Below are 144,179 nucleotides of genomic sequence, written 5' to 3'. Positions count from 1 at the left end.
TAGTTTCATAGGGATTGCATCAAATCTGTATATTGCTTTGGGCAGGATGGCCATTTTGACGATATTAATTCTTCCTAGCCACGAGCATGGGATGCGTTTCCATCTGTTAGTGTCCCCTTTAATTTCTTTTAAGAGTGACTTGTAGTTTTCAGAATATAAGTCTTTCACTTCTTTGATTAGGTTTAATCCTAGGTATTTTATTTTTTTTGATGCAATTGTGAATGGAGTTGTTTTCCTGATTTCTCTTTCTGTTGGTTCATTGTTGGTATATAGGAAAGCCACAGATTTCTGTATGTTGATTTTGTATCCTGCAACTTTGCTGTATTCCGATATCAGTTCTAGTAGTTCTGGGATGGAGTCTTTAGGGTTTTTTATGTACAGTATCATGTCATCTGCAAATAGTGACAGTTTGACTTCTTCTTTGCCAATCTGGATTCCTTGTATTTTTTTGTTTTGTCTGATTGCCGTGGCTAGGACCTCCAGTACTATGTTAAATAACAGTGGGGAGAGTGGGCATCCCTGTCTAGTTCCCGATCTCAGCGGAAATGCTTTCAGCTTCTCGCTATTCAATATAATGTTGGCTGTGGGTTTTTCATAGATGGCCTTTATTATGTTGAGGTACTTGCCCTCTATTCCCATTTTGCTGAGAGTTTTTATCATGAATGGATGTTGAACTTTGTCAAATGCTTTTTCAGCATCTATGGAGATGATCATGTGGTTTTTGTCTTTCTTTTTGTTGATGTGGTGGATGATATTGATGGACTTTCGAATGTTGTGCCATCCTTGCATCCCTGGGATGAATCCCACTTGGTCATGGTGTACAATGGTTTTGATGTATTTTTGAATTCGGTTTGCTAAAATTTTGTTGAGTATTTTTGCGACTACGTTCATCAGGGATATTGGTCTGTAGTTTTCTTTTTTGGTGGTGTCTTTGCCTGGTTTTGGTATTAGGGTGATGTTAGCTTCATAGAATGAGTTTGGGAGTATCCCATCCTCTTCTATTTCTTGGAAAACTTTAAGGAGAATGGGTATTATGTCTTCCCTGTATGTCTGATAAAATTCCGAGGTAAATCCATCTGGCCCGGGGGTTTTGTTCTTTGGTAGTTTTTTGATTACTGCTTCAATTTTGATGCTGGTAATTGGTCTGTTTAGATTTTCTGTTTCTTTTTGGGTCAGTCTTGGAAGGTTGTATTTTTCTAGGAAGTTGTCCATTTCTCCTAGGTTTCCCAGCTTGTTAGCATATAGGTTTTCATAGTAGTCTCTAATAATTCTTTGTATTTCTGCGGGGTCCGTCGTGATTTTTCCTTTCTCGTTTCTGATACTGTTGATTTGTGTTGACTCTCTTTTCCTCTTAATAAGTCTGGCTAGAGGCTTATCTATTTTGTTTATTTTCTCAAAGAACCAGCTCTTGGTTTCATTGATTTTTGCTATTGTTTTATTCTTCTCAATTTTATTTATTTCTTCTCTGATCTTTATTATGTCCCTCCTTCTGCTGACCTTAGGCCTCATTTGTTCTTCTTTTTCCAATTTCGATAGTTGTGACATTAGACTGTTCATTTGGGATTGCTCTTCCTTTTTTAAATATGCTTGGATTGCTATATACTTTCCTCTTAAGACTGCTTTTGCTGTGTCCCACAGAAGTTGGGGCTTAGTGTTGTTGTCGTCATTTGTTTCCATAAATTGCTGGATCTCCATTTTGATTTGGTCATTGATCCATTGATTATTTAGGAGCGTGTTGTTTAGCCTCCATGTGTTTGTGAGCCTTTTTGCTTTCTTTGAACAGTTTATTTCTAGTTTAATGCCTTTGTGGTCTGAAAAGTTGGTTGGTAGGATTTCAATCTTTTGGAATTTACTGAGGCTCTTTTTGTGTCCTAGTATGTGGTCTATTCTGGAGAATGTTCCATGTGCACTTGAGAAGAATGTGTATCCTGTTGCTTTTGGATGTAGAGTTCTGTAGATGTCTATTAGGTCCATCTGTTCTAGTGTGTTGTTCAGTGCCTCTGTGTCCTTACTTATTTTCTGTCTGGTGGATCTGTCCTTTGGAGTGAGTGGTGTGTTGAAGTCTCCTAGAATGAATGCATTGCATTCTATTTCCTCCTTTAGTTCTATTAATATTTGTCTCAGGTATGTTGGTGCTCCTGTATTGGGTGCATATATATTTATAATGGTTATATCCTCTTGATGGACTGAGCCCTTTATCATTATGTAATGTCCTTCTTTGTCTTTTGTCACTTTCTTTATTTTGAAGTCTGTTTTGTCTGATACCAGAATTGCAACACCTGCTTTCTTCTCTCTGTTGTTTGCTTGAAATATCTTTTTCCATCCCTTGACTTTAAGTCTGTGCGCATCTTTGGGTTTGAGGTGAGTCTCTTGTAAGCAGCATATGGATGGATCTTGCTTTTTTATCCATTCTATTACTCTGTGTCTTTTGATTGGTGCATTCAGTCCATTTACATTTAGGGTGATTATTGAAAGGTATGAATTTATTGCCATTGCAGGCTTTAAGTTTGTGGTTACCAAAGGTTTAGGGTTAGCTTCTTTACTATCTTACTGTCTAACTTAACTCGCTTGTTGAGCTATTATAAACACAGTCTGATGATTCTTTATTTCTCTCCCTTCTTATTCCTCCTCCTCCCTTCTTCATATGTTGGGTGTTTTGTTGTGTGCTCTTTTTAGGAGTGCTCCCATCTAGAGCAGTCCCTGTAGGATGCCCTGTAGAGGTGGGTTGTGGGAGGCAAATTCCCTCAACTTTTGCTTGTCTGGGAATTGTTTAATCCCTCCTTCATATTTAAATGATATTCGTGCTGGATACAGTAGTCTTGGTTCGAGGCCCTTCTGTTTCATTGCATTAAGTATATCGTGCCATTCTCTTCTGGCCTGTAGGGTTTCTGTTGAGAAGTCTGATGATAGCCTGATGGGTTTTCCTTTGTAGGTAACCATTTTTTTCTCTCTGGCTGCCTGTAATACTTTGTCCTTGTCTTTGATCTTTGCCATTTTAATTATTATGTGTCTTGGTGTTGCCTTCCTTGGATCCCTTGTCATGGGAGTTCTGTGTACCTCTGTGGTCTGAGAGGCCATTTATTCCCCTAGTTTGGGGAAATTTTCAGCAATTATTTCTTCAAAGACATTTTCTATCCCCTTTTCTCTCTCTACTTCTTCTGGAATACCTATGATTCTTATATTGTTCCTTTTCGATTGGTCACTCAGCTCTCTTAAAATTCTTTCATTCCTGGAGATCCTTTTATCTCTCTCTGCATCAGCTTCTCTGCGTTCCTGTTCTCTGTTTTCTAGTCCATTAATGGTCTCTTGCATCTCGTCCATTCTGTTTTGAAGTCCTTCCAGAGCTTGTTTTATTTCTGAATTCTCCTTCCTTAGTTCTTGCATATTTCTCTGCAAGTCCATCAGCATGGTTATGCCTTTTGTTTTGAATTCTTTTTCAGGAAGACTGGCTAAATCTATCTCCCCAGATTCCTTCTCAGGGGAAGATGTAGCAGATGCCGAAGCTGTCTGGGTTAGTCTTGTCTGGATCATATTTTTTTGCCTTTTCATGTTGACAGGTGCTATTGACTGTCAGCTGGGAGGGCCAAAATTTTCACTTGCTACTGGCCTTTCTTTACTGGGACAACTGCGACCCCTAGTGGCTTGTGTTGGGTAATTGCGTGTAGAGTGGGTCTTTGTGTCTTGCCTGGCCGGAAGGGAGAAATTTCCCTTTCTGTGGGCGGAATTTGTCTCAGGCTGCTTCTCTGCTTTCGCAGCGCCTGGTGGGGTAATGGATGGGGGGGCTGCTTGACTGTTTGCCTCCGTGAGGGGTCTCAGAGCTGTTACCCAGGGGGTTAGTGCACCCGGTTTTCCCTGTAATTTCCAGCTGCTGTACCTTGACCTGGGTTGTTTCCGTCAAGCTGTTAAGTCCCTGTCCCTTTAAGACTTTCAAAAAGCCCCCGCTTTTCTTTGTCACAGGGGCATCAGCTTCGGCACCCGCTCAGAGGTCTTACTCCCTGTTCCCCCAGTATCCAGGGCCCCCTGAGCACGTACTGTGTCTGCGCTCTGGCCCGGATGGCTGGGGCTGGGTGTTCGGCAGTCCTGGGCTCCGTCTCCCTCCCACTCTGCCTATTGTTCTCCCGCCGGGAGCTGGGGGGAGGGGCGCTCGGGTCCCGCCGGGCCGGGGCTTGTATCTTACCCCTTTCACCAGTCGCTGGGTTCTCGCTGGTGTAGCTGCAGTCTGGCCACTGTCCTGCGTCTTCTGGTCTCTCTTTTAGGGCTAGTTGTGTTTGTTGTATTTTCAAAAGTATATATGTTTTTGGGAGGAGATTCCCACTGTCCTACTCACGCCGCCATGTTGGCTCCGCCTCTTGATGCATTTCAACTGCATTATTGCCTATGTCCCCCTTTGCTTCCTGTTGAGCCATATGGTATATGTGGGACTTCAGTGCAACTGGCCTGGCCATGGCCTATCATGGTTGTGAAGAACAAAAATGCTACAAATAATTGACTCCAAACTATTTGCCATTTCCATCAAAGAAATTCTAAGGTGAAGAGTTATCATCTGTCACAGTATCTCAGTGCAGTGACACAGAATGCTGTGACAACATTTAGAGGCAAGGTTTGTTTGATGGCTAAGTCAGAGGTGTGATTCAGAGATCTGGCTTGGATAATATAGACTCTCTGGTTGTTCTGAGGACTATTTCCCCTAAGAGCTCCCCATCTACATCATAAAGTAGACTTTTTGAGTGACTAGAAGGATCACATGTGCCAGATGAAGGCTTGGCTAATACTGGATAATACCTACAACTCTTATTATTCATCTTACTTTCTTTTCTAGATTCCAGGGAGACCCTGGTTCATTTATGTAACTTTTCACATTCTCCAGAATCAAGACTTCACCCTGTGGTTTTGAAATTTTTTATTTAATTCCCAGATCATATTCATTCATACATTTATCAATTCACTTCTTCATGAAATGTGTGAAGTGTCTATATCAAGTGGTGTTCTAATACTGAAGAAAACAACAAAGATAAAAAGCACCATTTTTACCTTCAAGGTTTTTGTGTTCTAGTTAGAAAGGCAGACCCTGATAGAGGTCTGCAAATGTTTCCCAAACCCACTATGTTATATATTATTTTCAAATCATTCTCAATTTGGATGGTGTTATATCCAATCTCCAAAATGACCTCCAGTCAACCAGCCAATCCAGTCCCACATTCCTCATGCAGAGACACCATGGAAGATAACAAATGATTATGTATTTTTAAGCAAGTAAGTTTTTCTGAAATTTTTACACAGCATTAGATAACTAATACAGGTAGGCTATTGATTTGGTGTATTCTTTTTTTCGTACACACACACACACACATATATATATATATATATTAATTGTACTATAATATAGCAGTAATGGTAGTATAACTCCATTCTGGTTGCCAGACCCAATTCCAATGTGTGTAAGTGGGAGGCTGTCTTCCCACACATACTAACACCAAGCAATTCTCAAAGACCAGCAGGGTGTCTGAGAACTCAACTTAATTCTGATGCTATCCACCCAGAGACAGCACCAGATTCCCCAGGTCGAGGGCTCCATCCTACAGGACTGCCCTCCACCCCCAGCTCCAGATGCAGTCACAAGCCCCAGAGAGTTAGCCTGTGCTTCTGACCTACCAGTTACAGACTGCAGGTTCCCATGCCTTCCCTTTAGGTTTGATTAATTTACTGGAGTGGTTCACAGAACTCAGAAAACATTTATGCTTACCAGTTTCGTAAAGGATACAAGTAGATAGACGTGGGGCAAGTTCCCAAATAAAGGAGCTTCAGTCCTCATGGAGCTCGGGGCCTGGCTCAGTGGCTCATGCAGGAGTTCTGGTTCTCCAAGCTTAGAAACTCTCCCTGACCGAAAAGCAGGATCCAACTGAGAAGAGCAGAGGGCAATAAGCTGTTCTCAGGGGTTTCTGTGAGGGCTTCATTGCAGAGTCATGATCAACTAAATTATCGGCAATCTCCAGCCCCCCGCCCTTGTATGGGGGTCCAAAAGTCTCATTAATATAATAAAACACCCATTTCACCTTAAGACCCTTCAGTGTTTTCAGGAACTGTGGATGAAGATCAAATATACCTGGGAAATATACATTTGATCATCTGAATGATCAAATATGTATTTCTTATGACTCATTATATTGCAGCTCTGTTTTTGTCTTCTGTGTGGAACCCCTCTGTGTATGTCTTCCCATGCAGCTTCTTCACCTTTGAAGGTACAACACAAATATCACCTACTCTAAAAATACTTCTGTAGTTACAACGATCTCAGATCCGTAGCAGTTACTTGGCACATTGCAAGTATTATAATGACTTTTTTATTTGTTACACTACTTCTAGATTATGAGCAATCTAAGGGCAGGCTGTGCTATATTCAAAGTTTACAACATCATAGCACTAGCCTATGGTCTTATACATCATATGTACACAATAAATATTTGTTATATGAATGATATGAGAAATCAGTGACAGACTGAGGTACATAGAATGTACTATACTGATTTAAAAATTTTTATATTTCATTTCAATGTCTCCTTTGTCTTTTATATTTATTTTTCCTATATCAAAATTAAGCTGGGGCACGAACCTCATCTATTGTATCATTTCTGTCTTCCTACAGCAACTACTTGGTTGTAGATACTCAATGTGTGCTCCATAAAGTTTCACAGGCTAAGCATTTAATATCTTAAAGCAGAAATTCAATAAATGTAGCCCCAGTGACCTGAAAGTGTACTGTTTCTCCTTGTGTGTATAATGGATTACCAAGGAGTATCTTAGAGCCAGGATTTTAGAAACAATTGTCCATGCTAAACTCAAGGACACAACTATCATCAGAAACAGACTGCCTCAGAGAAAGACAATTCCCAAAGGATAATAAAGAGCTGAAGAACTCAGCCTACACTTAGTGTACAGAAATCCAGACTCCTTAGATGTAAAGGACTCCCTCTGACCCCTACACCCACCCCAAAATCAAATATTTCCTTTTAGGGGAATGAATAGCCCATCCTAGTTGAGGGAACAGTCAGAGCCTAAAAGTCAGTAGTACTGATGAGGCTACCTAGGAAATATCTGAGCTGTGAGAGCGAAAGAGGAGAACCCCACTGCAGACGCCTGTCCCAGAATGCCTACAAGCTCCAGCTACTATCTGCTCAGTGGCCAGCGCTGACTGTGTTCACCAGGAAGGTTCCATGCATCTTGCTCAAGCTGCTGCTGCACTCTGCACATTGTCCTGAGAGCCACCTTTACCTCTAGGACAGCTTTAGCCTTTAGCTCCAGCCTGCCTATGACTGGCTTATTTCTCTTCATTTTCCTTCATTCATGCTGTGCCTTAATCTTGACCCATCGGTTTATGTCTCCTAAATGAATTTCCTTTCATCTACTCAAGTGCCACTTATGAACTTATGATTAATTAGTTCATTCTTAGTTTCAAGAGTAGGAGTTTTATTAATTGGAGATTAAGTGCTGATACTACCTAAACTTTTAAAAAAGGAGTCAGCTGATTTTTTTTAAAAATGCAGCCTGATAATGACATTATTACTAAAAAATATATATTTCTGATATTTGGTATAGTCATTGTTATGCAAATGATGACAATATTTTTATCAAGTGAGAGAAAAATACAACAGTGGAAGGAATATAATGAATATTCAAGCTTTATAATATACTAACATTTACCATTCAGATTCAATAATTTAATAGAGCAACAAAGCAGGTTTTTATTATTCAACAGATTTGCCTCTGGATTATCCATCACAGATGTAAATGCCTCTAATTCAATCATGTTTATCTTGTAGGTATGTTAATAACTTCACTGTTGATAGCTCTTGTATTTTGTATTCAACTTCAAATGTTATTTGAGAATAATAAATACAATTTTATAAAAGGAAGATACTAAATTATATAAAGTCGAATTATATCTAAAGGAAATGGAGTAAAGTAAAAATTGTTAGTAGAAACAGAGCTTTAAGAAATAAATAGATTTTAAAATTAACATTATGGTACAGAAGGTTTTAAAACTTGTTATACCCTACAAAAAATTAAAATGATTCATGGCTGTCTTGTGGCTCTGAAACTTACTATAATTTAATAATTTAGCCTGAAAAATCCTTGGAATTTTATTAAGTTCAATAAAGAATAGCAAATAAAGCATGATAGTCACAACCTTCAAGAATTTATTAAGCTCCTATCTGCTTCCTTAAAAATCATATCAAATACATAAATAACAAAATAGAGACACATTAAAATTTGATCTTTGTATAATTTCCATGTTCATTCTCATCCCCATATTCAATTCATAGCATTTCCTACCACCACCGCTACATTTATAAAGCACCAGCATGGGCCAAGAACCGCAGTAATCACTCTAATGCACAATCTTACTTAACAGTACAGACAACCCCTTGGCTAAGTACTCAACACACTGCAGATAAGGAAGCTGAGGCATAAGAAAGTTAAATAATTTGTTCTAGATCACACAGTTAGAGGAAGCAGAGCTAGAATTCAAATCCTATCTATTGGACTCTAGCTCTCACGCATTCTCCTATGACCCAGATTGTTAAATTGACCTGCCCATGTCTCCAGCCTGCACAAATCTCACTACTTTTTCTAAATCAAGCTTCTTCCATATATATCATGTTTTCATTATACACTGCCTTATATTTTTATGTATTATATATGTGTTTAAAGTGTGCATATTTGTTCCTCAACTACACTGTAAACTTCATGAAGGCAGCCTTATGTCAGATATGTGCGATACCACTATTAAAACAAATAAAAGATAACAAATGTTGGCAAGTATGTGGAGAAAAAAGAACCCTTGTACACTGTTTATGGGATATAAATGTGTATAGAAGGAAAACAGTATGATGGTTCCTTAAAAAACTAAACATTGAATTGCCATATGATCCAGTAATCCTTCTTCTGGGTATATAACCCCCAAAAATGAAATCAATATCTCAAAGAGATATCTATACTACCATGTTCATTACAGCATAGTCACGATATAAAAATAGCCCAAGTGTTCATTGATTGATGAATGGGTAAATAAGTTGTGAGATATATATATATATATATATATATATATATGTGTGTGTGTGTGTGTGTGTGTGTGTGTGTAGACCATATATGTATTATATATATATATATATATGTATCATATATATATATGATACAGTATTATTAAGCCCTAAAAGAAAAAAAAAAGAGATCCTGCCATTTGCAATTAACCTGGAAGACATTATACTAAATGAAATAAGCCAGACATTTACTAATATGCAGCATCTACAAAAGTCAAATATATAGAAGCCGAGAGTAGAATGATGGTTACCAGGATCAAGGAGGTGGGGGAAATGGGTTGATATTGGTCAATGGGTACAAAGTTGCAGTTATGTCAGATGAGTAAATCTAGAGATGTTCTGCATGATAATTATAGTTAATAATGGAAATTTGCTAAAAGAGTAGATTTCAGGTGTTCTTATCATACACAGAAAAGGGTAATTATGTGAGGAGATGATACATTAATTAGCTTGACCGTGGTAATCATTTCACTGTATCAAATCATGTTATACACTTTAAATACAAACAATTTTTATTAAAAATAAATACATGCAAGACAAAACATGCAATATACTCTTTCAATTTACCAAACCACTATTTCATACATAAGTACTCAATAAATGCTAGATTAATTGAACTGAATGTGACCATTTAAAAAATGTTATGGTTAACAAGGTATTTAGCAAATTTATCCTAATATTGTGCTAAGTATTTCACACATATTATCTCATTTAATCCTGGACTTAACCTGTGAAGTAAGCTTCACCATGCCCATTTTACAAATGAAAAATGGAAGAAATATTAAATAATTTGACCAAGATTGCAAAGATAAGTAGTGGTAATATTGAATTCAAATCCAAATTGTCTAAAAAAATATCCATGTTCTTACCATCAACTAAACTGATACAGTTGGCTAGGCAAGTGATATTAACAAAACTGTTTTTGCTTCTGAGTAAAGGATGAATGAGAACTGATCAAACAGAAAATATATATCATTGTTATATACTATGTGTCTGAGTACAGGGACTGAATATCAGGGATATGACTGACTGATTATTTAATACTTACTATCAAGTAGGAGAGAAGGACCTAAGTAGAAGAGAGTCTTTCTAGATTTATCACTCACCTGGGAGACAGAAAATTGAATTCAGTCAAAAATATTATCTGTAATACTTCTAGAACTAAAGCCTGACATTTAAATAGCCTCTAATTTCATACAAGATTGCCAACCATTTCTTTTGGAGAAGCAAAGTTTTATTTCTGCAACTTGACTCTGAGATGAATTAGCTTTAATATAAGAGATATTCCATAGTCCATTGTTATTGTGTTATTAAAATAATAATCTCAAATGTTTTCTTTTTGACCACAAATCTCTTGAGAAACACTGTGTACTCTTCCTACATCAAGTTTGTATTATATTGAATACTTAATTTTTTCTCAGGGGTCAACCTGGAGTCATTCCTTCACTTCTTCTTGATTTGTCCTTTCCTGATGAGTTGTTCACCCAAACAGAGTGTCAGTCAAAACAGGCCACAGGGCAGCAGGAGAGATGAGGAGTGCTCAGCAAGGACCGACCTCCGTTTGAATTTCTCATAAACTGATGACTCACTTCTGCTATGAACAGAGACCTTGCTGAGCACTTCTGCTCTGCTGTCTCTGTATCTTTGCCAGAGATGGCCACAATGGACTGGCAATGTCTTTACTTGGTGGGACACAATGCTTTTGATAGTTTACAAGGTGGCCATATCAATAGTTAATAGAGTCATCAATATACTAGAGCAAAATTGATTTTAGTGAATATAGTACTAGAAAAAAGGCTTAGCAGATTTTTCCTTTGTCCTTTAAAAAAAACTGCATTTATATATCCCTTCATGATACCATTTCTTAAATGGTTAATATGTTTGGCTGACAAAGCAAAAACAAGGATTATTAGTGATGAAGAATTGGAAATACAGTAGGAAAAGTTGAATTTCTGCAGAATGAGATATAGTTGAGCAAGGCAGAAATAATAAAAGAGAAAAATGGTCTAACACCATAGAGGAAGATTGTCTCAATTCCAAGATGGGAGAAAAAAAATGTCATTTTCCTAGTAACTGACCAGAAGCAAAACTTTTACATTTGTTTCAGCATTGTTTATAATGGTAAAGGCTTAGAAACAATGTAAATGACTAGCCATTATGGTTCATTCATGTGAGACAACGCTATGCAGCCATAAAAGTGGGTTGTAGAGATATTTAATGATATGAGAAAAATTCATTAAATATTACAAAGAAATAAAAACCATATTAAAAATAGTAGGTAGAGCATGACAAAAAACAAATAAAAACACACAGAGATACTCACATGCATACATATAATACAATATGGGAAAAATAAGCACCAAAATGCTACCATACTTAGCTGTGGGTTATGAGCTTATGGATGATTCTAATATTCCTCTCTGTACTTTTGCGTGTTTCTCAAATTTTCTATAATTAACATGTAATATCTTTACAATCACAAAATGAAAGCAATACATTGCATCCTTAAGAGAGAAAAAGAAAATGAGAACTTTCATTTTTGGCAATAAGGCTGACTAGGTACCCTGAACAGACATTTTGCTGTAAACAAGAAATGAAATTCTGAGCTAAAATAAAAATAAATCAAACAAATAAAACACCTCCTTTTGAAACATATTGCCAAACTGGTAGAGATAGAGCCTAAAACAAAGTCAAAGAGGAAATGCAAGGAGATAAGCAACTACTCAACTATCTTTCATTCTGAGGTAATATGCAAAACTATCCTGAATTGAGCTTCAGTTTTCAGAGCCTTGTAGATTAAAAGCCATGGAATGGAGCTGCCTACCTCCAGCCCCCAGAGCTGACTGTGCACATCTCTTTCCAACCTTCAATTCAGTGGCATTCCATTAGTAGCATGACATTGGCACTGTGAGTGAGTATGTACAACACAGTAACTAACAAATGGTACAAATCAGGAAACTTTTTTTTTCCAGGGAGCCAGTCCTTAAGCATTTACTAACTCATACTAAGCACAAAGTTTAGGAAAGAAATCTGAGGGTCTATAGAAGATAGAGAATCTATTGTAGACCCCACATAAAGTTGGGACCCAAAGAGCTGCATACATAGTGTAAGAGAGAAGTAGAAATAAGCCTACAACACAGAAGGAATTATCAAGGTAACAAATTTGATTCTAGGTGGGGGCCAAAATATCTTCCCTGAAAAGTTCAATCTCATAAAAGTTTTAGGACCTGAAACTTGTGTTACCTATATTGCAAACAAAACTTCAAAGCCAAAATTTAAATATGGCCCATTGATAGCATCCCCAGGCTTCTACCTGATTCAAATATAAATCCTTTCTGTGGAAAAACACTTATAACTCAGCCTCAAAAATCAGCACAAGTAAAAGATATTAGCTCACATTTAAAAAATGAAAATAAAACCTAAGAAAATAAGACAGCAAAAGCAGACCTGCAAATGTTTTAAATGTTTAAGCTAGAAAAAAGTTTAATCTACTTAAAGAAATAAAAGGACAATTGTAAGTATGAAAATAAAGTGAGAGTTATTAAAATAGAAGAAAGAAACAGACTTAGGGGAACAAATAGAACTTGTAGAATAAAAAATTGAGTAATGGAAATTAAAAACTCAGTGGACTAATTAAAAAGAATATTAGACACAGCTGAAGAGAACATTAGAAAAATCAGAAGGCAGATTGAAAGAAAGTATCTCGAATGCAGCAAAAAGTGTCAAAGAAGCAAATATGTAAGAGAAGTTAAGAGATGTAATAGAATGATTTGGAGGGACACATGGTAAATCTATAAACAAAAGCAGGGGAATAATAAATATTAAATTTAGGATAATAGCTCTCTGTGGGATGCAGCAAAACATTGCACCATATTGTGCATATAGGGATTTAAAGACATTGGTAACAGCTATTAAGACTGGAGGAAAGGATGGTGGTAGCAGCGGTGTCACGGTGGTTGTGGTGGACTGTGGAGGTGGCGAGCTGGCTTGGCCTGGCCTGTTCAGGGCATGGGCAACAGCAGTGGAAAAAAAAAAAGGTTGGCAGGGGGGAAACAGGTGTTCCTTTTGATTGTTATGCTTTATGGCTTAAAATATATTCTAAATCCTCTTTTCATGTCATCAATATTTTATAAAAAGCACTTTCAAGTCACCTGAAAGGAAATACTCCATAGTGTTAACTGTAGGTGCATTTGTGTCATGAGACTACAGATGTTTTTATTTTCCCACCTTTTCTGATACTTTGAAATTTTCGTTCATGAAACTGTATTAAATTTACAGTAAAATATAATGATAAACACACTTTAAAAAAAGAAAGCATATGGTTTCCCAACAGGATAAATGTCTTTGCATAAAATAGAAAACTCAGATAATTATCTAGGATTTGGTCTTTTATTTACAGATAAACACACAAGTTTTTAAATGCTACGTATGGAAGTGGGAAGGTTCCTTTGGGTTCTGTTTTTCCTCTTGTGAGTAAAAATGTAATATCAAGTTTCCAATGAATAAAGGAAGCTGTTTAATTACTCTTTGAAACTCATGCAGATTCTTAAAATGAATTGCTTCCATTTCTTAATTATATTTAATGACAAATTAATTAGAGATCTGGGACTGGTAAAATTATAGTAAGACTGCTGAGATTTAAACTTGTTTTAAACAGAGTATATGGCAAAGATAACACTCATTTAATTTTTGACTTAATGTGTTTATAGAAAGAAAGGGTTAAAATTAAGATCCATGGTAAGAGAAGCACTGACACTGGTAGGTTTTTAGGTAGAGAATCTGCTTAGGCTTCAAATCATTTTTAATAACTAATTGAATAATCAAATCCTAAAGAGGAAAGAAAAGACTTTTTAAAGTGCTGAATTCAACTTACTATAAAATTACAGTTTACAAAATAATGTAAGGGAAACAATGAGTCAAAATTTAAAAAATCTCCTTGGAAGTTGCTTCAGTTTTTGTAACATTAAAAACCTATTTTATAATATTCTTAAGGATGAATACTGTTTCCTTTTTGAAAGTATAGCTTAGCTTGAAATTTTTATTTTAAGTGGTCTAAATTGTCGTAAGTATTCCTTTGGTTTCCAGCCATATTTATTGAAGTATAATCATATACAGTAAAGTGTACAGATATTAAATGTACAGTTCAATCCAATTTAACAAATGCATACACCTGTGTAACCTGAACACCTATAAAGATAAAACTACTTCCATCACCCTAGAACTTTCCCTTATATACCTACTCTGTCAACTCATAGTCCCATGTCCTAATTTTATTATAATTGATTGGATTTTTATTTTTCAAGAATCATATAGTATTAACTGTTTTGTGTCTGGATTCTCTCATTCAGCATAATGTTTTAAAAACTGCTTCATGCTTTTTATTCTATTATATACTGTCATCTGTTTATCAATGTTCCTATTGATGACCACCTAGGCTGATTCCAGGTTTTAGCAATACAAATAAAGCTGCTATGAATATTTTTGTGAAAGGCATTGGTGAACACTATGTTTTAATTTCTTTTGGATTAAATATTTATCTGTGGAGTTGCTGGATTATAGAAAAAATATGTTTTCTTTTTTCTTTTAACTGCCAGAGTTCTCCAAAGTGGTTTGTACCATTCCATACTCCCACCATGAAAGTATGAGAGTTTTGGTTCATCCAGTCTGACAACATAGGTATTGTCAGTTGTTTCATTTTAGCCATTTTAGTGTGGGTGTATAGTAGGCTGTAATGATCTCTTATTGAATATTCTTGTCTGGTCTTGGTATCAGGGAAATCTGGCCTCATAAAACTAGCTGGGAAGTGTTTCTTCTTCCTGATTTTTGAAACTGGCTAGTTTTATATTCATGTCTTATGAGTTTTTAACAGATGTAAGTCTATAAGGTTTTCTATATATTGTCATGTTAGTTTTTATAATTTGTATATACTTTGAATTTGTTTATTTCATCTAAGTTGTTTGACTTATTGGCATAAAACTGTTTATAATATCCCTGTTCATCTTTTATTATCTGTAGAATTTGTAAATAATGATGTCACCTCTATCATTCCTAATACTTGTGCTTTATCTCTTGTTCAGTCTTGTTAGATGCCAATTTTATTAACCTTTTCAAAGAACCAATTTTTTATTTTGTACATTTTCTGTATCATTGATTTCAACTTATACGTTATTACATCACTCCTTTTTCTTACACTTGGTTTAATTTACCCTGCTTTCCTAAGTTTCTGAAGTTGGAAACAGGTCATTAATCTACATCTTTCCTTCTTTTCTAATATAAGCTATACTATAAAAATAAGTATTTAAAAATATAAAAAATAAATTAAAATGTAAGCTTATAATATAACCTTCCTGTATTTTCAAATTATATTTGGTAATATTATAAGCTTATGTAAGATATGTATATGTTTACTAATTTTCTTTCTACTTGTTCTGTCATTTACTGAGATGTTAAAATCTCCCACTAGATTTGTGTATTTCAAACTACTTATCTCAAGCATTTAGGAACTTTGTCATTAGGTACATACATAATGTTTTCTTTTTTATTATGATATGTCCCTCTTTCATCTAGGAACACTCTTTGTTTTAAAGGGTCTGATATTAATATTGTCATACCAGCTTCCTTATGTTTAGTATTTGTATGACATTTCTATTCCTATCCTTTTACTTGCATCCTGCCTTTATGTGTCTTTGTATTTAAAACGTGTTATTGGTAAAGAGCATATAGTTGAGTCTGACTTTTTATCCAGACTGGCTTTCTTTAACTTTAGTTGGAAGGCTTACTTACATTTAATGCAATTACATTTAATTCTATCATGTTTGTGTTTTTTCATTTGTTCCGTCTGTTCTTTACATCTGTTTCTCCCTTCTCACCATCTTCGAATGAACCAAATATTTCTTTTTTAATACTATATTTTGGCTTCTCTGTTGGTTTTTTAGTTGTGTCTCTGAGTTTTTAGTGGTTGTGCTGGAGATTACAGTGTGCACCTTGAACTTTCACAGTATGTCTTCCAAAAGTATCCTATTACTTTATCAACAGTGTAAGCACCTTACAACAGTTCTCTCCCTCCCCTTCCTTTGTGCTACGGTTCTTATATATATTTTTATATACACTATAAACCCCACAACATATTATGTTTTCTTTAAGCACAGTACTTTTTAAAATGAAATTTGAATATATTTATGACTACCTATTGATTGATCAACAGATAATTTTTATCTGGTAACTTTTCTATCTGGCATATATTTCTTTCAGTTTTAAATTCTTTTAGCATGCCTTTTATTGCAGATCCGTTAAAGATGATTAATTTTCCAGCTTTTCCCCATGGATAATTGTCTTTACTATGCTTTCATTTTTGAAGACAGTTTTTGCTAGTTATAGAATATTAGATTGCAGTTTTGTCTTTCAGAACTTAAAAGACATGTTCTATAGTCTTCTATCCTCCATTTTGTTCTAATAAGGACTTAGTCAACATTCTCATTGTTGTTCACTGGTATGGTGTGTTTTCTACTCTCTGGCTGCTTTTAGTCTTTTAGTAGTTGGATTATGATGCACCTATGTATAGTTTACTTTACATTTATCCTGCTAAGGGTTTGTGGAGTGAATTGATGTGAATTGATGATTTTCATTAATTTAGGATTTTTTGGCCCATTTTCTCTCTGCCTATTTTCTATAACTCCAACTACCTGTGTTATTGACCATTTTGTGTTGTCTCATTTATCTTGGACATAAAAATTCCTTTTAGTTTTTCAGTTTAGATCATTTCTATTGACCTATCTTCAAGTTCATTACTTCATTCCTATGGTATGTCTTCTGAACTTACAAGCCTGTTTATAATAGCATAATAAGTGAGTTAAGTTAGACTGTTAGATAGTAAAGAAGCTGCCCTTGAACCTTTGGTAACCACAAATCTAAAGCCTGCAATGGCAATAAGTAGATATCTACTGATAATCTTCCTAAATGTAAATGGTCTGAATGCATCAATCAAAAGACATAGAGTAACAGAATGGATAAAAAAGCAAGTCCCATCTATTTTCTGCCTAAAAGACGCTCACTTCAAACTCAAAGACATACACAGACTAAAAATGAAGGGATGGAAAAAGATATTTCATGCAAACAATAGGGAGAAAAAGGCAGGAGTTGCAATACTTGTATCAGATGAAATAGACTTCAAAGAAGTAACAGGAAAGAACATTACATAATGAGAAAGGGGTCAGTCCAACAAGAGGATATAACCATTCTAAATATCTATGCACCCAACATAGGAGCACCCAAATATGTGCAACAAATATTAACATAATTAAAGGGGGAAATAGAATGCAATGCATTTATTGTAGAGGACATCAACACACCACTAACTCCAAAGGACACATCAAACAGACAGAAAAGAAGTAAGGAGATAGAGGCACTGAACAACACATTAGAACAGATGGACCTAACAGACATATACAGAACACTCTACCAAAAAGCAACAGGACACACATATTTCTCAAGGGCAAATGGAATATTTTCCAGAATAGATCACACACCAGGCCACAAAAAGAGCCTTAGTAAATTCAGAATGATTGAAATTGTACCAACCAACTTCTCAGATAACAAAGGTATGAAACTGGAAAAAAATTGTGCAAAGAACACAAAAAGCCCACACATACATGGAGGCTTAACAACATGCTCCTAAATAATAAATGGATCAATGATCAAATTAAAATAGAGATCAGGCAATATATGGAGACAAATGACAACACCTCAGCATCCAAACTTGGGTGAGATGCAGCAACAGTGGTTCTAAAAGGAAAGTATATAACAATCAAGGCCTATTTAAAGAAGGAAGGGGAGAGGATTAAAGATGGTGGCATAAGAGGTGAGACAGAGGCTTTCTGCTAAAATCGCATATAATACAAAAAAACAATTAATACAACTAATCCTGAGAGAGCAACAGGAAAGAGGACTATGCCAGACTGTATATAACTGGAGAAAAGAGCAGACCACACAGAACAGGGTAACATACCAAATCTGTGGCCCGGCGGGACCCAAGCCCTTCCCCCACCCCAGCTCACTGGCTGGAGGAAGAGAAACAGAGCGGGGAGGGAGTGAAGGCCTGGGACTGCTGAATATGTAACTCCAGAGATCTGCTCTGGGAGCACAAACCTACATTTCATGGTGCTTTCATGATACTCTTGTGATTAGGGGATTGGAAAGCTAAGACAGGCAGAATTCCTGGACAGACTGAGATTCCAGCTGCTTGTGGAAAGCAGGGATTCATATCCAGCTGCTATGGGACAAAAGAAAGGCAGGCAGTCTGAGAGACTTCCTAACAAGGAAGCCCTTAGCACGAGGGCTGCTAAAGGAGCAAGGATTGCACAGAGCTTACTGCTCAGGAGAAAGGACAGGTAGACAAAATTGTCCAGGTGCACTCTGCCCAGCAGGTTGGGAGCTCTGACAATTTCCAGGTGCTCCAGCTCCCTGGCTGGCTGTACAGCTCCAGGGACCCCTTTGTGATAGGCTGCCTACTGCGCCTTTCTCCCAGCCAGCCCCACCTGGCTTGCAAACCGGCAAACCCTACTCTGGTGTTAGGCCAGCCACACGGAAGATCTGTCTACAGCAGTGACAAACACAAAGCACAGAGGCTTATACCTGTGTGCTTGGCCCACTGGTTTTGGCAGCAGAGACAGGCACAGCAGCCGGGAAGCAGGAAAAAGCTCTTTCCTTCCCCCAGGCACCAATACCACTCCCCTGAGACCCCCCACATTGCTTCAGGGGCTGAGCAGCTCCAGAGGGTAGAGCTTTTGGACACTAGAGGGCGCCATATACAAATACGAAATGCCAAAGGAACCTGGTTCAGAGTAAAATTAATATAACTCCTGAGAAAGATGACATGGACCTCATAACTCTTGCTGAAAGGGAGTTGAAAATAAAAATCATTAAGATGCTAATGGAGGTATGGAAAGATATTCAAGAACTCAGGAAAAAATTCTGGTCAGAGATCCAATCATTGAAGAGCAAAATGGAGGGTATTAAAAGCAGATTGTATATGGTGGAGGAGATGATAAATGGAATAGAAACTAGAGAAGAGGAATACAAAGAAGCTGAGGTACAGAAAGAAAAAAGAATCTCTAATAATGAAAGAATATTGAGAGAACTATGTGACCAATCCTAACGGAACAATATTCACATTATAGGGGTACCAGAAGAAGAAGAAGAGAGAAAAAGGGATAGAAAGTATCCTTGAGGAGGTAATTGCTGAAAACTTCCCCAATCTGGGGAAGGAGATAGTTTCTCAGGCCATGGAGATCCACAGATCTCCCAACACAAGGGATCCAAGGAAGACAACACCAAGACATATAGTAATTGAAATGGCAAAGATCAAGGATGAGGACAGACTATTAAAAGCAGCCAGAGAGAGAAATAAGATCACATACAAAGGAAAGCCCATAAGGCTATTATCAGACTTCTAAGCAGAAAATTTACAGGCCAGAAGGGAGTGGGATGATGTATTTAATGCAATGAAGCAGAAGGGTGTGGAAACAAGATCACTTTATCCGGCAAGATTATCATTTAAATTTGAAGGAGGGATTAAACAATTTCCAGATAAGGAAAAGCTGAGATAATTTACCTCCCACAAACTATCTCTACAGTCTATTTTGGAGGGACTGCTATAGATGGAAGTGTTCCTAAGGTTTAATAGCTGTCATCAGAGGTAATAAAACCACAGTAAAGAAAATAGAACAGCTAATTACTAAGGAAATGCAAAATTAAATGAACTATCCCACAGTCAACCAAGGGATAGACAAACAGTACATAATATGATACCTAATACATAAAGAATGGAGGAGGAACAAAAAGGAGGAGAAAGAGAAAATAATCTTCTGATAGTGTTTTTAATAGCATATTAAGTGAGTTAAGTTAGACTCTTAGATAGTAAGCAAGTTAACCTTGAACCTTTGGTAACCACTAATCTAAAGTCTTCTATGGCAGTAAGTACATCGATAATCATACTAAATATAAATGGACTGAATGCACCAATCAAAAGAAATAGAGTCACTGAATGGATAAAAAATCAAGACCCATCTATATGCTGCCTACAAGAGACTCATTTTAAACACAAAGACATACACGACTAAAAGTGAATGGATGGAAAAATATATTTCATGCAACAAATAGAGAGAAAAAAGCAGGAGTTGCAGTACTTGTATCAGACAAAATATACTTCAAAACAAAGTCACAAGAAGCAAAGAAGGACATTACATAATGAGAAAGGGGTCAATCCAACACGAAGACATAACCATTATAAATATCTATGCTCTCAACACAGGAGCACCCACATATGTGAAACAATACTAACAGAATTAAAAGGGGAAATAGAATGAAATGCATTCATTCTAGGAGACTTCAACACTCCACTCACTCTGAAGGACAGATCAACCAGACAGAAGATAAGTAAGGAGACAGAGACATTGAACAACACAATAGAACAGATGGACCTAAGAGACATCTACAGAACTCTACACCCAAAAGCAACAGAATACACTTTCTTCTCAAGTGCACATGGAACATTGTCAAGAATAGATCATATACTAGGCCACAAAAAGAGCTTTGGTAAATTCAAAAAGATTAAAATTGTACTAACCAGTTTCTCAGACCACAAAGATATGAAACTAGAAATCAATTATGCAAAGAAAATGAAAAATCCCACAAATACATATGCAGGCTTCAAAACATGCTCCTAAATAACCAATGGATCAATGACCAAATAAAAATAGAGATCAAGCAATATATGGAGACAAATGACAACAATAACTCAACACCACAAAATCTGTGGGACACAGCCAAAGCCGTGCTGAGAGGAAAGTATATTGCAATACAGGCCTACATCAGGGAAGAAGAACAATCCCTTATGAGCAGTCTAAACTCACAATTAATAAAACTAGGAAAAGAACAAATGAGGCCCAAAGTCAGTAGAAGGAGGGACATAATAAAGATTAGAGCAGAAATAAATAAAATTGAGAAGAATAAAAGAATAGAAAGAATCAATGAAAGCAAGAGCTGGTTCTTTGAGAAAATAAACAAAATAGATAAACCCCTAGTCAGACTTAGTAAGAAAAAAAGAGTCTACACACAGGAAAAGAATCAGAAATGAGAATGGAAAAATCATGACAGACACCACAGAAATACAAAGAATTATTAGAGAATACTATGAGAAATTATATGCTAACAAACTGGATAACTTAGAAGAAATGAACAGTTTTCTAGAAAAATACAACCTTCTAAGCTGACCAAGGAAGAAACAGAAAATCTGAACAGACAAATTACCAGCAACAAAATTGAACTGGTAATCAAAAGACTATCTAAGAACAAATCACCTGTACCACATGGCTTCACCGCTGAATTTTATTAAACATTTAGTGAAGACCTAATACCCTTCCTCCTTAAAGTTTTCCGAAGAGTAAAAGAAGAGGGAATACTTCCAAACTCATTCTATGAGGCCAGCTTCACTCTAATACCAAAACCAGGCAAAGACACCACAAAAAAAGAAAATTACAGACCAATATCCCTGATGAACATAGATGCAAAAATACTCAACAAAATATTAGAAAACTGAATTCAAAAATACATCAAAAAGATCATCCATCATGATCAAGTAGGATTTATTCCAGGGATGCAAGGATGGTATAACATTTGAAAATCCATCAACATCATCCACCACATCAACAAAAAGAAAGACAAAAACCAAATGATCATCTCCATAGATGCTGAAAAAGCATTCAACAAAATTCAACAACCATTCATGATAAAAACTCTCAACAAAATGGGTACAGAAGGCAAGTACCTCAACATAATAAAGGCCATATATGACAAACCCACAGGCAACACTATACTTAACAGAGAGAAGCTGAAAGCTTTTCCTTTAAGATCGGGAACAAGACAAGGATGCCCACTTTCTCCACTTCTATTCAACATAGTACTGGAGGTCCTGGCCATGGCAATCAGACAACACAAAGAAATAAAAGGCATCCAAATTGGCAAGGAAGAAGTTAAACTGTCCCTGTTTGCAGATAACATGATATTGTACATAAAATACCCTAAAGAATCCACTCCAAAACTACTAGATCTAATATCTGAATTCAGCAAAGTTGCAGGATACAAAATTAATACACAGATATCTGTGGCATTCCTATATACTAACAATGAACTAGTAGAGAGAGAAATCAAAAAAACAGTTCCATTCACAATTGCATCAAAAAGAATAAAATACGTAGGAATAAACCTAATCAAGAAAGTGAAAGACCTATACTCTGAAAACCACAAGACACTCATGAGAGAAATTAACAAAATACCAATAAATGGAAACACATCCCATGCTCATGGATAGGAAGAATTAATATTGTCAAAATGGCCATTCTGCTTAAAGCAATCTATAGATTCAATGCAATCCCTAACAAAATATCAACAGCATTCTTCAAAGAACTAGAGAAAATAGTCCTAAAATTCAAATGGTACCACAAAAGACCTCGAATAGCCAGAGCAATTCTGAGAAGGAAGAATAAAGGTGGGGGCATTATGCTCCCCAATTTCAAGCTCTACTACAAAGCCTCAGTAATCAAGACAATTTGGAACTGGCACAAGAACAGACCCATAGACCAATGGAACAGACTAGAGAGCTCTGATATAAACCCAACCATATATGGTTAATTAATACATGATAAAGGAGCCAAGGAGATACAATGGGGAAATGACAGCCTCTTCAACAGCTGGTGTTGGCAAAACTGGATAGCTACATGCAAGAGAATGAAACTGGATTATTGTTTAACCTCATACACAAAAGTAAACTCGAAATGGATTGAAGTCTTGAATGTAAGTCATGAAACCATAAAACTCTTAGAAGACAACATAGGCAAACATCTCCTGAATATAAGCATGAGCAACTTCTTCCTGAATGCATCTCCTCAAGAAAGGGAAACAAAAGCAAAAATGAACTCATGGGACTACATCAAACTAAAAAGTTTCTGTATGGAAAAGGATACCATCAGCAGAACAATAAGGCATCCTACAGTATGGGAGAATATATTTGTTAATGACATATCCAACGAGGGGTTAACATCCAAAATATATAAAGAACTTACACGCCTCAATACCCAAAAAGCAAATAACCTGATTAACAAATGGGCAGAGGATATGAAGAGACAGTTCTCCAAAGAAGAAATTCAGATGGCCAACAGACACATGAAAAGATACTCCACATCACTAATCATCAAAGAAATGCAAATTAAAACCACAATGAGATATCACCTCACACCTGTAAGGATGGCTGGCATTGAAAAGACTAAGAACAACAAATGCTGGCGATGATGCAGAGAAAGGGGAACCCTCCTACACTGCCGGTGGGAATGTAAGTTAGTTCAACCATTGTGGAAAGCAATATGGAGGTTCCTCAAAAAACTAAAAATAGAAATACGATTTGACCCTGGAATCCCACTCCTTGGAATTTACCCAAAGAATACAACTTCTCAGATTCAAAAAGGCATGTGCACCCCTATGTTTATCGCAGCACTTTTTACAATAGCCATGATATAGAAGCAACCCAAGTGTCCATCTGTAGATGAATGAATAAAGAAGAAGTGATACATATACACAATGGAATACTATTCAGCCATAAGAAAGAAACAAATCCTGCCATTTGCAACAACATGGATGGAGCTGGAGGACATTATGCTCAGTGAAATAAGCCAGGTGGAGAAAGACAAATGCCAAATGATTTCCCTCATTTGTGGAGTATAACAATGAAGGAAAACTAAAGGTACAAAATAGCAGCAGACTCAAAGACTCCAAGAATGAAGTAGTGGTTACCAAAGGGGAGGCATGTGGGAGGGTGGGTCAGGAGGGAGGGAGAAGGGGATTGAGGGGCATTATGTTTAGTACACATGGTGTGGGGGATCACGGGGAGAACAGTGTAGCACAGAGAAGGCACATAGTGAATCTGTGGCATCTTACTACACTGATGGACAGTGACTGCATTGGGGTATGGGTGGGGACGTGATAATACGGGTGAATGTAGTAACCACATTGTTTTTTCATATGAAACCTTCATAACAGTGTATATCAATCATACATTAATAAAAAATTATAAAAATTAAAACATAAATAAATAAATAAAGTAGGAAGAACAATCCCAAATGAACAGTCTAAATTCATGATTAATGAAACTGGTAAAAGAAGAGCAAATCAGGCCCAAAGTCAGTAGAAGAAAGGACATAATAAATTTCAGGGAAGAAATAAATAAAATTGAGAAGAATAAAACAAGAAAAAGAATTAATGAAACCAACAGCTGGTTCTTTGGGAAAATAAACAAAATAGATAATCCCCTACGCAGACTTATCAAGAAAAAAAGAGAGTCAACACACATAAACAATATCAGAAATGAGAGGAAAAATCACTATGGACTCCAGGGAAATACAAAGAATTGTTAGAGAATACTATGAAAAATTACATTCTTACAAATTTGATAATCTAAAAGAAATGGACAACTTTCTAGAAAAATACAACCTTCCAACCTTGACCCAGGGAGAAACAGAAAATCTGAACAGACCAATTGCCAGCAATGAAATTGAATCAGTAATCAAAAACTACCCAAGAACAGAACCCCCAGACCAGATGGCTTCACCCCTGAATTGTACAAGATATCCTTTACGTTTTCCAAAAAGTAGAAGAGGAGGAAATACTTCCAAACTCATTCTATGAGGCCAGCTTCACTCTAATACCAAAACTAGGCAAAGACACCACAAAAAAAGAAAATTACAGACCAATATCCCTGATGAACATAGATGCAAAAATACTCAACAAAATATTAGAAAACCAAATTCAAAAATTCATACAAAATATCACCCATCATGATCAAGTGGGATCTATTCCAGGGATGCAAGGATGGTAAAATATTTGAAAATCCATCAACATTATCCATTACATCAATGAAAAGAAGTACAAAAAATTACATGATCATCTCCATAGATGCTGAGAAAGCATTCAACAAAATTCAACATCCATTCGTGATAAAAACTCTCAACAAAATGAGTATAGAGGGCAAGTATCTCCACATAATAAAGGCCATATACGAGAAAGCCACAGCCAACATCATACTTAATAGTGAAAAGCTGAACACATCTCCTTGGGCAAGGGAAACTGAAGCAAAAATGAACAAATGAGACTACATCAAACTATAAAGCTATACAGCAAAGGACACCATCAGTAGAACAAAAAGGTATCCTACAGTATGGGAGAATATATCTGTAAATGTCATATCTGACAAGGCTTTAACATCTAAAGTATATAAAGGACTCACACATCTCAACACCCAAAAAGCAAATAACCTGATTCAAAAATGGGTGGAGGATATGAACAGACAATTCTCCAAAGAAGAAATTCAGACAGCTAATAGGTGCATGAAAAGATGCTCCACATCGCTAATTATCAGGGAAATGCAAATTAAAACCACAATGAGATATCACTTTACATCAGTTAGGATGGCCAACATCCAAAAGACAAGCAACAATAAATGCTGGCGAGGATGCAGAGAAAAGGGAGCCCTCTTACACTGTTGGTGGGAATGTAAATTAGTTCAACCATTGTGGAAAGCATGGAAGTTCCTCAAAAAACTAAAAGTAGAAATATCATTTGACCCAGGAATTCCACTCTTAGGAATTTACCCGAAGAAAACAAGATCACAGACTCAACAAGACATATGCACCCTTATGTTTATTGCAGCACTATTTGCAGTAGCCAAGATACGGAAGCAACCTAAGTATCTATCAGTAGATGAATGGATAAAGAAGAGGTGGCACATATACACAATGGAATACTATTCAGCCATAAGAAGAAAACAGATCCTACCATTTGCAACAACACGGATGGAGCCAGAGGGTATTACGCTCAGTGAAATGAGGCAGGTGAAGAAAGACAAATACCAAATGATTTCATTCATCGGGGTAGTATAATGAAGCAAAAACTGAAGGAAAAAAACAGCAGCAGACTCACAGAACCCAAGAATGGATGAGCGGTTACCAAAGGGAAAGGGGTTAGAGCATGTGAGTGGGGAGGGAGGGATAAGGGGATTAATGGGTATTATGATTAGCACACATGATGAAGGGGGGCACAGGGAAGGCAGTATAGCACAGAGGAGACAAGTAGTGACTCTATAGTGACTTCTATGTGGTATGTGGTGGGGACTTGATAATAGGGGGGAATGTAGTAACCACGGTGTTGCTCATGTGAAGCCTGAGCATAAGATCATATATCAATGATACCATCATAAAAAGAAAAACTAAACATAGAGACTTAAGCAAATAAAATGTTTGGCCAATGAAGGGGTAGCCTTTCTTTCGGTTGCTGGTGACAGGGGGTGAGTCAAGCTATCTGTGAGATGAATATAGGTTTTTTGTGCTTTAGATTGATTCATTTCACCACAGACTCAAAGGACTTGAGGATGGGATTAGAATTTTCTGCTTAGCATAGCTTGAAATTTGAGTACTTGGAGGGTTTAAGGTTTCCTACCTGCCTTTAGCCTTCAGTACACTTGTGTTCACCTGTTTTTTGAGGTTAGCTGTTAGCCCTCCAAGTCCTCCCTCAACTTCAGGTGGATGCTGCCTTAGACCTGTGAGGCCTGAAATGCTTGGAAGCATTCTTGCAGTTCTGCTGCTCTGCCCTCAAGATTTAGCAGGCACAGCACCCTTGAGCTTTAGGGTAGCACAGTGTCTGTTTCCACTTTGCTGCCTCTCCTCCAGCCATAGAAGGCAGCAGTTCCTGGTGCAAGGGCCACAGTGTTTGAGTTTCTCTTAGTTGTCCTGTCCTGCCTTCATGCGTCAGCACCTGTGTTCCTGGTGGTGAAGGTGGAGTGAAATTTACCCCCTATCTTACCCTTTCCTCAGTCTATCTAGTGATGACTCAGTAAAGGCCTGTGGAAATGTGATGAGTGAGTGTAATTTGTCTTTGAGAATGGGGATCTTAGGGTTTCTGAATCATCATCAGTGTTTAAAAATGTGTTAAAAGCTCAGCTATTTCCTTCTTACTGCTTTGTGGCAGCTTCCTCCTCTTCCTACTGATCCACCCAAAATGGAGCATCTAGGATTTCTTCTCTCACTTTCTGAATTGTAGTTTATTAGGTTTCTTTGCATCTTCAATTCTCATCTGTGCCCCAAAGAAACCAGACAAAGCTATTAATTTGTATGTTCCCAGATTTTTCTTTTTGTTAGGGTAGGAACAATGTTTTCTTGTGACTTTCTATATCCCACACTCTAAGTGGATGCAAAAGGGCCAGGTAAGTGTTTATATTACATAACTCTCTCTCTTAAATCCTATACGCTGTTCAGATAGGTTTGTTACTTCTCCTTTCTCTAGTAGGACTATATTAACTTGGATTTGATCCTGAGGGTCCTCATTCTTGATGATGTTACTTTCAATACAATAGAAGCTTCATATACTATCATAGAGATTATGTCTAATGTAAGTGAACCTTACACTAAGCAAGTCTCTCAACTATGATTCCTCCTCTCCCTTCCAGTGCATCTCCATCCTCTTACTCTGTCACGGAGGTCCCGTCTTTTAACATTGTTCTCCTACAGACTCTGAATACTGCTGAGAAATAATTCCTAAAACATAAAGCTGATCCTATAACTAGCTTTGAAACCCTTCAGGGACTTCCCACAGCATAGTTGAAAATGCTTTTTATGAGCTGGCCTTCTGTTATATCTATAACCTCTCCATTCTAGATCACAAGATGTGCAACTATATTTTCATCCAATGACTGTTTTGTAGTCTATTCTGTTTAGCGGATGTTGGGTAAATGGAAGTTTTCAACCAGAATCCCTGCCTTGTCTTGATATTGATATGCATATAAAGGTCTGTTTACACATCAATATGATGTTTACCAGAGCAGAGCTGCTAATCTCCCAAGGAATGCTGTTCAGGGGTAAGGGGTGAAGAGTAGCAGCCATTCTCTCCTCCCCTCCATTCCAGGTACATGATCAATCAAGGTGCCTGCTAGTCACCAGGGACTGGCCCACGGAGTTCCTCCTGGAAGGGGCCAGGAGAAGGGGTGTGCACTTGACTGGAAAGGGAGGACTTGGCGGGGGTGGGAGAGAGAACAAAGTGCCATGGGGGAGAGAAACTTGAGCTATGAGAAATAAAACCTTTAATGCTCAACCTACCATTTCCCTTGTCTTCCTTTGGTCTCACCAGATTCCTAAGGCAATTGCCTTGAGTGGGAGGAAGCCCCTTCCTCACAGAGCCACAGTGGTAGAAAATTAATCTAGTCATTTTGGAGTAAATCTAGTGAAGTCATGGTTTTCTTGCTCTTTTTGTCCCCTAGATTGAGTTTCTTGTTCTTTTGTGTCATGGGTCCACCTTGGAACATTTCAGTTATCACCCCATTCTTCTGCACTGGCGAATCCTGTGAGGTCTGAGTTCTTGTCTAACATCTACTTGGAGGTTTCTTTCCAACCCAGTCTTGTAAGGAATCTATAAAGCTTCCTAAGATCTATTCATTGTATTCAGTCATTTCTAATGTACTCTTCAGTGCTATGGTGATATAAAGAGTATCTTAGGGCTTGCCACTATCCAAGGAAATCCCAAAAGCCAGCAGGGTACAGGAGTTCTTAACTCTGAGGATTTCAAATTTATATGGAGTCCCCAATTCTCCCTTCAAGTTCAGAGAATCTTTATCTCAGATGGGAGCAGTAAGTCCTCCTCATTACATATTTTTCCAAGTATATCTGCCTTACTCTTTGAAACTCAAAATCCAAGATTTGACATCTCTGTTCTCTGGTTCTCTGGTTTTATGGTAGCAACTCCCACTGAGGGCGATAGATCATGTGTCTAATGACTTAAATGCTGAAAAGTGTGCCCTGAGTAATAGAAAATGATGGCAGGGAGGTCAAAGATAGAAACATATCCATTCATATTTGAAAACACCCATCACATAGACTTGCTTTTATTCTTTCCAAATTTTAATTACTTGGGACAAGTAGAAACAAGAATAGAGATAACATTCTATGTGAAACTCCTAAGAGGTTGTTTAAAGATGATGCTATTGAGCCTCCATCAGTACATCTTACACTTGTGTAGGTTTTCCTATAGCAGCCACATAGTTGTGTTAATCATTCACCAGAGTCTCCCTCATCCTGCACCTCCGATTAGTAATACATATTGGACGGATAGTGGCCAAGAGACAGGGGGATTGCCTATACCTGTACAGTCAACAGAAGTAATTGATTATACAGGATTCTCCTAAAAACTCAGATTATAAACCACAAGTCTCTTAGAGCTAAGAACATTAGAAGAATTGTTGTCAGTCCTACTATACTGCATGCTGACTATTCCAGGGCTTGCTTCTTTATGTTGCATTCGTCATAAGCTGAAATCATAGTACTGAAAGGGATCAAAAGATTACCTTTAGGTGTGTCCAAAAAGGAGAGAAGTCTTTCCTTCAAAGGCTTACAGAAAAGTAGATCTCAGAGCCCTCCATGGTAAATCTGTTTGACATTTCTTTGATAGGCAATCTTTAAAAAGTAGTGCAGCTGCTGTTAAAGAACAGTTCTATTATATTTTAAACACATAGGAAACAGTGATGAGCATGGTTTGTGGGGAGAACACTAGCATATCTGAAGGTCACTCTGTAGCTTTCTAAAAGGCTGGCATAGTGAAACAAAGCAAAGAAACAACAGTAAAAACAATGCAACAGGTATTTAAAATATTTTAACATTTGTGAAGCTAAATATTGGGGGTTTATATAGGGGAAAAGATTAGAAAAATAAGAAATTTCCATCATTAAGAACATTTGTTAATTACTTAATACAATATGAAAGGTATTACACTAGTTGCTGTGATTAAGAGGTATACTTCTATTACTCTACCATTGGGACCAAAAGAGATGCCCAACACTGAATCTGAGTTTTTTATGTGAACCCTAGTTAGAATTTCAGCCCCTTTACGAATACAATATATTTTTACACCTTTGCAAGAGATTTGAATCTCTGCAGATGACTTGCTTTGGCCAGTGCACCCTTAGCAAAGTTCAGGGATCTTTATTGTATCAGTATTTGCTATGTAGCAAACTGTAGACAAACCAGTGACTTTAAAAAGGATTTATTAGTTCTTCAAGTTCTAAGGGTTGGCTGGATGGTTCTTCTGATCTGTGCCAGCCAGGTTAGGGCTCACTCATGTTTGGTGCTTGGCAAGCTGGTTGGTCTAAGGGGGCTTCACTTATATGCATGGCAGTTGACTCAGTGTCAGCTAGGGGGATAGACACAGCCTCTCTTCATCTAACAAGCTAGCCTGGGCTCATGTGCTTAGAGTAATACTGATTTCTAATAGCAGGAGAGGCCAAAGCCCCATTATACAAGACTATTCAAGCCTTCCTGAGCATCACGTTTGCTAAGAGTGCACTGGCCAAAGCAAGTCATCTGCAGAGATTCAAATCTCTTGCAAAGGTGTAAAAATATATTGTATTTGTAAAGGGGCTGAAATTCTAACTAGGGTTCACATAAAAACTCAGATTCGGTGTTGGGTATCTCTTTTGGTCCCAATGGTAGAGTAATAGAACTATACCTCTTAATGAAAGGTACATAGAGAGATCAGAGAATTGAGGGCATGACGCAATCTTCCACATCATGCATGTTTGTTTATAGTTAACATGAGGCAATAATTACAGTTGTATGGATTTGGAAAGAAGGTAAAAAACACAGTTTAATGTAGGAGATTTTATGCATTATTTTTAACTTGCTTTTGGTAGTGAAATGAAACTACACTAATCCTAAGCATTTAGAAGTAATGAATTAGCATAAAATGGAAACACCTGTGTAATCAACACATTATATCTGGAAATAGAACAATTCTAGTACACCATCTGTCCCATGTGTCCCCTTTCCCAACACCATCTCACTCTCCTCCCCAAAGGGAACTATTCTGACTAGGTCAGTTTTGCCTTTTCCCACCTCATACAGTTAGAATCATATATTGTATGTTCCTTTAGTTTGCCTTTTTTTGTTCAACTTTTATGCTCTTTAGATTCATCTATGGTGTTGAACATAGCTGTGGTTTTATCATTTTCATTCCTGTGTATTATTTCCACTGTGTGAATAAACTACAAATATTCTTTTGTTTTTGGTGTATTGAAGTATAATTGACAAATAAAATTGTGAGATATTTAAAGTGTACAAAGTGATGATTTGATATATGTGTACATTATGAAAGGATTCCCCCCCATCGAGTTAATTGACATATCTATTACCTCACAGTCACCTTTTTTTTTGTTTGGTGAGAACATTTCAGTTTTACTCTTTGCAAATTTCAATTATACAACAGTGTTATCAACTATAGTCACCATTTTATACATTAGATCCTCAGACCTTATTCATCTTATAACTTAAAGTTTGAGCCCTATATTCAACAGGCAGTGTTCAAGCTCTGTTGAACACCTAGGAGTGGAATTACTGGCTTACAGGGAACATGTATGTTCAGCTTCAGCCAATACTCTCAATTTTCTGAATTGATTTTACTCATTTAAACTCCCACCACTTCTATGCATTTTCTTCCCCTTAACAAACTGTTATACATACATTTATCTTCATTTTGGTGTCCATTAGGTTTTAAGCTAATGCATTTTTGCCTTCTACTTTCTCTTGCTCAACTATAAAATGCTTACATTTGGACTCCAATTGGATTAACAGTAGTTGATCCTGCATTTAAAATTTCACAAAACCCCAAGTATATGAATCCCAAAGTGTATCAAATTATTCTGTCTACAATAAGCCAAAATAATTTTTGTTTTCCCTGTTCATTCATCAAATACTTACTGAGGACCTATAAGAGATTTTAGATTTGAACCTGGAGATGCAGAGAATGTAAAACTGAACTTTTGATCTCCAAGAAGTGTCTACAGTAGTAGATGACTCTCATCAGTAACTGCCTGCTCTGCCACAGTGCCCCCTGCCTCTCTAGTCACTTCTCCCAAACTTGCCTCCAGCCTAGGCAAGCAGTCCAGGTTCTTTCATCAATCACAAACACAATTTCCCTTCTCTTTTCCCTCTTAGGATAATTATCCCAAGAATTGTTTTCTCCTTTGGACAAAAAAAAATAGTATTAAGGACATGAGCAAAATTGTTCTCAAAACTTGAGGAATGGTGGCAATATTTACTTTTCATAATTTTTTATGTATTTTGAAGAAGAGTGTGCATGTATTTGTGTCTAATGGGATTTCCAGACTGCATTTATATGGTGTAAGAAGATTGCAAATGTTTGCAGTGTTCTTACTGTTCAGTATTTCATATTGTAAAATGATCGGTAGGATACATTAGTTGTTAAGGCAATGTGCTTAAGTATCTTTGTGGCTTAAAGGAGGTATTAAAGCTCCCAAAATAGCTGTAGTTAGTCCTTTTCACTGGTAATATGAAACCAGTTTTTGTTTGCGAATTGAATCGTTGCATCTGCGCAATATATTTCAAAGCCCAACAAGAGTGCTGTAGGAAAAGGCTCTGTTGTTTACAAAAATAGATCATGAGTAGTAAATCTAACCTCATTTAAATCATTCATTTAGATGTTTCTGTAAAGCATTAAGAGCCACCCAAAGGTCCTTTGTTGTGTATTTTTCACAGGCCATATTTATTCAGTATATATTTATTTCCACCTGTACTCAAAAGGAAAGGCTTCAAGCAAAAGTACTTAAGTGAAAGTGAGGTAAGAACCGCTGTCCTTATCATCCAAATGATTCCAACCTGTCCATCAACAGGAATAACTCTGAATTAATATGGATGCTTTTAGTGCAAGTGGTACAAATCCAAATCAAAGTAGCTTCAGTAGGAAAGGGAATTCACTGGCTCATGTAACTGGGAAGTCTAACTTCAGCCATGAATCAATTTATTTAGGGACTCAAACAAAATTGTTAGGACTCTCCCCCTCGATCTGGATGTTGCTGACATCTGAGCTATACTGATCTGTCTACTGCAGACTAGCTTTTTCCATGGGCTGTGGGTGCTCCAGTTTCAGCAAACACCCGCCTTGATCTATGTGCCCTTAGACATGGCCCTGTGTTTCATGCTCCAAACTGAAACACTGTTGGGGAAGGACTCTTAGTGACCTAGCAGTCACACACTCACTCCTGATCCAATGACTTTGTCTAGGGGATCAGGAATTGCATATGGCCAGGGAGTTCTTTTGTTGGCAAGTTCATCAGAATTACCAGGATTATTCCACAGACAAAAACAGCGAATATTCAGTATGGCCCTCCCAGGGGCTTTAGATGTATTAATCATAAAAACAGTGTTAGGGAAGGGAAGATCTCTGGCTAAGCAAAACAGGGAGCTATTTAAAGTATATATATATATATATATATATATATATATATATATATATATATATATATGCTTATGGGACTCATACAGATTCCTGAGTTCTGAGTTCCTACCAGATACTTGTTCCAGGACTTTTTTTCTCCAGGAGGGAAGCTAACTTGCAGGAGATTCAATCTCTGTTTAAGTGACTAGGTAACTCACTTTAACAAACATTTGACTGTCACTGAATTGTTTGATCAAAAGGTATTTTGGGTCTTGAATAATCTAATTCTCTAATATAGAATTAAAAATAATACAATAGTTACAGATGATTGTTTTCCATTCCTAAAATGTGCTGGTTATATAACAGCTACAGTGAGAAACCAGAACCTGTGAGACAATTATATCAACAGGTTAATCACGCTTCCATTTGCAGAAAACTTACCTCTCAAAATATCACCCAGAATAAGGTAATATTTTGCCAAACAAGTTGGGATATTGCTGTCCACCACGCTATTAAATAATGAGTTCCTCATTTAAAACAAACCTCACAAAAATAAGAGGGCAGTATAAATAGACAGTTTAATATGCGTGGACACAGTGATGCTCCCGGAACAAGCACTGTCACTGTGGTCCACTAGAGTATTTCCTAAGTGGCAGGTCTACAGCAGTACACAAGGTAGTCTACTATGGTAGTTAGCTGGTATGACTTTGCCTCCTAGGGTGTATTTAGCAGAATTTGGAGACATCTAGATTCTCATGACTGAGACTGATGCTACTGGTATCTGGTAGGTAAGGGCAGGGATGCTGCTAAACATTCTACATTAGTAGGAACGCCCCCCACAACAAAGTTTTAACTGACCCAAAATGTCAATAGTGCGGAGGTGCAGATAGAAAGGCAGTGCTAATTACAAGGTCTTTACTATGTGTGCCTTGAATGGCATCAACTGGTATAGAAGAAAAAGCCACTGCTGAGTTCTACATCAGAGCAACCTTCATGTTAGTAGCAAGGTGTGTGTGTGTTGAATCTTGAAAGATTTGGATAGGCAAATGGAAAAGAATGATTTGGGTGGAGGGTAGGCAGGAAGCACAAATGTAGAGATGAGAAAAATGTCTTTTCAGGACAGTAAATAAGCAGCCCAGCCACAGTAGTGTTTGTGTGGCTGGGCAACCTAAAGAAAAAAATGCTTTCACCTGTCATGTGGGATAGCATGGTAGGTGGATGGAGCCCTGGCTTTGCCAAATCTTAGCTGGGTAGACACCAGCATGCCAGCTGGAAAATGGGCTTATGTTTTACCTTTCAGTTGTCACTGTAAAAATTAGGTACTCTAACATGCCTGCTCAAAGGATGGCAGCTTCTAGAACAAACATTAAGAAACACAGGTTGAACTTGAACTTTAAAGAAACTAAAGTAACAGCCTGGGGATTTACATTTATCCTGTAGGCTAGAGGGCTTCGATGTGTAAGAGAGTGACAAGATGAAAATAGTGCCTTAGATTAATCTGAATCCAGGTAGATGGTATACAGGTTGTCACTGCACTATTCTTTGGGCTTTCCTGAACAGCTGACACTTTTCAGGGGCTAAGTTTTCATTTTTTAAACTGTTTTCCCCCGCAGGAAATTAGGCTCAGTTGAAAACAGATTCCTGTCTGTTTTCTCTGTTATATCCTCAAACAGCACCTGACACAGAGATGATCAATCAACCATTGTTGAAGTCCAGCCACAAAATAAAAAGGGCCAGAACGATGGTGGTGGCAATTTGAGTGGGAAGATAGGAACATATATCAAAGATTTCCTAAAGTACTATTGACAGAATTTGGTGGTTTAGGGATAGGGGAACAGTTTTGAAAACTCTAAAGTGATGGGAGATTGGTGGCATCAATTGCAGTTAAGTTAGAACTAAGACGCAGATGTAAAGGAAATTTTGTATTTTGGATACATGAAATTATGAGGAGTAGATGAATGAAGTGCAGAATTAAAACTTGACAAGGTTGTGGAGCAGGGTAGCTAGAGGGGATTGCTGAGGTTAGCAAAGTAAATGAAATTTCTCAGGAGAGATTAAGAGCCTTATCCTTTCACTCTATGAGGAGTAGAAATTAAAACAATGATCTTTGTCTAACATACAGTGTCACTTCAAAGTTAAGTGATAGTTTTTGAGGCTCTAGAATGCACTCACAAACTAGCTTTCAAAAGCTAATTTACTTGTAGAGATCAATTTGTTTGGATTTTTTAATAACTTGGGGCGATTTCAAACTTTAGAAAGTCATTAACATTTAAAAATCAGAAGCTACATAAAATCTGTGATTCTTCAATTCTTTTGAAAACCAGATAGACTTGTCAACCCTTCAGCCTTCTTTTCTACAGGCACAGGCACAGTTGGATGGAGCTGAGCAACTGTTGCTGCCTTTAAAGGACTCCGATTACTACCCACATTTGGTTTGTCTCCTCTGGCCCCTGTAGGTATTTGAGTTTGCAATTCTTGGTCTAGCAGTACTATGTGAGCTTCAGTGACAATAATAAAAGAAGTAACACTGAGCACTCCATTGCAGGCTCTGTTCTAAGCATGCTACAGCAATCATTCACTATTTGAGGGAGGTACTATTATTACACAATTTTACAAATAAGACAACAGACACAGTGGTTAAAGGACTTCCTGGAAAGTCAAGTCAGCAAGTGTTACAGGTGAGATAAAAACCCAGTCAGATTTAAATGTGCAGTTAGCCAAACAGTAGTATTCAAATGAAATGGTAATAAATTGCTCTTTACAAACCCGAGTCTTTTCTTAAAGCAAGCACCTGCCCTTCAGTCAGAAAGACCCGTGCTCTTTTCTGCAGTGTACGCTAGACATACACACTCCTGTGTGACTTTGGGTAGCTGAATATATTCTTTTTCTACTTGTGCAAAAATGGCCTAAGGCAAACTCAGCAGTTTGCCTTTGGATAAAAAGCATGGCCTTTGGATAATCGGGGGATGGTGGTATTAGTAAGATCGGTCCTCACTTTTATCTCCAGAAAACAAAATACACAGATTGGACTAACTTCAAGAAATGTGCATACTAATGGTAGATATACAACATATTCAAAGGCTTTTAATAACATTTAAAAAGAAAATGTGGTGGGTATAAACTGGAGTTGTAGAAACATATCCAAGGTGAAGGGGCACAAGAGATCAGAGTAAGGAGCCAGGAAAACCATGTGGAAGTGCTGCAGTAAGGGTCTGAAAGTGTGGACATGAAGACGTCCACATTAAGAGAAGAGAAGTTCCCTAGGGCTCACACTGGGCACTCTGATCTCTCTAAGTACCAGCGGGCATTAAAGTTTGCTTGACTGGAGAAACAGTCAGTACAATAAACATGGAACAGAATGAAAGCATTTTAAAGTTCAGAAAGAACATTTAACTACATTGAAAAATGTTTGAACTGGATTGGGAAAAAACGATTAGCATGTTAAAACATGAAATCATAAGGCTGACGAATTAGGAAAGAAACAACAGGCAAGGTTAACAAAAATCACCAGGTAATACTTACTGTAAGCGTCTGTGCCTCCCTGGCAGCTCCCTGTTCCTGGGTCCCTGCCTCAGCAACCAGCTCGGCCCAAGCCCTCACTTCCTTCAGCGACCTGGCCGAACATCACCTTATCAGAGATCTTCTCTGGCCTTCCTGCGTAAAATCACCCCCACCCTCAAAATCGTGCACTCTTCACTCACTGCTTGACTTTGCTTCACAGCACTTACCACTATAAGGTATGTTACAGTTACTGTCTTTCATGACTCTCCCTTCCAAGTATAACATAAGCTCCATCAGTTGAGACTATTTTGCCCACCGTTTTCTTTCTAGTGCTCGGAACAGGACTGGGTGCTTTTAAAAGCTCAATGAACACTAGTTACATTTAAAAAGGTAATCAACTTTAATAACTTTTTAAGGTCTTAAGTACTTAATAGAAAGAATGGTTTCCCATTTTACATTTAGGAAAGAAATTATGAGCTAAGCTTAAAGTGAAGAAAATAAACTAAAATTTCTAGTCCACTGTTTTTTCCTTTTTAGCATCCCTGATGATCAGCATTCAGTTATAAAAATAGCCTCTTTTATTTCCTTTAGGGCTCACAGCCTATGTGCTCCTTAAATCCAATTTGCTGAGCTTCACAGTTCTGTGAAAGGCACTACGTCCATCTCTTCTAATGACAACTCAGCACCTTCTAACCATCACCGTAGGAGAAAATGCTAAAAATAATTTTTCCAAGCTGCTATATTCAATAAATACATTTATGGGGACAGAACAGGGGGCTAGGAGGAGGAGAAGATAATATTTCTTTATATACATGGACTTTATTGTTACTTATACTCAAGTTTTTAAACAATAAAAATAGAAAACATTTTGAATCAGAATATGCCTGAAAGCCAAACATTAAGACGGTGGCTCTATTATTCTTGAACCCGGACACCAGCTAAAATGGATTTTATGTACTTTTAAAGTGAACAAACTATAAGTAGCCTATTATGTAACATGTAAGCAGGGTTAAATGTCTGTCAGCAAATCTAGTATTTCTGAGACAATATTTTATTTTAGAAGTAGTAAATAATATGGCATGTATTAATTGTTAAGAATTACAAAGATGGAAACCTTAAAAATTCTTATAAAAATTGATTTCAGTTAGGCTGTCCACATTTCCCATGACCATGTTTTCCAATGACCTATTAATACAAATTAAAAATTAAACACATTAACTCACCAACAATGATACAATTTCAAGGCTGAGGAAAAAGCACTAATAATAAAGAATTTCAATTAAACATTAATTTAGCAGTCCAGAAAGAAGAAATGTTACCAATGAGAGAAGTCCTAATTATAATATAGCTATGTACCTGGTTTAAGAATAACATATACCTAGCTTTACCAAAGTGAAAAAAATTACACATACCTATTTTGTTCAAGACATATTATGAAACTTGGTAATTTCTCTACTTTAAAAAAAAGGGTGACCTTCTAGAAGAAATTCAAAGCACCTCATTAACAAAGCAAAAACATTAAACTCAAGTGGTTCATCTGTTTTGGTCCTCAGTTACAAATAAAAAGCCACTAATAACTCATAATAGTTCTATAAGCAACTGGAAACATCAGAAAAAAAAAAATCACTGATTCCATGAGCATTTGATCATTTTATTAACAAAATACAAGCAAGAATTACATCCCTCTCTGGTGAAACTTCCCTCTTCAAATAATTTTATGGGGAAGGCCTTGAGATGTATCAATTATAAAACACGTTAAAATGAAAACATTTTTGAAATGTACAAACACAAATCAGTACTTTATACAAGAATTCTTTATATAAAGTTTGTAGATGTAAAAAATAATTTGTTTCAACTGAATATAAAGCATGTTCAGTTTCTGTCATTCTGTAGAATTATTTTTTTTGCTTTACTGGAGACTTTTCTCTTCGCCAGTCCTGAGTTTTCTTTGATTCTTTGGACTGTTTAGAGTACCTGCTAGATTTTTCCCATTGCCTTCCGGCGTCGCCTTTCCCACTGCCATTTTGATACCTATCTTCATCACTTCTAGAATCTGAATGTTTTCGATCCTTTTCTCTTGACTTTGATCTTTCTCTTCGTCTGAAAATTTCACTGTCTTTATTTCGGTGTCTGTGCTCATTTTCAGAAAAAGAATTTCTTCTCTCTCCTCTCTTCTTTTTGGGATCACTGTGCTTATTTTCCAAATCTATTTGCACTGCTTGGTCTCTTTCACTCATACCTCTACTGTAACTATTCCATTCCAAAGGAATACCCCAGTCGGATGGGTATTTTGTTATGGGATCTTTCCAATTTGGATTCCTTGAGTTTTTATCTCTGTGTTTTTCTGACATTCTTTCTCTCTCAGTCCTTGTCTCCTGATGCCTTTGCTCTCGTCTTCTTTCTTCTTGTTTCCTATCATTTGCTCGTTGTTTCCGGATCAGTTTATCTACTTCTTTACTTCTGGTGCTCCCGTGTCCCTTCTTTCTTAGATTGGCTACACATGTAAAATGAAATATAGTTAGCTTTTATTTTAATCTTAATTTCATAATTTAACAATACATTTATTGATACACTGTAGGTGTACTAATTCGGATAAACTGCATGCGAAGCTAAATTGATTGAATGGAAAGACTGATAATAGAACATTTTACAAAATGTATAATTTTTAAGAATGTACAACATATCAACATTAGTTACCGAAGTACTGTTTTGATCATTAGTCTAAAAACAGCGCTTTGCCGGCACTGAAACCTGAGTCGAATAACATGCAATCTCCTCTCTCTTTAACTAAACTATAGCAAATTCCATAAAAATTTTGATGAAGTAATTAAAGTGGTACATTTACACTTACAAATTTATTCAAAAACAAATATTCCAGTCTACGTGCATCATAGCATATGGGATATTATGTCAGATCTGGTGTCATCAAAATACAATGATCACATGTGCCAGCTGCATCACTTCCCAAAGGTCGGGGAGCGGAGTGACCGAGTCTGCTTAACAGAATGAGTATCTATTTTTTCAAATAAAAACCTCTTCCTACCAAAACAATAGTTCCGCAATACAGTGCCGTCAGAGAAGGTCTAACTACACCAGAAAGAGAAGCTGTGTTAAGATACACAGCCACAGGCTTTATGAGAGCCATGAGGCTTGATTTCTGAGGACATTCTTCTAAAAAGGTCCTGAACAATTTATTTTACTGATATAATCATAAATATAAATATTAATTACCATGAAATAACTTACCATTTTAAGCTATAAAACAAATTTAATCACTTTGTTATTTATTGTTGGTACATAAATCAAAGGTGCTAAGATGACCAAAATTTCTGTTAAATTCACTTGTATACAGAAAGAAGAAAGAATGGTAGAAAACTGCCTATCCCTGTCCTACCTTCACCCACATCTCACTGTGCTAACCTGTATTTCCTCGGCCAAATGCCTACCCTTGGCATGGTCAGGTGGTTTGCACTTAGGATTTATTTCTCTGATTCCTACCAAGCAGTTCAGCTGAGCTGAAGCTACCCAAGCAGAAACCATCTGGTTTCTGTGCTAAATCAACACCTCTCTGACCCTGCTCTCTGCAACTCTCAGGACTTTGTCGGCACTGAAACCTGAGCCAAATAATAACATGCAATCAATCTCCTCTCTCTTTGGTGTTTGCTTTACAATTTTCTAATTTGGGGGCAGTTAATATTGTTTTTATGCTACTTAATATTTCACTAATAAAACTGAAAGCTCTCTACTGAAATTGTATAAGGCAAATTAATTTTGAATCAGCAAGATCCTTACTGCAGCAATTCATGCTGTGTTATCATCTGTTCTCAAAACGATATCATGAAATACCAAATCCTTTGGAATTAAAAGAGGTGAATGTTAAATGAACAGTGTCAGTATATTTCAATTCAAAAATAAACTTCCTGTTGAGCAAATGGAATCTTGCTCTAATAATAAAATACACTGAGAGTACAATTCTGGCTGCTACATAGTATGTAAAAGACTTTTTAGTATAATAAGCGAGAGAACAAGGATGTAAAGATCGACCTTCTAATCTACTAAGGTTACAGAGAAAACTGCTGCTTGTCTGAAATAGGCACTGAAAAACATGCGTTTTAGACAAGTAGACTATCTCTTTTTCAAACTAAGACACTCTGATGGAAGAAAGCAGAACTGACCCTGAAGAAAACCATATATACCTTTTCAGAGAATGGCACATTTGAAACAAATCCTTTACTATAGCACCTCCCCTTCTAAGTAGGATGGAGAAGGCTGTGGAAGACAAGTGCTGCTGCTGAGAACAACCAGAAATGTCAGAAAAATTTTAAATCACTTGATTAAAGGCACTCAAGATCTTGAACAACTTGAGATGCTATGAAGGAAGAAAGTGCTCAAAAAATGGACAAGGATATGTCAAAAGAACACAGAGGTCAATCTGAAGAACTCCTAATTGCCAAAGCTGAAATGCCTTGAACAAAATAAATGACAGCACTGGGCTTCAACCTGCAGAATAAGATAAATAGCCAAGAGTCTGCATCGATAAAATAGATAGTTGAATTTTAATAAACAAATGGGGGGAAGGACAACTCTATTTAACAGAAGAAATTCAATTACCAAATAAAGAAGAAAAGACAAACAGAAAAATCACCATTTGGCAAACTCCATAGTAATAAATAATACAGAAAAGATCCAAAGATGGACGCTGTAAGTAGAAGGTGACAGTGAGGGGGGGAGAGATTTGCATATTATCGAATTATCTTCCTATAAGATATTAATTTACAGAGAAAAATAGTTTATAATCAAGTAATCCAGCAGATTCAATTTAATCAAATGGTTAAAGTTAACATCACCAGTAAGACATATCAACATTATTAGATGCATTCGATAAAACACACTAAGAGAAACACACCATTTCTGAGGTGTTCTGGCCAAGAATGCATAATCCCACTCTAATCATGAGAAAACATCAGATGGACTGCCATATTGAGGGACATTTTACAAAATAAGAGACCAGAGGACTTAAAAAGTATCAGAGTCATTAAAAAACAAGGAAAGCCTGAAAGGAACTATCAGAAGTTGTAGAAGACTAAGGAGAAATACAATTAAATGCAAGTAGAATCCTGAAACAAGAAAAAGAGCATTAATGGGAAAATGGTGAAATGCAAGTAACATCTGTTGTTTGATTAATTTCCTGGCTTTGATAATTCAGCTATGTTTTATAAGATGCTAACATTAGGGGAAGTTGAGTGAGAGCTGTATGGGAATTCTCTGTACTATTTTTGCAGTTTTCTTGTAAGTCAAAAATTAGTTCAAAATAAAAAGTAAAAAATAAATGCATCAGAGAGCTGGCCAAAAAAAAAGAGGACTGGAAGGGCCTTGGTTCAAGAAAAGGCAGAGGTCAGCTGAGACAACACAGCACTTTCTCCCTGTGCTCATCTGCTGGTTCCAAGTTGCTGCTGTAGGACAGAGAAACCAAGCAGAGCTCTGGAGCTTACGCAGGACTAGAGAGACAAGAATGGAACTAGTTATTTGCAATATATACATGTGCAACAAAGGATATATACTGAGGATACCTAAAGAACTCCTACAAATCAACAGAAAAAACAACTTAATAAAACAATGGACAAAGGGCTTGAATAGCTACATAACTGAAAAGAAAATATCCAGATGGCTAATAATATATAAAATGGCACTCAATGTCATTAGTGATCAAGGAAATACAAACTAAAAACACAGTGTAATACCATTACACATCTATTAGAATGGCTAAAATGACACAGATGGCCAATTAAAGTGTTACTAAGGATGGGAGCTACTGGAACTCTCATACATGGCTGACAGGATGTAAACTGGGACAATCACTTGGAAAACTTTGGCAGTATCTACTAAAGCTAAGTATACATGCAACCTACAACCCTGTGACTCTCCCTCTCGTGCATACCCAACAGTGTGTGTGTGTGTGTGTACACACACATATAGAGTCACCAAAAGATATGTACAAGAATATTCATAGGAACACTATTTGTAAATCTAAGTTGCCACTGAGTAAAAAGGATATTAAATATACTGTGGAATATTCCAATAGTGGAAAACTATACAGCAACATGAATGAAGTATATAACTAAATGTAATAATATGGATTACTCTCACAAAAGTAATTCTGAAAGACAGTCCAGACATAAGGGAGATCATACATAAAGTTAAAAACAAGCAAAACTAATTTATGTAATTACAAATCAGAATGGTAGCTGCCATGAGGCAGTGGACAGGAAGAGTCCACTAAAAGTGGTACTAACAGAGATAGGAAACCAGGAGGGCTTACAGGGTACTGGTAATTCTAGTTCTGGTTGCTAGCTACACGGATGTGTGCTCTTTATGAAAATGTATATATCTATATACCTATAAGGTATGCAATGAATATCTGGTAATGTAAAAAACTAACAAAGCTTTAACATAAAAGTAAAAAACTAAAATTAAAAAAAATATATAATCATCAGGAAAGCTATAAACTAGATTATAGATGTTATGAATGGTATTTTAGTCATCACTCAAATATTTGCCAATGAAACATATCCATTTCTTTGAAGAGGATTCCAAAAAGGTAATATTAGCATTATAAATGTTTTAGTTCACTACAGCCTGCAATAGTGCAGATGATTATTTATATTATTAATTGAGGCTTTTACACAACTGAACTCTAAAATAAACAAGCAATCAAATTATTTTCTTCCCTCATTGTAAACATCACCAGCAATAGACTTGTTAGAAAAGAGCATGATCAATTATAAATGAGTTTCAATACCTGAGGCAGAACTCTGACTACTGGCGGATGAAGAATCACTGTCTTCACTGGAGGACTCTGAACTGCTGTCACTGCTGTCCGAGTCGGAGGCAGAGGAGTCAGACTCTGAGGAGGAGGATGCGGAAGAAGAGGAGGGGGAGGACTTATCTGGTTCCACATCTGGTTTCTGTGCCACAATGACCTTTGGTGTATTTTTGAGATGCTCACGCAATTCATCCCTAATTAAAAATATAATCTGTTAGAGTCTGCTTTAAAGACAATTGTGAGATAATTTTTTAAGTTGAAAATACAATTCAGAAAATTATCCTTACGTTAAACCTCCAAGACCTATAGAAGTAAAGAAGTTGATGGCAAACCGAGTATTTCTTGGATTATCTCGGGGTAATAACCCTTCAAAGAATGGCTGTAGGGTTCTAAAAAAGGAGGAAAAAATGAACAAAAGCAGACAGATTATTCAAAGATAAAAAAGCAAAATTCTTATACAACCATTTGTCAGATTTTCTACATATTAAATTAGTAAATAAAATACAACCAAGTAAGTTTTTATTATCATTTATTAGGTTAGGCTACATGTTATATATGAAATGTGTAGAATCAAGTCTTAATTTACTAAACTAGATTTCTATAATTATACAAGAGAGGAAGTGTTGAAAAACTTTTTTATATCCCCCCAAGAACAGATATATATGCAACATATATATATATAAAATGTAAATGTATATACAGAAAGGTTAAAAAAAACTCTTTCTCTGTTGTGTGTATGTATATATATATATATATAATATATATACATGCATGCATACACAGCACAGCATAGTAGTCACTGAAAGGCAGAAATCATAGATGAAGACCACATAATCACTATTTCTAAGGAGGGGAACAAACAAAAACATTAACATACAATGCGGTTTTAACTGCTTCACTGGGTCAGGAAAAACTGTTTCACTGGAAAAGGTACATATAAGAAGAATGGTCAAGAGTTTGTGGGATAGAACAAGAGAGGGAGTTCCCAGCTCTGGTAACAGAGGCAAGGAAGCAGGAATGAGACTGTCCTGCTGAACAGGCTGGGCAGTATTGGTGTGGCTAGAGGGCAGCTTGCTGGCACGAGGAGATGAGCCTGGTAAAGAACACTGGGACAAGCAAATAAGTAAATGAAGCCAATGGTGGGGTAGGTGGGATAGCCCAGACTGGGCAGGCAGAACATAGGATGGACCCTTGGAGAATTCTGGAAAGGCAGGCTGAGAAGACACAGACTGAGAGGAGTGAGGCAGGAGGAGAAGAAAGGAGCCACAGTGAGCAGAGGCCAGCTGTGAGTGAGGCTGAGAAGTCAAGGGTACGGTGAGGCCTGAGAAAGGCTAGATTTGGCAGGTAGTCACTAAGAATTTGAAAGGGTAATTTCAGTAGTGTAAATGACGTAGAAGCTCATGGGAGTGGCGATGGGCAAACTAAATAAACAGGCAAGAAAACTGGGATAAGGATTATTACATAAGAGTCCTGGGACAAGCACCAGGCTCAGTATAATACTCTGAACAAGCACATCACTGATATTCATCTGTATATACTCACAAGTGTCCATTGATTATAAAAAACTATCATTCTAAGGTTCAAAATTAGGGTAAAAATGAAAATAAAATTTTAAATATTCATCACTGAAGAACTCCAGTGAACATGCAAAAACAATTTTGTGTGCTCCAACTAGATGAAAATTTGAGTCATAATTTCTGTGTTTCTCTACTTGAACTAAAAACCACTCTTAAAAATTGCTTGTTGTCCTGTGCTACAGAACATGAGATTCAGAGTAGTAAAGAATAGATGAAGGAAGTACTAAGGGCTTAACTCTTGTGTTTATAACCAAGAATGAACTTGTCACTAAAGTGGAGGAAAACCCCTGATGACAGTAAGAATAAAAAGTGCTTAATGATTAACTTACTCATCCTTTAATCTGGCATTAAGTTTAGGAAGACCCATGTATTCACACAGTTCTTGGAAAAATATTTTGACAAAAATTCTGCTGGATGATGTAGTGGTTTCTTCACTCAGCTTTATACATTCAAGAACCTGAAAATTAAAATTAAAAAAACCCCACAATTTTATTTTGTTCAAAAGACAGAGTGAGCAATAGTTATAACTAAGTGTCCTGTAAAATTATGATTTTTCTTCATCTTCAATCAGAATTATCTCTGGATATTATCCCTGTGCTAACACATATTATTTCTTGGCAAAGTTTAAGACTACTTCTATATGCTAATTTTCAAAGTGTTAAGATGCTATAGAAATAGAGTTCATTCTCTTTCTTGAGTAATGTGCTTTTTATAGCAGGGTATATTCTGTCTTGAGTATATAAAGATGAAGAAAAGATTACTAGCTCCTAAACTTCACTAACCAAAATGTGGGAGTATGAGGGTTTGGGGCAAAATGGCATTTAGAGCATTAGGCTATTATATAGTACATATAACACACAATAAGGTAAAGACAGAGTGATGACTTGTTCTGAATACTAAGACAGGCTTAAAAACTGAAGCTCACATAGAAATGGTTTGGGGCAAATAAAAATAAAAGAAACCTCCATATTTTACGAGTTATGTGTTCCATCTGCATTGACTGTTTAAACTTTGATTTGTTTTCCCAAAGAGAGGGAAAAAAATAAGTAAAAATTGTTAGGAATACACTCCTAGGTTAGCTAACAAAATACCTATTAATGCAGCTGGACATACTTTATGTTAAAATATTACAAAAATCTATCCAATGTTATAAGCTCAGTGATGCTGCTTCATTCTACCATTAGGTTGTAGGATTCTACAATGTGATCCTCTTCTTTCTTTGTCCTTGAATGTAATTTCTTTCTTCTTAAATTCCCTCAGCAACTTTACTTTTCTTGTAATCTATCACTTTTTGTCTCGTATTATTGTTATGGGCATATCTTACCTCTTCTCTTACATGGTAAGCTCCTCGAAATTAGGGACCACATACAATTCACTATGAATACCCAGTATCTCTCTTAGTGAAAGGGCACATAGTTGGTGACTAAATAAATGGTTGCTGAATGAAACTAGTTTTACAGTAAATGCCAGATTCATGAATACATTTCAAATTCCATCCAGTGAACATTTCCCCATTAAGAATATCTTTCCTTATTCTAACATATGACTACAGGCACTCCTCTCTACAGCTTACTCAAACTCAGTGTTTGCTAAAAAGAACACATTCTGCTAGGATAATCATTTCACTCATGTCCTAACCAGAGGAGCCACTGACAGTTATTCCCTCAGGAAATGGGCGGCTAACTCAGGGATGTATGACCCTCAAACTACTGGTGTAAGTGAATGAGTTTGCATGCACATATGTGCACACAGAGAAGATGATGAAAACCTGTAACATTTTCCCTGAAAACACTCCTACCCATCACTATTAAAAAGCATTGTGATATTTAGATTGTTAATATCATCCACGATATTTTCTACATTCATATATATTATTTACTTACCTTTTGATCCCAAGTAACATGACTTCCCATGTTACAATATAACTTAAATGATAGCTATTATAGTAAAAGCTTGCTACAGATTTCATTTTAAAGTACATTTCCTACATAGCAAAAGTGTGGCTACGTTAAACTTCATACCCATTTGAGAAAAAAAGGGGATTAGGAAGGAAGAATAATTATTGACCCATCTACTTACACTCCATGGAAGTGAATCAGTGTATAAGAGGTGAGCAAACATCTTAGCAACATTTCTCAACTTGTTTGTTTCCAAGCGGTGGATGGTATCATATTGTTCTTTGAATATACTTTCAAATGACTCCATGTATTCTTTTTTTAGCATGCAAAATCGCTAATAAATAAAAAAAATTGAATGTCAACACCATTATGAGCATATTAAATCCCAAATTTGTTGAACCAAAAATTGATAAATATTTTGTGTATCATACCACTCAATCTTTCTGTGTTGTATGATATGACACTCAAAAAATAAGTTAGACATGTAAACTCTACTCAGAGCAGAGGGGGCGGAAGATGGCGGCGTGAGTAGAGCAGCGGAAATCTCCTCCCAAAACAACATATATCTATGAAAATATAACAAAGACAACCCTTCCCAGAATAAAGACCAGAGGACACAGGACAATATCCAGACCACATCCGCACCTGAGAGAACCCAGCACCTCGCGAAGGGGGTAAGATACAAGCCCCGGCCCCGCGGGAGCCGAGCGCCCCTCCCCCCAGCTCCCGGCGGGAGAAGAGCAGACAGAGCGGGAGGGAGACGGAGCCCAGGGCTGCCGAACACCCAGCCCCAGCCATCCGGGCCAGAGTGCAGGGCCCTCGATACTGGGAAAACAGGGCAGCAAGAACAGTGAGCAGGCACTGGAGGCTGGGCGACAGAGGAATAAGAAAAGCGCGCGACCATTTTTTTTTTTTGCTTTTTTGCTGCTTTGTTTTGGCGAGCGCTTTTTGGAAGTCTTAAAGGGACAGGGACCCCAACATTAGGGAAACAGGGCAGAAAGACCGGTGAGCAGAGGCCTGAGGCTGGCACCGGAGAATAAAGAAAAACGAACGACCACCTTTTTTTTTTTTTTTTAATTAAAAAAAAATTTTTTTTTTTTTTAATTAAAAAAAATTTTTTTTTCTTGTGGTCGTTGTTTTGTTTTGGCGGGTGCTTTTTGGAAGTCTTAAAGGGGCAGGGCGGGTCACTTAATCCAGAGGTAGGGAATCCGGGATCTCTGGGCACCCTAACCCCTGGGCTGCAGGGAGCAGGGAGGCCCCTTACGGAGATAAATAGCCTCCCAGCAGCCCCTGCTCCAACGCGACTCCACCATTTTGGAGTAGCTGCCCGAGCCAGGCCACGCCCACAGCAACAGCGGAGATTAACTCCATAGCAGCCGGGCAGGAAGCAGAAACCCTGTCTGCGCGCAGCTGCGCAGCACAAGCCACTAGAGGCCGCTGTTCTCCCAGGAGAGGAGGGCCACAAACCAACAAGAAAGGAAGTCCTTCCAGCCGTCACTCGTCCCAGTTCTGCAGACTATTCCTATCACCATGAAAAGGCAAAGCTACAGGCAGACAAAGATCACAGAGACAACACCAGAGAAGGAGACAGACCTAACCAGTCTTCCCGACAAAGAATTCAAAATAAGAATCATAAACATGCTGACAGAGATGCAGAGAAATACGCAAGAAAAATGGGATGAAGTCCGGAAAGAGATCACAGATGCCAGAAAGGAGATCGCAGAAATGAAACAAACTCTGGAAGGGTTTATAAGCAGAATGGATAGAATGCAAGAGGCCATTGATGGAATTGAAATCAGAGAACAGGAATGCATAGAAGCTGACATAGAGAGAGACAAAAGGATCTCCAGGAATGAAACAATATTAAGAGAACTGTGTGACCAATCTAAAAGGAGCAATATCCGTATTATAGGGGTCCCAGAAGAAGAAGAGAGAGGCAAAGAGATGGAAAGTATCTTAGAAGAAATAATTGCTGAAAACTTCCCCACACTGGGGGAGGAAGTAATCAAACAGACCACGGAAATACACAGAACCCCCAACAGAAAGGATCCAAGAAGGGCAACACCAAGACACATAATAATTAAAATGGCAAAGATCAAGGACAAGGAAAGAGTGTTAAAGGCAGCTAGAGAGAAAAAGGTCACCTATAAAGGGAAACCCATCAGGCTAACGTCAGATTTCTCAACAGAAACCCTACAGGCCAGAAGAGAATGGCATGATATATTTAATACAATGAAACAGAAGGGCCTTGAACCAAGGATACTGTATCCAGCACGACTATCATTCAAATATGACGGTGGGATTAAACAATTCCCAGACAAACAAAAGCTGAGGGAATTTGCTTTCCACAAACCACCTCTACAGAACATCTTACAGGGACTGCTCTAGATGGGAGCACTCCTAGAAAGAGCACAGCACAAAACACCCAACATATGAAGAATCGAGGAGGAGGAACAAGAAGGGAGAGAAGAAAAGAATCTCCAGACAGTGTATATAACAGCTCAATAAGCGAGCTAAGTTAGGCAGTAAGATACTAAAGAGGCTAACCTTGAACCTTTGGTAACCACGAATTTAAAGCCTGCAATGGCAATCAGTACATATCTTTCAATAGTCACCCTAAATGTTAATGGGTTGAATGCACCAATCAAAAGACACAGAGTAACAGAATGGATAAAAAAGCAAGACCCATCTATATGCTGCTTACAAGAAACTCACCTCAAACCCAAAGACATGTACAGACTAAAAGTCAAGGGATGGAAAAACATATTTCAAGCAAACAACAGTGAGAAGAAAGCAGGGGTTGCAGTACTAATATCAGACAAAATAGACTTCAAAACAAAGAAAGTAACAAGAGATAAAGAAGGACACTACATAATGATAAAGGGCTCAGTCAAACAAGAGGATATAACCATTCTAAATATATATGCACCCAACACAGGAGCACCAGCATATGTGAAACAAATACTAACAGAACTAAAGGGGGATATAGACTGCAATGCATTCATTCTAGGAGACTTCAACACACCACTCACCCCAAAGGATAGATCCACTGGGCAGAAAATAAGTAAGGACACGGAAGCACTGAACAACACAGTAGAGCAGATGGACCTAATAGACATCTATAGAACTCTACATCCAAAAGCAGCGGGATATACATTCTTCTCAAGTGCACATGGAACATTCTCCAGAATAGACCACATACTAGGCCACAAAAAGAGCCTCAGAAAATTCCAAAAGATTGAAATCCTACCAACCAACTTTTCAGACCACAAAGGCATAAAACTAGAAATAAACTGTACAAAGAAAGCAAAGAGGCTCACAAACACATGGAGGCTTAACAACACGCTCCTAAATAATCAATGGATCAATGACCAAATCAAAATGGAGATCCAGCAATATATGGAAACAAATGACAACAACAACACTAAGCCCCAACTTCTGTGGGACACAGCAAAAGCAGTCTTAAGAGGAAAGTATATAGCAATCCAAGCATATTTAAAAAAGGAAGAGCAATCCCAAATGAAGGGTCTAATGTCACAATTATCGAAATTGGAAAAAGAAGAACAGATGAGGCCTAAGGTCAGTAGAAGGAGGGACATAATAAAGATCAGAGAAGAAATAAATAAAATTGAGAAGAATAAAACAATAGCAAAAATCAATGAAACCAAGAGCTGGTTCTTCGAGAAAATAAACAAAATAGATAAGCCTCTAGCCAGACTTATTAAGAAGAAAAGAGAATCAACACAAATCAACAGTATCAGAAACGAGAAAGGAAAAATCACGACGGACCCCACGGAAATGCAAAGAATTATTGGAGAATACTATGAAAACCTATATGCCAACAAGCTGGGAAACCTAGGAGAAATGGACAACTTCCTAGAAAAATATAACCTTCCAAGATTGACCCAGGAAGAAACAGAAAATCTAAACAGACCAATTACCAGCAACGAAATTGAAGAGGTAATCAAAAAACTACCAAAGAACAAAACCCCCGGGCCAGATGGATTTAACTCGGAATTTTATCAGACATACAGGGAAGACATAATACCCATTCTCCTTAAAGTTTTCCAAAAAATAGAGGAGGAGGGGATACTCCCAAACTCATTCTATGAAGCTAACATCACCCTAATACCAAAACCAGGCAAAGACACCACCAAAAAAGAAAACTACAGACCAATATCCCTGATGAACGTAGATGCAAAAATACTCAACAAAATATTAGCAAACCGAATTCAAAAATACATCAAAAGGATCATACACCATGACCAAGTGGGATTCATTCCAGGGATGCAAGGATGGTACAACATTCGAAAGTCCATCAACATCATCCACCACATCAACAAAAAGAAAGACAAAAACCACATGATCATCTCCATAGATGCTGAAAAAGCATTTGACAAAGTTCAACATCCATTCATGTTAAAAACTCTCAGCAAAAATGGGAATAGAGGGCAAGTACCTCAACATAATAAAGGCCATCTATGATAAACCCACAGCCAACATTATATTGAACAGCGAGAAGCTGAAAGCATTTCCTCTGAGATCGGGAACTAGACAGGGATGCCCACTCTCTCCACTGTTATTTAACATAGTACTGGAGGTCCTAGCCACGGCAATCAGACAAAATAAAGAAATACAAGGAATCCAGATTGGTAAAGAAGAAGTTAAACTGTCACTATTTGCAGATGACATGATACTGTACATAAAAAACCCTAAAGACTCCACCCCAAAACTACTAGAACTGATATCGGAATACAGCAAAGTTGCAGGATACAAAATCAACACACAGAAATCTGTGGCTTTCCTATATACTAACAATGAACCAACAGAGAGAGAAATCAGGAAAACAACTCCATTCACAATTGCATCAAAAAAAATAAAATACTTAGGAATAAACCTAACCAAAGAAGTGAAAGACTTATACTCTGAAAACTACAAGTCACTCTTAAGAGAAATTAAAGGGGACACTAACAGATGGAAACTCATCCCATGCTCGTGGCTAGGAAGAATTAATATCGTTAAAATGGCCATCCTGCCCAAAGCAATATACAGATTTGATGCAATCCCTATGAAACTACCAGCAACATTCTTCAATGAACTGGAACAAATAATTCAAAAATTCATATGGAAACACCAAAGACCCCGAATAGCCAAAGCAATCCTGAGAAAGAAGAATAAAGTAGGGGGGATCTCACTCCCCAACTTCAAGCTCTACTATAAAGCCATAGTAATCAAGACAATTTGGTACTGGCACAAGAGCAGAGCCACAGACCAATGGAACAGACTAGAGAATCCAGACATTAACCCAGACATATATGGTCAATTAATATTTGATAAAGGAGCCATGGACATACAATGGCGAAATGACAGTCTCTTCAACAGGTGGTGCTGGCAAAACTGGACAGCTACATGTAGGAGAATGAAACTGGACCATTGTCTAACCCCATATACAAAGGTAAACTCAAAATGGATCAAAGACCTGAATGTAAGCCATGAAACCATTAAACTCTTGGAAGAAAACATAGGCGAAAACCTCTTAGACATAAACATGAGTGACCTCTTCTTGAACATATCTCCCCGGGCAAGGAAAACAACAGCAAAAATGAGTAAGTGGGACTATATTAAGCTGAAAAGCTTCTGTACAGCAAAAGACACCATCAATAGAACAAGAAGGATCCCTACAGTATGGGAGAATATATTTGAAAATGACACATCCGATAAAGGCTTGACGTCCAGAATATATAAGGAGCTCTCACGCCTCAACAAACAAAAAACAAATAACCCAATTAAAAAATGGGCAGAGGAACTGAACAGACAGTTCTCCAAAAAAGAAATACAGATGGCCAACAGACACATGAAAAGATGCTCCACATCGCTAATTATCAGAGAAATGCAAATTAAAACTACAATGAGGTATCACCTCACACCAGTAAGGATGGCTGCCATCCAAAAGACAAACAACAACAAATGTTGGCGAGGCTGTGGAGAAAGGGGAACCCTCCTACACTGCTGGTGGGAATGTAAGTTAGTTCAACCATTGTGGAAAGCAGTATGGAGGTACATCAAAATGCTCAAAACAGACTTACCATTTGACCCAGGAATTGCACTCCTAGGAATTTACCCTAAGAATGCAGCAATCAAGTTTGAGAAAGACAGATGCACCCCTATGTTTATTGCAGCACTATTTACAATAGCCAAGAATTGGAAGCAACCTAAATGTCCATCAATAGATGAATGGATAAAGAAGATGTGGTACATATACACAATGGAATACTACTCAGCTATAAGAAAAGGGCAAATCCAATCATTTGCAGCAACATGGATGGAGCTGGAGGGTATTATGCTCAGTGAAACAAGCCAAGCGGAGAAAGAGAAATACCAAATGATTTCACTTATCTGTGGAATATAAGAACAAAGGAAAAACTGAAGGAACAAAACAGCAGCAGAATCACAGAACTCAAGAATGGACTAACAGGTACCAAAGGGAAAGGGACTGGGGAGGATGGATGGGTAGGGAGGGAAAAGGGGGGGGTATTAAGATTAACATGCATGGGGGGGTAGGAGAAAAGGGAGGGCTGTACAACACAGAGAAGGCAAGTAGTGATTCTACAACATTTTGCTATGCTGATGGACAGTGACTGTAAAGGGGTTTATAGGGGAGACCTGGTATAGGGGAGAGCCTAGTAAACATAATATTCGTCATGTAAGTGTAGATTAGTGATAGCAAAAAAAAAAAAAAAAAAAAGGGCAGTTCCTGTGTGGTAACCTCCAACGAGTTCTACACAAGGGTATAAAGGGCATATAAAAGTGTAGGCAAAGGGTCTGTTTGTGTTTATACAGAGGATCAAAGCCTAATTGGGCTACCCCGAAAATGAACTAAGATACGATATGAAAAAGAACTTCCAACATCTGCACTCTCTGGAAGACTCATGCCAGAAGATGATCATCAAAAAACCCCAACAAAGATCCACGCACTGCTACAGCTGTAGATGCACTCATCCCACCAGTTCCTGGACTTGCCATGGGAATGAGGAAGGAGATATCTAAGCTGGCCTGTACATACAGTAAAACAACAAAATTGGACTGGATCTATACTGTTGGAACTCAACCAAGAATTTGGAGAAGTGCAAATTGTAGCGCTCCAAAGTCTTACAACTACAAACTATTTATTGTTAAAAGAACATATGGCATGTGAACAGTCCCCAGGAATGGGTTGTTTTAATTTGTCTGATTTCTCTCAGACTGTTCAAGTTCATTTGGACAATATCCACCATATCATAGATAAGTTTTCACAAATGCCTAAGGTGCCTAACTGGTTTTCTTGGTTTCACTGCAGATGGCTAGTAATTACAGATATGCTTTGGTTATGTAACTATACTCCTATTATGTTAATGTGTGTGTGCAATTTAAGTAGAAGCTTAAAACCTATACATGCTGAAGTTACTCTACAAGAAGATATATCAAAGAAATAATCAATCTTCCCATGTTTTCTTCCGCCTGCTACTTCTATAGCTTTTCTTCTTCCTTCCTAATTACAACCCTTAAATAGAATTCGTGCCTCATATCAAATTTACCGAGTATCATAATTCTTCCAAGTGGTAAAGATACCTCAAGACAAATGATGGGCATAGAAGCCACAGGGCATAAATATGCAAAGAAGTAAAAAGCTAACTTTTTCAAACAAAAAGGCTTCTCTCTCACTTACCAACTTCACATTTCCCTGTATGGCCCCGGAAGATGACTGGTTAGCCAGAGACGGGTAAGATTCCTCAAGGGAGGAACAACCTAAGACAGGCACAGTCGCAGGGGGGCCATCAGGTGAGAAATTGGGGATCAACAGAGGTGAGGCTTAGAACCTCACCCCCCCGTTCTGAGAGAAATCTTCTGCATACGTGGATGTTTTATTGCCCTTGTCTAGCTTGGATTAACACATAGTCTACAGGCACACACCTGATCATCTACATGTGCTCTCTTACAACACTAAACTATATTTTCTACCTTTATCTTGTATCTACCTACCACTTCAGCATTTTATTAAAAATAATAATAATAAAGAGAGAAATGTGGTATCCACATATAAATCAAGTATAAAAACCAAATGAGTATTCATATTTGAACTGACTGTTTATAGTTCATAATGCATGAGCAAAACCGAAAGTTTCTGTGATGACTGCCCTTGTACTGTTCACTATGTAACTTATTCATTATGTAAGAATTTGTTCTACATGTAAAAACTTGTTTGTTATGCCTCAGAAGATTGGAGACTGACAAAAATTAGGCTTGGGGTGGAATAATGATTGTGCATTGAGCATTGACTCCCCTATACAGAATTTTATTGTCGTTAACAACCATTTGATCAATAAATATGAGAGATGCCCTCACAAAAAAAAAAAAAAAAAAAAAAAAAAAGGACAGACTTCCAATGGTAAAATAAATTAGTAACCGGGATGTAAGGTATAGCATAAGGAATATAGTCAAGATATTGTAACAGCCTGGTAGGGTGATAGCTGGAACCTAGAATTATGTATATAAATGTTCTACCACTCTGTTGTACACTTGAAACTCATGTAATGTAATACTGTGTGTCAACTACCCTTCAATAAAAAATAATTATTAAAAAAAAAAAAAAAAAAAAAACTCTACTCAGAGCAGAAAAAAAAAAAAAAAAAAAAGTTAATATGTATCGTCTCTATCTACCTGGGACTCATATGCTAAAAGAAAATTATACAGACAGCTAACTGATCACAGACACATACACGTGTCTACTATACAAATATACTTCTCTGTGGGTAGAGTTTAGACTTAAAAATTATTTTAGCTCATACTCTATTTGTGTTGCCTGAATATGTACCTGACTTCAGAAATTGCTTTTTAATTTTGGAAAAAAACAGCATTTAATTGTCTTCTTTCGGAAATTGTTACAAAGCATGTATAATTTCAAAAAGTTCTGGAAGAGTGCAATGCAATGTTAAGACACTATAAAAATAAAGTGGGAAGGGTGGAAGCTGCAGAGAGTGGGAAACCCAAGGGAGGGGGAACAATTTGCTTTTAGCAAAGATACGTCATTATATATTAGACAAGGCCACAAGTAGACCTATTAATTCACAATATTCATATTAATAATTCCCATATTGATTTCATTAAATTTTAACAAGGAAAAAAAAAGGCTAGATCATTAAATTTCAACAAGAAAAATGAGGCTGGAACTCACCCCAGCTAATAAGCCAAAAAATTTCTCATATGTCCTTTGTTGGGCACAGCAATCAAGTATCATGTTGCAGAGTTCTTTCTATTCAGAAAACAAATTATATTCATGATTCAAAACAATGAATCCACGCTGCATAATAATTTATATGATATCGACAACCAGAATTTTTAAATAAGGTTTTAAAAACAGAACACTTCCAAAGCTTTGTGAACTTTAGTTACTAAGACAAAATAAAAAATTCAATCTATGTCAAGCCTACAGTTCTTTAAACCATGGCTGACAGGTTCCATAGTTGTTTATGCTAATTAGATTGATTAGAGAATTCTAAATTCATGTAAGTATGTATGTACCACTTCCAGAAAACCTTGTATATGAAACAAATATATCAAGAGACTGAATATACTGTATTCTAAAAAGACTGACACAGAATTCTTTTAAATACAGATCACCAATACAACATGTAACAACTCGGTTATATACCTTCCAAAGATTTAAGCTCAGTTATTAAGGAATATATTTAATTAGAATAATTAAGGCTGAATTTTTCTAGCAGCAAGATACATGGTATGCACATAGGTCTGTCTATACAAACAGATGCAGTTATTCCATAACTGCTGGAATAACATTGTTCAATCAGTTATTTACATGCCTTGAAACCCTATGAAAATTCTGTTGAACTAATAAACACAAGAATAAATCCAGGATCAGGAAATACTTCATCATCACAAATGATTTACAATTAACAAATATTAATTCCTAATATAATCCTAATAATACATGTGTTAGTTATAGCAATTTCAAAGGTGACAAAACATAGGAAACATGGACAAATCAATGGAGACAAAATGAAAAGAGGCATAAATTTATTCTCTGACCACTGCTGCAGAATTGACTAAATATAAATATAAATCTTCTATAGGAGATTTTCTTATCAGAAAGCTTATAATTATTTTATTCCAAATACAGCAACTGTAATATATTTGCTTTCTACAAACAGCAAGCCTATAAAATATAATGTATACCCTTTTAGTCCATTTTTACTTTTATTTAATTTTACCTTTATATTTTCAATTAGGAATTTTGACATTTTGCTATATTTAATAACATGAGATGCAATCTAAGCAAATATTGTAAATATTGTAAGAAATTAAGTCGGTATGTATTTACTACATATATCTACATGCAAGGGGGAGGAAAGGAACCCTGGATAAACACAAAACAGACACTCTAGAATACTGTTGTCCAGCATGGTAGCCCCTAGCTACATGTAGCTATTTAAACTTAAAATTACATAAAATTTTAATTCCTCAGTCATACAAGCCACATTTTAAGTATTCAAAAGCTACATGCGACTAGTGGTTACTGTACTGAACAGTGCAGAACATGAATATTTCTATCACTGGAAAGTTTTATTGGACAACACTGTTCTAAAGCTGATAATCTACTTTTAAGGCAATCTCCTCAAAGGCTTTACTTCACAATACAGAGTTATTTTTAGACATCATTGTATTACTAAATTATTATTTTTAAAGATTAGTCACAAGGTACCTCAATTAAATGAATGTTTACAAATGTCCAAATTCTGAAAAGGTATTTTATCAAAATTTAAGATAGTACTAAAGATAATTAAAATGAGGCTTTTGAGTTTTACCATATTATGTTAACTTGATGTATTAAAAGGCATTTTCCAACTTTTTCTACAAACAGTATTTTAAAGTAACATGTTAATCAGGGTTTTAAACAGTATAACATGGTAATATGCTTATGATACTGCTAATAAAGTCAGTAAACTTGAAAACAAATTACTTCCTTCCCTAGACTAAATGCAATTACAAGAATTATTCCCTGTGGCTTATAATAATTAAGTATTTTAACATTTTAATTAAATATTACAGTGATTTTAGGGAAAGTGTTTTGAGTACATGAAAATAGATACACTAAGAAATACTCTTCCAAACGTTATCAAAATATTTTGAGGTTAGTTCTAGGACAACTATTCTCTGGATTAATATTAATAAAATTTATAATGATTTAATTATACTCATCAAATAATGTGACAAGATAATACAGTAATTTCAGTTTCAATTATAATTTTAAAGGTTAATTCACTAACTTATTTCCTTCCAGTGATGACATGTCAAGTGCACCCAAAGTACAAACAAATATACTAATAAATAAACTTTAAGTGGGAAAAAATGATGTTTAAAACTTGAAATGAATCATTTCTTTTTAAAATTCAATGCCATGTCATTTCAAGAATCAATGTTCTAGAACACACGTTGGTAAATTTTTCTGTGTAAGGTAGGTAGTAAATATTTTAGGCTTTAGAGGCCATCTGGCTTCTGTTGCAATTAGTCAATTCCACTGCTATTGGGTGAAAGCAGCCATATATATCAACGAATGGGCATGGCTGCATTTCAATAAAATTTTATTTACAAAAATGAATGGTGCCAATTCCTGTAACAGAGCATACTTAAAGTCTTAAGACAAAGGACTTGTATCTCTTGAACTTAACTCAGATAGTGAAGGAGATCTTTTAGAAGAACTAGAGACCAAACAGCCTAATAGAGCATATACATTAACTCTGGCATTTGTGCTGAGTCTACTACATGTAAAGCAAGATGTGAAATACAAAAACCCTGAAAGTCTTGGCCCAGATTCCAAGGATCTAAAATGTAGATGGGCAGAAGGCAATACACATAATACAACTAGAAAAAAATGCGCAAAGGAATCCATTTCATCTAGTCTTTATTATCCTTTCTATTAGGGTTCTATGATACTTTGAATGGCTAAGTATACTGAGTTTTTACACTGTGAGTCCAATGGTGAAGAGGGGGATAATATGTACTTTATGGATTGCTGAATCTCTCACAGGCAGAGTACTTGACATACAGTATATGTTGAACACAATTACTGAATGAATCAATGAATGAAAAAAAAGATACAGATTCTTTCATATTATTCTATTAAAGAATTTAACAACATGCACAGTGATCTTTATAATTTCTACCACAAAAGAATGCTTTAGTGAATAAAGTAGATGGACCATGTAATTCATTGAGGAACAAATTTCCTACTGTATTTAAGCCACTATTTGATTTACAAGCAACCATTCAGACATTTATGTAAATTGCAGTGGTTCCAGGGAGATTCCCTCCTTTTCCCATATCCCATTCAAACAGCTGATATAGTTCACTGGAGTGAATAGCATATATGAACTCTCAACTACTCCTGAGTTTTGAATTATTTTAAAATTTTAGAAAATCTACATTTAAAATATGAATATTTAGTACTGAGTTGTTGCAAGTGATGAAACCTTTTAACTGTCTTAAACATTTTTATAGCCAATACATATTTTCTAATAGAAAAAAAAGTAAACATACTGTTTGGCTTTCAGGAAACTCCATTTTCAACAATTTGTGAGCACATTCTTCAAAATCTAAACTGTAGAGATGAAAATGGTCACAATAGTTAGGTTAAAAACTTTCAACATAGTTAAAATGTAGTACTTTTTTATATGTAAGAACCTTACTGTAATAATTGTCTTAAATATTTTACTATAATTTCATATTGTATTGTGTATATAAAAAAGGCATAGCTCTAAACTCTATAAAGAATGAATAATTGATATATGCTACAATGTGGATGCAACTTTGAATTATGCTAGTAAAAGAAAGTCAGACAAAAAAGGCTATATATACAGTATGATTTCATTTATATATAAAATGTCCAGAATAGGCAAATATATAGACACAGAAAGTAGACAATTTTTATTACACTGCTAAGTATTTCCAGTTCTCTCTGATCTAAGTCAGGAAGAGGTTAAAGATACTCCAGAAACCCAGCATGACATCTACTGCTCAATCACATTTACAAATCACTTTAATTCATAACCAAGCACAGGGCTTCTACAGTTTGTAAAAACTAAGCACAAAAATAGTAAATGACCGAGTCGCTTAAAAGGAAAAAAGTTTGCTTTTATATAACATTCATATAAATTGCACTAAAAATATTTTCAAATGCTTTATTTGTGAGAATTATCAAAACAATGTGAATGTGATTCAGGGATAATGCCAATATATTTGTACTTTTTGTAGAATGTTCAAGCCCTCATTCTTTGATAACAGCGGTAAAAAATAATAACCCACTGAAATATAATAATTATGAATTTAGTTTTATGGTTAATTTGTACCCCTTACAGATTATACATATAGGTAAGATTAAACAATACGTCACAGTAACATGAAAATATTAAACAGTAGTTGATAAACTTTAATATACAGCAATAGCAAAAAGTATTTAAAAAGATGTGACATTTTCTTTTATTCTTTTTTTTTTAACAGGATTAGCACTCAGGAAAACACCCTGCAATTTCTGAAAGCAAGTCAAGTAGTCGATGGAAAAATTTTACAACTTTTCTTTTCCCTATTAAGTGAAGGATCAGACAGAAGGTAAACTGTAAGAGTCTGTTTTCCTTTTTTATTTTAAAAAGATTTTAAATATCTTGTTTTATTTTAAAAAGATTTGATGACTCCCTAAAGTTATTCGAAGTTGCACTAAATATAAATATTAAGTGAATTAGATATGCTTGATATTTTAGTTCTTAGCTTGTTGCTAAACCAAATGGAATTCCAGCTTTAACACAAATCAACAGTGACTGAGAGAAGGGTAAAGAAAAAAGATTTACATGACACTGGTTTTCATGTTTTGTTTACAAACGGTTTTGTTGATGTTTCCAAATGAAGAAACTTTAAATTGGTAAGAACATGATAGTCCAACCTCCCTCTGATACTATAGTTTCAATAATAAAAACCAGACTGGATCAAAGAGGAATATCTTAATATTCAAAAGCAAAGTCATTTGTAAGTTTTATGTTTGGTATAATTAAAAGAGGTCATTGAAGGGGCCAGAACAGTAAGAAGGTAAGAGTACTGGTGAGATCACTCAACAAGTCTGAAATGAAAATAAATTAAAAAATTACATCACACCTCAACAAACAGAAAGCAAATAAGCCAATTAAAAAATGGGCAGAGGAGCTGAACAGACACTTCTCCAAAGAAGAAATTCAGATAGTCAACAGGCACATGAAAAGATGCTCCACATCGCTAATCATTAGAGAAATGCAAATTAAAACCACAATGAGATATCACCTCACACCAGTAAGGATGGCCAACATCCAAAAGACCAACACCAACAATTGTTGGCGAGGATGCAGAAAAAGGGGAACACTCTTACACTGCTGGTGGGAATGCAAATTAGTTCAACCACTGTGGGAAGCAGTATGGAGGTTACTCTGAAAACTAAAAATAGAAATACCATTTGACCCAGGAATTCCACTCCTAGGAATTCACCCTAAGAATGCAGCAGCCCAGTTTGAAAAAGACAGATGCACCCCTATGTTTATCACAGCACTATTTACAATAGCCAAGAAATGGAAGCAACCTAAATGTCCATCAGTACATGAATGGATAAAGAAGATGTGGTACATATACACAATGGAATATTATTCAGCCATAAGAAGAAAACAAATCCTACTATTTGCAACAACGTGGATAGAGCTAGAGGGTATTATGCTCAGTGAAAAAGCCAGGTGGAGAAAGGCAAGTATCAAATGATTCCACTCATCTGTGGAATATAAAAACAAAGAAAAAACTGAAGACAAAACAGCAGCAGACTCACAGAACTAAAGAATGGACTAACAGTTACCAAAGGGAAAGGGACTGGGGAGGATGGGTGGGAAGGAGGGATAAGGGGAAAAAAGGGCATTACGATTAGCACACATAATGTGGAGGTGGGGGCATGGGGTAGGCAAGGCAGTATAGCATAGAGAAGACAAGTAGTGACTCTATAGTATCTTACTACGCTGATGGACAGTGACTGTAATGGGGTATGTGGTGGGGACTTGATAATGGGAGGAGTCTAGTAACCATAATGTTGCTCATGCAATTGTACATTAATGATATCAAAATAAAAAAAGAAAATTAAAAAATAAAAGTAAATAAATAAAATAAAATCACAGAGTTCAGCTGTCAGAACTTAGTTTTGTTCTTAAGGTTTCCAAAAGGGAACTATTTGTATAAAATGTCAGATTGTCATCTGACTTGGTGATTATATTTCATTCTTGGTTTCTAGGTCGGTATACTACTAACATAAGACTTCAGGAAAATACAAAAAACTGGAAAAAACTACTACTCAAAAATCTGTAATCCAACCTCCTCTCAAGATAATCACTGTTAATAGATTATGTATTACTTCTAGAATCTGCCTACCTATTTAAATAGTTAAGATAATATTACTGGCATAATAGTTTATATTTTATATACTTTTTCCCCAGCTAACATCAAATCAAACCACTTGTTCACATCAATAACAATTCTCCATTAACCTAATTTTTAACGGTAGCATAAACTGGACATTTTGATTATTTGTAATAGTAAGACTCTTTTTTTTGCACTGAACAATTCTGTATATAATTCTGTCAATATGTATTTATTTAATACAATGAAAACGAAGGATCGAATGGCACAGACACTAAACCATTGACTCTTATTACCAAAAGGCTTTCCATGAGTGTAATTTAAATTTAAATTCCAACCAGTAATGTTGATGCACATATCACTAAAATCATTAGTACTGAGTATTGTTAGTTAAGAAAAAAAATTTCAACTGTCTTAATGACCAGTAAGAGCACTTACTCCTCTAGTGATATTTGATAACATTTTTTGTTTTATAATCCCTTTACATGAATCTCCCAACCTTGTCTAAACATCTTTTTATCAGTCTTATGTTTCTATCCTAAAATTTGCATAAGCTTTTAAATATAGTAACCATTGTCATATATACATTTTTTTTTACTAGACATTTAGGGGCTCAGAACTCCTAACAAATAGTGACACATAAGATATTAGTTACTGCTACTAGGATTGGTCTCACTACGAAATAGGGCTATTACTTGTCTAATGCTTTAATTTTCCAAATCTTTTGTGTGATTCAGAGATTATCAAGGTTAAGTCAACTAAAAGAAAATTTTCTTTTAGATAATTATTCAAAGAGCTCTACTGTAACTCTTCAAAGTTAATGTTAATAGCAATATTAAAACAATGAATCTGTTTACAATTGACTACTGCTCAATTTCTAAAAAAAGGACATACAAACAAAAGGAAACTCTAAGAGGAGTAACCTATAATAAGACTTTCTCATTTTCCACTTTAAGTTTGTATGAAAACAATATTTAATAGTTCTTTCATGTGAAATGCAAATAAATATGTAAGGATAAACCAAAAACATTTCTAACCAATAGTTTGCTGTTTAACATTTCTCTTTTTGAAGATGAATCAAAGCCAAAAAGTTTTCAGACAGACTGAAAACAAGATGACTCCTACTTATGAATCACTTTTGCTATTACAACATACTAAATGGAAATATACAAAACTTAGTAACAAAACAAACTGTTCCTCCTCCAATGTAAAATGTAAACACTATGCCCACTAAATCAATAGGTTGATTTGCATACAAAACAGATTACTAAACATTAAATATTTTCATTTATTTCTCCTCAAAACTAAATTCACAGCTTTCAAAGGCAATAGGTTGTTTTTATGACATCATAGTTCTTACTTAACATTACTTCAAAGGGTACTCAAAATCTTCCTTATTCCTATTTCCATTTATATTCATTTCCATCTGCAGAATAAATCAGTGTTCACAAGTTATCCAAATAGTGCTTCTCTGCTTAGGACCAGAATTAGAAACCAATTTTGAAAAAATATTAATTTCTACTACACATTAAATACTGTATATATGGCTAACTATAATACAGAATTGTTTTCAGGGTTTTTTTTTAGTGATATTTAACTATAAGGAATGACATACTTAAAAAAAAAACATTTAATTCTGAAATACAATTAGACCTTACAAATAAGTAAAGACAACTTGTTCTTGAAGCGAAGAACCAACAGTAGGGACCTATGAATTTGGACTCGGGACAGGGGTAGAGAGACATGTAGTCTGAAATCCCTGAAATGACATTTTGCTTTTTGTCATCAGATTTTTAAAAATCCCATCTCTTTGCCCATCCTCTCCCAAAAATAAGGGTCAACTGAGCTACAGTATCTTACCTTGACTGAATGGCAAGATAAATTGTACGACGAAATGATACTAGATTAATTTCTGTTTTGTCATGAATAGTCACTTTTTGTCCTGAAAGGAAACATAATTATGAAAATACAAAAATAAATGTGAGGCACTGAAAATGTATCTTTGTATAACAAATTTTTTCATAAATCTATTTAGAATTTGAATTTAATATAATACTCTTTCTACAGTATAAATTAGTATTTGTAGAATTCAAAGTAACTATATCTAGTCTTTTGCCATATTTTATAGTACTTTAATTAGTTTTGTCAGCTGAAAGAAGTTCAGAACCACACCAGGAAAACTAATTTTGTTTGTGTATCACCTGCTTATTTAGATACTATCAAAGGTTGCACTCATGCTATGGTTTGGTAAAGCATTATTTCTAGAATTATAAACAGAATCTTGATGATTTGGAAGAGCTGTAACTTATGGTTAGAAATTCAGTCCACAGAGCATGCCATCATATTGACCAGGTTGGAGCATCATGACAGGTTGGATGGGTCCAACATGACTGTGTACTTGTCAAAATGTTCTCTCTACTGAATGGAAAACTTTTCTTATAAATTATTGAATAGTTTTTATTGAACAGCATTTTCACAACAACAAAGAAATTTTAAAGTTAAATGTAGTACATGGATAGGAGATGTAGTAAATAATATCCTACGTATGTATGTTCTGATATTTTAACTGAGACTTAACCAAAGTAAAGTTCTAAGCTTATTTTTCTGTGTAATAATGTAATCAAAGCTGAAGAGGAAGAACATCATGCCTGCTCTGTACAAATATAGCTTTTGGCTGCCCCACTCTATTTTCGCCAAAATTAATGTAGCAAATATCTAGTTGCTCTCATCTGTCACATTCATGCCAGGGTTACATAAATCACATGCATTCAACATGAATGCACCTTTTTCATAGTTTAGAATTAAAGGCATAAAGTGTCAAATTAAATTTATGATATTAAAAAATAAATTTCCTCAATACTCTTAGAGCAGGGTTTTTCAACTTGGGCAATACTTTTTGGGCAGGATAATGCCTGGTTGTGCAGAGCAGTCTTGTGGCTTACAGGATGCTGGACAACATCCCTAGTCTTCACCCACTAGGTATCAGTTGCATCCTTCCCAACCCTTCACAATTAAGAACTACCGTTTTAGAGGATTATATTAAAATTAATTTAATTTCCAAGTATTTAGAATATTATTTGAGTAAGTTATACTTTTACCTTCTCCATCTTCTTCTCCTTCTTCCTCTTCTTCTTCCTCCTCCTCTTCACTACTTCCAGCATCTTGATCTGTGTTTGAGTCGCTGTCTCCTTCATCAAGAATTTCTGTAGTAACAAAGTAAGTTGAACAAAATATTAATAAACAAATGATGCAAACGAATCTTATTCTGAGATTACTCTCAGTTCACTGAATGAAATCTCTCATAGTTTAATAGTTTATCAACCAACAAAGATGATCACACAGGCCTTATGACACTGCCTCGGTGGTCAGAGATCATTGTAACTGATTCAAGTAGAGAGAGGTATCATTCTTCTGCCAGACAGGAAGTGGCCATGAAACAGGGAAGAGATGAGAGGAACAAAGCAACAGTATATGAAGCTTTTCTAAAAGAGCAAGATCACTGGAAAAATAAATTAGGAATGAAAACTAGCATATTGTAGTCAAAATATTATTGGTTCATCATCAAGAAGAAGACGACGTATACAAAAAGTTAAAGTTAGATCCAGAAATCAAGAACACAGACTAAAAATATTTTTTGAAAGATTAGAGGGAACAATTGCATAATTTAGTGTTCACTTTAAATAAATAGCAATGAGATTTTTATCAAAATGTCTACCTACCAAATTGAGTATTATAATCTATCCCAAAATTTTCCATATATAAATGGAAGCAGAAGCTTAAAAACCTTTAAGAAAATTGGTAAGTTGAGCACTTCACTGGATTATCACTTCTTAAAATAAAAGTCTCACCCCCCGTTTTGAGAAAAATCTTCTGCATCCGTGGATGTTTTATTGCCCTTGTCTAGCTTGGATTAACACATAGTCTACAGGCACACACCTGATCATCTACATTTGCTCTCTTACAACACTAAACTAAGTTTCCTACCTTTATCTTACATCTACCTACCACTTCAGCATTTTATTAAAAATAATAATAATAATAATAATAATAATAATAAAGGGAGAAATGTGGGATCCACATATAAATCAAGTATAAAAATCAAACAAATATTCATATTTGACCTGATTGTTTATAGTTCATAATGCATGATCAAAACCAAAAGTTTCTGTGATGACTGCCCTTGTACTGTTCACCATGTAAGAACTTATTCATTATGTAAGAATTTGTTCACCATGTATGAACTTGTTCGTTATGCTTCAGAAGATTGGAGACTGATGAGAATTAGGCTTGGGGTGGATTAATGATTGTGCATTGAGCATTGACTCCCCTATACAGAATTCTATTGTTGTTAACAACCATTTGATCAATAAATATGAGAGATGCCCTCTCAAAAAAAAAAAACAACTCTCTCCTAATAAAAATGTTTATTCTACTGTAAAAAATATAAGTCACATTCAGAACTGGACAAAAATAGTGATGTAAATAAGAGACTATGCAAGCCCAATCACCATGTTAATAGTTAACAAATGGCAAAAATCAAAATTATATTTTGCCAATGGTGTGTGCTCTATTAGTCTGATCAAGGATTTCAGAAACCTGGTCAAGACTATTTGCACTTCTATTTTTTTTTTTTAATTCTCAACAGTTTCCAATCTTCTGAAGCATAACGAACAAGTTCTTACATGGTGAACAAATTCTTACATAGTGAATAAGTTCTTACATGGTGAACAGTGCAAGGGCAGTCATCACAGAAACTTTTGGTTTTGATGATGCATTATGAAATATAAACAATCAGGTCAAGTTTGATTTTTATACTTGATTTATATGTGAATCCCACATTTCTCCCTTATTATTTTTATTATTATTATTTCTTTTAATAAAATGCTGAAGTGGTAGGTAGATGCAAGATAAAGGTAGAAAACATAGTTTAGTGCTTTAAGAGGGCAAATGTAGATGATCAGGTGTGTGCCTATAGACTAAGTATTAATCCAAGCTAGACAAGGGCAACAAAACATCCACAGATGCAGAAGATTTCTCTCAAAACAGGGGGGGTGAGGTTCTAAGCCTCACCTCTGTTGATCCCCAATTTCTCACCTGATGGCCCCCCTGCGACTGTGCCTGTCTTAGGTTGTTCCTCCCTTGAAGAATCTTACCCGTCTCTGGCTATCCAGTCATCTTCCGGCGCCATACAGGGAAATGTAAAGTTGGTAAGTGAGAGAGAAGCAATATTGTTTGAAAAGGTTAGCTTTTTACTTCTTTGCAGATTTATGCCCTGTATTTGCACTTCTATTTTAACAAGAAATTTTTAACACAAAGTTTTGGGGTCAACTCATTTTAAGAAAAATGCTAATTTATTTATATTTAACTAGGCAGTATAAATCAGGAGCCACTATAAAATTCAATGTTAGCAGAGAACTTCACACTATGAAGAATTAATCATTTAATAGAAATGGAGAGTTATCATTCAGCCCTCAGCTGACATACAAATCTCCTTAAGAATATTTATAACAAATGATTTCAAGAAATAATATAAAGTTGTCTAGTTTATTATTAGACAGACTTTTAAAAGAGGAAACTATTCAGTATTCAACAGTAGGAAGACAGGCACTCCTGCTGTTTTCCCAAATGCTGTAAGACCTAAAACACAAGTACACCTGGGCCACTCTAAGGTGCTAATTACTAAAGCTATGTGCACTTCCTGCTGTGGCCATTTTCTTATGCCAGCTCCAGAAGATTTTATGAAAGAATGAAGGTCAGATGAATTGTCTAGTCCTTTACATTATCCTCTCCTCAACTCTCCACTTGAAAATCTACTTACTGAAATATCTTATGCAATGACAACTGGATTTCATTAACTGAATGAAGCAGTAGTTTTAGCGTATGGCCTGTGAGTCCCTGTGGGGATCATTGAGACCTGTCAGGTGGTAGGCGAGGTCAAAACTATTTTCATAATAATACCAACACATTATTTGCCTTTCACTGTACTGTAATCAGCATGGGGAGTCCAAATGCAAGGGAGTTAAAACTGCTGCGGCCTGAACACCAATCAGGGCACCCAACGTTACTCGCAGTCATTGTGCTCTTTACCACCTCACTCTTGTAGTAGGAAAAAGAGCCAGTTTCACTTAAGAATGCCCTTAAAGAAGCAGCAGAAAATTATTAATTTTATTAAGTTTCAGTCCTTGAGTGTAGGCATTTATAATAATCTGAGTAACAAAATATGAAGTTTGTATACAGCATGTCTGTTCAAGACAGATGTACAACACTGACAGTTACATCAAGGAGAAGCACTTGTGTGACTATGGTTTGCAAGATGAGTTATTAGCTTTCATTTTAATTGAAAGAATGGTAAACTATACTTGTTAGCTATTTGGCAGTTATTTTCTCAAATATAAATGAAGTGAGACTGTCACTTCAAGGGAAATAACTAACCACCATGGTATTTGCCACCATGATAAAGTTAGAGTTTTCAGGAGAAAATTAGAATTTTGGAAAATGTATATCCATCCCTGTGGGCTTGACAGGTTCCCAATAATTAGACTTTTCTGATAAGAATGGTGGCAATATTAATAAATATGATTTTTGGTATTACATTAACATGTTAATTTAATTTTGATAATGTTACTGTGTTAACACTTAGAAGATGTACATAACTCAGAGAATCAGTATTTTCCACATGATAAATGTTACAAAACAATGCATCAGTAAAAGATCCATTGAAACTGACAAGCCAATTGATTTTAATGTGAGAGTATGAAAATTCATGGATATTACTGGTTTCACATTGTAATTAATATTTAAGAAACTATTAGTTATTAAATATTAGCATATTAAGGGGTAATATACACATTATTAGTAAAGGCTATAAAAATAACTCTTTTTCCAACTACATATCTATGTGAGGCTAAATTTTCCTCACATACTTAAATCAAAACAACCTTATTGCAACAGATTGAAAGCAGAAAATAATAGGATGTTTCCTGTTAAACTGTATAAAATACATAAAATATGCCATTCTTAAATATTTTGTTTTTTTGTAATGCAGTTATTTTCATAAAAATATGTAATGTATATAAACATGTAGTTTATTATTTTGAAATAATATATTAAGTATTATAATATTCTCTTTTAATTTCTAATAAATAAATGTCAGTAGATATAACCCACATAAACTAAAGCTCTTGAAGTCCTAAATAATTTTCAACCATATAAAAGGATTTTGAGTCCAGAGTTTAAGAAGTGCTGTAATAAAGGAGAATACTTCTTCCCTGGCACTGGCTAACTGCTGAGACTAAAAAAATGGATGGGGAATTGTCAGGCTAAAAAAAAAAAAACATGTATAATAAGGATTCCACAAAACCATTTAGAATTTTTGAGGGAGACTACAAAAAAAGTAGTTCATAAGAAAAGAAGACAAAATGGGTGTAAGGAATTTCCGTGTTTAGAAACAAAATTATAACAGCAAAAGAAAGCTGGTCATTGCAATGAAAGGTCCCTAGGAAATCAGCATCAAAGAAGAGAAATCTATTTATAGTCCCAGATTTTTAAGAAACATATAGAAATGGAAAGCTTCTTACACCTTTACATTATACTCAGCATTCCACTTCTAAGCCTGACTAACGCATAGAAGGCACGCAGTGATGGGAGTTTTAGGTCTCTGCATTCTCTTCCTAGGAGCTTTCAGAGCAGTTAAGTACTTAGGTAAAATCACAACTCAAGGGAAATAAACCCATGAAAGTATAATATAATTATAAAATATAATTACAGGATATAATTTTATAAGTAGCCTTGAATATTACCTTTAGAAGGAAAAGTATGATAACGAAACATGGGGAAAAAAAATCATTGTCTAAATACTTGTTCTGTGGCAATACACATTTATCCTTACACAAATATCAAACAAGTAACTTATTCTAGGTCACTTAGCTACTAATGGCAAAGACAAAATACAAACCAAAGTCTGTCCAAAGTTAGTGCTTGCAATATATTAATGACCTACAAATGATAATAATCAATTCATACATTTATTAAGCACAGATACTATATCTAGTGTTGATTGATTTTATCAGGGTATTAATCTTCGCTGAAGAAATAATAAAGTATAGCACTTAATTGAATATTAAATTGGGTGTCAATTTAAGCAGCAATTCTTTAGTGGTCATAAAGTTAAATAAAGGTCACTACTAATATGGGAATATGTCTTATGAGGGATGAAACTTAAGGATTGCATAATTTAAATAGAGGGAAAAAGGAGAAGGAAAATGAGGTAAATAATTTAGAATGAAGTAATACCATGGAGAAGTACTAGACAGAAAGAAACAACGCATGGGGGAAGTAAAAGGCTTTATAGGAGAAGAGATTTCATTAGGTTGGAGGGGGCAGTAACCTCTACCTTCCTATCAGTATTACGTAACTACATAAATTGCTTCTATTTATAAAATTCTACATACCCTTCTTAATAGCTTTGTACTTCTCTTCGTTCTCCATAAAATTAGGATCCATCTTGAAAACATCTTAAAAAATAAATTAAAAGTTAAGTAAGTATTTATTTCCTGTATTTACATTTGTTGGTGCCCCACTTCCCAACCTCCATTCCCTGATTTACTAAGAACATCTTCTGGATTATAGTCATCCTCCAGGGGGAGCATATGAGTGAACTGATCATCATCTTCCACTAAGTCAAGTCCTTCTAGGATAATAGGGTGGTCCTTGAATCCATCTTTCCGTACAGCAAACATCACTTCAATCATATACTGAACTCTCTTGTCAATTTCAGACTCATGGAGAATGTTTCGAAGGCGTTCAAATATAGCTAATGTTAAACAGAAAGACAATAAATAAGCAATAAATATTATGATATTCAAACAAAAGCTCAATATCAAACCAAGGACACATTCTTACCATTGATGCCTCTTGGTGACACTTGTGTTAACTTGAGGCCACATTCCTTGAGAAAACCAATAGCTACTTCAACACTATCATCTGTTGGTCTTTCCAGGAGCAAGGTGAGCATTTCTAAACATAAAACCTCATGTGCCTTAAACACAATAAAGACATACAGAATGAGAAAATGCTTTGACATATATGAACCTACTACTGATAGTAATTTTAAAAATTAGTAAATTTGGTTTTTGCAGCAATATTGTACATGTCATGAGAAAAGTTTTATAATGTATGCAGAAATACTCCACAGATGGGATACAATTTTTCTTTCACTTTCATTATACTTCTATTAAGTATTTCCAGATAATTATTCCAAAAATCTAAATTTATTACAGTGGATACAACTATTTAACTTACCTCTAGAAATAATCATCTTATACATTACATATAGGAAATACAATACACATTAGCTACAGGAAATACCATAATTAACCTTAAAATATAAGTTAAAAATCATATGCTAATATTTTTTAATGAGATATTTTTATAATCACTACATGAAGAACAGTAATATTATTATTTTTATAATGCTTTTCTCCATAACCACAACTCTTAATTTCCACTTCCCAATTTATTCTATCAGCCACCCTGTTACATAGCAAATAGTTCTAAAATTACATAAATAATACTTTTATGAGAAAATATTTTTAACAGTTTCTGGTACACAAGGACACTTTTCAATACTTCCTCTATTTTTTATTTTAACTAAATCAAGCTATTTTCCCTAAACATGTTAAAAAATAAATGCTTATAAATAATGTCAGGTAGGATGGGAATATATTTCTATTGAACTTTGCTGTGAGAAGTAAATGAACTAGGAAGCCTGTTCAAAATACCTTGTGTATGGCTATCTAAAGTCAAACACTTGTTACGTGGAAGGAAAATGTGTACATCTCAACTCAGGAAAACAGCCTCTTTACATTGAGCATAATATTAAAAATACATATTGTTTGTATTCGGGGGGAGCTGGAAGGAGGGGTCTAACAGTCTTTAAAAAAATTTTTTTTTAATTTTTTAATTTTTTTCATTTTGGTATCATTAATATAAAACTACATGAGCAACACTGTGGTTACTAGATTCCCCCCTTATCAAGTCCCCACCACATACCCCATCACAGTCACTGTCCATCAGCATAGTAAGATGCTATAGAGTCACTACTTGTCTTCTCTGTGCTATACTGCCTTCCCCGTGCCTCCCCCTAGGTTATATGTGCTAATCGTAATGTCCCTTATTCCTTCTCCCTCCTTTCCCACTTACCCTCCCCAGACCCTTCCTTTTAGTAACTGTTAGTCCATTCTTGAGTTCTGTGAGTCTGCTGCTGTTTTGTTCCTCAGTTTTTGCTTTGTTCTTATACTCCACAGATGAGTGAAATCATTTGGTACTTGTCTTTCTCCGCCTGGCTTATTTCACTGAGCATAATACCCTCTAGCTCCATCCATGTTGTTGCAAATGGTAGGATTTGTTTTCTTCTTATGACTGAATAATATTCCATTGTGTATATGTACCACATCTTCTTTATCCATTCATCTACTGATGGACACTTAGGTTGCTTCCATTTCTTGGCTATTGTAAATAGTGCTGTGATAAACATAGGGGTGTATATGTCTTGGGTCTAACAGTCTTACATCAGTGACAAGAAAATATTGTCCTGTAACTAGTTGGGGAGATCTAAAATATTTATTATAGCTTTTTTGTGGCAATGCCAAAACTATCTCAATATAATTGAAATATACATTCAGACACTAAAACATATTATTATCTGGGCTTTTACAGATATAAGAAATTAAGTCTGCATGGTCTTAAGTAGCAAGTTATTGTAATAATATGACTAATTACATTAAAATCTACAAGGTTTCTAAGAGTGAACACTGGAAAGACTTTCATGCAGGAAAGAATTAAAATATTAATGTTAGAGAAATAAGACTAAGTGTGATTTTAGAATTCTTCCTTTTATCTATATTATAATTATACTTGATAACATACATCTGAAGGAAATCTTGCAGTATGAACAAGAGCAATTTTACTATTTTCAAGTTTAAACAAAAGCTGGATCAAAACTCTCAAACAGCAGATGAATAACAAACAAAACCTGAATAATAAAATTATTTGCAATCAAAACTGATTAAATTATTTTATCTACTGTATTTGATAAACTGAGTCAAAAAAAATATTTGACTATATATTATGTAGTTGCAGGAAGTAGTTTTTTATAGAATATCAGATGGTATTAGGTTCTCTTGAATGCCAGATACAGGGGAAAGGAGAGGAGGATATACCAATTTTATTGTTTTATAAATATGACTAAACAACATCCCTTTTGGAGGAATAATTTTTAGTTAAATAACCATACATACTATTAAAAGATCAATTTGATAAAACACTCATTCTGGTTCCTCTTTTCTTTCAAAGATATTAAATACATTATAGTTTTAAACCTGAAACTAAAATATCATCCAAGATACTTATCTGAAGGACTATAAATTAAAACAAGAATAGAAATATGTCACTAAAGTGGCATCAAACTTGTGGTCCGATGCACTGAATGGCAGGAAGTTTTGAAGATAATTACTTACCACATTTTGATTAATAAGATGTGCTACAAATTTTGAAGCTGTTAGACAAAGTTGCTGAAAAGAGAAGGTAGAGATTAATCTACAAACTAAAGCCAATTTTCCTTTGTCTATAGAATCTGCAGCTTACTTATATGCTCTACATAAAATATGTAACACACCACAATAATTTTTACATTATAAGAAAGTTATAAGATAAAAACTAATCCATGTGAAAGACTGCCATTTCTGCCTAATTATTTATAATTCTCAGTAACTATAGCCATCATTTTTGTGGCTCATCATTAGTGGCTGGCATATTTAGTAGAATAAACAAGTACTCATGAATTACAGTTTAGAAAAATAATTCTTATGCAGAAATAACCTTTGCTTATTACTGTTGATACTGGCTTACTCATCTGCCCCTACGTGACAGTCTATTTACAAGCCCATTAAATATACCTTATCATTTCTTCGATAGCCTTTTCGAAAATTAAGAATTAATCTCTTGAGAATTAATTCTCCAATTTGTGGAAATTTTGAGTTGATAATTGCCACTAATGCTGCATAAACATGGGTAAAGATTGGAGAAGCACCCTGTGCTTGCAAAACTGATCTGGACAGCAGGCCTCTGTTTAAAAAGGAAAAAAAAAAAAAGAAGTCAAAGATAATCTCCAATTTAATTACTAAGCAGTATTACTCCTGTGTAAATAATCACAAAAGCTAAATCTAGACTAGATTTTCACCACTTTATCTAGGGCAAGAGTTTGCCTTACTGATAAATAAAAACTGCTTTTGAAAAAACAGAACTTCAATTTATACTTTGTAAAATAGATTCTACTGTAATTTTTTCTTCAGAATTTTTTCTAATTATAATTCCTCTTCTGCATATGCTTGCTATATTTAGTCATGAATTTGAGTTTTTTAAACTTTTTATGCTAATTTAACATTTCAAAAAAGTGAAGGAACAAAAGAACTATTTCAGAAGTACTAATCTCAGACTTAATGTACTACTTCCACTACGGATCCACTGTTTATACAATAATTAATTCTGTGTTTAAGATAAATATTTGGATGGTCTCTAAGACTGTATTTTACAAAATAAAAATTAAGAAATGGAATATTCCTATGAGAGAAAAACACAAAGCACTGCAAGAATAATGCTAAAAAAAGGACAGGAAAACAAAAAGTTCTACTCCTAACTCACATTGAAATGGGTATGTTTCTATATGTATTTGATAAGGGGAAAGATGCAAGGTGGCCTAACTGAAGTTATTTTTAGCAATATAATGATAAATAATTATTTGATTACCAAAAGGTAGGAAAACAATGTCTTGATAATTACTATGACAACTGAATTACTAGAGAAGAAAATGAGAAAAGAGCCCAGCTTACAAGCTGTAAGAGATCTTATGCAACCCATAAAACTCTGAGTCTGCTTTTTTCTGAGTAAAATGGGAACTCTCTACCTGCCTTTGAAGATACTGGCTGCCTCTTGGTCCACTTTCTACACCACCAACATAGTACACCTTACTTTATACCCCCAAATGTTTTTGAGATGATAAATCAGGATCATGTGAGATGACACAGGAGAAAAAATACAGCCCTCAGATTTTAAAATTAAAAAGAGAACATAGGATATCTTCATTTCCTGACCCTTTTAAATATTATAATTACTTCAAACCACACAGAAAATGGATAGGTAATTCTTCTGCTTTTTAAAAACATATTGTTGATCTTTCTCATTTCTTTCATATTCATATTCTCACTTTGCTTTTATTAGAAATTAAATTGGCTTGAGGTAGCTCTTTTATATATATATATAAGATATATATATATATAAATATTATTACTCATGAGTTTAAATTATGGTAAATATTCAGTAAACAAGTATCTGTGCAAAAATCATTATGTTATATCAAAGCTTCTCAAAAAGCAATATTCCACAATCTTTAACTGTTATTTGTTAGTAGCTTACATTTTTACAAGAAATGTATTTTAAATAAATATTCCCAACTATGAAATGAAGGAGCACAATAAATCAGTGGTTACTGTTCTTGTTGTATGTTCCTTTCAAAAATTTCTATGAAATAATACAAATAAAATAGTTGACTCTTACCGTCCTCTAACTATATTTTCTTGAAGAAGTTCTTGAATAATAATGCCTATATTAGAAATGTTGACTTTGTTGATAAGACCATTGATTGACTTCTTTAGGGCCTCCCAGCTCATCCTCTGGTATGCTAAGCTAAAAAGAATTGATTTTAATAAAGATGGAAACTTAGTTGACAATTACAGTAAGTGGTTATAGTAAGAACTTTAAAAAATACTTAGTGTTCCTTGGTTTTTAACATTATTTTCACAAAATGACCCCAAAGTATGAGACTGTATATAATACACAGATTGTATCCTAAACTATATTTGATGTTCCATGTTTGATGCTCACTAATAAAATTATGTAAGGATGTACATATATACTGAAATTTACAAGATTAATAAATTAACATGTTTTACATCATAACATTTTCTTTACCTAAACTTGTTATTAAAATATTTTAAAATAAAAGCAATTATTTTTTATTTTAAATTATAAGATAAAATAGCCAAATATAAGCCATGAAAAGACAATTTTTATTATGTCCCTTCTCAGTCTGAGATATTTGCATTGTGTTAATATGGTCTGTTGCCTGAATTCACAACAGAAAGAAATACTAAAATTTAGTTAGAGATTAGTGAAAATAAAGAGGTAACATTTCCCCCTCATTTACATTCATGAATTGCTTAACCTGAAGGACTCTAGGTTAAGCATTCCTGTCCTAGAGTGGTATTACCAAGGAAGGGACTGTGATAGCAGTCTGTCCTGGTGGGGAAGAATACTTTATCACTGACAACATCCTCAGCAGAAACTGCGGTTAAGAAGCAGATTAACTTGCAGTTAATTTTATCATACTGTCTAAATTCCCTATAGATCATATGCTCCCTTACTGCCTGCACTCGAGGTAGAACACTCCCCCTGCCCTGCAACCCCAACCCTTTCATATGCTACTATCTAGAGAAGTAAAATCTATGGCTTAACAACTAACCTGATCAATAAGATACTGCTGATACAAAATCAATCTCTCCTATTAAACTGGTCAAAAGACTACATTCAAATACAAATACTTCCTAATTAGTAAGCCTAAAATATGCCTGACTGAGTATCTACTGACAGCAAACACTACAGAACTTCTCTTGGCGACTGACTTCTCGTTGTTCCCTTTACAGCCTAGGAACAGGCTTCAACTGTATATAAAATCATCTTCCAGGAATTCATTTAAAATTGCATATATGTGGATTCTTCTCTGCCTCTTTATTCATAAAGAAGTAGGAGCTGGATTAACAATGCTTCAACTTTTACACTACAGATTGTCTTAGACTAGATTGGAGACGGTGAATACGTCTCACTAATGCTGCCATTACTGCCTCCTCCAAGAGCAGAATGCCTAGATGATCTTAAGCACCCTCTAACCCCAAAAGCCATCTTCAAATCCCTTTCCAACAAAGCACTCAAGCCACAACTACCAAGTGCTGGAATATGACACAGAAAGAGAAACTTACTCATTTTAAATTAAATGTCATTTAACATCCCTTTCTAGCTCATACATTTTAAAAATTTTTATTTCAAATACTTATACATTATTTTATATAATGACATTTCTATTTCAAGCTAATTCTTGAAACAAATTTAGATTTCATTTATATAAGGCTCTCAGGTACTTTCAAGTTGTATTAAAACACACATGAAAAATACGCTTACACTCCTTCTTGGGTTCAACTGACATCTATGTTTCTTGAAGCTTAGCTACCCTCTATCCCAAACTTTTTACTAACCACCTGGAAGATGAGTGGCCATTTCAATCTTGGACCATACTTTTCCTAATTTCCTAAATACTATCTCATTTCACTAGGTCTTGAAAATGTCTTGAAAAACTTAGCTGTACTTCCCTACATAGCTCTTCATCATCCCAATTATTTTGAAAAAAGAAGGGAAGGTATTTTAAAGGTGAGTATTCATATATGAAATTTTACTGTTTGCCTTACTGTAGCAAAAAATTATAGTCTAACATGTTATAGTCTAGGAAATCAGAAAATTGTCAACATTGTTTCATACATTAGTACAGGGGTTGGCAAACTACACCTATGAGCCAAATGCAGACAACAGCCTGTTCTTATAAATAAAGCTTTATTGAACATAGCTACACTCGTTTGTTTAACTTGTTATCTCTGACTGTATTCTTTTGAACAGCAGAGTTGAGTGCCTGCAAGAGAAATGGAGTAACACACAAAGCCTAAAATATTTACTATCTGACCTTCTACAGAAAAAGTTTGCCAATTCTTAGTTTGGCAACACTGGGAAGATTCACTTTAGTACTAAAATATCAATAATACTCTTGATTATCTATGAACAAGTTTTTCAATGAGGATATAACTGCCTTGTATATTTAGTGATATTGACATGCCTGTTTTTATCTGTAATCTGTTCTTGCATCATCCTGAGTTTTGCAGGAGGAATATACGCTCCACCAGTGCGAGTAAGGAGAGGGTCCAGATCTTCTTTCTTCTTCTTTGCTGTAGGTTCATCCTGAGCAGAGGAACCTTGGGTCACCAATGGTTCGGGGCTTCTTCTCCCAGGAGATGGGGATTTCCGGGACCTTTTCCGGTCCACATCTCTTTCTCTTTCTCTTTCTCTGCGTTTTTCTCGGTCTCTACTTCTGTGTAATAATAATTTGCAAAAATGAAAAGATAATATACATTATATTCTTAAATAAACTATATACCAAATGAGTGAGACCACTTGTGGGCTGTAAATTCAGACAAGGAAAAGTGGTTTGGAATAATGAGGAAAGTGCTTCACAGAGAAAATGCAACTTAAATTAGGTCTTCAATACTTGACAGGATTTACAGTGGGGGAGGAGGATGAAGAGGGCAAGGGAGGGTGGCATTCTGTAACTAGGAGAAGACAGAGTAACTACTGAAAAACTGAGCAAGCAAGGGTATTCAGGCCAGAATGAAAAAATGAGCAAGGGTGTTCTGGCTATTTCCTGGCCAGAATCAGGCCAGGAAATAATTATCATGTATAACAGTAATTGGAAAGATGAGTTTTGAGTCAGGCTATGAAACCTTAAAAGCAACAGGCAAAATTTAAGTTTCTTTTACTGGAAGTGATGGGAAATCATTCATAGCTTCTGAGTAGAATAGTGACATGAAAGTAGTGTTTCAAGAAGATAAATTGGCTTGTGAGGTACATGACAAATTGTATAAAGAGAAAACAGTTTATCTCTAAAAATGGAAATTCAGGAATAAGAATGTTGTAAAAAATTGTAATATTTGAAGTAGTTTCTTGATACCTGGTATTTTTATTAGAAATCTCAGACTATCAGAAATTTCTAGTTATTTGAGACAATGTGAAAAAAAATCAACCATTTTCTAGCCCCAGTAACTTCCTTACCAATGTAGGTGGATATTGGCTAACATCTTTAAAACAGTCAGGGTACTATTTTCTGAAACTATCAAGAACTAACAAGAAAGAGTGAATCCTTACTTTTTGCTATCTTTTTGCAGAGAAGAGTTTGTCCACTTAGCTGGTGTGAACTATACCACCTTGGAAGTACAGATCATTCTGTTCATGCTTTGTGCAACCATTAGTTATATGAATACAATAATAAAACAAGTTTCGTATTACTGCATTACCAGGAAATCATTGTATAGATTTTAGCTAAATCTAGAGGTATCAGTATTTGAGAGGGTGTACAGAATGCCTAGCTCCCCAGCTATGGTGATAGTAGTTGCTCTATTAAGGCATCATTAAAGTGACAGCAGATGAGCCCAGTTTTGGAAGTAAATTTAAGCTGACATTTTAGGATTGGGTATATATTAGACAGTAAGTAGTGAAAAGAAAATTTTGGCTGCAGATATCAAATAATGTGCTTAGCTCCAAATTGTGGAGGAATTTGATCAAAATTCTAGAGGGGGGATAGTCTTGGTAGTCATGGAATAAATAATATGAAAAACATCAAAAAGGACATAGAACTTAGTGAATAATAAAACACAGTAGACAAGTTTTTGAAACTGGATGACTCATAGGCTAGGTAGTAAAGTGCTCCAAGACTCAAGTAAAAATACTTTATAATTAAATAAAAACTAAAGATTGATAACTTCATTCCTAAAGTCTGTCTGCCTTTATGCTATAAAGTCAATTGAGATCACTCTATGTGATATAATACAAACAACTTTCTTTTATTCAGTAATTCAGTAAAAAATCTCAAAAACTTACATAAGCAACTCCTCATACAGTACAGTACTGCATAATAAATAAGAGCTTGGGCTCCTAGGTCAGACAGTTCTGATCTTGCCACTGAAACACTTCTAAAACACTAACAAATGACTTAATTTCTCTAAGCCTCAGTTTTGTCATCTACAAAACAGAAATAACAGTATCTTTTTCACATATTTACTACAATAAGGGGTTAATTCACATGAAATCCTTATTATAAAGCCTGGCACCTAAGATGAGCCATTTAATGCTAGCTACTATTATTATTGTTTTTATGATAAAGAATGAACAAAACGTAAACAAGTATAAAGTTTCTACAGTTTAAACTTCCAATACCAACCGTGACTCCATGCTATCATCATAAGAACGTCCTCTTCTTGAATGCTCATAGTCTGACTTGCTATAATCAAAGTGATCTCTATCCCGAGGGGATCTTTCTTGTTCTGCATATCTAACACATCAAATAAGAAACTGAAGTTATAACTTGAAAACAGCTTTGTTCTAAGTACTTAGGAAAGCCACATATCAGTAATGCTAAAGCACTTCTATGACTGAACAATGTCTTATCAAACTATTTTTAACCAACAGCTTATTCTGTGGACACCTATACGTTTAGCCATAATTATAAAAGCTTGCAGCCTATATACAACAAAACAAATCCTGGAATTCACTTAACCAAAACTTGTCATCCAGATCCACACTGTCCTTAGTAAAAGATATACATCTGGGTATCATATATAATTAGCATGAAAAAGGCTGTCCTACAAATGACTCCTTTTGCTTATTTTAACAAAAACATTGAACAAATGAGACAAGTGTCATCAGCTGGCCTCCATAAAGAGCAGTTTAACTCTCATCAAAGACTATATTCATCAGCTGTTAGTCTTGGTTGGCATTATTGGATAGCAGTGAGAACGGATTACTATTAGCAAACAAGGACGGACAGTATAAGACCTACTATTTGAACTGTAAAAGTCAATAAAATCAGAGAACCTTGAAAAGTTAAATACATACACAAATAACAAGTATATAACATAATCCATACTTTACATATCCATTTACAATGAATTTATATACAAACACATATAGATGTGTGTCTGTGTATATGTTTGTTTTTAAAGAGAGTAAGTGGTTGATAAAAGTTATTAAGTAGTTGCAAACTATGGCAATTAACTTGTCCCTGGAGCAAATGTCTATACATTGCAGATTGGAGTAAGAAGAAAGTAAATAAGGAATAAGGAACAGAAAGAGATTAGATAACTGAAAGTTTAGAAGGTGCTCCCCCTTAAGTTCCTTTTAAAGGTCATGGCTTACCAAGTGAAATAACTAAAGTTCTACCATGAATGCATGATAAACATTAATGGTAATATTTCTGAATCTTTGATCTTACATAACTATGGTAAGCTATATATAAAATACTTTGAAAACTATAGAGAGCTGTGTAAATATAAAGGAAAGAGGACAGAACAATAAAAGAAGCCCTTCAAAATAATGTGATCTCTTTCATTCAGGTTTCCATCTTATAAACTTTCATTCTGTTTGGTAGTTCAGATAATAAAATTATTCCTTAGCAAAAAATTAAATAAAAGTTAAATAAAATATAGAATTATTTACTACAAAACTAGAATAACCAGTCAAGGGTGATTTGTCTGCAAACCCGCTTAAGTAATATTGTTTATAAAACCATCAAAAAGAAGTGGTTCACCCTAAAATTAGGAAACTAAGAACGAAGTAATTTTTAAAACTCATTACAGCAATTTTTAATTGCCTTTGGAACACATAAACTGTTTACCTGTCTTCTGGTGAGGAAGTCCTCTGATAGGAATTATAGTTTTCCCTTCTGTCTTGACCAGAAGAATGCTTTCAAAGGGGAAAAAAGAGGGGAAGAGACATTTGAAAAATTATGTTAAAAATACATAGACAATAAAATATGTATCTGGAATAATTGAAAGTGCTTTGGAAATTATCTCAAAACATATTTTTTTAAATCATACTTCACATTACTAAACAGTATCAAAGATGAAAGGCCATCTAAGATAAATGTCTGTAGCAGGCACCTGTTTGCACTATGGACCAAATACTTTTTTAAACCAAAATAGTTCAAGGTAGAAGAAAATAATACTCAAATTTTCTATGCCACTTAATTGATATTTTACTCCTATGTAATAAATGCCACTTAATTGATATTTTACTCCTATGTAATAAGTTACAAATCTATAGAACAATATTTTTATATAAGCTTTCTCCTGGTGAAAGTCTTAATGTACTTATGAAAATTCATTTTTGTTTTCAGCAAACATTATTTTAGTGTCTGACCATGTATGGCACTATATTGGGCTCCAAAGATTTGAAAAACATGACTTGTAAGATATAACTCCTATACCAAATCCCTTTGAAAAATAAAAGACATACAAGTAAGTAACTTCAATGTAACATAAGATTAAAGACATGTCACTTGAGACAGAGATATGAACCATTCACTTTAAGAACATATCCTAATTTAAAAATTCAAATATACTTAAGAAACCAAAATATTTATCTCTTTAAATAAATTTTTTATACCACTGTCACCATTCACATTGAAAAGCTTTTTAAAAAAATACTAAAACAATTTCAAGTAGCTTAACTGTAAGGAAGAAAAAACAGTATGTTTTTTAAAGTGCTTTACTCTTGGAATCTAAGAAAAAATAATTAAGCTGTTCAGCCTACTTACATGCTTGCCCCCTTAATGGGCGGCAATTTAAAAACTGAAAATTACACTGCACAGAAATATAAATAAACTTCAAATTCTTATTTTATGGCTATCTAACAGAAGTTTGAGTCTAATGCTATCACAAGTTAATCGACAAACATTCTCATTAAACACTGAATTTTTAAAATAGTATACACAAATTGGACTAATCTATGCAGGTGAATAAGCATATGATCAAATTTTTGCAGCCACAGTTTGGCTGCTGTTTTACACTGAACACAACCATCTTAAAATCCTGTTCCTAATGTGTATAAGAAAGTTTAAAAAACTATTTCACTTAGAAACACAATGAAGTAGAATTGTTCAATATATATGAGATAGGTTTCCACAATACCTGACTTCTGGATCCCAAGCCAAATACAGAGCACAAGATTCATTCAACTCACGGTGACATCAAACATTAACTTGCTGATCATTTACTACAAGACAGAGCCCTTATGTGTAGGCATTCTAGAGTGTTTGGAAGATAGGAAAACTCTCAAGATGATGATCTTGTAAGACTTCCACCATTCAACATTAACAGACCATATACTCTTGAGAGAGAGAACAAAAAGAGGAGCGGGAGGAGAGTGAAGGAGAGAAGAGGAAGGAAAAGAGAGAGAGAGCAACAAAACGGCACTACTTTTTCTTTTACATGGCACGGCAATTACTTTGACTACATTAGGGAGAAGGCCTCAGTTCTGTGCTAATGATTTTTAACACATCTCTGCAACATCTGTTGTGAGCAAGAGGGAGAAACTAAAAATACTGAAGTTGTGAATCAGGATGTCGTAAATATGATCAACTTAACAAATGACTGGCACACATAGTACTGAGGAGTGACAGTGGCTAAAGGGGGGACATGAACTGGGCTTTGGCAGATGAATAGGATTTCACTAAGTTAAAAACTATTTTGAAGTGTGATCCAAATTTCCCTATTTTCTTCATCTTAGAATTTAGATTATAAGGCAAAGCTGGTAGGTGAAAATAACATATTGTCAAAATTAGCTTAAAAAATTCTCTGGAGTGTTAAGTAAAGCCAACACGGTACACCTGCAGTCACCCGTAGTCTCTAACAGAGCACAGAGGGCAGTGCCCCGGCGGGGTGGGGGGGAGCCTAGAGGATCTGCGCACCCATTAGGCTCAGTGAACAAGTCCTCAAGAACAAGGAGAGAAGGGTTGCGAGAGGTAGGGAGCTGCTCCTAGTTAGTTAAGGAAGCTACAGAAAACCCAGGGATCCTCAACTGATGCCTCCTGAACCTAACAGATGAGTCCTCAGAACCTCAGGGGAAGATCTGAGCTTCACCTGAAGTAAGAATGGGGCCAACCCAGCTAGTGGACCTGCCTGTGGGAAACAGGATGGAAAGGCAAGCCAACTAAATGGAGAACTGGCTGGGAGGGCCAAGCCACTAAGTGTGAAGGGCATGCTGACCCAAGAGACACCCACTCCTAGGCTGGGGCAATGTCGCAAAGGACCCATCAGGACCACAAGACATTAAGGTGGAGAAGTGCGGTCTAAGAGGAGCAGGAAGAGGACTCTGAGAAAGACTAAACACTTCTCCCTCTGTGTACAAGGTATCCGTCTAAATCTGCTCTTGTGTATCAAGGCTCAGTTGAGTAAGTTCTACACTAGGTTTCCTTCTTTCTTTATGCCCCCAGATCCTAACAGTCTGTTGCCTATTAAGACCACAATTAACAAACTATTTAAGTGTCTGAGAACAAGGAGTACAAGTCCCAAAGAGGCAGATTTCAGAATAACACACAAGGTGTCTGCTGACAGATGGCGCTAGCTTTGGAGACAGTGAGCCCCCTGCCACAGGACATATGCAAGCACAGGCTAGATGTTTCCCTAGCAGGAAGGCTGCAGAGTGTCTTTTTTATACTTGACAGAATTTAGAAGGGATGGCAGCAGAGCTTACCAAGGTCTGTAAGTCTATCGTTCAGTTTATCTGAGGCATGACAGTGGGTAAAGGGGACTTGAACTGGCCTTTGGTAGATGAATAGATGAAGATGAATATTAAGTCTATCAATTCAGTTTATGAAGCACTTACCATGCACCAGGCTTTGTATCTGCTGGTTCCTACTGCTCAGGAGGTCAGTCTACTGGTTCTTTCTATAGTAGGGAGTTTAAGGGTACAGAACTGGTGAAGGATAAGAAGAGGTCCCTAGATTTATAATTAAATAAAAATACACCTTCCCCTTTACTGACTCTCAAACCTAGGACATGAGGTTTCTGCTTGTAGATCCATGCAGTTGAAAAGAAAGGAAGTAGAATGGTTTGCTCTGCTAAGTCCACTCACAGGCAGAGGAAGAGTTTTGAAAGCAGATGGAGTTACTGGTTTCTGTTACTGCTCTCACCTCATCTACTACTCTCTGTTTCTTATAACTTGTTCCAGCCACACGAGACTCTGCCTTTGCACTTGCCATTCCCTCTACCTCTACCTGGCACTCCCTCAGACATCTGCACGGTTAACTTTATATCCTCCAAGGCTCTGCTCAAATGGCTATCTTTTCAGTGGCCCAAAGTGCTCAGAACAGTCACTGGGACTGTAAGATTCATCAAATATCTGTTGAATAAATAAATGTGTAATGTCTAAATAAAGGACAACACAGAATAGCTTGTTTATGCATATGAAATATGCAATGCAAAGCTCATTTGTGGACAGAAATGGAGGAACTATGACCAAGTGAAAAAGGAGATACCTGTCTTTATTTTATGGTCATTCAGGAAAGCATGCTCTTTAAGAATGGTGGAATGTCCTGCCCTGCTGTTTATTTTTACTTCACACATGCTCATTCACATGCACTTTCTTGATCTGTGCTGGCACTGATGTGTGGGTGTGTGTACAAGTACATTCAAGTCTCTGCTCAAATAGCTACCTTTTCAATGGGCCCACCCTCTCTATTAAAACATGCAACTTCCCACACACACATACACACCCTACTGCCCTCTTGCACGTTACTGTTCCCATCTGACCAAGTATCTACACTTAAAATTGTATAAGTTAGATGTATGTATGATGTCACTCTACTGTTTGGATTTTTGTTGACAGGATAGGTACCAGACTATAAGTTTCTGTTCCTAAGTTTCAAACACTTACTTTTATCTGTGCCACACTACTTTTCATTTTTTGTTGCCACTTGATTTGATAAATCAGACTCCTTAAGCTGGTCCAAATAACAAGGACTGAATGGCATGAATTCCTTGACACTTTACTTTTCCTGTCTGCAAACGTCACCTAAAAAATATACCAAAGAAAGCTTTGTTATCACTGATAAAATGTATGTGAAATAACATTATTTTTTCCACACAATGAATGTTTGACCATCTTATTTTTCTATGTGGTAGGCAGAGGCATAATCAATAATTAAATAAAGAAATTTTAAGTCCTTAAGTAGTTCCACAAACAAAGTATAAAGAAAACATATTACTAGAAAAAGACTCAACAAGACAGCAAAGAGTAAAAAAGGCTTATTAAGCACCATGACGTATTTTATTCTAATGATTGAGAAGAACAAAATTTAATTTAATAACTGATGTTGGATAACTGTTCAAACTGACCTATTCTATATTGTAAAATAGTATTATGGTATATAAGAACAAGTGAACAGAGGGAAAAAAATCATCTAAGAGATACTCAATATAAACTAAGTACAAAATATCCTATGTCTCCATATAAACTAAGAATAAAATATCTGATGTTCTTACACTAAAGAACACTCAGAAATAAATATTTTTCTCATGGAAATACAAGGTGCTAAACTAAAACAATCAAGTCTTACTGTGATCTACCAGAGGCACAAGTCTTCATATATATGCACAATGAAAAACCAGGTATTTCTCAGAAAAAAAACCTAGTCACCAACATTAAATGCTAAAATAAAATGCCTTTCAATATCCATCTGTTAAGTTAATTGCAGGAATTTTTGAAAAATGGTGAATAGTTATGTTTACATAGAAATGTCATTAAAGTATTTTATTGGAATTACATACCTAAATGGTTGATGGTTTACGATACATTGTTATGGTAATGAATCACAAAAATAAATAAAATAAAATTAAAATAAATAATAAAATAAATATATAAATAAAATAATTATAAGAGGTAGATAATATAGAAAGACCTGTGCTCAGTACCAAACTAAGAAAAAATTTTAATTTGAGTAGCCAGAAAGGATTTTACAATTTATGTAGTCCAATTTCTTCTTTTTAAACATAAGAATACTGATTGTCAGATAAATCATTTCAGTGTCCTAAGCTCTAATACCAGTTAGTGGTGGACCTATAACTAGAAGCCTAGCCTAAGGACACCCAAAATTCCTTCCAGACCACATACACAAATAATCTTGATGCTATACAGTGATGCAGAGCTGCTGTTGTTGAATGCAGATGGGGATGTACACAAATCATTAAGTCAGGAAACATTTCAGTTCCAGTAGTTATCATAGTATCAAGATTATTAAATGCAATTACATGTAAATAGAGTTTAAGATAAAGGCCATGATTACTAAAGTAATACTACCTACTAAAGAATGATGACAAACACAAATTTAAACACTGAAATGGAATTTCTACAGGGAGAAAATTTTCACTTGTAATACAAAAAAAGTTCTTGTGTTACACAGCCTCGGTCGACCGCAGTAATTAACGTAGTATTACCTACTGCAACATTATCAAACATGCAAATTTAAACACTGAATTGGAGTCATCCAGATGACAAATATTTATACAATGCTTTTATTATCCTAAAAATGAATACACAACATGAAAAATTGAGAGAAGGAAAGAAAGACCTATTTTAACAGAGAAGTTCAGCTTTTCTAGGTAAACTAGATATAAATTTGATGATAAAGGTTTCAATGATTATGTACTTAAGTAAAAAAGTTCATTTAAAAAGAGTGAAATAACTTGTATAAATTATTTTTTGCCTATAGGTTTAAATATGCTTATTAATTAGTGAGATCTGAAATATACTTTATGGAAAAATTTAAAGCCTAGAGAACTGTCAATGTCCTTACTATCTATAATCTTTTCTTACTCCTAAGATAATCAGTATCTCAGTCCTTACAAAATTGATACTGTATTAAACCTCAGTAGAGGATTCCATGCTCCTCTCTTCTAATACTATTATATAAATGATCATTCACTTATGTCCACAAGAGTTTCTGCTTCTTCCTTACATTAACCCATGGACCCCTTCTATAAACTAAAATCAGGAATTGGATGTCCAGAAGGAATGTCAAAAGAATATGAGTAAAAGACTTTACCTAGTACTGTTTACTATTTATAGGGAATAAGTTGATGGTAAGTGGTAATAAATAATTTAACATATATAGCAAGAAAACCTGGCACTAGAGATACTATTATCATCACAAACTTGGAACATGATCATGACCCACTGAACAATACCATACATATGGATTGATAACATCTCCAGAAGAGAATGGTCTATTCTTCGGTTGGGGCTGACTGAACAGAAGGGGTACTGATAAAATGAAAAAATGGCCCTGACGCAGCTATGGATGGGACTTAACAACTGAAGAAAACCCATACTGTGTAATACGGATTCCACTAACTTGCAAAATAGAACTATAATGCAATTTAAGCCACAATGAACTTATTTATGGATTTGTTCAGACCCATCTATTCCAAAGTAAGATCGCAAAATAATGCCTGAATGGACTTGTGTGTTCTAAAGATGATCATCTACTGTTCCAACAATCTTCTAGTTTATAAATTCTGCCCTAACCCTGCCAAGACCATCCAATGACTACCTCTAGTCCCACCAACTTTATTAAGTACCCTTCCTTAACACCTCTTTTTGAGACACTCCATGATTCCCTATAGTACACTGTCTCCCTTGCTGCAGCAAATTAATATACTTAATTTTTACTACTAATTAGGTATGTTACTGGTGTTTTTTTTCATTGGCGAACTTTTGCATACAAATGCCCCAGTTTCTCTAATAAGTCAATGGCACATGGGACAAAAGGACAAAAAAGAAAAGAGTGGGACAGCTGTTAAAGAAAAAAAAGACATTTAACAGACCAAATCAATGAAATGTGTGGACCCTCGTTAGATCCTGAGTTGAACAATTTGCTCTACTCTAAAATGAAACAGATGAATATAGTAAAACCCATGTCACTAATCTGAATTCTAACTTAATTAAGCACTAACTTAATTAACTAAAGAACTGTACTCAGCCTTCCTTCTAAAATGGAGGTGAACTGAAGTTGTTACCTCTTCATAGGGGACAAAATAACAGAACACTTTGTAATCCAGTAAGACTGTGAACTTGCTGACAATTACTCTAGTCACATGATGGTAGAAGAATGAAAACAGTGAGATTTGGAGTCTCACAATTACTTAAATCCTTTTGACACATTTTCTATCTAAAAGAACTTATCTTAGTATGTGCCTGAAATAAGATGCATTTTGAAATCACCTCTTAACCTAAATACTATGCCCAAGTTAGTAATGAAGGAGAGCTAACACCAGTAATATACAAACTTCTAAAAAGTATTTTCTTCTCCTAATATAACATGTATTCCATTGACAGAAAAGTCATTTAAAAATAATGTGGTGATGAGTGTTCCAAAGCTGGTCTGCAGTGGTGAATGTAAGTCAACCACTACTGTTCAAAACTGGGCAGTGGGAAGACTGTCACTGCTCACAGGAGCTCTGCGACAAACTTACCATCTGTACTAATAGATTCTACAGAACATCACAATGATGTAATGATGTTCCTGAGATAGCCAGAGAGTAGCTAATTAACTACATACACTTCCTGTTTTAGAAGTCAGATATGTACAGTTTAGAGTAAGATACAGTAACAATAACAAATAATGATAAATTATTGCAACCACAAAGATACAATACTAGGCACTTCATTTATATATTCTAATTCAATCCTCTTAACTACCTTGCTCTGGTAATTTTTTAGCCTTATTTTCCAATAGGAGAACTGAGGTAGAGAGTTGAAGTAATGTTTCCAAGTAAATCATAGCCTAGTATATGGCAGAGCTAAAATTCAAAAAAGCTTATTTGATGCCAAAATCATCTGATACTGCATTCCAATGAAAATTCCACTACTAATAGATTGACACCAAATTGGTAAAACATGAAATGTAAACAGATAGTCTCAACATGCATAGTGATAATTTTAAGGAGTCCTTTATTTAATTAGTATACCTAATTCACTGTGACCAGGTTCAACATGAACAAATAAAACAGTTAAGTCTGTCATACGAGATTTAGCACTTTCCTTGGCTCTTTCTCCTGCACCTTAAAACCTGGTTTCTTTTCTTAAGTTATTCACACACCCACACACAGCAACTTTCTATGTATTTTATTTCAAATTACCTTGCTTACTTACATTTAATAAGTTTTCTTTTTGATCAGTGTCACCTTTCCCCTTTCTACCCTTCAACCATCATCACCAAATAATATTCTAGCAATTAAGTACCATCTGTTGTATCTCCATGTCCCAAAATTAAGTGTGAAATTGACAATATTATAAAGTAGATTGCTACTGCAGTTATAATAAAAAATGTTATAATAAATCATCCAGATTTATACAGAATATGCCTGTAGGGAAATTCTGAGAGTTCAACATGTGCATACTTAATATTTAGACTAATTAGAAATTCCTGCAACAAGAGCAATTTATCTAGAGTTTATAACTTTTGCTGTTTTTCTCAGTATCACTGTGGATTTTATGATGAATTATTAAATTCCTCTCTCCTGTCATAAGTAAGCAACTCAGCAAAACCACACCTGCTCTTCTGAGCAAGGAACTCATTTCATAATAAGGGAATGTAGTTTAAAAATGATTTTTCCATCAGTTTCAGTAAGCATCAGAAAGCCAAATATTTAATAACATTTGTAAGAAACACTTTAGTCAGTTAACTAGAAACTATGAAATTGTAAACTCTGTAATTATCTAAAAAAAATCCAAAAAATGAGAAAACATTCAACTTATAGTGGAAATGCACTGCTTTCTCAATTATTTCAGTTGAACATTTCTACCAATATCCCTGAAAAATACTACCATAAAATTGTTAAAAGGAAGTTAACAAAATGGATTCCCTTTTGTTTATTTTTCTGTATTCTACATTCTAGTAACAGCTCACTTGGCAAACTTCAAACATTATAAGAGTCAAAAGAGAAACAAAAACACTAACAACCTTAGCTGTCTAATGGGGAAAAAGGTTTAATAGTATTCAACAGTTTCAAGCAGTATTCAAAATAAAAACTAGTTTAAATCTGTTGTAAATGCAAAAATGTAATGGGAAGAGTCAGTAATGGGATCCTCAGGAAAATCCCCATGATATGCCACATAAGGAAAAAGGTAATTTGATTTCAGCAAAGGTTCACAATTTCAAGAAAATAAAAGAAAAACATTCCTATCCCTTTCAGAAAAAGTCACCAGGCGCAGGGTGACAATCCCTTACCTGCAATTCTGAAATCTCAAAAGCTGTGAAAATACAAATATTTTTCTTAAACTTAGGGCAAATTAATTTGGTAGTAAAACATGTCAATCATTATCTTGAGACTTAACATGACTCTTTATTTGATGAACTGCAGAAATATTAATGTTTGATAAGAGGATATTGCCTTGGACCCCAAAGTCGAGGTACTTAATAAATATATATGCACAGTGTTCTTAATTTAAAATCAAAAGACATTGATGTCAAAACAGTTCTGGCTCCAAAAATTATAGATTAAGGAGTTGCAGACCAGTATTCCCTGGTGTTTGTTTCCAAGTCATTCTGCACACTAGGTATGGGTTTTGACTCAACCATTTAAAAGGCTGAAAATTCTCATGTTCAAATATAAGGGTGGAAGCTGTGCATATAGTTAGTACCTGGATTTTGTTTGAGGTTTTGTAAGTGATGTGGAATAAACACAATACAAAAACCTTTGACTGCTCTGACTCGTGTAGGGGAGACAATGCCAATTTGGGGACATCTTAAGACAGTGTGTCTCAGACAAGTAAAAAAAAACCAAAATCTTAAAATTCTTATCATTTTAATGAACTCAGTAATACCAATATCTGTACTAAAAATCACTCATTATAAACCAGGAGGATGTATTATCCCCTATTCATTTCCTACATCATGAAGACAGTCTATAGTCATCTGTATTTAAGTAACAAAAAAAATTAAAGAGTAAGTGGTATTGTCATTTGGATATGTTACTTAAAAATTTTTAATTCTTCTGTTAGTACTTAAGATCCTCTACTGTGCTCCCCTTTTCACCAAAATGTACTTTTTTGAGAGCAGGAATTTGTCAGTTTTTATTTGTTTCAAAATTTCTATGAGCTATCTCTTGATGTATAGTATTGATTGCCAATTGAGTTAGCTTTAAAGAAAAATTCTATTTGTTGAACTTCTACAATGATTCGTTTAAATAGAAATTATGACATTTATGGGGCAAATTCCCCTTATCCTCTCCCCTCTCTGGTTCCATTCTTTCTCTTTCCCTACACAGCCATGTTTTCTTTTTGACAGATGAGTCTACATTTCTTAACCTCGAATTATGAGCCTCCCAGCAACCTCTCTTACCCACAATTTGATTTTCTACCTCTACTACTCCACAATACCTACCATGGTTACACAATGACCTCCTTGTTGCTAAATCCAGGGGCTACTTCCTTCTTTCATCTGACATTTCCCTAGCACTTGGTGCTGCTAAACCCACCCCCTCTTCTTGAAGTTCTTGCTTCTCAACATACAGGGCTATCATGGCCATCTGGTTTTCCTCTTGACTCTCTCCCCATCCACCCCTCTAATAAGTACTATCCTGCAGAACTTAATCTTTGTTCAGATTTTTGTTTGCTTTGTTCATTGCTATTAGCCCAACATAGAAGGCTCTCAATATACATTTGCTAAATTAGTAAATTAATAGTCCTTATCTTTTTTATCTTAATATTCTCTCTGGCAGACCATCTTCATCCCTACACTGTCAACTAACAATTATAGGAATGACTTTTACTCCAACCCAGCCTTCTCTACAGAGTTCCAACTCCTTATGTCCCAACCGCTATGGGAAACTTCCACATGGATGTCCCAAAGGCTCTCTGAACTAGGGAAGTCCAAATTGGAATTCATCATTTCCTCCTCTCCTCCAATCAGCTCTTCCTCTAAGACAAAGCTTATAAGTCAAGCCACGTGACAATCTCCTTTTCCTTACTCCTAGTCAGTCATCAAATCCTAACAATTCTACCTTCTCCATTAATAGGAGATAGAATCAAGCCTACTCATTCTCTGTGCTGTCATATACAGAAGGTAGGGGGTAGGGGGCTCCACTTCAGGAAAATCCCCTATTGAAACTATCTCAGGTTCATTTCAGAAGGCAAAATTGTTTTTGACCTAACAAGCTTTCTCACAAGGACTTTTTATCCCTAGGCTACAAGAACTTTTTCAACTTGCCTCTAAAAATATAAATTACATATGTATATGTATACTACTAACTGGTAGAGTTTCATTGCATTTCACTCAGACAGGGCAAAAAGTGTCACTTAAATAAATGCAAAGCTGCCTATAAGGAAGCCAGGCCTTAAATTAAAAGCACATTCCACTAAGATATACTCAATACTCTTCCACTCTACTTTCCAAATTTCCAAGTTTTAAAATGGAAATTTTCTCAATACCTACTTTATCAACAATGTTTCTGTATATTATTCTTTAATAGAAAAGAAATCTTCAGTAGCAGCTACTGAATAAAAACAAATCATCAGGAACATCTCTGAAGCTACAATATTCTAAATCAATTGTATTTACATCCTCCTAAAGCCCCCTCATCTTGCCTTAAGTTTCCCTATACAACCCTTGGTTCATGGCTCAACTGGGAATAGGATTTAACTTTCCTCATTAACCCTTGCATCTCATTCACTGGTTCTGGTGACCAAGCTAAATTTATAACCCTTTAATAATAACAAATAAGAAATAAAACCTTAAATTTCAAATCTATCCCATAACTGCTCACCATTTTGCTTTGTGGTGACAAAAGAGTTCTAGTACTTCTCAGTCACCCAACTCAATGCTTCCTTTTTCATTTTGTGTTAAAGTTTGTATTTTTGCAGAACAGTCTTCTTAGTGAGGTCATAAAAATTGAAAAGATTTGTTCAAATAAGCAAACAATTAAAAAAAAGATGTGGCTGGAGCCATAACTGATACTTATTTTAAGAAGTTGTTCAGAAAAGTATTTACAGAGAAAATGAGGAAGTGTAATAAGAGAAAGAGCAGTATGGTCATGGATCTTTTTCTACTTTTTTACTTTACACTCTATTCTCTAGAAACAAATTAAGGGTAGAGAATTAAAGGCAGTGTCTGTGTATAGTGAGGTGATATATACATTAAACTGTACACAGGACATTATGGTCTGAGAGATTAAAGCTCCTTTCCTCAGGCAGAGAAGAAAAGTCTATGTGTTACAGCAAAGTTATAAACACAATACTACTGGAAAAAGAGGAAGTGCAAACAGGTGCATCTGGGGCATAAACAAGTGGGTCTAAAAGCTGAATCTGGAAGGACAAACTGGAAATGGGAAAAAGATCATTCAGGCAGTAAGATCAGCCTGTGTAAAGACTCAGAGCTGTAAAAGAATTTAGGAAATTCCAAGTTGTTTGGCTAGAGTATAAGATATAGACAGAAGATTCAACAAAAATGAGATAGAACATGAGAGATTCATGAAGATAACGCATGAAAGACCTTGTATGAGAACACTGGATCCTTGAAGTTCTTGGTCACTGCTATAGGACAGTGCCTGCCACTTAACAGATTTCAATTCTAAAATTAGATATAAAAGGGATATGTGGACTTTTTTGATGAATATTCCTATTTTTTCAAACATAAAACTCCCTACAATATTTTGACAAGTTCTTTGCCAAGGAATACCATGCAGCTTTGTCCCACCTATTAACCCCTACTTCTAGGAATTGCCAAGCAGTTTCTCATGAACTGTATCAAGACAGCATTATCAGGCACCAGCCCCAATCTGTCTTAACCCCATGTTAACGTGGGCTTATCAGCAACTCGAATATCTCCCTATCAAGATTAAAAAATACCAATTCCTTTGAGAGCATCATAACAGGAAATCTGACCCTGAACATACAGTTACTTCAACTTACAAAAACAAGTCTAATAAATAGGTATGCCACATATCTTCAAACATTCATACCACTTTGTGCCCCCTCTCCAAAATCTGTTCTTTAGCCGACCTAATTAAGCATATGGGCTGGATACGTTCTGCCAGCTCTCACAGCACAGTTTTGAAAGCTGGCTGGCTGATTAAAGAGCCAATTTAGCAAACCATGTTCTCCGTTTTAGGGAAACCACATCACAGAGAGATTTATGAAGCAGCCCCTAGATATACAGCGCTATATTCCACTACAGAGGCTCTAGTTACCAGGTTTGGATTAAAGCTATTCTGATAAATTAATTCAAGGAGGGACACACAGGGTAACTTTTCAGGTGAAAGTGCTGAACTCTGTCTAGCTTGTTCAATGTGTGTTAGACTCAAAGTCAAGTTAAATATGAATCTCCACTGGGTCTCTTCTTCCCATTAGCTAAACTATTCTAAAATCATGGAGCACATATGCCCCCGGCCAAGGCAGCCCATACAATCTTTTTGATATCTAGGACTTACTAGCTTAGTTAAAAATAGCAACGGCCTGCTTATTCTACTGCTTCCTTGCCTGATGTATTATTTTTTAAGAAAATGCTTTGAAAATTTGTACTGTATTGCAGCATTGAAATGTCTCTTCCAATGTCCACTTGGGAAGTAGATATACCTAGATATAATACTGAGGCTACATGTTTAATAAGTCTGGAAGTGTGCTGAAACTAATTTACCAGAGGCCTTTTTGTTCCATCACCTTCCCCTACTAGAATTCTCAGACTTAAACAGAAAAGCAAAGAAATGCAGCAAGGAAGCCCTCAAAAGTCATCAGTGGGATCAGCTGTATTACCGAAAACCACTTCTTTCTTAAAGTAGCTCCAGGCATGACTTGTGCCAGATTAGGAAAAGACCAGGTAGGACAAAATTCAGTCTAAATACAAGTGGGCAAGAGAAAATAATGTTCAAGTTAAGTCATAGGCATTATAAATACACCATGTGTCATCATGTACACTCTTAAGTTGTCTCAAGTACAAGAAGTGACCATCGGTCACTTGGCAATGTACAACTACCAGGGAGGAGAGTTAATTTCTAATGATTCAGCAGCACAGAAAACTGACAGAGCTAAAAAGGGTGGTTCGGCAAAGTGAGTTAAGTCTAGAAAGTGTCGATTTCAGAAGTGGCTGGAGTTCTCCTATTCAAAGCCTATGTGGCAGTGGTAACAGGGAAACACTGGCTGGCCAGAGATCAAGGAAGGCAAGGAAGGCAGCAAACCTGTTTCTGGGGGGTGAACCACAGCAGATCCCTAGAAGTACTAGAACAGTGGCTTCCACACTGACTGGCCTGAGAGTCATGTGGATTGCTTGGTAAAAAAAGTGATGGTCCCCCATTCCCTAGTTTCTGATTCAAAAGGACCAGAGTGAATCCCAATATTTTACATGGCTAACAAGTTTCCTGGTTATACTGAAGCTGCTGATTCAGAGGCCCATTTATTCAGAAGCAGTGGGCCAGGCTATTTGATCAAGGTTCTTGGCCTCACAGCTACAGCCAAATGAGGTGTGAAAGGCACCATGAAAGCGGCCTGGGCACTTAAAAGGTGGAGAAGCCCACATTCAGAACCAAAGAACAAGAACTGAAGCACAGAGAAAGTTCATCGACAATCTCATAGTAGTAAAAATAAAATTATAGCTAACAGTGTTTACGAGGCACTGTGCACAGCACCTTTTAGTCTTTTTCTTCATCCTCAAAACAATCCACTGAAGTAGGTATTATTATCATTATTCACATTTTGCAAATGAGGAAGGTGAGACTAGAGATGTTAGGCAGATCTAGTAATCTGAACCTAGACTGGAATCTTTGGATTAGTAGTCCATCACCCAGCAGCAACACGAATAGGTCTATAGATGCTGCCTGTAGCAATGCTTCTTGAGATCAAAATCATACCTTTAATGACAATTCTAAATCTTCTTTTCCATAGTAGGATGATAATTGAGGTTAACTCTCGATACAACTAATCCTAAAACAAGTTACGTTTAAACACAGATGAGGGGGTAGGTTAACTGGTCTTTTGAAGCCCAAGTTTGCTTATTAACCTGCTATCGCTAGTCTGCGGACACCTAAAAATGCAAAGGGAACTCTTGCAGCCGTAATTCATTCACCTAGAATAGTCCTTCCCCCAATTTTTTCCTTCTTCATTTATATAAATTGTTTTAAGGATTAAGTGAAAATAGGTAAAACGGTTATTGCAGTTACACTCAATGAAACTAACGATTATATTACCACTACATGCAAGTGCATTGTACAAGCCAGAGTTCCTTAGAAAGGTGACCGGAGATCCAAGTTTGGGAGTTACCACCGTATTAGAGGTAGATGAATTTACGAAGGAATAAAGGATGTCAAAAGAAGTGCACAGACCACGGAGGAACGACCAGTCCCCCAAACTAAACAGTAGGGATCATTATTTACGAGACAAATGAATGAAAAAGAAACGATTTAGTGAAATTTTAAAGACGCAGTCAGATATTATGCTGGTGCCAGGCTGAAGAGCGGAACTTCCACTTATTATTTTAATTACATAGAGTTAATCCCAATCACAATGCCTGGGTCCAGGGCACTAAGAAAGAAAGAAGCCTTGGGAAGCCCGAAGGACTCGAAAGGCTCTAAGTGATTCGCGCCCGAAAATACAGCATACTGAAGGAGCGACGACCAGCTAGATTTCAGCACCAAAGGCACTGCGGGAAGCCAGCGTCAGGATCCTTCCTAGGAAAGAGGTTCGTCCGCGCAGGCGAGGAGGGAGTTCACAGGCACCCCTTCCCCACCCGCCGACTCCTCCGCCCGACCGGCTCTTCCCCAACAGCGCGGGCGAGTGCGCGGCGGAAGGACAGCCACGCGCACACCGGCACCGCCCGCCGTAGCACCAGCGGCTCCGCACCCCCTCTTCGGTCCCTTACTCGTCCCACCGTGTCAGGCAACCCGCCACCCCCACTCTGGTTCGCAGCCTGTGGCGAGTCTGCGGAATTGGGTAATTACCTGGAGCTCCACCGTGCCGCCATTACACCGGATACACGTAACTTCCCCTTCCCGGGCCCAGCAGTGGGAAGAAGGCGGAACGTGAAATACAGAAAAATCTGACGCTAAATTGACTTTAATATGTTATCCCATTAATTAATTTTAAATAGCGTATCATAATATGAGATTCAGAGCCATCGATTCGGCCACACTTATCCCTTCCCAAGACCGCGACAAAAGAGAAATTCACTTGAACTACAAAGTCCAGCATCCACCGCCTGAGAGAGCGAATGTGACGCTAAAGATGGGCGTTCTTTTTAAGTTGAGAAGGCCGCAATGTAGGATGGGAATTGTAGTTTTGGTTAAGCTCTGGAGCTAAGTCGTGGTGGTGGCTTGCCGGAAACATGGGAGTGAGAAGGTTTTAACATAGTTCATTTTAAAACTCTTTTTCTACAGTTGGGGAAAACTGGACTTTCGTAATCACTTCTCTGTCAAATGCTTATGAAGAACACCCTTTTCAAACTTTTACAATAGATCAAGAAGCTGTATAAGCAAAAATGTTACTAAATACTAAATACCGACTAAGTTGCAAGATTTCAAGCATAAGTGTACGGGAGAATAGTGGACCGTAAACGTAGTGAAAAATGAGGAGAAACTAACTGTAGAGAAAGCTGAGGCCTCTATTTTACGCCAAGCTTCTAGCTGGCAAGACATTGTGAGGAAGAATTGCCTGACAGACTTGTAAACAGCAGTCTGTACAGAGATCAGAGGTAATCAAAGTGTTTCTTAACTTTTACTTTTCAGTAGTAACAAAACCCAGAAGTTCAAGTACTTGTTACTATTTTGGGAACTATCTTTTCCTAAAACAAATGTATCTTTATGTTTTCCATTTAGTATAAACCAGGCGTAGTTTCTCCAAACACTTCTCAATTTGAAGTTTAGGTTGCTTGTGCTACCAACCCCAGTCAGGTAAGTGTAATGATTGTAGATAAATACACTGGAGCTGGACTACTTATGTTTACATCTTAAATTTATTAATATACTCATGGATGATTGGCATTGGGCAGTTTAATTCACAGTATGTGCTCATTTCCGATCTAGTAGGTAAAAATTATAATAGTACCTGTGCCATAGAATAGTTTTAAGAATTAAATTAGTTGAATGCTGATGCACTTGAGATAATTCCTATCATACATCTATCTACTATATATATATATACACATATGTATATGTGTGTGTATAGTGTGTTTGTATATATATATCTTATATATAGTAGATACATATATGTGTATATATATAGTTGATAAATGTATATATCTTGTATATACAGTAGATATATATATATATATATATATATCTTCCATATTTATCTTCTCTATATATATCCTTTTTCACATTTAAGATATTTGGCCATAGTTAAAGGTGCATTTTTGTGTCTTAAAATATTTAAGTGAATAGATTTCCATTGTACCAATAAAGAGCACAGGAGATGAAACTGGTAAGCAGTCATATCTATATTTGAAAAAAGCACAATACCACCTCTACAATTATCAGTAGAAATGGGAAAGTCGAGTTGAGCCTAGGGAAGCCAGGTGGAGCTGGAAAAGACTAGGTCTGTCATTTGAGTCCTCCAGGAAACAAACAGTGAGATATAGAATTAAGAATGTTAAAAGGAGAAAGGAAAAGGAAGAGAACTGGATGGAGCAGGGGTAGCTCCAGATCAAAGACAAAGAGTCCTACACTGGAATAAAATGGCTAGGTCCTTGTAACAGTCATTGGCTGAAGCCACCACAAGAAGAGTGTGGCCTCAACTCAAAACTTGAGGTGGATTTGAAAGTGTTAGCAGTTGAAGCTGTCATCTGACTACAGCTCCTCTCAGCTAGGCAAAGAGCCCTTTCTTGAAGAGGTGTCTGACCTGCACATCTATATGTTTGTCGCAGTCAACCTCTTGCACCATGTAGATCCCCTGTCTGTACGTATTCAGGGAATAGTTCCTCCAGGATTCTCGTGGGCCTCTCTTCCTCATAAGAAACCTAGAGAAGTTAGCGGGACAAACTACAGTCCTTACCTTTGCAGTTGGTCTTGAACCGCAACTGAATTCATTGTGCCTTTCCTCCACTAATCATTCTAAATTCCCCTCACTCTCAGCAGCTATCTCTGCTGGTCTCGGTGATTACACTAATGTATGAAAACCTTAATTCCTAAGAAATTTGGGCCCCTGGTAGTAATCTTCTCAGGCAGGCATTGCTGCACTTGTCAATTTACAGTCATTATTGGGCAAGGTAGTACTAAGAGGTGTGCAAATGGATCATCTAAATGTCACACATATTCATACTGGCTTCTATTGTGTAATAAAGTCAAGCCTATTGCCTCCTGCTGATCAGAGTTAGCATCTCCTGCCAAGGCATTGACTCTTCTTGCCTACCTGTCCATGAATTTAAGAAGTCCAGAGTGCCCAGGCAGCAGTTGAAGCATAGTTCAGTCAGAGCCTAGCTATGTCCCCTAGCAAGAATATGGCTTGGTGACTAGGACCTTTAATTCCATACACCTCAGAGTTGCAGGCTTGGAAATCACTGTATCCTCCAGGAGGTCACTGGCAATGATGGTAAATGGGGCTACTCCTGTTTCAGTCTCTTGTTTCCTGGACGCATGCATTGTTCCTATTCGTGACTCAGAGCCATATCAAGGTATCCTGTATCCTGGGAAACAGCACCTAATCCTTGCAGAAAACCGTCTCCCAGCAGGTGCTGGAACCTCTCCCTCAGTAGGCCTACTATGTGTGATATTAAGCTACTAGCTTCTGGGAAATGCAGCACATCATACAACCAGTGGAACCCATGGTCATGGGCACCCTACCATACCATCTTTGCTGTGTAATTATATAACATCCTGACTGGAGGCTGTACTGTATTGTATTCCACGTCTGTGGGTCAAGCATTGTATAATCCCTAGATAGTGCTGTGGCATGAAGATTCATTGGTATGAAATGCAAATGCCTACCTTAAATACATAATCTATTCCCATGAGATGGAACTACTACCCCTTCCAGGATGGAAAGGTCTCAATGTAGTCAACTTTCCATTAAGTGGATTCTTAGTTTCCTAAAGAAGTGATGACATATTAGGAGCTCAACATTTGCTCTCTTCCTGGCAGGTTGAACTTTCAGATGAGGCAGTAGGTAGGTCAGTTGTGGTAAGCGGGCTCCATGCTGATGGACCCATGCACAGACTCCGTTTCTGCTACCATGGCCATTTCATCTGCACGTGTATTAAGGAACACTCATTGGCTGCCCATATATTTTGCCCTTACTGATACTATGTTCTATTAATCAACTTCCCAACTCCCTCCTAGCTGCTGCTCTGATGTTCTGGTCACTATGGTAGCTGTGACCCTCTAGCTTCTGAGGGTTAAGCATTGCCTCAGCCTCTGTTGCCTCAGGGCCCCATCATCCTCACTGCTACTAATGGTCTGGGCTCTGTGACACCCTCTCTATTGTCAGCTTAGGTCTGTAAAGAGGAGCCAGTTCTGGACATCTTTGTGATGCTGGTGTCCCTCAAGCTAGCGCATTGCTGTTGGCCTTGCAGAATGATATGTCCTCTGGGCCCTCTCGTGGAAAACAATTTTCAGGTATGTTTTTAGGCCTCGTATAATATATTACTCACTCCAGCATGTCCAGTTTCCTGGGCTTTTTATTTCCTTTCTCTTGAGTTGCTATGGCAATTCAGGCATTTCATTTTCCACAGCATGAGCCATTGCTATCTCCAGGTGTCTAGGAGTCACTCCAGTAGTGAATTTGCTCTACCCTGTTAGATCCTTTCCAGAGTGTTTAATCCTATATTCCCAGAGAGTGCCCCAAAGTCAGTAAGCTCTCCCTGTCCAGTATTATGTTGCCTTGCTCTCTGCCAGTGACAGGTCTTAGCGACTGGACTACCAAATTGTGTCAAGGACTATCTGTGCCCTGTCCACTTCCTGGGAAGGACACTTCTGTGCCAGTCAGGCGGTGTGGGATCCCATCTCAAAATCCAACTTACCACTTGCTTTCTAGGGTCATGAGCCACTGTGTCAGTTGAGTCCTCTAAGAAAGGGACATGGAAATGGAAACAGGAGTATAAAAGGTTTATCGAGAGCAACACCCGTGAAAGGAAAAGGCAGGAAGCAAAATTAAGTGGAAAGTCAGCAGACAGTGATGCAGATCTGATGCCTCTGAAAGCCCAACTGAGAGTTCCCGAGTGACGACATTCCTTAGAAGAGCATTTGCCCTGCACGGAAGCCTAGGCCCTTGCACGAGATGGTTGGCTGGGGCCACCCCAAGCAGAGAGGGACCTGAACTGCAAAGCTGTGACCAGCCTAAAGGAGTTCATAGCTGGGGGCTACAAGCCTTTTTAAAAGAGGGGTCTAAACATCTGAAGGATGCATGTCTATATCTGCCATACTAGATACTGGCCCTGGAGAAAGGCTAGAAATGATTAGGTAGGTTTGGTACGCTCCATATTTCTTAATTAGCTCACCCCCATTTCAAGAATTACATGGGAAGAACTGTCAGATCAGAAGAGATCTTAGCCTTCCATAGGATAAGTTCATATAAAAATTTCAGGGATTGTAGATTTTAAAGGAGGCCCTGAAATTTGTCACTGTCCTCACTGTCTATAACAGGTTCTTAGTTCATGGGAAACATTGATTAAATCCTTACAAAATAGCCAGTAGAGAATTTTCCTTTCCTTCATTCTGATATTGTTGGTACTGTAATAAATTGACCACAGCAATTCAGTCTCATTATTAAAAAGATTTGTGGTTCTCCCTGAAGCTTGCCTGAAACTCTAGGTAACAGGCTAGTTATTTATCTTCAACAAAAAGTAGACCTGTGTAAAAAGACTGCTCTAGATACTCTGAACTATGGATGTTTCAGAGAACAGAGTCTCAGGTACAAGCTTCCAAGGTATCATTGTTTAGAAACCTTTCACACTGTATCAGTGGACCAACTCAGGATTTCCAGGACACTGTTTTGTCCAAAAGCAGACATACTTCATTAAGGCTAACTGCTCAATCCAAAGCCCAGGGAAGTATTTATTATAGTGGAATAAACTAATGAGGGAAATTGTAATGTGATAATTTATTCAGAATATTTTTAGTATTATTTTAATGTTCAGTTTTTTCTGTGTATATATATATATATATATATATATATATATATGAGAAAGCCCCCTCCTTCTCCCCCTGCTTTTTTTTTCTGAAGTTATTACAAATGTTGAATTCAGTAGATTGTGCCTTTGGGATATGGTCCCCACCTACACCTGAGGATTCAGAAACAAGTATTTTTAGTGAGTCTGCTTACTGTTATAGCAGTATCATTTTTATATAGGATCAATAAAATTATTTCCTCCTTTTTACCAGGGTATAATTGGACAAATCAATTGTGCAAGATCATACCTGAAGTGTCATATTTGAGAATAATTTTCATTTTCTTATGTATCAAGAAGAGTGGCTTTATATGTGGAGCCTGGTTCATGAATGACACTAGCTGTTGACTTCAGTTGTGAAGGCCAGCTGACTGAGTAGTGACTGTTGCCTTGGATACCAGAGGACCTGGGAACACTGCAGTGGTCTAAGGATCCTCACTAATCCCTTTTCCCATAAAGCCCAGATGCTGGCTGAGAGAAGAGGTGGGGGAAGGGTGGATCTGACACACCGAAAGGTCTACCTAAATATCTTAGCATTTCTTAGGTTTGCTTTTTAGAGGCAGGGCAGTACTGACCCACAGGAGAGTGTTTGGAAATGTCTAAGGACGGTTAAGAGTGTCACGTGCCGGGAAAGGCATCTGCTGGCATTTTGTAGAAGGAGGTAGGAATGAGGAGTGGGTAGAGGGGTCCTACATGCCTGCAGAGCTCTAGGAAGAGCTGTCCCATTCTGCACACCACTTGAGTTACCAAATGTACAGAAAAGGATGTTTAAACCATGTTCTCTGTTTGGGTTTGGAGGAGAAGCTAACAGTTTTGTGGGTTTTTTGTTGTTGTTATTGTTTTTTCCCTCCACACAACCCAGTGTGTGCAGCTCGTGAGGAAAATAAGATTAGTTAAGTCAAAGTATTACCTTTGCTTCCCGTAATCTAATTTCTAATGTAATTGGTCCTGTTACAGCTCTACTTAAAAGCATAGTCAATCCAAATGCAAAACAATTAAACCCATGATTTCAAAAGCTAGGAGTATAGATTCCTGGTAGGAACAAAGATATTCTTTAATTTTTCTTAAGATACATTTTTGTCCATGGTGCCTAAATCATACTGAAGAGTTAAGCTTTGACCCACTGTGTGTGACTCAATTTAAATCGTGTTTTGAATGTTTTAATGAGCCTTCAGTGCTTATGTAACCCACATGTCATAACTTGAAAGTGCTCTTGGAACTATTTCTGACAGTCTCTATGAAAACACTTTAACTGGGGTGGCCAAAAGCTTTTAACTTTGTTTTGCTATGGGAGGTGGATGGGAAGTAACAAAAACCCACTGAAGAAGACAGTTCCCTTGCACCGCCCCCAAAGCCCACTCTCCACCTGTGTTTTCCTTTCTGATGATGTTTCCAGAGGCTGTTCTTTTAAGACAAATGTTAAAGTTTCCAGAAGGCAAGTAGTGCCTTTTTCTGCAAGTGGAAGTAGAAGCATGAGAAAACAGTTTACAGGAGATGGAAAGTAGAGATGAAGAGGAAAATGGGTCTCAGCACAAAGAAGAGCAAAAAAGGAGCATCAAAGCCATGGAAAAAGGAAGTCGAGAAACAGAAATAAATGAAATGGTAACAAGAATGGATATTTCTGAGTCATAATCCAAGAGGAATTATCAATAACAACCTTGTGGTAACAGCAAGGGGACAAGGGATCTTTCTTAAGTACAATAGAAGGAGTTGGTTGTGGTGTGTGCTGTGCACTAGAATCTGAGCACTCCCGGGCCACTGCGAAACGAGGAGCTTACGAGGCCTCACTGCAAATGGTGGCCTCTGTGGGCAAAGCCGAGAGAGCCCGTCCTAAAGCCTAGGGAGCAGCAGAGCATGCTGGCTGAAACATGATAGCCAGAGCCAGATGACCTAAGTTTACCAGCTGTATTAGTTAGTTATTGTCACATAACAATTACTCTAAAGGGGAGGCGGAGCCAACATGGCGGCGTGAGTAGGACAGTGGGAATCTCCTCCCAAAAACATATATACTTTTGAAAATACAACAAACACAACTAGCCCTAAAAGAGAGACCAGAAGACGCAGGACAGTGGCCAGACTGCAGCTACACCAGCGAGAACCCAGCGACTGGTGAAAGGGGTAAGATACAAGCCCCGACCCGGCGGGACCCGAGTGCCCCTCCCCCCAGCTCCCGGCGGGAGAAGAATAGGCAGAGCGGGAGGGAGACGGAGCCCAGGACTGCTGAACACCCAGCCCCAGCCATCCGGGCCAGAGCGCAGACACAGTACATGCCCAGGGGGCCCTGGATACTGGGGGAACAGGGAGTAAGACCTCTGAGCGGGTGCTGAAGCTGATGCCCCTGTGACAAAGAAAAGCGGGGGCTTTTTGAAAGTCTTAAAGGGACAGGGACTTAACAGCTTGACGGAAACAACCCAGGTCACAGTACAGCAGCTGGAAATTACAGGGAAAACCGGGTGCACTAACCCCCTGGGCAACAGCTCTGAGACCCCTCACGGAGGCAAACAGTCAAGCAGCCCCCCCATCCATTACCCCAACGGGCGCTGCGAAAGGAGAGAAGCAGCCTGAGACAAATTCCGCCCACAGAAAGGGAAATTTCTCCCTTCCGGCCAGGCAAGACACAAATACCCACTCTACACGCAATTACCCAACACAAGCCACTAGGGGTCGTAGTTGCCCCAGTAAAGAAAGGCCAGTAGCAAGTGAAAATTTTGGCCCTCCCAGCTGACAGTCAATAGCACCTGTCAACATGAAAAGGCAAAAAAATATGATCCAGACAAGACTAACCCAGACAGCTTCAGCAGCTGCTACATCTTCCCCTGAGAAGGAATCTGGGGAGATAGATTTAGCCAGTCTACCTGAAAAAGAATTCAAAACAAAAGTCATAACCATGCTGATGGACTTGCAGAGAAATATGCAAGAACTAAGGAAGGAGAATTCAGAAATAAAACAAGCTCTGGAAGGACTTCAAAACAGAATGGACGAGATGCAAGAGACCATTAATGGACTAGAAAACAGAGAACAGGAACGCAGAGAAGCTGATGCAGAGAGAGATAAAAGGATCTCCAGGAATGAAAGAATTTTAAGAGAGCTGAGTGATCAATCTAAAAGGAATAATATAAGAATCATAGGCATTCCAGAAGAAGTAGAGAGAGAAAAGGGGATAGAAAATGTCTTTGAAGAAATAATTGCTGAAAATTTCCCCAAACTAGGGGAAGAAATGGCCTCTCAGACCACAGAGGTACACAGAACTCCCATGACAAGGGATCCAAGGAGGGCAACACCAAGACACATAATAATTAAAATGGCAAAGATCAAAGACAAGGACAAAGTATTACAAGCAGCTAGAGAGAAAAAAAAGGTTACCTACAAAGGAAAACCCATCAGGCTATCATCAGACTTCTCAACAGAAACCCTACAGGCCAGAAGAGAATGGCATGATATACTTAATGCAATGAAACAGAAGGGCGTCGAACCAAGACTACTGTATCCAGCACGAATATCATTTAAATATGAAGGAGGGATTAAACAATTCCCAGACAAGCAAAAGTTGAGGGAATTTGCCTCCCACAAACCACCTCTACAGGGCATCCTACAGGGACTGCTCTAGATGGGAGCACTCCTAAAAAGAGCACACAACAAAACACCCAACATATGAAGAAGGGAGGAGGAGGAATAAGAAGGGAGAGAAATAAAGAATCATCAGATTGTGTTTATAATAGCTCAACAAGCGAGTTAAGTTAGACAGTAAGATAGTAAAGAAGCTAACCCTAAACCTTTGGTAACCACAAACTTAAAGCCTGCAATGGCAATAAATTCATACCTTTCAATAATCACCCTAAATGTAAATGGACTGAATGCACCAATCAAAAGACACAGAGTAATAGAATGGATAAAAAAGCAAGATCCATCCATATGCTGCTTACAAGAGACTCACCTCAAACCCAAAGACGCGCACAGACAAAGTCAAGGGATGGAAAAAGATATTTCAAGCAAACAACAGAGAGAAGAAAGCAGGTGTTGCAATTCTGGTATCAGACAAAACAGACTTCAAAATAAAGAAAGTGACAAAAGACAAAGAAGGACATTACATAATGATAAAGGGCTCAGTCCATCAAGAGGATATAACCATTATAAATATATATGCACCCAATACAGGAACACCAACATACGTGAAACAAATATTAACAGAACTAAAGGAGGAAGTAGAATGCAATGCATTCATTCTAGGAGACTTCAACACACCACTCACTCCAAAGGACAGATCCACCAGACAGAAAATAATAAGGACACAGAGGCACTGAACAACACACTAGAACAGATGGACCTAATAGACATCTACAGAACTCTACATCCAAAAGCAACAGGATACACGTTCTTCTCAAGTGCAAATGGAACATTCTCCAGAATAGACCACATACTAGGACACAAAAAGAGCCTCAGTAAATTCCAAAAGATTGAAATCCTACCAACCAACTTTTCAGACCACAAAGGCATTAAACTAGAAATAAACTGTTCAAAGAAAGCAAAAAGGCTCACAAACACATGGAGGCTAAACAACACGCTCCTAAATAATCAATGGATCAATGACCAAAGCAAAATGGATATCCAGCAATATATGGAAACAAATGACAACAACAACACTAAGCCCCAACTTCTGTGGGACGCAGCAAAAGCAGTCTTAAGAGGAAAGTATATAGCACTCCAAGCATATTTAAAAAAGGAAGAGCAATCCCAAATGAACGGTCTAATGTCACAACTATCAAAATTGGAAAAAGAAGAACAAATGAGGCCTAAGGTCAGCAGGAGGGACATAATAAAGATCAGAGAAGAAATAAATAAAATTGAGAAGAATAAAACAATAGCAAAAATCAATGAAACCGAGAGCTGGTTCTTCGAGAAAATAAACAAAATAGATAAGCCTCTAGCCAGACTTATTAAGAGGAAAAGAGAGTCAACACAAATCAACAGTATCAGAAATGAGAAAGGAAAAATCACAACAGATCCCGCAGAAATACAAAGAATTATTAGAGACTACTATGAAAAGCTATATGCTAACAAGCTGGGAAACCTAGGAGAAATGGACAACTTCCTAGAAAAATACAACCTTCCAAGACTGACCCAAAAAGAAACAGAAAATCTGAACAGACCAATTACCAGCAACGAAATTGAAGAGGTAATCAAAAAACTACCAAAGAACAAAACCCCCGGGCCAGATGGATTTACCTCGGAATTTTATCAGACATACAGGGAAGACATAATACCCATTCTCCTTAAAGTTTTCCAAGAAATAGAAGAGGAGGGGATACTCCCAAACTCATTCTATGAAGCTAACATCACCCTAATACCAAAACCAGGCAAAGACACCACCAAAAAAGAAAACTACAGACCAATATCCCTGATGAACGTAGACGCAAAAATACTCAACAAAATTTTAGCAAACCGAATTCAAAAATACATCAAAACCATCGTACAACATGACCAAGTGGGATTCATCCCAGGGATGCAAGGATGGCACAACATTCGAAAGTCCATCAATATCATCCACCACATCAACAAAAAGAAAGACAAAAACCACATGATCATCTCCATAGATGCTGAAAAAGCATTTGACAAAGTTCAACATCCATTCATGATAAAAACTCTCAGCAAAATGGGAATAGAGGGCAAGTACCTCAACATAATAAAGACCATCTATGAAAAACCCACAGCCAACTTATATTGAATAGCGAGAAGCTGAAAGCATTTCCGCTGAGATCGGGAACTAGACAGGGATGACCACTCTCCCCACTGTTATTTAACATTGTACTAGAGGTCCTAGCCACGGCAATCAGACAAAACAAAAAAATACAAGGAATCCAGATTGGCAAAGAAGAAGTCAAACTGTCACTATTTGCAGATGACATGATACTGTATATAAAAAACCCTAAAGACTCCACCCCAGAACTACTAGAACTGATATCGGAATACAGCAAAGTTGCAGGATACAAAATCAACACACAGAAATCTGTGGCTTTCCTATATACCAACAATGAACCAACAGAAAGAGAAATCAGGAAAACAACTCCATTCACAATTGCATCAAAAAAAATAAAATACCTAGGAATAAACCTAACCAAAGAAGTGAAAGACTTATATTCTGAAAACTACAAGTCACTCTTAAAAGAAATTAAAGGGGACACTAACAGATGGAAACGCATCCCATGCTCATGGCTAGGAAGAATTAATATCGTCAAAATGGCCATCCTGCCCAAAGCAATATACAGATTTGATGCAATCCCTATGAAACTACCAGCAACATTCTTCAATGAACTGGAACAAATAATTCAAAAATTCATAATGAACCACCAAAGACCCCGAATAGCCAAAGCAATCCTGAGAAAGAAGAATAAAGTAGGGGGGATCTCACTCCCCAACTTCAAGCTCTATTATAAAGCCATAGTAATCAAGACAATTTGGTACTGGCACAAGAACAGAGCCACAGACCAATGGAACAGACTAGACAATCCAGACATTAACTCAGACATATATGGTCAATTAATATTTGATAAAGGAGCCATGGACATACAATGGCGAAATGACAGTCTCTTCAACAGATGGTGCTGGCAAAACTGGACAGCTACATGTAGGAGAATGAAACTGGACCATCGTCTAACCCCATATACAAAAGTAAACTCAAAATGGATCAAAGACCTGAATGTAAGTCATGAAACCATTAAACTCTTGGAAGAAAACATAGGCACAAACCTCTTAGACATAAACATGAGTGACCTCTTCTTGAACATATCTCCCCGGGCAAGGAAAACAACAGCAAAAATGAACAAGTGGGACTATATTAAGCTGAAAAGCTTCTGTACAGCAAAAGACACCATCAATAAAACAAAAAGGAACCCTACAGTATGGGAGAATATCTTTGAAAATGACACATCCGATAAAGGCTTGACGTCCAGAATATATAAAGAGCTCACACGCCTCAACAAACAAAAAACAAATAACCCAATTAAAAAATGGGCAAAGGAACTGAACAGACGGTTCTCCAAAAAAGAAATACAGATGGCCAACAGACAAATGAAAAGATGCTCCACATCGCTAATTATCAGAGAAATGCAAATTAAAACTACAATGAGTTATCACCTCACACCAGTAAGGATGGCTGCCATCCAAAAGACAAACAACAACAAATGTTGGCGAGGCTGTGGAGAAAGGGGAACCCTCCTACACTGCTGGTGGGAATGTAAACTTGTTCAACCATTGTGGAAAGCAGTATGGAGGTACATCAAAATGCTCAAAACAGACTTACCATTTGACCCAGGAATTGCACTCCTAGGAATTTACCCTAAGAATGCAGCAATCAAGTATGAGAAAGACCAGTGCACCCCTATGTTTATTGCAGCACTATTTACAATAGCCAAGAATTGGAAGCAACCTAAATGTCCATCGATAGATGAGTGGATAAAGAAGATGTGGTACATATACACAATGGAATACTACTCAGCCATAAGAAAAGGGCAAATCCAACCATTTGCAGCAACATGGATGGATCTGGAGGGTATTTTGCTCAGTGAAACAAGCCAAGCAGAGAAAGAGAAATACCAAATGATTTCACTCATCTGTGGAATATAAGAACAAAGGAAAAACTGAAGGAACAAAACAGCAGCAGAATCACAGAACTCAAGAATGGACTAACAGGTACCAAAGGGAAAGGGACTGGGGAGGATGGGTGGGTAGGGAGGGATAAGGGGGGGCAGAAAAAGAGTGGTATTAAGATTAGCATCCATAGCGGGGTGGGAGAAAGGGGAGGGCTGTACAACACAGAGAAGACAAGTAGTGATTCTACAACAGGTTGCTACGCTGATGGACAGTGACTGTAAAGGAGTATATAGGGGGGACCTGGTATAGGGGAGAGCCTAGTAAACAAAGTATTCGTCATGTATGTGTAGATTAATGATTAAAAAAAAAAATGCAGTTCCTATGTGGTGACCTCTAATGAATTCTATACAATGATATAAAGGACATATAAAAGTGTAGGCAAAGGGTCTGTTTGTGTTTATACAGAGGATCAAAGCCTAATTTGGCTACCCCGAAAATGAACTAAGATACGATATGAAAAAGAACTTCCAACATCAGCACTCTCGGGAAGACCCATGACAGAAGATGATCAGAAAAAAAAAAAAAAAAAAAAAAAAAACTTCAACAAAGATCCACACACTGTCACAGGTGTAGATGCACTCATCCCACCAGTTCCTGGACTTGCCATGGGAAAGATGAAGGAGATATCTAAGCTGGCCTGTGCATGCAGTAAAACAAAAATTGGACTGGATCTATACTGTTGGAACTCAACCAAGAATTAGGAGAAGTGCAAATTGTAGCACTCCAAAATCTTACAACCACAGACTATTTATCGTTAAAAGAACATATGGGATATGAACAGTCCCCAGGAATGGGGTGTTCTAGTTTATCTGAATTCTCTCAGACTGTTTAAGTTCAGTCGGACAATATCCACCATATCATAGATAAGTTTTCACAAATGCCTAAGGTGCCTAACTGGTTTTCTTGGTTTCACTGGAGATGGCTGGTAATTACAGGTATGCTTTGGTTAGGTAACTATATTCCTATTATGTTAATGTGTGTGCACAATTTAATTAGTCGTTTAAAACCTATCCATGCTGAAGTTACTCTACAAGAAGATATGTCAAAGAAATAATCAATCTTCCCAGGTTTTCTTCTGCCTGCTACTTCTGTAGCTTTTCTTCTTCCTACCTAATTACAACCTTTAAATAGAACTCGTGCCACATGTCGAATTTACCGAGTATCATAATTCTTCCAAGTGGTAAAGACACCTCAAGACAAATGCTGGGCATAGAAGCCACAGGGCATAAATATGCAAAGAAGTAAAAAGCTAACCTTTTCAAACGATAAGGCTTCTCTCTCACTTACCAACTTCACATTTCCCTGTATGGCCCCGGAAGATGACTGGTTAGCCAGAGACGGGTAAGATTCCTCAAGGGAGGAACAACCTAAGACAGGCACAGTCGCAGGGGGCCATCTGGTGAGAAAATGGGGAGCAGCAGAGGTGAGGCTTAGAACCTCCCCCCTCATGTTCTGAGAGAAATCTTCTGTATACATGGATGTTTATTGCCCTCGTCTAGCGCGGATTAACACATAGTCTACATTCACACACCTTATCATCTACATTTGCTCTCTTACAACACTAAACTCTGTTTCCTACCTTTATCTCGTATCCACCTACCACTTCAGCATTTTATTAAAAATAATAATAATAGAGAAATGTGGTATCCACATATAAATCAGGTTTAAAAATCAAATGAGTATTCATATTTGAACTGTTTATAGTTCATAATGCATCAACAAAACCGAAAGCTTCTGTGATGACTGCCCTTGCACTGTTCACCATGTAACTTATTCACTATGTAAGAATTTGTACTCCATGTAAGAATTTGTTCGTTATGCATCAGAAGATTGGAGACTGACGAAAATTGGGTTTGGGGTGGATTAATGATTGTGCAATGAGTATTGACTCCCCTATACAGAGATTTGTTGTGGTTAACAACTATTTGATCAATAAATATGAGAGATGCCCTCACAATATATATATATATATATATATATATATATATATATATATATATATATATATATATATATATATATATAACACACTTCTAATTGTAAAATAAATAAGTAACCGGGATGTAATGTATAGCATAAGAAATATAGTCAAAATATTGTAACAACTTGGTATGGTGATACTTGGTACCTAGAAATATCATGTATATAAATGTTGAGTCGCTGTGTTGTACACCTGAAACTAATGTAATGCAATGCTGTTGTCAACTACCCTTCAATAAAAAAAAAAATTAAAAAAAAACAAACAAACAAAAAAACAAAAAAACAATTATTCTAAAGGTTAGTGCTTAAGGCAACATTTCTTATCTCACATTTTCTGCAAGTCAGGAATCAGATGCAGCTCAGCCACGGCCCTCTGGCTCAAGGTCTCTCACTCAGCCACAGTCAAGGTGTTGGCCAGGTTTTGATCACCTTAAGAGGCCACTGGGAAAGGATCCTTCCAGGTTCGGTCACCTGGTTGTTGTCAGGACACAGGTCCTCATGGGCTGTTGCCAGAGTTGTCAGTTCACTGCCACTGACGGGAACCTCTCCCCAGGGCAGCTCATAATATGGCAGCTGGCTTCCATCAAGTGAACAAGTGACAAAGGGTGAGAGAGGACACAGCCTCATCTCAAAAGTGACATCTCATTATTTTTGCCATATTCCTTTTGTTAAAATCAAGTCACTAAGGTCGTCCCACATTTAGGGGAACGGGACGGGGTGATCCAGGGACCTAAGTACGACCAAGGAGGCTGTCCCAGAGGCTGCTTTCTTGTGCCAGCCGGATAACCCAGCCAAGCAAGCCTTGGTTTCCTTCACTCTGAAATGAGGATAATAGCATTTACAACTTTTAACAATAAACAGCACTGGACTTGTTTAAGGATGAATTAAGATGATGTATGTTAAATACTGAACATGGTGCCTCACATAAAATAATATTTTTGAAATTCTGACCATTTTTCCTCCTAGGGATTTCCTTTTCCTTGCCCCCATGCCAGCAGTTTTTTATTTCCTGGGCTCATTCCTTGGGAGAGAGATGGCAGAATGGGAAGCTGAAGGCCTGCTGGTCTTCCCAGTTTCGTTTCCAAAAGTCTAGATCCTTATGGAAACAGAAACTTTGGGATGGAGATCAAATAGGGGAAAAAAAGTAGAGAAAGAAACAGTAGGTCAGGATGGAGAGAGGGGTGCATGTTGAATTTTTTTCCTGCTTCTATCAGGGATAACATACTAAAAAAGTCTTTGTTTGCTAATACTTTTGAATAAGCAATTTGGTGAAAATTATGGACATCTGAATAAGCAATTCAGTGAAGGAAAATGGCCAGACTATATTCTGAAGAGGGAAGTTCTCTACAATCTCATTCAATCCTGGAGCATGTGTTCTGTAATCCTAGGATTAAAAAGAATTAAAGTGCCCTGAAAAAGCAATAATGGGGATATTCACTGCCCAAAGTTTAGGTTAATATTAAAATTTAATGCCACTTGGTAGTACTTTTAAAGTTGTATATCTGTAGTCAGCAAATTAGTTAACACTCTTTTAGAATACTACAAAAATTCTATCATACACCCAAAGCTGTGCCTGGAAAAGTGCTGACAGGTTGGATGGCCTAAAAGTCAGTGTTCAGAACATTGGGGTATTTAGGCCTAAAGAGAAATACAGGACATTTCTTGTATTTGTGTGTTTGATTAGTAACTAGGACTTACTACCAAGCATGGGTCACAGTAAAAAGTACTTTGAGGAATAGGAAGTTCAAGAAATTGTTCCTTCCTTTCAAATTTTCTATCTACTTGAGAGTTTTTGTGAAAGATTATTTTTTTTTCCTATCTTGTTGAGAGTTCTGTGAAAGGCCTGATTTGACATACAGTGTCTTTTATCAGGTCTCCTCCAGATTTCTGAAAATCCACAGGGAATAGTCCTTGTTCCAGAAACCTGTCCCAAGAGACAGGATATCATAGTTGTTCAGGTAAAAAAAAAAATCCCTAAGGCAAAGGTGATTGCCAGAATTTGTACCTTGATTCTGCCACTTAACTAGCTGTTTGATCTTGATCAAGTTACTTGGCATCTCAGTAGTTTCATCTATTTACCTCTGCTCTACCTATAAAGCAGGAAAAATAATCTTAACTCATATACTTTTTTATGAGAATGAAATGAGGTAATCTGTGAAAATACTCAGAACCTGTTGGGTCAAACTGTACAGCTCAGTAAACATGAATTTATTATCAGCAGGTGGTTGCTGCTCACCTTTCTCCACAAAATGACTGCTTTGGGCTTTTCTGCTCTCACTTTCTTCTAGGCACTTAATCTAGTTGCTGTTTTCTGCCCATTCTAGTTAGGCCTCAAAGACACACATGGCTTCTAAGACTTAATGGCCCAAGCACAGCTGTGACATTTTATAAAACTTTACTGAAGCAACAATGAGATGATAATACAATTCAGAAAAGGAGAACCTAAGATGAAGTGTAAGGGGCCATTTCTCCTGGAGTTCACTGGTCACACTCTCCGTAGGGGCTCCTCTGTAGGCTGTGTCCTTCCTTTCCACTGCCTTTCTGATATGGTCCTGGGCTTGACCCTTTGTTGCCAGATGGATGTCCCTTCACTCCTGCCCTCCCTCTCAGGGTCCAGGGCCTGGTCTGTTTCCAACTTTCTCAAGGAAAAGCAAAAACTAGCCAGCATCATCTCTGTGGAGATAACACATACCCACAAAGAAAACAGAGCAGATTCTTTTCTCATTGTCTCATGCACCTCTATTTCTACTTTCTCCTTTGCTTTGCACAACCTAAAGATGCAACAAGTGTATTTTATCAAAGAGCTGTTTTCCTAAAATAAAACTTTGCTGACACCATTAAACAGTAAGCACAGATTTCAGTCAGATATTATCTATACTGAATGCCATTCAGAAAAAAACTCTATAATCCCTATCACAGTACCTACATTAATGTTTTCAATGAGGAGGAGAGTGGGGAAGATCTTGAATCAAATAATTGGGTTGTTAGTATGGGCAATTGCAACTGGTTTCTGTGGGAGTTCCTTTTGTAAACTGTGTATAGAGTTGTCCAAAAGAAATGCTACATACGTAATTTTAAATTTTCTAGTAAGAAAGAAAACCAGGTAAAATTTTGATATTACATTGTATTTAACATAATATGCCCTAAATACTATAATTTTAACATATAATTAACACAAATGTTAATGAGATAGTTTACCTTTTTTTCCATACTAAATCTTTGAAGTCCAGTGTGTATTTTACACTTAAAGTGCATATCTATTTCAACCAGCTACATTTAAGTGCCCAAGAGCTACATTTGCTGGTAGCTACTGAATTGCTCAGCATAGAGAACATCCCTTGGAATTGCCCTAACGGACAGGGTGGGCCTTCATTGACTAAGAGGTGTTCCTGGGGGAGGTTAACTTCTTCTGGTCAGCTGAGCATGCTCCTGCAGCCAAAAGCCTCTGGCAGAGATGCAGTGATTATGCTAAAAAGCCACTAGGGGAACATGCAGGCAACCTCTGCAGAGGCCAAGGGATGTGGTCAAGGTATCAGCAGTATTTGCTACCACCACTTAGAACAGGAGCTGGCACCATTTTACTTCAGGGCTAGCTAAATATGGCCAAACTAGGGACAAATTAGGACTCTGAATCAGGAAAAGTATTTAACAAATTTTCTTTTTTCTCTTCAACAAGAGTTCTTTGCTCATGAATGTGAAATGATAATGTGCTTAGTTTTTTCCCCTATGTTGTCTCCCCCATTTCAAGCCTGCAGACAGACAGAGACTGCTCTTGTCTCAGGGAAGGTTAGTGATAGGTCTGGAAACAGAAGCCACTTGCCCTAAGTCTTCTGGCTTTCATTTTTGGAAGGCAGGCATCTCTGGAGGGGAGTATGATGTAGTGGGGGAAAGAGAGGCTCACCTAGTGAGAAAGAGGAACAGAGGTGGGTTAATCTGCAATCAGGGAACTTGGACCTTGTGCAGTCATGCCTGGCATGGGGGAGAGGTAAGATGGCAAGACTGCAAGAATAACTGCTTGAGCACCTAGGGTGGTGGGCCCCTACATTAGCAAAGATTTTATTGCCTTTAAGCCTGGCACAGAAGGGGCAGTCATACTAAGTCAAGTACCAATAGGCATCTCTGCAATCATCAGCGTGATCCGTGTGGACCAGAGTTTGGTCGCGCCTCCCTGATACACTGCTTTGGGTGGGACTCCTGGACATTTGCAGCGACGTAGTAAATTTGGATTTTTTTTTTCTCTCTCTCTTTTTTTTAGATTGGATACTTAAAGGCACCAACATTATCTCTAAGAAGTTTTCAGGAGGTTTGGTGGGAGTACAGGCAGGATTTGTTAAAACCCCAGATTTCATGAAATGAGCACAACATTTTCACCTTTCACACTCTAGGACTGTGCCTATGTATCTGCTTTGCTGGCTTCCCGTAAGGAAAAGAACATTTATATTTCAAATAGTTGATCTTCTCCACACATGCATACATTGATATCAAATTATACACTCTAAAAGAAGAATAAGGCCTTGAGGCAGTAGCCAACAAATTGCATACGCATTTTCAGCAGATAGAGTGAATATTTTCATAGAAGTTTACCCTTATTACTGATGCTGTTTGTGGATTCCAAAACATTATTTTACCTTAATTTTAAATAAACATACTTTCAGGCTTACTGAAAAGTTTTAGGAATACTACAGTGAATTCTTATACACCCTTAAGATTTCACAAATTTAACATTTTGACATGTCTGCTTTATCATTCTCTTTCTCTCCTCATTCACAAACATGTGCACACACATGCATTCTCAGTCACACATATGTTAGAGTCATTTGAGAGGAAGTTGCAAAAATGATCTCTTTACCCCTAAATACTTTAGCATTTAGTTTCTAAAAACAAAGACCTTCTCTTACATAACCACACCACAGTTAAATTCAGGAAATTAACATTCACAACATGCTGCCGCTTAATCTACAGACCTCGTGCAAATGTTGCCAGTTTTCCCATCCCTGTTGGCACAAGGCGATCCTAGATCATTTGTTGCTTTCAGCTGTCATGTCTCTTCAGTCTCCTTCAATCAGAACAGTTCTTCAGTGGTTTTGCCTGTTACAACATTGACATTTTTGAAGAGTATGGGCCACTTATCTCATAGAATGCCCTTCAGTTTGGATTTGTCTGATGTTTTGTCATGATTAGGTTCAGGTCGGGTATGCATTTGGTAGGAATGCCAACGTGGGGATGTGCTTGTTGTCTCAGTGCATCATATCAGGAGGCGCATGATACCATTTCCATTCAGAAAGTCTTATTATGCAGTAAATATCAGGTGAACTAAGTCTACCAAGTGACATAGTTGATTTACATACAGTGCAATTTTTTTCACCTTGTCCTTAGTTAATATCAAATAGTTCATGCACTGATAATTTGAGTGTGCATCACTCTTAGAGTGTCCATTTGTTGAATATATTCTGTGTCTATCTCTCAACATGTACCCTTCATAATAGCTTTTAATTTTCATACTGGGATTGTACCTCAACCTGGAGAAACAGACCCCATCCCCTCACTGTACCAGAGGAGCATGTGATCAAGGCTAGGCCAATAAAGTAGTGCATCCCTCTGGGGCCTGTATTTTTTCAAGCATGGGATATGATCAAGACAGTCTAATCACAGTGAATCTTGAGACGTTTGATGGGAATGCTGGGGCAAACAATGTTATTTCCTTCTGGACAGTGGCAGTAATGTGGAGTCTGGAATTGCTATTACTAGGGTATCAACCAGAGATCAAAGCTGGCCAGTAAAGGAGGGACCAACTGACCAAACTGAAGAGAACGGATATACTATTGGCTTTATAAATTCCTGGATGAAGCCTGGCTGAAGCTTGCTCATGAACTATTTCCCAGCAGTTCTGAATCAAGGTTTGCACTGTCATATATGGGTGGAAACATGAGTATATATGTTTTGGTTGTGAGGGAAGCTGTTGTCAGTAAGCTAGTTGCTGCACAGGCGTTTAGTTCCTAGAGCCAGGAATGATAACTATTGGTAATGTAAAGAATAGTTGTGTTAATATACAATAAAGGAGCCATGGATATACAATGGGGAAATGACAGCCTCTTCAACAGCTGGTGTTAGCAAAACTGGACAGCTACATGCGAGAGAATGAAATGTATTATTGTCTAATTCCATACACAAAAGTAAACTCAAAATGGATAAAAGGCCTGAATGTTAAGTCATGAAATGATAAAACTCTTAGAAGAAAACATAGGCAAAAATCTCTTGAATATAAACATGAGCAACTTTTTCCTGAATGCATTTCCTCAGGCAAGGGAAACAAAATAAAAAATGAACAAATGGGAGTACATCATGCTAAAAAGCTTCTGTACAGCAAAGGACACCATCAACAGAACAAAAAGGCACCCTACAGTATGGCAGAATATATTTGTAAATGACATATCCAACAAGGGGTTAACATCCAAAATGTATAAAGAACTCATACACCTCAACACCCAAAAAGCAAATAACCCTTCTAAAAAATGGGCAGAGGATATGAACAGACAATTCTCCAAAGAAGAAATTCAGATGGCCAACAAGCACATGAAAAGATGCTCTGTATTGCTAATTATCAGGGAAATGCAAATTAAAACCACAATAAGATATCACCTCACGCCAGTTAGGATGGCCAACATAGAAAAGAATAGGAACGACAAATGCTGGTGAGGATGTGGAGAAAGGGGAACTCTCCTACACCACTGGTGGGAATATAAACTAGTTCAGTCATTGTGTAAAGCAGTATGGAGGTTACTCTAAAAACTCAAAATAGAAATACCATTTGACCCAGGAATTCCACTCCTAGGGATTTACCCTAAGAATGCAGGAGCCCAGTCTCAAAAAGATATATGCACCCCTATGTTTATCGCAGCACTATTTACAATAGCCAAGAAATGGAAGCAACCTTAGTGTCCATCAGTAGATGAATGGATAAAGAAGATGTGGTACGTATACACAATGGAATATTATTCAGCCATAAGAAGAAAACAAGTCCTACCATTTGCAACAACATGGATGGAGCTACAGGGTATTATGTTCAGTGAAATAAGCCAGACAGAGAAAGACAAATACCAAATGATTTCACTCATCTGTGGAGCATAAGAACAAAGCAAAAACTGAAGGAACAAAACAGCAGCAGACTCACAGAACCCAAGAATGGACTAACAGTTACCAAAGGGAAAGGGACTGGGAAGGATGGGTGGGAAGGGAGGGATAAGGGGAATAAGGGGCATTATTATTAGCACATATAATATAGCGGGGGGGGCATGGGAAGGCAGTATAGCACAGAGAAGACAAGTAGTGATCCTATAGCATCTTACTACACTGATGGACAGTGACTATAATGGGGTATGTGGTGGGAACTTGATAATGGGGGAAATCTGATAATCACAATGTTGTTCATGTAATTGTATATTAATGATACAAAAAAAAAAAACAATTGTGAAAAGAAAAATCTAAGCCAAAATGCTGATAGCCATACCATGTCCCCAACTGAGAAACACTTTCAGTATTTTAGGTCTGAATTGGAATTTTTACTTATTTTGAACTGAATATTCTCTACATTGCAGGGATAGTATTCAGGGAGTATTGTGGGTACCTCTGGGCAATATGTTTTTAACTAACATCTGTTTTGATGGTTAAGGCTCATTCCATCCTAGTCATTAAATGTTTGTATATTACCCCTGACACCACAGACCCAGAATTCTCTGCTCTAGGTCTGCTCTGTCTGGGGTGAGCCTCAGTGTTAAGCTTTAGTATTTTCAATGACCCTTTCCTAAATCCTAATTGTAACTGTGAAGTCCATACGAGGGAACTTCTGTCTTGGTTTTCTGATTTTTGCATGCTAGCCTCTCTTTTTATTGGCTTGAACTCCGTCCCTTGGCTGGGACTCCTTCGCCTTTCCGAGGCCCTTGGCAAATTCTCTCTTCCCGGAAACTAGAGCCCACTCAGTGACATTCCAATGTTTGGAGGACTGCTTAGGCCAGGCATCCTGAGCATGCCGCATTTCACCTGTCTCTCAGAAATGCTCACAGAAGATGTTGCAGCTATGCCAAACCACCAGCAAAGCTCCCTCAAGTAATGACGCCGTCCTTGTCTGACTGGGAGCTTGTTGGATTCCTGTGGGTACTGGATTTGGCTGAGGACCACCTTGCCCTGGGAAGCCCAGTCCTTCAGGACATTTCCTCCTCCTCACTCCGGTCTCATTCTGCTTCTTCAGCCTCTGCCCCACCGTGCCTCATTTCTGAACTTCACAGGTAGTAACAGTCTCCTCAGGAATTACTAGGGCTCTCCACTCTCTCTGAGCCATAATCATTATTCTTCTTCAGAGATAAAAGAAGAGAGATTCTTGGGTGGTAATGGGCAGTGGTAGTGTATTAAACTATAAAATGGAGATTTAAGACAAGTATTCAGGTAGAGAAATTTACATTCTGAATTGATAGAGGAAAAAGAGGTGAGGTTTATTTCACTTATAGTTAGTAAAATTAGTTTATTAAGGTTGATATTATCACTGGATAAGGAGTTTCTAATATTTGGTGAGGAGAGGTTGCTTTTGGTCTGAAGGATTTTTTTCAGCTATATTGAGGTACAATTAACAAATACAATCATAAAATATTTGAAGTGTACAAATATTGATGATTTGATATACATGCACACTGTCAAAGGATTCCCCTGCCTCAAGTTAATGAACACATTCATCACCTTACATATTTACCTTTTTTTGTTGTTAACATTTGAGTTCTACTCTCTTGGCAAATTTCAATTGTACAATACAGTGTAATCAACAGCAGTTCACAATGTTATACGTTAGATCTTCACACCTTATTTATCTAACAACTGAAAGTTTGTACCCTTTGCAAACCTCTCTTTATTTCTTTCAGACCTCAGCCCCTGGCAACTACTTTCTACTCTCGTTTTTCTGAGTTTGACTTCTTTCTTTCTTTTTTGATTCCTTATTAAGTGATACTGTGTAGTTTATTTGTTATTTTTTGGCTTATTTCACTTAGCTAATGCTTTCCAGGTTCATCTGTGTGGTTGCAAATGATAGGATTTCCTTACTTTTTTAGGCTAAGTAATATTCTATTGCACACACACACACAGTACATTTTCTCTATCCACTAATCTGTCAGTTGACAAATTAACACTTAAGTTGTTTCCATACCTTGGCCACTCTGAATAAGGCTGTTATGAACATGGAAGTAAAGATATGTGATGTGAGTGGGTCAGAAAGTATGGATCTGCAGGGTGATGGAGTAATAAACTTAATGCCCATAAGGTTTCATGAATCTCATGGTTTATTTTGTAATTTCCTTTCACACACACTTAATGGGGGGATCAAGCATATCTGAAAATCACACATATCATGGATCAATACATCTCATAACAATCACGATGGATGGTTCTGGTCTGGGCTGTCCCATTCAGCCTCTTGTCTTACCCAAGGGGAAGGTGATACAGCGGAGGCAGTACCAGTGCAGTGATAAATCTGTGATGGAGCAGGAGAGTGGGCAGATGAGCAGGAGCAAGGCTTGGAGCACACATCTGTTGTCCAGTGACAGGGACCTCTGGGACAAGCTGGACACCTGTGTGTCCAGTCCCTTATGTAGTTCAGTCCATCCATCCAGGAGTCAGAGATAAGAGGGGACAGTCTACATGTGGTGTTATCCAGTTCAGCCTGACTGTTATCACTGGCATGCCTGACATATGGAGTTATCTGGTTTGGGCATTCATCAGCACACCTTTTAGGGTGGGGTTTGTTTACAGAGGCAGTCAGTGCAAAAGCAGGCAAGCCTGACATAAGCAACTCTATTTTGGAAACGACATAAATAACTCCATGTTGGATGCTCACATCATATATCTTTGAGATAATGATTTTTCTCCTTTGGATATGTATCTAGAAGTGGGATTGCTGGGTTATGTGGCAATTCTATTTCTAAATTTTTGAGGAACTTCCAGACTGTTTTTCATTGTGGTTGTACCAATTTACATTGCCACCAATAGTGCACAAGGGTTCCCATTTCACCATGTCCTTGTCAGCATTTGTTATCTCTTATAGTTTTGATAAAAGCCATCCTAACAGGTGTGAGATACTAGCTCATTATGGTTTAGATTTGTATTTCTCTGATGATTAGTGATGTTTGGAACCTCTTCATATACCTGTTGACCATTGTTTGTCTTATTTGGAAAAAAGTGTCTAGTCAGGTCATTTGCCCATTTTTTATTTAGGTTATTTGTTTGGTTTTTGAGTTGTTTTTGGCTATTGGGTTGTTTGAGTTCCTTGTATGTTTTGAATATTAACTCCTTATCATATATGTGGTTTGAAAATATTTTCTCCCATGACATAGGTTGGTTTTTCATTTCTTGATGGTTTCCTTTGCTGTGCAGAAACCTTTTATTTGATGTAGTCCTACTTGTTTATTTTTGCTTTTGTTACCTTTGCTTTTGGTGTATACAAAAAAATAAAATAATTAAAATAAACAGAAACCTTTACCAAGTACAAAGTCAAGGAGCTGACAACCTATATTTTCTTCTAGGACTTTTATGATTTCAGGTCTTATGTTCATGTCTTCAATCCATTTTGAGTTGACTTTTGGGTATGATGTAAGATAGGGGTCCCATTTTATTTGTTTATATATGGCTATCCAGTTTTCCCACCACATTTTATTGAAGAGACTACTTTTTCCTCATTATGTATTCTTGACTTCTTTGTCATAAATTAATTGACCATACATTTGACCCTTGAACAACATGGGAGCTTGGGGTGCCAAACCTCCTGCATAGTAAAAGATTTGTGTATAAGTTTTGACTCTCCAAAGAACTTAACTCCTAATAGGCTACCCTTGACTGGAAGCTCTACTGACAACATAGATAGTTAATATATATATATATATATATTTTTTTCTTTGTGTTTCATCTTTATTTTTATTTATTTATTTTTTTAATAATTATTTTTTATTGAAGGGTAGTTGACACACAGTATTACATTACATGAGTTTCAAGTGTACAACACAGTGGTAGAACATTTATATACATAATTCTAGGTTCCAGCTATCACCCTACTAGGCTGTTACAATATCTTGACTATATTCCTTATGCTATACCTTACATCCCGGTTACTAATTTATTTTACCATTGGAAGTCTGTCCTTTTTTTTTTTTTTTTTTTTTTTTGTGAGGGCATCTCTCATATTTATTGATCAAATGGTTGTTCACGACAATAAAATTCTGTATAGGGGAGTCAATGCTCAATGCACAATCATTATTCCACCCCAAGCCTAATTTTCGTCAGTCTCCAATCTTCTGAGGCATAACAAACAAGTTTTTACATGTAGAACAAATTCTTACATAATGAATAAGTTACATAGTGAACAGTACAAGGGCCGTCATCACAGAAACTTTCGGTTTTGCTCATGCATTATTATGAACTATAAACAGTCAGTTCAAATATGAATACTGATTTGGTTTTTATACTTGATTTATATGTGGATACCACATTTCTCTCTTTATTATTATTATTTTTAATAAAATGCTGAAGTGGTAGGTAGATACAAGATAAAGGTAGAAAACATAGTTTAGTGTTGTAAGAGAGCACATGTAGATGATCAGGTGTGTGCCTGTAGACTATGTGTTAATCCAAGCTAGACAAGGGCAATAAAACATCCACGTATGCAGAAGATTTCTCTCAGAACGGGGGGGTGAGGTTCTAAGCCTCACCTCTGTTGATCCCCAATTTCTCACCTGATGGCCCCCCTGCGACTGTGCCTGTCTTAGGTTGTTCCTCCCTTGAGGAATCTTACCCGTCTCTGGCTAACCAGTCATCTTCCGGGGCCATACAGGGAAATGTGAAGTTGGTAAGTGAGAGAGAAGCCTTTTTGTTTGAAAAAGTTAGCTTTTTACTTCTTTGCATATTTATGCCCTGTGGCTTCTATGCCCAGCATTTGTCTTGAGGTATCTTTACCACTTGGAAGAATTATGATACTCGGTAAATTTGATATGAGGCACGAATTCTATTTAAGGGTTGTAATTAGGAAGGAAGGAGAAAAGCTATAGAAGTAGCAGGCGGAAGAAAACATGGGAAGATTGATTATTTCTTTGATATATCTTCTTGTAGAGTAACTTCAGCATGTATAGGTTTTAAGCTACTACTTAAATTGCACACACACATTAACATAATAGGAGTATAGTTACATAACCAAAGCATATCTGTAATTACCAGCCATCTGCAGTGAAACCAAGAAAACCAGTTAGGCACCTTAGGCATTTGTGAAAACTTATCTATGATATGGTGGATATTGTCCAAATGAACTTGAACAGTCTGAGAGAAATCAGACAAATTAAAAAAACCCATTCCTGGGGACTGTTCACATGCCATATGTTCTTTTAACAATAAATAGTTTGTAGTTGTAAGACTTTGGAGCGCTACAATTTGCACTTCTCCAAATTCTTGGTTGAGTTCCAACAGTATAGATCCAGTCCAATTTTGTTGTTTTACTGTATGCACAGGCCAGCTTAGATATCTCCTTCCTCATTCCCATGGCAGGTCCAGGAACTGGTGGGATGAGTGCATCTACAGCTGTAGCAGTGCGTGGATCTTTGTTGGGGTTTTTTGATGATCATCTTCTGGCATGAGTCTTCCAGAGGGTGCAGATGTTGGAAGTTCTTTTTCATATCGTATCTTAGTTCATTTTCGGGGTAGCCCAATTAGGCTTTGATCCTCTGTATAAACACAAACAGACCCTTTGCCTACACTTTTATATGCCCTTTATACCCTTGTGTAGAACTCATTGGAGGTTACCACACAGGAACTGCCCTTTTTTTTTTTTTTTTTTTTTTTTTTTTTGCTATCACTAATCTACACTTACATGACGAATATTATGTTTACTAGGCTCTCCCCTATACCAGGTCTCCCCTATAAACCCCTTTACAGTCACTGTCCATCAGCATAGCAAAATGTTGTAGAATCACTACTTGCCTTCTCTGTGTTGTACAGCCCTCCCTTTTCTCCTACCCCCCCATGCATGTTAATCTTAATACCCCCCTACTTCTCCCCCCCTTATCCCTCCCTACCCACCCATCCTCCCCAGTCCCTTTCCCTTTGGTACCTGTTAGTCCATTCTTGAGTTCTGTGATTCTGCTGCTGTTTTGTTCCTTCAGTTTTTCCTTTGTTCTTATATTCCACAGATAAGTGAAATCATTTGGTATTTCTCTTTCTCCGCTTGGCTTGTTTCACTGAGCATAATACCCTCCAGCTCCATCCATGTTGCTGCAAATGATTGGATTTGCCCTTTTCTTATAGCTGAGTAGTATTCCATTGTGTATATGTACCACATCTTCTTTATCCATTCATCTATTGATGGACATTTAGGTTGCTTCCAATTCTTGGCTATTGTAAATAGTGCTGCAATAAACATAGGGGTGCATCTGTCTTTCTCAAACTTGATTGCTGCATTCTTAGGGTAAATTCCTAGGAGTGGAATTCCTGGGTCAAATGGTAAGTCTGTTTTGAGCATTTTGATGTACCTCCATACTGCTTTCCACAATGGTTGAACTAACTTACATTCCCACCAGCAGTGTAGGAGGGTTCCCCTTTCTCCACAGCCTCGCCAACATTTGTTGTTGTTTGTCTTTTGGATGGCAGCCATCCTTACTGGTGTGAGGTGATACCTCATTGTAGTTTTAATTTGCATTTCTCTGATAATTAGCGATGTGGAGCATCTTTTCATGTGTCTGTTGGCCATCTGTATTTCTTTTTTGGAGAACTGTCTGTTCAGTTCCTCTGCCCATTTTTTAATTGGGTTATTTGTTTTTTGTTTGTTGAGGCGTGAGAGCTCCTTATATATTCTGGACGTCAAGCCTTTATCGGATGTGTCATTTTCAAATATATTCTCCCATACTGTAGGGATCCTTTTTGTTCTATTGATGGTGTCTTTTGCTGTACAGAAGCTTTTCAGCTTAATATAGTCCCACTTACTCATTTTTGCTGTTGTTTTCCTTGCCCGGGGAGATATGTTCAAGAAGAGGTCACTCATGTTTATGTCTAAGAGGTTTTCGCCTATGTTTTCTTCCAGGAGTTTAATGGTTTCATGGCTTACATTCAGGTCTTTGATCCATTTTGAGTTTACTTTTGTATATGGGGTTAGACGGTGGTCCAGTTTCATTCTCCTACATGTAGCTGTCCAGTTTTGCCAGCACCACCTGTTGAAGAGACTGTCATTTCGCCATTGTATGTCCATGGCTCCTTTATCAAATATTAATTGACCATATATGTCTGGGTTAATGTCTGGATTCTCTAGTCTGTTCCATTGGTCTGTGGCTCTGCTCTTGTGCCAGTACCAAATTGTCTTGATTACTATGGCTTTATAGTAGAGCTTGAAGTTGGGGAGTGAGATCCCCCCTACTTTATTCTTCTTTCTCAGGATTGCTTTGGCTATTCGGGGTCTTTGGTGTTTCCATATGAATTTTTGAATTATTTGTTCCAGTTCATTGAAGAATGTTGCTGGTAGTTTCATAGGGATTGCATCAAATCTGTATATTGCTTTGGGCAGGATGGCCATTTTAACGATATTAATTCTTCCTAGCCACGAGCATGGGATGAGTTTCCATCTGTTAGTGTCCCCTTTAATTTCTCTTAAGAGTGACTTGTAGTTTTCAGAGTATAAGTCTTTCACTTCTTTGGTTAGGTTTATTCCTAAGTATTTTATTTTTTTTGATGCAATTGTGAATGGAGTTGTTTTCCTGATTTCTCTCTCTGTTGGTTCATTGTTAGTATATAGGAAAGCCACAGATTTCTGTGTGTTGATTTTGTATCCTGCAACTTTGCTGTATTCCGATATCAGTTCTAGTAGTTTTGGGGTGGAGTCTTTAGGGTTTTTTATGTACAGTATCATGTCATCTGCAAATAGTGACAGTTTAACTTCTTCTTTACCAATCTGGATTCCTTGTATTTCTTTATTTTGTCTGATTGCCGTGGCTAGGACCTCCAGTACTATGTTAAATAACAGTGGAGAGAGTGGGCATCCCTGTCTTGTTCCCGATCTCAGAGGAAATGCTTTCAGCTTCTCGCTGTTCAGTATAATGTTGGCTGTGGGTTTATCATAGATGGCCTTTATTATGTTGAGGTACTTGCCCTCTATTCCCATTTTGCTGAGAGTTTTTAACATGAATGGATGTTGAACTTTGTCAAATGCTTTTTCAGCATCTATGGAGATGATCATGTGGTTTTTGTCTTTCTTTTTGTTGATGTGGTGGATGATGTTGATGGACTTTCGAATGTTGTACCATCCTTGCATCCCTGGAATGAATCCCACTTGGTCATGGTGTATGATCCTTTTGATGTATTTTTGAATTCGGTTTGCTAATATTTTGTTGAGTATTTTTGCATCTACGTTCATCAGGGATATTGGTCTGTAGTTTTCTTTTTTGGTGGGGTCTTTGCCTGGTTTTGGTATTAGGGTGATGTTAGCTTCATAGAATGAGTTTGGGAGTATCCCCTCCTCCTCTATTTTTTGGAAAACTTTAAGGAGAATGGGTATTATGTCTTCCCTGTATGTCTGATAAAATTCCGAGGTAAATCCATCTGGCCCGGGGGTTTTGTTCTTTGGTAGTTTTTTGATTACCTCTTCAATTTCGTTGCTGGTAATTGGTCTGTTTAGATTTTCTGTTTCTTCCTGGGTCAATCTTGGAAGGTTATATTTTTCTAGGAAGTTGTCCATTTCTCCTAGGTTTCCCAGCTTGTTGGCATCTAGGTTTTCTTAGTATTCTCCAATAATTCTTTGCATTTCCGTGGGGTCCGTCGTGATTTTTCCTTTCTCGTTTCTGATACTGTTGATTTGTGTTGACTCTCTTTTCTTCTTAATAAGTCTGGCTAGAGGCTTATCTATTTTGTTTATTTTCTCGAAGAACCAGCTCTTGGTTTCATTGATTTTTGCTATTGTTTTATTCTTCTCAATTTTATTTATTTCTTCTCTGATCTTTATTATGTCCCTCCTTCTGCTGACCTTAGGCCTCATCTGTTCTTCTTTTTCCAATTTCGATAATTGTGACATTAGACCATTCATTTGGGATTGCTCTTCCTTTTTTAAATATGCTTGGATTGCTATATACTTTCCTCTTAAGACTGCTTTTGCTGTGTCCCACAGAAGTTGGGGCTTAGTGTTGTTGTTGTCATTTGTTTCCATATATTGCTGGATCTCCATTTTGATTTGGTCATTGATCCATTGATTATTTAGGAGCGTGTTGTTAAGCCTCCATGTGTTCGTGAGCCTCTTTGCTTTCTTTGTACAGTTTATTTCTAGTTTTATGCCTTTGTGGTCTGAAAAGTTGGTTGGTAGGATTTCAATCTTTTGGAATTTTCTGAGGCTCTTTTTGTGGCCTAGTATGTGGTCTATTCTGGAGAATGTTCCATGTGCACTTGAGAAGAATGTATATCCCGCTGCTTTTGGATGTAGAGTTCTATAGATGTCTATTAGGTCCATCTGCTCTACTGTGTTGTTCAGTGCTTCCGTGTCCTTACTTATTTTCTGCCCAGTGGATCTATCCTTTGGGGTGAGTGGTGTGTTGAAGTCTCCTAGAATGAATGCATTGCAGTCTACATCCCCCTTTAGTTCTGTTAGTATTTGTTTCACATATGCTGGTGCTCCTGTGTTGGGTGCATATTTATTTAGAATGGTTATATCCTCTTGTTTGACTGAGCCTTTTATCATTATGTAGTGTCCTTCTTTATCTCTTGTTACTTTCTTTGTTTTGAAGTCTATTTTGTCTGATATTAGTACTGCAACCCCTGCTTTCTTCTCACTGTTGTTTGCTTGAAATATGTTTTTCCATCCCTTGACTTTTAGTCTGTACATGTCTTTGGGTTTGAGGTGAGTTTCTTGTAAGCAGCATATAGATGGGTCTTGCTTTTTTATCCATTCTGTTACTCTGTGTCTTTTGATTGGTGCATTCAACCCATTAACATTTAGGGTGACTATTGAAAGATATGTACTTATTGCCATTGCAGGCTTTAAATTCGTGGTTACCAAAGGTTCAAGGTTAGCCTCTTTAGTATCTTACTGCCTAACTTAGCTCGCTTATTGAGCTGTTATATACACTATCTGGAGATTCTTTTCTTCTCTCCCTTCTTGTTCCTCCTCCTCGATTCTTCATATGTTGGGTGTTTTGTGCTGTGCTCTTTCTAGGAGTGCTCCCATCTAGAGCAGTCCCTGTAAGATGTTCTGTAGAGGTGGTTTGTGGAAAGCAAATTCCCTCAGCTTTTGTTTGTCTGGGAATTGTTTAATCCCACCGTCATATTTGAATGATAGTCGTGCTGGATACAGTATCCTTGGTTCAAGGCCCTTCTGTTTCATTGTATTAAATATATCATGCCATTCTCTTCTGGCCTGTAGGGTTTCTGTTGAGAAATCTGACGTTAGCCTGATGGGTTTCCCTTTATAGGTGACCTTTTTCTCTCTAGCTGCCTTTAACACTCTTTCCTTGTCCTTGATCTTTGCCATTTTAATTATTATGTGTCTTGGTGTTGCCCTTCTTGGATCCTTTCTGTTGGGGGTTCTGTGTATTTCCGTGGTCTGTTTGATTACTTCCTCCCCCAGTGTGGGGAAGTTTTCAGCAATTATTTCTTCTAAGATACTTTCCATCTCTTTGCCTCTCTCTTCTTCTTCTGGGACCCCTATAATACGGATATTGCTCCTTTTAGATTGGTCACACAGTTCTCTTAATATTGTTTCATTCCTGGAGATCCTTTTGTCTCTCTCTATGTCAGCTTCCATGCGTTCCTGTTCTCTGATTTCAATTCCATCAATGGCCTCTTGCATTCTATCCATTCTGCTTATAAACCCTTCCAGAGTTTGTTTCATTTCTGCGATCTCCTTTCTGGCATCTGTGATCTCTTTCCGGACTTCATCCCATTTTTCTTGCGTATTTCTCTGCATCTCTGTCAGCATGTTTATGATTCTTATTTTGAATTCTTTGTCAGGAAGACTGGTTAGGTCTGTCTCCTTCTCTGGTGTTGTCTCTGTGATCTTTGTCTGCCTGTAGCTTTGCCTTTTCATGGTGATAGGAATAGTCTGCAGAGCTGGGACGAGTGACGGCTGGAAGGACTTCCCTTCTTGTTGGTTTGTGGCCCTCCTCTCCTGGGAGAACAGCGGCCTCTGGTGGCTTGTGCTGCGCAGCTGCGCGCAGACAGGGTTTCTGCTTCCTGCCCGGCTGCTATGGAGTTAATCTCCGCTGTTGCTGTGGGCGTGGCCTGGCTCGGGCAGCTACTCCAAAATGGTGGAGTCGCGTTGGAGCAGGAGCTGCTGGGAGGCTATTTATCTCCGTAAGGGGCCTCCCTGCTCCCTGCAGCCCAGGGGTTAGGGTGCCCAGAGATCCCGGATTCCCTACCTCTGGATTAAGTGGCCCGCCCTGCCCCTTTAAGACTTCCAAAAAGCACCCGCCAAAACAAAACAACGACCACAAAAAAAAAACAAGAAAAAAAATTTTTTTAATTAAAAAAAAAAAAAATTTTTAATTAAAAAAAAAAAAGGTGGTCGTTCGTTTTTCTTTATTCTCCGGTGCCAGCCTCAGGCCTCTGCTCACCGGTCTTTCTGCCCTGTTTCCCTAATATTGGGGTCCCTGTCCCTTTAAGACTTCCAAAAAGCGCTCGCCAAAACAAAGCAGCAAAAAAGCAAAAAAAAAAAAAATGGTTGCGCGCTTTTCTTATGTCCTCTGTCGCCCAGCCTCCAGTGCCTGCTCACTGTTCTTGCTGCCCTGTTTTCCCAGTATCGAGGGCCCTTCACTCTGGCCCTGATGGCTGGGGCTGGGTGTTCGGCAGCCCTGGGCTCCGTCTCCCTCCCGCTCTGCCTGCTCTTCTCCCGCCGGGAGCTGGGGGGAGGGGCGCTTGGCTCCCGCGGGGCCGGGGCTTGTATCTTACCCCCTTCGCGAGGCGCTGGGTTCTCTCAGGTGTGGATGTGGTCTGGATATTGTCCTGTGTCCTCTGGTCTTTATTCTAGGAAGGGTTGTCTTTGTTATATTTTCATAGATATATGTTGTTTTGGGAGGAGATTTCCGCTGCTCTACTCACGCCGCCATCTTCCGCCCCCTAGTTAATATATATTTTATACATTATATGTACTATATACTGAATCCTTATGATAAAGTAAGCTAGAGAAAAGAAAACATTTTTTTCAAATTGTAGCAAATTTCCAAGAATTTTTCTACTATATTCATTGAAAAAACAATCTGTGTATAAGTGGACTTGCAAAGTTGTTCAGGAATCAACCATATATGCCATAGTTTATTTCTGTATTTTATAATCTGTTCCATTGATATATGTGTCTGTTTTATGTCAATACACACTTTTGTTTACTATAGCTTTGTAATACAGTTTGAAACATAGTTCTTCCTCAAGTTACTTTGGCTCTTCAGGGTCTTTGGTGGTTCCAAAAGAATTTATTTTTGTGCAAAATTCCATTGGATATGGGTTGCATTGATTCTATAGATTACTTTGGGTAGTATCGACATTTTAATATGAGTAATAACTTCTTCAATTTCTTTCATCAATGTCTTATAGTTTTCGTTGTACAGAGCTTTCATCTCCTTGGTTAAATTTATTCCTAAATATTTTATTCCCTTTGATGCTATTGTAAATGGGATTGTTTCCCTAATTTCTTTTTCTGATATTTGGTGTAGAATAGATAGAAAGAATAGATATAAATGAAACTTGTGAATGAAAGCCCCATTGACTAATAAAGCCAGATGATCTTTGAACCTGCCCCTTGAGTGGCAACTGTAAAAGCTGGAGTGAGGAGGAGACAGGTATACAAGCTTCTTCAAGAGGGATACTTGTGACCTGGAGCAGGTTGGTGTGAGAAGGTGAGGGAGGCATCTGCCAGTGTTCCCAAGCTCTGGAGATCATAGCCAGCCCTTAAATACAGGCTAAGTTAGAAGTCAGGACCTCAGGCAGAAGCTTTTAAAGTGTCCAGGTAAACTCCTTTCAGAGAAAGACTGGGAGATGGGCATTTTACATTCTCCCTCTGTACTGAGCCCTGGGGACATACCTGGTTAAGAGCTGTTTTTGTTTGCTACAGTCCTGTGGGTTTCATGAATGTAAGCCCCATTGGATATCAGAGCCAGACAATCAGAGACCTAGTCCTTGGGGAGAAGCTGCAAAAGCTGGGGTACAGAAGTGTGTACAAGTTTCTTCCTGGGAGATGTTGGTGACCTGGAGTGGGCTGGAAGGAGAAGCTCGGCGAGGCATCTGTCAGCTTTCCCAGTTTCAGGAGACAATCACAGCTAGCTCCTAACATACTAAATTAGAAGACTGGCCCTCAGGCAACAGCTTTTTGAAATATGCAGATAAATCCCTTTCAGGAAAAGAAAGGCAGAATGGGTGTTTTTGCCTACTCTTTCTGTGCTGAGCCCTGGAGGGATTAGAAATTAAGAAAAATTAAGAACTGCTTCTATGTTTGTTACAGTCTCCTGGGTCTCCTGGATGCAAGCCCCATTGGCCTTCAGAGCTTGATGTTTCGGGGGCCCATCCCTCAGTTAGGAGTCTTAAAAGTTGGAGCATTAGGTGTGGACTCCAAACCCTTTGTTCCTGAGGGAGGAGCTGGCAGCAGAGGGTTTCCTCCTGATTGTATGGCACTATTCCAGTAGTGGGTTTTGTGGTGAACATGTGCATCAGCCTTTCCTTCTGTGTATTTTCTTATTTTCCCAGAGGAAAATTAGTTAGAGGTACTTAGTGTAAGTCTGGGGGTAAAATATTTTTCCAGCCCAGGGCAAATTACCTTTGAAACTGAAATCAGTCAAAGAGAGAAATAAAATGGGAAAAACCCATTATTGCTTACTAGCAGTCATCCACTTCTGCTCACCCATGTCTCTCATGACTTGGCTGCAAAAAGGGGACCCCACTAAACCTCTCCAGTCCAGATATACCCTCACTTCCCTATGTAATCACCTATTGATAGGAAGATAGACCAGTTCTCTCCACCCCTTGGAAATACCTATTGATATGGGGATGCACTAAGGCCAGGGGAGAGATTCTGGAAATACTGCGATATTACCCATACTTAGTTACTGAGTTACTTACTTAGAAGTAACTCAGTTCCTGGACCTCTTTCAGAGGGAATTGTTCCATATTCAGCTGTATATTTGGTGCATCTGAGGGAGGAGAGGAGCTCAGAAGCCTTCTATATCACCATCTTGGTCCACTCCCTGTTTTGATTCTGGTCTCCTGAAATATTTAAGTCTCCATGTTTGGAAGCAGTGAAAATGCTGACAGTAAAGTGGGTTCACATTAGAGGAACACTTTTTGGCATTGGCATTCCAAGTCTGCTTTATGGATATATAGATCTAACATAGAAGGTAAAGCGGAGGCAAAGAGGAGGACAACTCTTGGTAAATTATATAAAATTCTATCAGATTTAACAATAAACAATTGAAAAAGGGAAATTAAGAAAACAATGATAATAGTATCAAAAAGAACAACATGCTTAGAAATAAACTTAACCAAGGAGGTAAAAGACTCATACAGTGTCTTGTACAAATGACAAAACATTGCTAATAAAAATTAAAGGAGATACAAATGGAAAGACATCCATTCTATGAATTGGAAGACTTAATATTGTTATTATGTCTTTACTACCCAAAATGATCTACAGATTCAATTCAGTATAGTCTCTATCAAAATTCCAATAGCATTTTTTACAGAAATAGAAAAATTCATCCTAAAATTTATATAGATTCTTAAGGAACTTTGAATAATCAAAACAATTTTGAAAAAGAAGAAAATTGGAGGACTCAAATTTCCGGATTTCAAAACCTATTACAAACCACAGTAATCAAAACAGTGTGGTACTAGCATAAAGACAGACAAATAGACCAATAAAATAGAATTTAGAGAGCCTAGAAATAAACCCTTACATGTACAGTCAAATGTTTTTTTGACAATGCCAAGACCACTAAGTGGGGTAAAGACAGTCTCTTCAACAAATATTTTTGGTCAAACTGAACATCCACACACAGAAGAATTAAGTTGGCTCTTATCTTCACCATAAGCCAAAATTAACTCAAACTGGATTAAAGACCTAATGATAATCCAAGACTATATAACTACTAGATGAAAAAAGAGAAGAAAATTGAACTTGATTATGATTTCTTGGGATATAAGAGCAAAAGCAAAAAAGGACAAATAGGACTACATGAAACTTAAAAATTTTGTTCATCAAAGGGCTCAATCAAAAGTGAACTAGCAGCCTACAGTAGGAAGAAAATATTTGCAAATCATTTATTTGATAAGGGGTTCATATCCAGAACAAATAACTCAACACACCCATGTTCATAGCAGCATTATTTACAATAGCCAAGAGTAGAAGCAACCCAAATGTCTATCAACAGATAATGGATAAACAAAATGTGGTGTGTGAAAAAAAAATACATTTATGCATACGTACATATATATGAATATTACTCAGCCTTAAAAGGAAGGGAATTCTTTTTTTAATATCACATGCTATAACATGGATGGACCTGTAGAATGATTGTTACCAGGGGCAAGGGGAAGGGGAAAATAGGAGTTGTTTAATATGAATAGAGTTTCAGATTTGTAAGATGGAAAAGTTCTGGACTTCTGATTCACAATAATATGAATATACTTAACACTACTGAACTGTTGTACACATAAAAATGTTTAAGATGATACACTTTATGTTGTGTATTTTTTTTTTTTAGATAATTATTTTTTATTGAAGGGTAGTTGACACACAGTATTACATTAGTTTCAGGTGTACAACACAGTGATTCATCATTTATATACATGATAATTCTAGGTACCAGCTATCACCATACCAAGTTGTTACAATATTTTGACTATGTTCCTTATGCTATACATTACATCCCATTACATCCTGATTACTTATTTATTTTACAATTGGAAGTATGTACTTTTTTTTTTTTTTTTTTTTTTTTTGTGAGGGCATCTCTCATATTTATTGACTAAATGGTTGTTAACAACAATAAAATTCTGTATAGGGGAGTCAATGCTCAATGGACAATCATTAATCCACCCCAAGCCTAATTTTCGTCAGTCTCCAATCTTCTGAAGCATATATGTTGTGTATTTTTATCATAATTAAATATAAAAACGTTAAAAACTCAGGTGGTTTTTCTAAACCTATTTATAGATCGTGATGTATTGATGTAGGATATGTCACAGTTCATTTCATGAATCACTTTGACCATAAAGACACCTTCAACTTATTATCTGACTCCTTCCTCCAGTAGTAGGAAGTACATAGTCCTTATTTTCAGAAGGGAGAATATAAACACAAAGAAGCCAAAAACAAATCCATTTCTCTTCCATGTCATCCAGAGTGCTTTAGAAACTGACTTAACTAAATCAAGCTCCAGCTCTCCCTGTCTCAATTTTTTTAAAACTTAACTTGAAAGTGCCCAGGGAAGGTGTATGAAAAGGTCAGAATCTTTCTTGATAACAACCCATCAGAAAATTTCTATCATTAGGTGTGTACCTTCCATTGTGGATACAGTATATTGCTTGACTTGATTTGTGAAAGAAAATGAGGAATAGAAAAATGCGAATTGTGAAACAAAATTGCATCTGACATATGTAATCATTTAGAAGGCTTCACTCTAATATTCTATTTATGTGTTTCTTGACCTTTGGTTGCTTTTTCATTCTATAGCTGAAGGTAACTCAGTCTTTCCTTTGATCATTCCTTTAATTATTTTCTGCTTTATTTATTCATTCATGAATTCAGCAGGCATTGGGCACCTCTAATCATCTTTTAAGTTTCTATTCGGTCTTTGTTATTCATGACTTTCCTGTGACATAAGGCAGTCTGTTGATGCAGTGCTACACCAGAAAGGAAAGACCAGAGTTATCCTACCATCTGCAAACTTGAGGGTCTTTTGCCTATTTATTGTTATATGAACTCCAGTGATTACCCTATTCTTGAGTCTGTTTTTCTCAGTTTGCACAGGGAGCTACATTAGAACTATTTCATTAGATTTCATAAAAGGTTAGAGAATAGGCATGAGTAGGGAGGGTATATTTGTAGTCTCCCAGTAGTGTCTGATCTACCTCTGATATTCAGAACAAGCAGAATAAATCTTAGTTACTAGGGATCAAGCAACATTTCTTGAAAGGCATAATGGTGCCATCACAGATTTGCTATATCATATTGAGATGCAGGAGAACTAAGGTAGAAAGGTTTTTTGAGTATTTACTGTTGCTAGGCAGTCCTTTTTTCCCCTTGTAATGCTATAATGTATGTATAATTTATTATCCGTTTTTGTACAGATGAGGTGAACTGAGCTTGGGCAAGATGTCCAAGGTCACACAACCTATAAAGGAAAGATGAGGGACCCAAACCTAGGACGTTCTGTCTCTATAGTCTCTCTTAGGTTTCTATCTTGATGATTGGCCAAATTCAAAATACTAAATAGCTACAATTTTATCTCAAGGGGAAATAATTTTTTGTAATATACCAGCTTTACTTCAGGCATTCAAAGATTTGCATAGATTGGCTTTTTAACTCTTCTTTCTTGACACCAATATTTCTTTTTCTAAAGACATCTGCATGAAAATGAGCTAATATCTTACTGGTTTATCTGTTCACATTTTCCTTATTCTTCATCTGAAAGCATAAGCCTCACTGTATGAAAGATGACAAATAAAGAATTAATAATCAAAACCTGGAGGAGAAACCTGGAGTGAAGAGTCCCTGGAAACCAATATGTGTTAAGAGGAATGACATTGAAATTAATAAGGTTTTTTTTTTTTCTGAGAAACAGTGTGTTTGGGTATGTGCCTGTGGGGAAAGGCATTGTAAAAGCAGGAATATTTTAAGACTTTGTTAGCCTCCTACACTTACTTCTGGAAATCCTGCCTTACCTCATGTGCAACAGACTTAAATACCCACCTGTCACATTAAATGTAATGTCTGTGCAATGAACAGGTGTAAATGCTTTTTATAGTTTTGTTTTTGAAATTATTTATGTTTACCTCTGATTTCTAAAGAATCATCATGCTTACTGAAGAATTATTTTGAAATGAGGTCATCTAACGTACAAATTGCTGTCCAGGGTAATTAAATTGTTATCAATATTAAATTTAATGATGAATGAAATAAACGTAACATTTCTTTTGTAGACATTTACTTATTTTGTTTTGTGTTTAGAGCCAATAACTATCATTTTTCAAATTAGAACAAGGCTTTTTTAAAAGCAGCTGCATTGAGATACCATTAACATACCATACAATTCACTCAAAATGTACAATTCAATAAGTTTTAATATATTCACAGATATATGCTACCATCACAACAGTCAACTTTAGTACATTTTTATCACCTCAAAAAGAAGCCCATGCACTTCAGCTATTACCCTCCCTATTTGTTTTCCTTCACTCCCTTTCCAGCCCTAGGCAACCACTAATCTAATTTTTATCTCTATAGACTTTTCAATTCTGAACATTTTACATGAATGGAATAATATAATATGTACTCTATGATTAAATGTTTGAGGAACTGCTAGACTCTTTTCCCAAGTGGCTGCACTATTTATATTCTTACCAGCAGTGTTATGAGGGTTCTGATGTCTCCACATCCTTGTCAACACTTACCTGGTTTGTCAACACTTACCTATCTTATCAGTTATTATCTGGTATTTGATTCTAACCTAGTAAGTATGAAATGGTATCTCGTGATTTTAATTTACATTTCCCTGATAATCAGTGGTTTTAAGCATATTTCTATGTGTTTATTGCTATTTGTATGTCTTCCTTAAAGAAATGTATGTTTAAATCTTTTGCCCAGTTTAAAAAAATTAGGTAATTTTTCTTACTGAATTGCAAAAGTTCTTTATGTATTTGGGATATAATTCTCTTATCAGATATACAATTTGTAAAAAATTTCCCCATATTGTGGGTTTCCTTTTCACTTTCTCAGTGGTATTCTTTGAAGGGCAAATGTTTCTGATTTTGATGAAGTTCAATATATCTATTTTTCTTTTGTTGCTGTGCTTTTGATGTCGTATCTGAGAACCTTTTGCCAAATCCAAGGTCATGAGACTTTCCTTTGGTTTATGCTAAGAGTTTTATAGTCTTACAATTATATCTTTGATCTATTTTGAGTTAATTTTGTATATGGTGTGGGGAAATGATACAGCTTCAATCGTTTGCATCTGGCTATCCAGTAATTCCAGCACCATCTGTTGAAAGACTCCCTGATAAAGGGTCTTGACACACTTGTCAAAAAGCAGTTAGCCATAGATACATAATTTTATTTCTTGACTGTCAATTATGTTCCATTCATCTATATGCCTGGCCTTTTGCCAGCACCACACAGTCTGGATTACTATTATTTTGTAGAAAGTTTTGAAATCAAGAAGTGTAAGTCCTTCTACTTTGTTCTTTCTCAAGATTGTTTTGTCCTTTCTGGGTCCCATGTAATTCCATGTGAATTTCAGACTGTCTGTCAGTTTCTACAAAGAAGTCAGTTGAAATTCTCACAGGCATTGTGTTGAATCTGTACATCAGTTTGTGGAGTAGTCCCATATTAAGTCTTCCAATACATGATCATGGGTTTTTTTTCCATGTATTTAGATCTTTAATTTCTTTCAACGATGTTTTGTAGATTTCAAAGTTTTAAGTTTTGCATTTCTTTTGTTAAATTTTTACTGTTTTATGCTTTTGTTAAATTTATTCTTAAGCATTTTATTCTTTTTGATGCTATTGTGAATGGAATTATTTTCTTTTTATATTCAGATTGTTCATCGATAAAATATGGAAGTACAATTGATTTCTGCATATTGTCCTTGCCTCCTGAAACCTTGCTGAATTCATTTCTTTAGTTCTAATAATTTTTTAGTGGATTCCTTAGGATTTTCTATATACAGTGTCGTGTCATGTGTGAATAAATATAGTTTTACTTCTTCATTTCTAATCTGGATGTCTTTTCTTTCTTTTTCTTGCTAAATTGTCCTGGCTTGAATCTGTGTTGAATAGAAATCCTGAAAGAGGCTATTTTTAGTCTTGTTCCTGATCTTGGAGGAAGGCATCCAGTCTTTCACCATTATTTATGATGTTAGCTGTGTATTTTTTGAAGATGCCCTTTATCAGGTTGGGGAAGTTCCCTTGTATTCCTTGTTTGCCTCTTTATCATGAAAAGAGTTTGGATTTTGTCAAATGCTTTTTCTGTGCTTACTGACATAATTATGTGATTTTTGTTTTTCTTTCTATTGATATTATGTATTACATTGATTTATAGATACTAAACCAACCTGGCATTCCTGGAGTAAGTCCCACTTGGTCAAGGTGTATAATTTTTTTTTTATGTTACAGGTTCATTTTGCTAGTATTTTGTTAAGGATATTTGCATCCATATTCATAAGATATATTGGTCTGTAGTTTATTTATTTTTCTTTTGTGATGTCTTTGGTTTTGCTATCAGGGTAGTATGAGGTAATGAGTTGGGAAGTGTTCCCTCCTCTTCTATTTTTTTGGAAGAGTTTGTGAAGAATTGGTATTGATTCTTTAAGTGTTTGGTTTAATTCACTAGTGAAACCATCTGGGCCTTGGTTTTCCTTTATAGATAGTTTTATGGTTAATAATTCATTCTTTTGACTTATTACAGATCTATTCATATTGTCTATTTTTCCTTGAGTCATTTTTGACAGTTTGTGTCTTTCTAGGAATTTGTTATCTAATTTGTTATTTTTTTGGCATATAACTATTCATAGTATTCCTTTGTGATGCCTTTTATTTCTGTAAGATTGGTAGTAATATCCTTTCTTGTATTTCTGATTGTAGAAATTTGAGTTTCCTTCTTTTTTCTTGGTTGATCTTATGTAAAGGTTTGCCAACTTTGATGAGCTTTACAAAGAGGTAGGTTTTGGTTTTACCGATTTTTCTCAAATTTTTTTGTATTCTCCATTGTATTAATTCCGGTTCTAATCTTTATTTCCTTCCTTCCGCCTTCGTTAGATTTAATTTGCTCTTTTTATTCTAGTGTCTTAAGGTGGAATATTAGGTTTTTTTTTTTGAGAGGGCATCTCTCATATTTATTGATCATATGGTTGTTAACAACAATAAAATTCTATATAGGGGACTCAATGCACAATCATTAATCAACCCCAAGCCTAATTCTCAACAGTCTCCAATCTTCTGAAGCATAATGAACAAGTTTTCACATGGTGAACAAGTTCTTACATAGTGAATAAATTCTTACATGTGAACAGTGCAAGGGCAGTCAACACAGAAACTTTCAGTTTTGATCACGCATCAGGAACTATAAACAATCAGGTCAATTATGATTATTCGTTTGATTTTTATACTTGATTTATATGTGAATCCCACATTTCTCCCTTATTATTATTATTATTATTATTATTTTTGATAAAATGCTGAAGTGGTAGGTAGATGCAAGATAAAGGTAGAAAACATAGTTTAGTGCTGTAAGAGGGCAAATGTAGATGATCAGGTGTGTGCCTGTAGACTAAGTATTAATCCAAGCTAAACAAGGGCAACAAAACATCCACGGATGCAGAAGATTTCTCTCAAAACAGGGGGCGGTGAGGTTCTAAGCCTCACCTCTGTTGATCCCCAACTTCTCACCTGATGGCCACCCTGCGACTGTGCCTGTCTTAGGTTGTTCCTCCCTAGAGGAATCTTACCCGTCTCTGGCTAACCAGTCATCTTCCGGGGCCATACAGGGAAATGTAAAGTTGGTAAGTGAGAGAGAAGCAATAATTGTTTGAAAAGGTTAGCTTTTTACTTCTTTGCAGATCTATGTCCTGTGGCTTCTATGCCCAGCATTTGTCTTGAGGTATCTTTACCACTTGGCAGAATTATGATACTCGGTAATTTCGATATGAGGCACGAATTCTACTTAGGGGTTGTAATTATGAAGGAAGAAGAAAAGCTATAGAAATAGCAGACAGAAGAAAACATGGGAAGATTGATTATTTCTTTGACATATCTTGTAGTGTAACATAAGCGTGTATAGGTTTTAAATTACTAATTAAATTGCATGCACGCATTAACATAATAGGAATATAGCTACATAACCAAAGCAGACCTACAATTACCAGTCATATCCAGTGAAACCAAGAAAACCAGTTAGGCACCCTAGGCATTTGTGAAAACTTATCAATGAAATGATGGATATTGTCTAACTGAATTTGAATAGTTTGAGAAAAATCAGACAAATTAAAACAACACATTCCTGGGAACTGTTTACATCCCACATATTCTTTTAACAGTAGATAGTCTGTAGTCTCAAGATTTTGGAGCGCAGCAACTTGCACTTCTCCTAATTCTTGGTTGAGTTCCGACAGTATAGATCCAGTCAAATTTGTTGTTTTACTGTATGCACAGGCCCGCTTAGATATCTACTTCTTCATTCCAATGGCAAGTCCAGGAACCGGTGGGGTGAATGCAGCTACAACTGCAACAGCACCAGGATCTTTGTTGAAGTTTTTTGATGATCATCTTCTGGAATGACTCTTCCAGAGAATGTTGATGTTGGAAGTTCTTCTTCATATCGTATCTTAATTCGTTTTCTGGGTAGCCAAATTAGGCTTTGATCCCCTGTATAAACACAAACAAACCCTTTGCCCACACTTTGATATGCCCTTTATACCATTGTGAAGAATTTACTGGAGAACACCACACAGGAACTGCTTTTTTTTTTTTTTAAGAGAAAGGAATATTATCAGAAAAATGTACTTCTATAGCTGATCACCTGACACCCTTTAAATGATCAAAATTAAGGATATTTAAAGCATGCATTAATCGGAGATTTGCAGTTAGTTTTATCCTATCAGGAGTAATCCCGCTTTTCTGTCTTTCTTTTTTTTTTTTTGTTATCATTAATCTACAATTACATGAAGAACATTATGTTTACTAGGCTCTCCCCTATACCAGGTCCCCCCAACAAACCCCCTTACAGTCACTGTCCATCAGCATAGCAAAATGTTGTAGAATCACTACTTGTCTTCTCTGTGTTGTACAGCCCTCCCCTTTCTCCCTCCTCCCCCATTATGCATGCTAATCATAATACCCCCTTTCTTCCCCCTCTCCCTTATCCCTCCCTACCCACCCATCCTCCCCAGTCCCTTTCCCTTTGGTAACTGTTAGTCCAATCTTGGGTTCTGTGATTCTGCTGCTGTTTTGTTCCTTCAGTTTTTCCTTTGTTCTTATACTCCACAGATGAGTGAAATCATTTGGTATTTCTCTTTCTCTGCTTGGCTTATTTCACTGAGCATAATACCCTCTAGCCCCATCCATGTTGTTGCAAATGGGAGGATTTGTTTTCTTCTTATGGCTGAGTAATATTCCATTGTGTATATGTACCACATCTTCTTCATCCATTCATCTACTGATGGACACTTAGGTTGCTTCCAATTCTTGGCTATTGTAAATAGTGCTAAGATAAACATAGGGGTGCATCTGTCTTTTTCAAACTTGAGTGCTGCATTCTTAGGGTTAATTCCTAGGAGTGGAATTCCTGGGTCAAATGGTAAGTCTATTTTGAGCATTTTGAGGAACCTCCATACTGCTTACCACAATGGTTGAACTAATTTACATTCCCACCAGCAGTGTAGGAGGGTTCCCCTTTCTCCACAACCTCACCAACATTTGTTGTTGTTTGTCTTTTGGATGGTAGCCATCCTTACTGGTGTGAGGTGATACCTCATTGTGGTTTTAATTTGCATTTCTCTGATAATTAGCGATGTGGAGCACCTTTTCATGTGTCTATTGGCCATCTGTATTTCTTTTTTGGAGAACTGTCTGTTCAGTTTCTCTGCCCATTTTTTAATTGGATTATTTGTTTTTTGTTTGTTGAGGTGGGTGAGCTTCCTATATATTTTGGACGTCAAGCCTTTATCGGATCTGTCATTTACAAACATATTCTCCCACACTGTAGGGTACCTATTTTCTTCTATTGATGGTGTCTTTTGCTGTACAGAAGCTTTTCAGCTTAATATAGTCCCACTTGTTCATTTTTGCTGTTGTTTT

At 36.8% G+C, this 144,179-nt stretch overlaps 1 protein-coding gene across 1 annotated transcript; it reads right to left on the bottom strand.

Moving 5' to 3' along the window:
• Window positions 1–38,541: 38,541 nt before the first annotated feature.
• Window positions 38,542–98,516, bottom strand: CWC22 (CWC22 spliceosome associated protein homolog). Its single transcript, XM_036879454.2, has 20 exons — window positions 98,362–98,516; window positions 86,312–86,449; window positions 82,272–82,339; window positions 80,820–80,930; window positions 78,666–78,917; window positions 76,286–76,414; window positions 74,629–74,797; window positions 74,191–74,244; window positions 71,576–71,711; window positions 71,280–71,486; window positions 71,125–71,187; window positions 65,773–65,877; window positions 64,535–64,616; window positions 59,801–59,861; window positions 56,421–56,498; window positions 47,391–47,543; window positions 45,641–45,768; window positions 44,022–44,123; window positions 43,711–43,928; window positions 38,542–39,405 (listed from the first exon to the last, which is right to left on the bottom strand). Exons 2-20 carry the CDS (start codon window positions 86,336–86,338, stop codon window positions 38,807–38,809), a joined length of 2,742 nt encoding a protein of 913 aa, XP_036735349.2. The 5' UTR covers window positions 86,339–86,449; window positions 98,362–98,516; the 3' UTR covers window positions 38,542–38,806.
• Window positions 98,517–144,179: the final 45,663 nt, after the last annotated feature.

This window comes from Manis pentadactyla, chromosome 6 (genome assembly GCF_030020395.1).
Source record: "Manis pentadactyla isolate mManPen7 chromosome 6, mManPen7.hap1, whole genome shotgun sequence".
NCBI classification, from domain to species: Eukaryota; Metazoa; Chordata; class Mammalia; order Pholidota; family Manidae; genus Manis; species Manis pentadactyla.
The sequence above is the reverse complement of the archived record's forward strand: the minus strand, read 5'-3'. Positions and strand labels throughout refer to the sequence as shown.

Bases quoted from the DNA above. Each gene is read 5' to 3' on its own strand.
- CWC22 (XM_036879454.2), bottom strand. From the start codon at position 86,338: ATGAAAAGTAGTGTGGCACAGATAAAA. The intron at 80,931-82,271 runs GTAAACAGTTTA...TTGATGTGTTAG, and splicing joins ACTTCCTCACCAGAAGACAG to ATATGCAGAACAAGAAAGAT. The intron at 71,188-71,279 runs GTAAATCAGGGA...TTATTTTTTAAG, and splicing joins TAATCCAGAAGATGTTCTTA to ATGTTTTCAAGATGGATCCT.